The sequence below is a fragment of the Lipophrys pholis genome, assembly GCF_963383615.2.
Source record: "Lipophrys pholis genome assembly, chromosome: 7".
NCBI classification, from domain to species: Eukaryota; Metazoa; Chordata; class Actinopteri; order Blenniiformes; family Blenniidae; genus Lipophrys; species Lipophrys pholis.
Genome location: NC_137638.1, coordinates 25,470,950 through 25,615,128, shown reverse-complemented (window position 1 = coordinate 25,615,128; position 144,179 = coordinate 25,470,950). Strand labels below are relative to the sequence as shown.

At 42.7% G+C, this 144,179-nt stretch overlaps 2 protein-coding genes across 2 annotated transcripts; one reads left to right on the top strand and one right to left on the bottom strand.

The window, feature by feature from the left end:
* The first annotated feature begins 31,527 nt into the window (after positions 1-31,527).
* On the top strand, positions 31,528-38,685 carry rflna (refilin A). The gene is made up of 4 exons (XM_080466740.1): positions 31,528-31,954; positions 32,062-32,423; positions 37,257-37,366; positions 37,678-38,685. The coding sequence occupies exons 2-4, from the start codon at positions 32,205-32,207 to the stop codon at positions 38,009-38,011; spliced, it is 663 nt and encodes a 220-aa protein (XP_080322866.1). The 5' UTR covers positions 31,528-31,954; positions 32,062-32,204; the 3' UTR covers positions 38,012-38,685.
* A 4,769-nt stretch (positions 38,686-43,454) lies between these two features.
* Positions 43,455-135,618, bottom strand: ncor2 (nuclear receptor corepressor 2). Its single transcript, XM_080466668.1, has 46 exons — positions 135,319-135,618; positions 113,754-113,949; positions 112,828-112,943; positions 106,376-106,553; positions 99,623-99,805; positions 94,679-94,792; positions 90,109-90,165; positions 89,424-89,476; positions 86,356-86,422; positions 84,103-84,275; positions 83,790-83,883; positions 81,895-82,073; positions 81,066-81,120; positions 80,875-80,973; positions 78,126-78,259; positions 75,848-76,008; positions 74,472-74,534; positions 69,186-69,328; positions 68,874-69,012; positions 67,686-68,112; positions 66,517-66,655; positions 65,793-66,051; positions 64,315-64,479; positions 64,087-64,220; positions 63,857-63,956; positions 63,620-63,724; positions 62,801-62,904; positions 59,037-59,187; positions 58,771-58,920; positions 58,524-58,616; positions 57,818-58,029; positions 57,387-57,732; positions 57,062-57,265; positions 56,349-56,600; positions 55,267-55,419; positions 54,913-55,170; positions 54,590-54,776; positions 54,014-54,510; positions 51,772-51,893; positions 51,390-51,544; positions 51,122-51,256; positions 49,529-49,671; positions 49,359-49,412; positions 48,059-48,238; positions 46,473-46,652; positions 43,455-46,393 (listed from the first exon to the last, which is right to left on the bottom strand). The coding sequence occupies exons 2-46, from the start codon at positions 113,856-113,858 to the stop codon at positions 46,188-46,190; spliced, it is 7,224 nt and encodes a 2,407-aa protein (XP_080322794.1). The 5' UTR covers positions 113,859-113,949; positions 135,319-135,618; the 3' UTR covers positions 43,455-46,187.
* Positions 135,619-144,179: the final 8,561 nt, after the last annotated feature.

The window sequence follows — 144,179 nt, the reverse complement described above, 5'->3', positions numbered from 1 at the left end:
GTAAGTAGTAGATTTCCATGTTTGCACGGGGTCAATGTTTGGTTGTCAAGTCGCTTTAGTGAAACTGTTTTGAAAGATGAAAAGGACGGGCCATTGTCCAGCATGACACTTACACAAACACAGGTCTACACAGCAGCCTGGCCCTCTTCTTCCACACTAGGTCTTTTTGGACGCAGCCACTGGTCCTATTGTTGGTGCAATTCCAGTGTATTTTTAGACCGATGCCCTCTGAGTAGTTTGTGCGTCTAATATTTGACTGGCCTGTCCCGTTCCTATTTTCTGTACTTCTTGTGCCTCAGCAGTCGTCGGTTCCAGCTTCTCTGGTGACTTCTGCTTTGGTTTGGCTGCAGACACACGTCTGAGATTAAGGCGGCCACACCAGCAAGGAAGGGTGTGGTAATAAATCTCCAAAATTAACAGTAGGCTGGGAGTTAAATTTAGCTCACTGGTGCTGGCAACTACAACGGTGGCCCAGCAACAAACATATAGAGGCAAACCAATGGAACAGTGTGAGCCAAAAAATGTCCGTGCTGGGGACAGACACGTAGTTGTACAATATGTCAGGAGTGCTGTATCACACTGTCATATGGAGCATACCGATATACGTGACTAATATCCACTGCGGTCACTGTCTCGGCGCCCAAGACCAAACTGTTCTGTGTCTGCAAGTGGACACTGATCCTGTGCAAACACAATTCAAGTAATACGCGTCAACAGAGCGTGCAGCATATGAAAGATGGTTAAGATGCTGCGCGCATACGTCGGCACATACAGTACATACATCAATTCCAACACATGCATGCACACCATTCTTCGCCTTGCAGTTGTGTGCATGCCCATCATCAGTCGTTTTGAGCCAGCTTAGCAGCATAACTGTGAGGGTCTGTTTGTCTGTCACGGTGTCAGCCAATCCAGCACTTTGGTCCAGTCTGAAAATATCAATATCATAGTATTTATAGAAACAACACTGCCCCCGGTGATAACCCCTCTATTTTATGAGGTTAACATTTTGAGGTTTTATTGAAATGTTGACAGCATTTGGATGGACTAGTGGGACATTTAGGACCGATCTCACTGTGGCACATCGGGTGAAGCACATCAAAGCTCTAGTGCACAACATTTATTACATTCATTGAAGTCTGGTGATGTCCTGACTTCTCCCCTGGAACAAGATTAACATATGTGGTTTTGAGTGAAATGTTTTTATAAGCACTGTGAATAAAGTAGCATGTTTCTGTAAAGCCACTGCTGTTGACCTTAATGAGACAATTACTTATATGAAAATAGTATTAAGTGACCAGTCAGTGTGTTTCTACCTCGACCTCGTCCCTCCAGGACGCTGGATCTAGAAACCCGGGTGCCTGGAGACAAACGTTCCACCATTAGAGACCTGTTTGCTGCTGTTTCTTCCTAGTTTACCTCTTCCTGTTTTCAGACACTGATCATTTAGATTACACGACAACATCTTCAGAATAACTGATGATGGGGAATCGAACCACCGACATTACAATGTAGTTTTAGATTGAACTGAATAAGAAAATCACTGATTAAACTGACCCACACAGTGCAGACAGCTCAGCTGACTCATCGTAGCAACACTGCACAAATATATTTATGAGCACATGAATAAAACGGGACCGGGCATTCAAGGTAAATATTTAATGTTTTATTTGGAGCGGCTAGTAACTAAACTCCACGGCATTTTACAAAAAGTGACTTGTAAGTTTAATTGGCTCTTAATTTTCAAGAACTGGCAATTATCCAAAGCAATGGAGCTTTAATTCACGTCACCCTCATGTTACTAAAACAGGAGAGTGTAGCTCATGTATGCAGAGGCTGTACTTCAATATTGGTGTCGCCTCACCACCTTAAAAAATATTGAACCACATAAAATGAGAGAAAGTAAGTAACAGTACCTAGGTGTTAGCAAAATATAGTAAAGATGTGTATCTTTAAGCGGCATGTTATTGTTAGAAAGTTGAGCTGTTTTTGTTCGTGCAAAGGGAGACTTTTAAACTTTCGGACGCACAGATTACTGAAGTGTTTGCACTTTTTAAGTCTAAACTTTGGCCTGTAATGAAATTTTAAACAATGTGAATCATTTGAAAGCAAATTGAGGAGAAACACTAAGATTTTAGGGTAAAATCTGTATTGCTTGATTTAGGTTCAGAGGGTAACCATGAGCTCAATCTTTGATAATATGCTACATTTAATTCGTAATATTATGTATTCTGTAAATCACACACACTGTGGGAATTGGAAAATGAAGCATTTAGCTCAAGAAGTATCATTTAGTATCATTAAATAGAAATTCAGACACAGAGTCTAAATAAGTCAACACGTTTCCGTAACTCCTAAAAGAGATAAAAAAAAAGTCTGGCAGCAAAACAGTAAATGCTTCCAAAAAAACATCAGGCTTTGTGTTTTAACTTCTTATTATGGCTCTTCAGAGATTCATAATAAAAATGTGACAGTCCATATAAGTGGCGGGGTGTAATTGCTGGTGATGAAGGCGCCGGCTGCTCCATGTGCAGATGGTTAAGACGTGATTCGGTTGTGAGCAGCAGCCTAACCCAGGCTGGTGTGGTAGAATCGTTTTCTCAATGCCAAAATTCAATGACTGGTTACGCACCAAATTGAAATATATGAAATCTCAGAATTTAATGCCATAAACCACCATGGTCCCAAAAATGAAGCATTCCCTCAGTGTTTGGGTTTGTGGCCTGTCAGTGGTGGTGAGGACTGCAGCGTTATGGTGAAACACATTCAGAGCCCAGCAGCAGTGAGGGTGTTTATGAAGCTACATCACTGAGTCTATCACTGAAACGGCCTTCTTTCAACATATGAATGTTTTTCAGGGCTCCCTCCCTCATGTTTTTTGACACGGTACTTGAGTTGAGCTTCAAAGTATCTTTACTTGAGTATTTACTTTTCCCATGACTTTTTACTTTTACTCCCCAGCATAACATTTCTTTCTCATTACATTCCTCAAACCGGCTTTTAACATCTATGAGGGTGTGGCAGTCAAGCTTGCCACCATCGGGTTCTCCCACAGAAGTCCGGGGGCGAATCTCCCAACCATCATTCTTCATTAATTAAGGCGACGTAAAACACACACTCGGGCTCTTCTCCAGCATCTGTGTGTCTCCGCCTGTCACACCTCGTCTCTGGGCGGCTCCTCCTTTATGGGCAGAGATGTGATGAAGCACCTGATGTGAATCAGGTGCGCTGCCTCACTTCTCTGCCACAGAGGGCAATTCAATGTTACAGTGGAATAATTAAAGTAGGTGGCGCTAACGATGACTCATACTGCAGCTGCAGAATGTCTGATCATGTTACAACAACAATGATTGAATGGTCAAACTTCCTGTTTTTGTTTCAGAAATTAAAGTTGAGTCATGATGTGTCATTGCAAATGATTAAGCTGGTGTGCCTATTTGCGCAAATATTAAATTACGTATGAAGTTTTGTGTACGTGCACATGTGCAAACAAGCATTCAGTTATACAGATTGTTGAAACAAAGTGAAAAATTAGTTCCGTCCTTACACTTTTCTACTTGAGTACATTTCAGAAACTGTATTTGTACATAATTAAATGAAGCACATCGCTGTATTTCTACCAGAGATTTTATAAGAACGGATCGATTCAACAGAAGTGAGAAGAGTCATTCTTCACATCTCAGGATGCGAATACCCACTGTGTCTCCTTCTTTTCCCGAGTTGAAACTCTTCCTGTCGGTGGGGCTGCTCCACTTCTGGAAACTATTCTCATTGAGTCATGTTGCGTCTCTCCCCCGCCTCCCTCCCTCATGTTGCTTTGTGGATCTTGGTGGTTGTATTTCTGCAGGTCTGTTTTCCAATCTTGTTTGTTGCATTTGTCTTTTCCTCCATTCTACACTATCCTGTCCACATCCTTATGATCACTTGCTGATCTACTATCGAGAAGATTTGAGACTGAGGTGTGAAGAAATCACCCCTATTGACCAAAAATATAAGAATAAAAAACCAAATAGTTTGAACTTTACCTGTATTCAATTCGATGGCCCAAAACAGGAAAATAGCTGATGCTCAATTCTCTGCTGTTTCAAAATTAATTTCAACCTTGTTTGTTTATTGCTGCATCAAATGACCTTTTCTTTGTGCCTTCACTAACCTTTTCTTTATGTCCCCAGAGTGCATGTGCATGTGCTAGTGGGAATGAAACGCTCGAATAGAAAATTGAAGTTCTTGTTTTGTTTGTTTGTGTCAGGTTATGTTGACATTTGTTTAAAAGTATGCATGTGTATAACTTTGTTGGAATGTCTGTCTTGTTTTGTTTTGTTTTATCTCATTGAGGTTTTCCTGGATAAATGAGGCTTTAATACAAACCTTAAATTAAATTGATTAGAATATCTTTTTTGTCCAAATTTAGTATATATTTACATTTAGTCATATTTCTATGACATTATTCAATTCAAATTACATTTTTAAACAGTTTTTATTCATTTGAAAAATGTTAATCTATTCTAATTTGCATGTGCAACCATTTAAATTGTTTGTACTGTAAATCCATATACAAAAAAACCCTGCCTCTTTTTGCCTCGTGCCGCTCTTGTTCTTCACTTTACTCTGTATCCCCCCCTTTCCGGCCCCCACTCCCCCCCTCAAAAAAAGGAGTGAGTGGTCTCTGCTTCTCACTTTGTAGGTCGAATCTGAAACCCAACACTGGCACCAGGAGTCACCTTCCACATGGCTCGAATGCCCTCCACCATCTTTGTGCCTCACAGTCATGAGACTGAGGTGGGACGGCGGGTCAGGATGGAAGGCAGAGCCGTGGATCTGAAAGGTGGACCTCCCGCCTGTGATGCTTACATAACTTGAGGACTTCTTGGAGGACACTGGACGAGGCAACACCTCTTGGCACACGATCAAAGTGCATCTCTGTTTTATCGCCGTCAGATGGATGCTGAAAACCTTACTGACGCCCCCCGCGGCACTTTCCTCGCTCTCCCACTGCAATTCTCAGGATTCAGTTTCAGCAGAGCCATGCAGTAGATTCCTGTTATACACACAGGGGCAAATTAGAGAGGCAGTGAGTGACAGAAAAGGAATGGTCGCAATGAGGGAGCGAGCGAGTCTGGAAAAGAAGAGGCAAAAAGGCGTAAATAGTGGGATGAGGTGGCAGTGAAGACAGCACGCCAGAGGACTGGCTGGCGCTTTACTCTGTTGTCGGTGCTTCTGATGAAGAGATTGATGGTCTCTGAATGTGTGTGTGTGTGGGCAGTGCTTGTTTACTGACTTCGCTGTGCAGAACCTGAGCTCCGGTCCGACCACCCATGTTGCCCTCAACCTGTCAAAAGCAGCAGCTTTGACAGAGTGGTGCTGCTGCAGGTGTCACAGAGTGGTCACGACCTGCTCCTTCATCTCAGCATGTCTCACTCCGAATGTCATTCACTCTATTATCGCTGTTGTACAAGTTACTGAAAATTTGTACTGGGGTACAGTTACTCATAAGGTCTTAAAATGTATTTGAGTTACTTTTCCAGTTATTAAGAACCATCTCGCTACTTGGAGGAAAAGGTACAGAAATCGTTTATGATGTCATGAGGAGGACTGAAGTTAATGGAGTTAATGAAGTTAAGGCCCTTACCCACTAGTAAACAGGAGTTTAGCCTTACAGTAACTATTAATAAAACTGCTTTGACCAATGCTGAAGCTAAATGTCAGCTCCGTCAGCTGTACTGAAAAAGCAGCTTCTTCTTTCTTCATTTACGTTTCAACGTATTATCAATTGAGAAGAAAAATAAGAATCATCCTTTAAGTACATTGTCGTAAACATTGGATTTCAAGGTAAAACTTAGTATGCCTCTTAAATGTCGCTATGCTGCCAGAAAACCTGTGTGACCCTACAGTTGCAATAAGTACAGCAATTAGTAGCAAAACCCGGCTGCCAGTCTGAAAACTGTCAGCAATAATAATCTTATTGCTTTGTTGTTGTTTTTTTATTTTTTATTTCCAGTTTGGCTGGATTTTTGTTTAAATCACACATGACCACATGAACTTCTCATTAGCCCGTGTAAGTGACTGGGTTATCCTAACAGACATGAACATATACAAACATAGGTGTGAAAAAAGTATTTTATGACACTTAAAATGGTTTTAATAATCACTTTGGGATCGTCTCTGTTAATTGCTTAGATTTCTGCTTGTAAGACAATCCTACAAAGGCCCTCATATATTTCAGCAGTTCACCTCAGCTATATGTCTACCTCTGTTATAATTACTATTTATTTTCTGTGTATATTTGTTGCAGATGTAGATACATTTTTCATATATCACAGATTTGTTTCATTCACTCTCATAGTGTGTCATGACACCGATAGTGACAGGAGTTTGTGGAAACCAAAACAAAACTGATTATTGAAGTGAAATCAGTGCCCACAAGTCTGACCCCAAATAAATGTTAATGTCACTGTGTCTGCATGAGCTTTACATGTACAAACGTCATCTTTACAGCCTGTAGTGACACACATGTACGTGTTGTCTTCTCTTGGTTTACACTCTGATCATGTCCAGGCAACTGATAAGAGAAGAAAAGAAAACAGACATATGGAGCTGGCAGTAACTCGAGCCTCCGTCCAGAAGCCTTGCATAACTCTTTCTATGCAAGCGCGCCCCCAAAAGCTCCACCCCATGCGACAAGAGGTGACACACGCTGTCACAACATCAGATTGCATGCGGTCACACACTCACAGGCAGCGGCTCCTGATGTACAGTATGTCTGCACACATTAAATTCTTCTTGGTAACCAAACGCTGTGGGCGGCCACACAGGAGACGGCCTCTGTGAACGAGCAGAGTTATAAAAAGAGCAAGCAAACGGGCGCTCCCTCTGGGTGCCCTCACCTCCACCTCTCGCTCCAGACCTCCATCACCTTCCAACGATTATCAGATGCAGGGAGGAATACTGGCTATTAGTTGTTGGGGGGGGTCAGATTTAGTGGCCTTACATTGGTCAATCTGCTTCCCTACCATATGAAACACGATACAGAGTGTTCTCATGTCACACGTTGTGGTAAATTATGATTAATATAAACACATGGTCACTATAGTAGCCTGACGCTAGTCTACATTTGTTGTAGATTGTATTTAGGAATATCTCTGTAATGAAGGATGTATTCAGACCGGGGGTGTTTGTCTTTCCTTGGAGCGATGAATTCAGCACTTAGCTAAGATTTCGTTTAAAAACAGAAATGAGGCTCAGGTACTTTTTGCTGTTTGATATGGGTTTTCATCACAGCATGAAACTGTTGTTTCTCTTGGTTTATGATCCCACCGCTGATCATCTTCTTATCTTCTCAAAAACTGAAGGAAGCACATCCCCTGTAAACACTGCAGTAACATATTATTATCTTAGATTATAGAGCTGTTATGACACACACAGGCTTGTCACTGCAGTTATATTTTTGCTATGACCAACATTAGTTTGAGAGTCTTGTTCTTTGTAACATGATTGATGCACATCCAATATTTACTATTTTATGCTCAGACAAAGATTCTCTTCTTGAGCAGCAAAAACTTTACAGAGCTTTTTTTTTTTGAAGTTGTATTACACATTGTTCCCATGATCTCATGATCACACAATATGGTGTGTCTTCCACAGGATTTAGTTTTAGGCCCACTTCTTTATGTACGCCTCTACTCTGTCATAACAAATAGATTAGATTGTAATCTCAGTATTAAAACTTACGTTCAAAAACAGCCTTTTTGTTTGTGCCTCAGAAACATATGTTACGTTCGATCGGGACTAAACTAGTAGGATACTGAGAAACCGATCAATCCTTCTTTTTTCTCAAGACTAGACCATTGTATTGCTTTATCACCAGGTCCACCAAAGGCAACAATGGATCAATTTTAGTTAGTTCAAAATTCAGCTGCAAATCTTAACTTATGAAGGACTAAGAGATCATACCACACCTGTTTCTGCATCCCTGGCTGCCTAAACATATGTAGAAACCATCTATAAATCACTTCATTAGTACCTTCTGTCTGAATAGATTCCACCCTTTTTGATCTTTTTTGGATTATTACAATTTTCCTTTGTTCTGATCTTTTGAAGCAATATGAACTGCAACATATGCAGTATGTATGACGTATGTATACATATAGCGTGTGTATGACGCTATTCATGTTTGATATTGTGCACAAAAACCTGATGGCCGCACAGTGGCACAGTGGTTCGCGCTCCCGCCTCACAGGGAGACGGTCCGGGTTCAAATCACCGGCCGGACCTTTCAGCGACCACAGCCCAAAAACATGTATGTGAGGTTAATTGGTGACCCTAAATGTGAGTGTGTGTGTGTTTCTCTGTGTTTGTCCTGTGATGGACTGGAGATGTCCAGGGTGTATCCCTCCCTTGCTCATAGTAAAGTGAAATTGGCTGCAGTGCCCCAGGAAGAAGCAGCTTAGAAGATGAATGATGGTGGATTCACTTCAACTGGGCCAGGAAATAAAAGCAGTGGCACTTAATACACTTAGATGGTGTATTTAGGGAAATAAAAAGGATATTTGAGTGTCTGGACAAAAGTGAGTGAGGGCGGTGGGATGAAAGAGAGAGAGCTTTAGTTCTGTCTGCAGCCCCTTGAGTGCTGAGGTGTTGAAATGGCCCATTGAGCCAGAATGTCAGCTAAACACAGTAGATAGGATGGAGCGTGGATCTGTCTGCTGCACTGCGCTCCATTCTAATCCCACCCACTGACAAACCAGGGCCAGCGGAGAAATTCCCTCTACACACACACACACACACACACACACACACAGGCTTGTAAGCAATATCAACATATGTATACATTGTGTGAGTGTGTGTGTGTGTGTGTGTGTGTCTGTGTGTGTGTGTGTGTGTGTGTGTGTGTGTGCACGCACGTGTGTGCGTGCATGCTTATCCTTTAAAGCTTCAGCCTAGAGACCCGTAGGCCCACACTTTGACACACAAATTCATTCCCATTGTGACGCATTCAAAGGAATCTGTTTCTTCTGAAATGCCACGTCCTTAACAGAAAACGCATGGAAAGCCTTCACAAGGCCAACATTGTTCCTCTGGCCTGTTAAAATGCACATGGAGACATTGTTGAAAGGGGGAAAAAAAAAACTGATGTAGAGTTGTGGGTGAGAGTTCAAGCCACTGGCAGATCTTTGAGAGTGGGGAACCAAAAATCTTCTTTTATTTATGAAGTTTAAAAATATCACCATAATATTTAATGAGTACCAAGCAAACAAATTCTCAAGAAAAATACTAGGCTTTAGATTAAATTCATGAATAATATAGAACATCGAATGTAATGAAGAATTCTGAATATCTTTTGACAAAAATGAGCAGCTTGTATACTCCCAGACATATTTCCCAACAAAACACACAGCGGTTGCGCAACAGGCTAAACAGCCTCCGGGAAAGAATCCAAAGCAACATATCAGCGGTCTGCTTAGTATTAACTTCTCATGAATTGTAACAAGTTTTCTCAGCAGAGATGATTTACTGCTCCTATGCTGCTGAAGGAACCTGTCAATCCACTCGATTCTTCATAGCGTCTGCAAAGAGGCAATGCAGTTTGACAAGAAGAGAAACAGATTTGTTTTTGTGTGATGGAATCTCCAAGTAAAGTGACAGCTCATCAAATGTGACTTTGCCTTTAGCAGCATGAAATGAAGATCGGACCGATGCGGCCTGTAGACAGGACTGATTAGTGACAGCCAAACATGGCTGCTTTCTGGAGGTTGTTTTGTTCCTCGGGAGCACTATGAATGAAACTGATTGGAAAGAGTAGCATGACCAGGATGGTGAGAAATGGTTAAAAAATGCCTCAGAAACAATGTGACACATGGTCTAATTAGTAGGCACACGATCCATCTGCAGTCTCTCTGCATGATTTGCTTCATTCTATCTTACTAATTAAAGAAGAAAAAATTATTTGAAATGGATTAGTCAGCAATAAAAAAAAAAAAATCAAACAGGTGTAGTAGTAAGGCATATTTAAAAAGTTGACAGAACTCCTTGGACACTCCTCCAGAGAGGTTTTCTGTTTATAAATAAGGGACGTCATTGTCCATTTCTAATTTTTCCATTTCTGCGTCTATTTCCACAAACATATTCCAGAGGGGAAAGAGCTGTAATGAGACTTCCAACATGCAATTCCTTTTCCTTTTTCCTTTATACACTAGTCACTACAGTGGCCCCAATTACTTTCTCAGCACAATAATACCATTGATAATCTGTAACATCAGTATCTCGGAACTATCAAAAACACAGTGATACTGATGTTGCCAGATGATGGATGTTGAGGTTATCTTGGAAAAGGAAAAAGCGCTTCCTGATGATCTTATAGATCAAATATATCAAAATAAATCAAGTGAAAGACACAAGGGTGTAGATGTAGAGACAGAAAGACAGAAACTGTCTTGGATCTGGTGTTATATTGTGTAATATTTGGTGTGGGGGAGTACTTTGAAATGGTAGGAGGCATGGCTGTTAATCTCTGCTTAAATAATCCATCTAAATGCATCCTCCATCAGTGAGGACAGGTAGTCTCAAACAGTCAGAAAGGAGCTGACAGCTGCGCACCCCCCCCCCCCCCCCCCCATCCTCTCCAGATCTATATCAGTGATGAGGCACATCACTGAAGCTCAACGTGAATATTATGTCCAGTGGTTCATGTGAGGCAAGTGGGAGAGTGAATGGTGCTACTAAACCTATGGCTGAAGGCCAGGTTCTTAGTGTAAAGTAAATGCAGCCAACGTTTCAGAAAGGCGATAACAGTTCCCTCCACGCCACCGCTTCAGCCGTTGGTGTGACAGGCGCAGGCGCAGGCGGACCCCCACCCCCCCAACACACATACACACACAACCTCCACCCCGCCCCCTCCTGTCCCTCAGCAAACCCTGGACGTGTCGGCAGAGTTCACCTCCTCTACAGAGCAAACACAGGAGCCACATGAAAGCAGCGCGGCCAGGCCACAGTGCCCCTGTGTACCGGTTTGTTATTCACCCCAAAGGTTAATTACAGTCGGGATTCAAAGGGCTGGCTGGCCATCTGTAAGGAATTTGTGAGGTGAGGACTGAAACTCCTGTCGGGGCAATACGAGAAAAAAATAGATAAATAAACAGACCGATCAATCAGCACGCCGCTAAATTACACGGCGTAGCATTGTGGTTTGCAGGGGGTAATGGTAAGTTAATGTCTCACTCAGAAAATAGCTTGAAACCATCGGGGAGGGAGTCGACACCGTCATAATCTGATCTGGAGGTGGTTCACGTGATGAGGTTATATCAGGGCAAATCACTGTATGAACAAAACAAGCTCCAGAAACAATAATAAAACACACCATCGAGCCGCAGGAAAACAAAAAACATCTCCATATTGAGTTTGTGGCAGGGATGCAGACACAAGGTTGGTTTGAGGATAAACTATCCGGTGGAAAAAACAATGAAAGGGGCTGAGTAAAGAAAAGAAAAGAAGTTTCAGGTGGGTGCCTTCACAGCCACAGCCCGAGTTTCTAACTCGCGCTGTCATAACTCTGCAAAGTGGCGACAGTGCATTTCAAGGCCGGTGTCCCTGGCAGCTCTCATTAGTGCTATGAATAGAAAGCTATTTGTGTTTGTGCAACAGAATCCTGGGCTTTTTATGACTGTTTACCATGGAGGGAGCCGCGCTAAAAGCACACTGCACTATTGAGTGACACAAATAAATGATATCCAGAGGCGGACCTGGGTCAGACAGTAGTTTAAATGAGCATTTGTTTTCCCGTCCTCTGTATGCGCACATTCAGAATGGAGTCCTGTGAATTGCATGAGAGTGCCGCACATTGATTTTACAATGTACCTTAGTGAATGTTCTCACACTGACTTCACCAGGCTGTATGTTGAACTTGCACTGGATGAACTGCTTCTGTGGTAAGCTTGAATAAACCACAGGAAATCTATGTAAAAGCTGCTCAGACTCGTTGGCCTGTTTGCCACTCCTCAACCTTTTCCAAACCTGCAACCCACTTCTGTTTATTCTAATAAGGCACAGGCGACTAAAAGAGAAGCACTAACCGGCTGTGGTGCTGCAGTGCCCCTCAGTCTGTATTTATTATTCCAATATGGAGAGCAGCCGTGTCTAATTGCTTGAGCAGCTATATGAGCGTGTGGCTTTTTTTTTTTTTTTGCGTCCCTGTCTTGGGCTGTGAGTACACAGGCCGAATTGAGAAGCGGGTCCCTTGCAGTGCGGCAGAGCCAGCCTCACATGGTTTTAATGCTTCCTGCTTGTTGTTTTATGTGTCTGCATTAAATGGAGCCACATGCCATCAATAGACTTATGTGGAGGAAATATTCATCCTTGAGAAATCTGGCCCTGTTTAGTTCGACACATCAACTGGGGAAATCAATAAATGAATCAATGGAAATGTAGGCATCACTGCTGCAGCCATTAAACGCTCCTAAAAACCTTGTTAGCCTAAAAGGTCTCTCTGTGCCTTCAGGGGTTGACAGGCAGGATTCATTTGCGGCGCTGACGTCAGAGGCAGAGTTTTTGCGCACGCTGGGTGTGTCCCGGTGACATGTGACGGCCTGGCTGGTGCAGGTGTCACGTTCGCTGGGTGAGTCACGGTCTGCATCCTTTTCCACCCTGCCACCCTGAACTCAGCCCAAAGTGTGTGCGTACGTGTGTGTGTGTGCGTGTGTGTGTGTGTGTGTGTGTGTGTGTGTGTGTGTGTGTGTGTGTGTGTGTGTGTGTGTGTGTGTGTGTGTGTGTGTGTGTGTGTGTGTGTGTGTGTGTGTGTGTCAAACACCCACCAGAAAACGCTGGACCTGTTCAGCTGCTTCATGCCTGTGCCAGCACGTTGAAGTGCGAAGACCATCCTGCAAAAAAAACAACTGAAAGCTGTCAGGCCTCAAGCAGCCGACGACTCCGATGCCCCTGGTCACAGCCGGCAAAGTACACAAATATACACGCACACAAATTCTAACTCATAATGGTCGACATCTTGGATGAAGTTTGAGGTAATTATTTATATATTTGTTGTTGAATAAATACAAAAGGTGATTGCATTACTGTAATTACTGATTTTTTTTGCTGAACGGAGATATTCAACAGGTGTAATACTGCTTACCAGCGGTAATGATCTATTGCGCTCACCACCATATCATCTGTGCCACCAGAGTAAGAACGAGCGTAGGACAAAGTTTTTATACAAGTACGACGATAAGTAATAAAGACACAGCATGCATCTTCTCCAGAGCCTCTTCCCAATGAGGTTTGATAGAGAGTGAGTGGGACTGATCCCCGCCGACACGATGGACAGGTAACCAGTCCAGCTGGGAGCATGAAGCACCATCCAGGAAGGAGCTGCCACTGGTCATTCATACCTGCTGCTGTTAAACTCTTTAACAGCAGGGATTCAGTAATAAACTGTTTAAATACCACTGCCCTGGCACTGCCGTACTGCAAATATTGTAAATATTAATACTACTTAATATTTTCCCCAATACTCCCCCCCCACACGTTTTTCCATCTGTATATATTAATTTATATTTATCAAATTATTTATTCTAATATACTTTTCTGTTATGTGCAACTATCCTGTCTTTCTTTATGTATTTGTGCAATGTTGAGCTGCTGTGATGACTGAATTTCCCCACGTGGGATTATTAAAGTCCCGACTTTATTTTATCTTATCACAGGAAAAATCCAGAGAGAGAAACAGTCACACACTCACAATCACACCTAGATTAGGTTTAGTTGTAGTTGTTTAGCAGCTTTTTGGTGAGTAGTAGGATCAGAGTATAGGGACCTCAGGACCTCAGTAGATTCTTTTAAAAAGCATCTGAAGACTTACCTCTTTAATGAGGCTTTCAACTCTTAATTTTGGTGTTTGTGTTGCTTCTTTTTAATGTGCCTGTAGCACTTTGACATTTTTTTTTTTTTATGAAAAGTGCATCACAAATTAAATGTATTATTATTTATTATTATTAGAAAGAAAATCAACTTTATTTTCTTTCACATGAGTGTTGCCTGCATGTGCTGTATACTGGTCTAGAGAACGTTTGCATAAAGACTGTTATCCTGCGCGAGAGGTTTATAAAAAAAGAGAAAGAAAAAAGAACAAGCCAGCATGTCCGCTCTCTGCTCAGCTCCTTATCAATTACCACATCATCGGCCGGCTCCTGATAAATCACTGCACATGCAGCCATCACCTCGCTCAGCCATACCCCAAGGAGGAGACATCGATGATGCGGCAAAAGAAGAGTGAAGCTTTAAATATATCCATCAGTAGCATCAGTAGTAAATCTTCATCGTGTTTATGGCCTCGCAGTGCTGAGGGAGACGAGGGGCAAGAATGTGTCTTTGAAAATCCATCGACTCACCAGTTTCTCATCATGTCTCATTTAGCCTGAAATCTTCACTCCGGCTGAGTAACGGTCTGAATCTTCTCATTAAGTTGGCGTTTTTTAGCAGAAGAGAAATATTGAGCCATATCAGGTCACGTCTTCCACCTTGTAATCGTGACTTTCTGACTGTGAGATAAAAGACTCACAAACAACTGTCAAATATATTAGCTTTATAGGTTTGTTGGTATATTTGCAGTATTTGAGTTGTCCAGAGCACAATGTTTTTTCTTTTTTTTTTACAGCTTTATAACACATGAGGTTCTGGGGTTGAGGTGGGACCACCGCTGGAGATAAATACCACCACTTCCCTCACTCCTGTCCACAAAAATGTTCATAAAGGCTTCAAGAAACAAAGAGCATGTAAATGAAGTGCTCCAGAGGGGTAAAGTCAATGAGGAGGCAAACAGAACCAGTGTAAAAATACTTTTCTTTATTATTAAACTGCAGACTTTCAAGTTTTCCCCCACTCATTCTTTTAATTATTTTAATTCTTTTAACCCGTTAAGCCAAATGTCTGCACCTTTTTGTCTTTTCATTTTGATTTTCTGTAACGCACAAATATATGTTTGATAACTTTCTTCATACGCATGTCCAACTCCATGTATCACATTTCCTTCTTTGCCTGTGGGCACTCGGTACTCAAGCCAAACCACAACGTTTCCAGCAGAAATTTATAGCGTAAACAGGGTCTAATGCACGCTAAACCCTCATTTGAACTCTCCTGTTAGGCCATGAAGTCACTAATGGTGTTATTGTCATAGTGTTATCTGATAAAACACACACAAACCCAATGCAATCTATTCACATGGGCATGTAATGCAGCTCGCTCTATTCAGGATCCGATGAAATCACAATCTGTATCTTCAGACAATGACGAAGCTCAGACTAATCCTCACAGTCAATGTGGTGATAGAGAGAGAGAGAGAGAGAGAGAGAGAGAGAGAGAGAGAGAGAGAGAGAGAGAGAGAGAGAGAGAGAGAGAGAGAGAGAGAGAGAGAGCAGCTAACTGTTTTTACATACAACATAATAATAATATAATTTCTACAACGTTTTGCTGGCTGTATGTGGCCATGGGGTAAACATTGTGGCACGATGAATTTCTCACATTCAGTTCTTGTTTGTCACAATAAGTATCACTGCACTTTGTTTGTTTATATATTCATGTGAACACGTGTAAAAATGCAGGGTTAAATGTGTGTTTGACATAAACATACCAGCTTCATGATGATGACAAAAAGAATAGAATAGAAAAGAATAGAATAGAATAGAATAGAATAGAATAGAATAGAATAGAATAGAATAGAATAGAATAGAAAAGAAAAGAAAAGAAAAGAAAAGAAAAGAATAGAATAGAATAGAATAGAATAGAATAGAAATTCCCTATTAATCCGAGAGGGAAATTCGTAATTATTTTTGATGAGACAAAATATCTGCAAGTACTTTTTATATTTCAAAGAATGTTTCCATAAGAATGCATGTTATACTGTCATACACTCATGTGAGAGCAACTTTAATGATTGATCATTTATGGAGATTAACTTGTACTTTTCAATATGCATCGTATTGTTTCTGTAAGAGATATTATACTTGGCTTGATTAATAAATCTTTTACATGTATGACATCAAACTGAAGAGCTAAACTGAAACCCCCAGTCGCCCCATTTGCTGACATCTGTGTCTGTTTGTTCTTCATGAAGCTCCACATTAGCTGTTGCCCGTTGAGACAAAATGCCTCAAAGATATTTCCCAAAGAATTTTTCTCCAAGAGGAAAAAAAAAAAATGCATTAGAGTCACAGGAGAACAAATGAAGAGGAATGTGCTGACTACATAAACCTCTCATCTCAAACCTCATGTACAACCATGACAACTCTCAATCTGTCATTTAGCAGCCCGGAGCACTGAGCTTCTCGCAGATTCCAGTTACGAGAGGAATGCAATTTCGCAGGAACAAGTACATACAGTTGGATATGATGGTGGTGCACATGAAGAAAGCTAAAATCCTAATAAGACTCCCACACGACAAAACAACCCTGCCTACCACTGCAGCTGTAAATCACTTCTGGTTTACAATCAGCCAAGGAAGAAAAATGAACATCTCAAGCCAAAAACTGCACATTAAATTCATTAGCTGTGTTCTTACAGTAGGGCAGCGCACACAGAGTGGCATTTAAAAAGTCATCTCTAATTCCATTGAACATAAAACTTTGGCGCTGTCGTTTGAACTCCGCCCAGTCCCATTTTCTTTGCGGTATTTTGGGCTTTGTGAGGGATAAAAGAGGCCTGTGAAAGTAGATCGGAGAAAATGGACCAGTTGGCTCACGGCTCAGAGCGCCGAATAGAACCCCCCCCCCCCCCCCAAAACCCTCCTCTCCAACTCAAGCAGGGCTCGCCGTTTAGCAGCACAACTGTAATTGCCACAACATTGAGGGCTCTTTATAGCTTACATATGCACAAATCCTATGATAAGGTCCATGTTTGGATGCTCTGGGGCTTGTGGATGAAGCCAATGAGAAGCCGCCACCCCCATAGAGGGAGACGAGCTCCTAAAGAAAAATTATGCTCACTTGTCTGACCCGCTGGACCCATCCTCGGAGGGCGATGCAGGCAGCAGCTTTACGCTGCGCTGCTGCTGGCAGCCCGCTGAAGCCGTCCACAGGTCAGGTAGGGTCACTGGTGGGATGGTGGTTTGGACGTGACCTCAGTCCAGCCCAACACAGCTGAACAAATTGGCTGCCAGGACCAGGCTGGAGTTCAAGTTGGAACCCTTATATCCTGTGTGAAAATGGTGAAGCAGCTCCCGCTCGCTTAATCGCTGCACGAGGGACTGTCGGAAACTAAATTGCGGCGGTTTGTCTAGACGGGACACAAGAAGATCTGGTTTCAGCAATTTTAAACAATATTTCCAGAGTATTTTTGGATTTTTCTCAAGTTAGTGTGTGTGTGTTTAAACCCCGCCACTTAGCAGCTCCGAGGACAGACTGCAGTGTCAGTTTCACTATCGCGCCGCCTGAAAGACTTCAGCCACATTAAAAGACAGTAAGAAAAATGAGAAAAATACTGGTTTGATTATATTTTCATGCTTCTATTAAGTATTCACAGTAAGAGAGGCCTTGGTCTAGATTTCAGTAACATTTTCAGAAGCCAGTTGGGTTTTATATATGTTACACACCCTCACAAGCTCAGGCCAATATGCTGAGCCAGCGCTGCCGCGATTTATTGTTATCGCGATAGAACTGTGATACAGTTTGTTTCCAGCTCTGGGGATTCATCCAAATTCAAAATGGTAGAATTCTAAAAATGAAAAGTGCAAGGAATCACTATTAATTCACAAAAGTTGTGATTTATTATCATTTATTTAAGTGACTAGAAACAATACAGTTAACCAGCTTCTCTGCTTCTGAAATGTAGATGATGCCAGCTGCTGTGCTGGATGCAATATATTTATTATTATTGCAATTTGTAGCATTATTGCAAGATTTGACAACATTAATAAACATTGCAAGTTGATGTGCAGCATGAAAATCCTTCTTTATTGGATTCAGAATTAGTTATCAGACATGTACAGGAATAGTTAAAACACACACACACACACACACACACACACACACACACACACACACACACACACACACACACACACACACACACACACACACACACACACACACACACACACACACACACACACGCGCGCGCACACACACACACACACACACAGATAAACAATGAATGAATATGTGAAGAAAGTGGTCGTTATAGTTGATAACAAATCATGGAAGTTCTGCCAATACACTGAAATCAACACTAAAGCTGCTTGTACTTATTTTCTTGCATCTGTGAAGTTCAACTGTGAACCGTGTGAATTTAAACTGCTTCAACTGTTGCATTTAAGTTTGTATTTAAGTTCCGTTAATACTCATATTGTCAATATAAATCTGATGATTATATTATTGGGTAACAGATGCCTAATAAAGAAGAAAAACAAGAGTACTGTTGATGTGTTTCTAGTTCAAAGTGCAGGATTACAATTACTGTAATATTACTGTTATGGATACTGACACAGAGTTCCAAGTGTTCATTATTGATTAGACGAAAACCATTAAGCAGCTCCAGGTCTGGACAGCTGGAAGAGACCTTTTAATGAAAGGTTTCTTCTCTCTTCATATATTCAGGTTACTGCTGCATGTCACTAACGCTTTGCCTGCAGAATCTCTGACTGCAGAACTGGAGGTTTGATCTGTGCTTCCTGTTCATATCACGTCTGCAGTGTGTTGATTAGCCTGCTGTCTGCTGTCAAACCATTTGTTTGTTGCTCTCTGTCTCGGTCTTATCCTTTTAACTCCACCTGATACAACCCAACCGGTGCAGCAGGAAGCGGCTACGTCTGGCTGAACCTTTAAGAGGTTTTTTTCCCGGTAAAAGTCAGTTGTTGTTTTTTTTTCTGTTTCCTCGGGTGGGATTGTTGCTGTGGGTTAATATATTCTCTATACTTTCTAAGTAAAGGAGCCGTAAGCCGGCTATGCTGCAATTGGCCCAACATAAATAAAACTACATTGAATAACATGAATTACATCAAACAAATAAAGCTTCTTAGTTTCCCGAGTTCCAAGTAGTCAGATTACATTTTGTTTTCATTTCAACCGGCTGGTTCAGTTCTATAGATGCTCGTTTTTGACATTTTCTTTAAACTTTCATGCTGCAGTGGCATAAATCCATAAATAACAATGCTATGGTATTTCCTGTTTCTGTTTCCATTAATGAAATGTAAGTGTTTGTTTTAAATAGTGTTGCCCCTTAATGAATAAATGTTGTTGGTATTTTGGATGCCTGTAATGGCAGTTTGATTGCATAGACCGATAAAGTAGTTTGTTCCGGGAAAGACTCAGTTGAATTGAATTTCCTGGTGTTTATTTTTATCCTGATGAGTGCACTCAAGTATTTGATAACTACTTGAACTACGATACGAGACACTGATCTGAGTAGTAAAAGAGGAGCTGTGCTTCATCGGACACTCAAACTTTAACTGAGCTGAGGAGCAGTTTGGGGATCCTGCAGCTTTTATTCATTTAAACCCATAAATCATATCGATGCTTACAATTCTCACTCACTCCGGAAGCGCTGACGGGGTTCTTGCACGTTATCACATTGGACAACGTTGCAAAAGTGTTATTTTTCTCAGTCCAACAAGTTGTGGCAGGCGGTTATGGTGTGGCAGTGCAAATACACCCACTCTGTAGGTCTTCATTTGTTTGCTTTTGCATGTGTGTGTGTGTGTGTGTGTGTGTGTGTGTGTGTGTGTGTGTGTGTGTGTGTGTGTGTGTGTGTGTGTGTGTGTGTGTGTGTGTGTGTGTGTGTGTGTGTGCAGGTTGAGACACGGGCATCTAAACACAGCCTGTTTACCCACAGCTGTGTTGTGCAACAGCTTGGAGGAGTTATATCCTCCTCGCGCCCCGGGGCCAGACTGAGGCTGCAGAAAGCACGAACCTCTGTCAACATGTGTCACTGCAGACGAGTCTGATTCATGGAGCTTCCACCACCGACAGCTTCCAGGCACTTTCAGCGTTAATCAATTCTCTAAATCATTTTACTCTCCATGTGTGAATCTTTTAAAGATTATCCACAAAAGACACGTCATGGGTTTAGATGGGCATGTTAGTGGTCTGTTTGGCTCTGGAGCAAAGTCTTGTTGTTTTTTTATTAGCTTTAAACCAAAATAATAATTGACAAGCCCCGTTTGAATTGAAAAGGGGGACGTTAAAATATCTCTGTGCTTCTCTGCTCTACTCAGATTGGAAATTACAGGCGCACACTAAAACACCGACTTCACCCGGCATGACAGGTCCAGGAAGGAAGAGAGCGAGGAAAGAGACGCCAGCCAGTGGAAAGACGCCTGCGTGTGAGAGGTCGGCCCTTCGTTTGAGTAAATATATGAGTGATCACGAGTTGGTTAAACTGAGTAACTTTGAATGAGAAAGAGAATGACTGTAGATGGTAACAAATCAGTCATCCACTCTGGTTTACTCACTTTCTTTGTAGACACTGAGATAAGATAAATACTCTCATACTGAGAAAGTTTTTACTTACATGAGAAAACTTCGCTACCACAACCTCTTTAAAAGTTTTACCAGGAGACTTTTGGTGAACTCGACTGCTCCTGCTATGTATTGCTGCTCCCAGGACCCAGTTTACTGACAGAAATGTTCTATCGAGATGAACCATTTCCAGTGATGATTATGATGATAGTAATGATGACGATGCTCACAGTTTCTAATTTCTGAAAGCAAGGACATGTGAACTGCAATCTTTAAAACTGGAAATTTGTAAATTCCAAATCAATATTTAGTCTTACATTTTCTTAAAAGTGCAAAAAGATGCTTGTTGATGCATATTAAATAAGACACTTTGCTAGATATGACTTCCACTCACCTTTTTTAACAGTTAGACTCACCAGCCACTCAATTAAATGATCCTGTTCTAATACTTAATGTTAATTAGCAGAGCGACGTGGCAGGAACTCAAATTATTTTCTTTCATTTAAACAGGATCAAGATGAGCTGAAGTATAAACTAAGTATGACGATGATGAAGAAATGTGTTTTGATTGACTTTGAATGTGGTATTATTGTTGGTTCCAGATTATTTCAGAAACTGCTGACGTACTGAGATTTTCACACACAAAACATCTTCGCATTTTATGGAGAATGGCTCGAAAAAGGGACAATATAAAATAACTTGTTGATGCCAGAGGTCAGAGGCGAATGGCCAGACTGGAAGAGAAGTTAGAAAGTGGTTCACACAGGGTTAACAAAATTGAAAAAAAAGTTCCACGGTCTTATGAGTCTTGATTTCTGCTGCCATGTTCAGTTGGTTGGGTCAGAATTTGGTGGATGTATGAAAACGTTCAGGCAGCTGCTCGTGTTGTAATGTTGTGGAGGACACTTTCTCGGCACGCTTTGGGCCGCTTAGGAGCTTGTGAGCATCTTGTACATACCACCAAGGTCCTGGACATGTCCAGGGTGACATGTCGGAAAGTTCCAACCATCTCAAAAAAATCTTTTCTTAACATAATGACGGGTTCACTGCGCTCCAGTGGCCAGATTACAGTCCAAAAGAGAGATGAAGAAGGAGAGGAGAGCCACATCATGGATGGTCGGCCAACAAATCCACAGCAAATGTGAGACGCTGGCACATCGATGTGGACCAAGACTTCTGAGGAACAGCAGGTTTTGATCAAAGCACAATTGTGAAATGACTGTTCATCGAATTAGAAAGTACTACCCTCTGAGCAGGGGGATTACGGGGGGGGGGGGGGGGGGGGTAGAAAAATAACTACATTTAGAACCTGGTCCAGTAGTTGAAGCACCTAAAGGTTCTGTGACGGTTCTTTGATAATCAGGTTCCTCTTGAGCACAAGCAGTGAGTTAGTTAGTTTCTTTCTGGGTAAGAATGTTTGCATAAGCTCGTGTGAATGCCACCAAAATAAAGACATCCTGACAAATTCCCCCGGGACGCTCAGGAAGCTAGGAACACATGTAAGGAATTAAATCAGCAGGAACGGCACACATGGATGGCAGTCTGTGCCCATGGAGACGTGCCAAGGAAAAATGTAGTTTCATCGCCCAAAACTAAGCTCAAACTGTCGTCCATGGCAGATCCTCAGACCTCTGGGGCTCGAGCAGCTCATGAATATCTCCCCACCTCGACTTTAGAGCCCCCTGCTTGCTCAGGACCTCCTGCTTGCTTTTGTCTTCCTTCAAGCTTCAGAGAGAAACAGAGAAAAGGGGGCCGTGATCACGCTGATTGATTCTGACAGAGGCACCGAGAGTGATTATAGATTTACAATACAGCATGTGAAGCTGTACTAAGTGATGGAGAGGAATCTGGCAAGACTCTTTCTGAATGTTCGCTTTATGCCATGTTAGTTATTTGACCTTAAAACAACAGCTTTTTAAAACAGAAGAGATACACAAAGGTGGGACATTGTTACAGTTAATGATGATTCAGCATGTTCAAGAAAGCATTTGAAAATATAAAGGCAAGCAAAGACAACTGCCACCAAAAAAGATGATTTAAAAGGTTCCTATAGTTTTCACTGCTGCTGTAAGTTCATTTGTTACTACAATGCGTGATGTGGATTTCAAAATCTAGGAAGGGGAGTAAGTTGGACTGCATGCTGCTGAACACTGAATCAGAGTTTTGGTGCGGCGCTGGTGTCGAGTGGATCATCATATCACTTAACGTTGTTTGTAGTCGTGGCTCATAGCAACTGTCACTCATTTTGGACAGTCAGACATGTTCTTACGCCATCTTTGGTCACATGACAGACATGACATGACTTCAGATTTTAAGGCACAATCAAAGATTCCGTATCACCACCACTGCACATCTTTTGACTGCGGAAGTGAAATCGGAAAAAAAACCTTTGTGAAAATGCAACTTTTGGAAAACGGCTCCCGAGGTGGAACATTTTTAAAAACACAACTTTTTGAAAATGCTCCAACTCCATTTACAGTGAGATGGAGGAAATGCTGCTTCTGCACTTGCATGAGAAGATGGACAAAAACAACAATGGTGGCCTCTAGCGTGGCGTGACTCCCAGTCCATATTCTCCTGGGACTGGATCGTTTTATAGCTGAGAGTCAACGTAATAACAATGCAACTTCATTGTCTGTCCATACGAATGTCCTTGTGCTCTTTATTGTAAATGTTTATAGTGTATTGTTCACTTCTCACATGGGGTTTCATTATAAACACAACCAGCAGCACCCACTAGTGGTCCAGCATGAAAACTACAACGTTTTCATCATTTATGCTGTTTCCGTGTAAACGGACATCATTTTCAAAACATTGCCATATAAATGCAGAACTTTTCTGAGACAAAACATTGCGTTTCCACTTGAAACGGAGCCTGATATGTTCAAAAGTCACAGTCTATAGCTTTTTACTCTTAGATTATAAATATCAAAGAACAATATATCAGTTATTACAGAGTCATCACCTTAATTCCTAATGTCAACTTTTCAGAATAACAATTCATCACACAGGCTATGCTTCAAGCATCAAAATCTAAACTGGAGTTTATGGTTTCATGCACAAGCGCGTGCACACACCCTAAAGCTTGGGGAATTTCTTCAATAACAGTCAGGCCAAAGCAGACATGGGTGGTCCATGCTTGTCATTATATCCCTGCAGGCTAGAAGGCAAACACAAAGCACCATGGGAATCACAACCTCCCCTGATGGCAGGGCACTGGAGGCGCTGTCAGTCTGGCGGGAGACAAGTCATGAACTCTGGCCGAGACACAAATCACTCAGAGATGGGGGGGTTCGAACTATCTTCGAGGCGGCAGAAGAGCGGAACATGTGTCTTGGACAGTAAATCCCCGTGTCTCAGCAGAGGAAGTACACAGCTTGTTTGTTCCTCCTGCAACCTGGGCTGAATCACTCCTCACAAGATCCCAGGGTGATAAATTTTGAGGTACCGTGGCGAGCAGCCGTCACGTTGAGATGGCGCTCAAATTGCTGCGTTTGATTTGATGCCTTGCGCTGCTAAGTCTCAAACCCAAAACCACGGGCCTGAGCAAAGACCGCAGGAAACACAGGCAGGGCTGTTGCAGGAGCCAGGCGTGGGGCTTGTTTATACTTTAAAAGCACGGGGAGAAGGGTTTCGCAGCGGGTGTGGAGATGGATGTGTCTGAATACAGAATGAATGAGACAAAAAAACACAAACAGCTGTTATCTGGCTGCCCCGCTGTGACCTCTCCTTCTCTTTGTTGGCTCACTCACTTGATCCCCCTCCGCTGAGCCCAGCTCTCCCTGTGACCACAGTACACCTATCTTTAGTCAATAAACAACACTGACAATTGGCACACTGAGACAAAGCATAGCTTGTATCTTTGCCCACAGTTTTTTTTTTTTTCTTTTCCCAGGGTGGATACCACAGACACTCCTGCCCCGCTGCTATTTGTTTGGCAGATGTGTGACTCATGTGCACAAACCACATGTAAACCAACGGCTGACTATTGACCGTCTGCTCACGCAGTCGATTTTCTGATGACGTTTCCTTGTTTGAATATATATCCCCCAGTATTTGCCCCGGCAGAATTATGGATTGATACGTGGACAGATAACGGCGCCACGCACGAAATCTGTATCGCGGAACACGACGGCAAACACGGCCGGCCTCGTATCTCACTGTTACACATTAAACCAAAGCCATTTTCGTGTTTACCTATTGACTGTTCACACAGAGTTACGAGGAAGGGAAAATGTCAGAGGAAGCAGCTCGCAGGTGAATCACTGATTACAGCTGAGAGCAGATGAGCTGCTAGCATGCAAGGCCAACAGCTGTGGAGCCTCAGGGAAGTCCCAGTAAGGAGGTCACGCAGACGCCACTCTGCAACGTACAGTACCTATTAATCAGCCCCGACCATCACTGCACCGCATGGCTTCCACCACAATACCTTTTTAGTTGTTGTTTTTTTTGTTTTTTTTCATAAGTAACTATGTCGGAGCCCTGGACAACAAGTAGACTAATGATTCCTAAAGACTTTGAACTGGCACTGTGATAAACATTCTACACTTTACCCCCCAAATAATTGCAAAAAAAATAAATCGGAAGCAATAATGCATTCACACGTGTCTCCATAAAAAACTTGATAATTTGACCCAAACACACCAAAATCTAAATTTAAAGTTTGTACATCAACTACAAACTCTTATAATAATATTCCCTCCAGATGCTGCAACCATGTAGATGTAAGAGGAGACACGCTAAATCTTATTTGCAAACTTTAATAATGTTTTGGTTTAACTTGGTGCGAATGTGGTAATATCCAGATAATTAGCATTATTAGCGTTTGGACATATTTCCACATCAGCGATCTGAACACTGACAATACCAGAAGATCCAACAAAGATAAAAAGGTAAATAAAGTCCCATTTCTTTCATTTTGTAACTCAATAAAACCAAAAATTAAAACATGTCTGCTGTGATCAGAGCATACAGAATAGATAGAGTGGATGAACATGAATCCACCACACTGAACCCATCAACACCCAACATGACTTAAAATGTAAATATACTCAAATAAAACTACCATTTTAGTAGCTTGTAAAGGAAGTTCGGCGATTCTCCCGGAGAAAAATGACTCGGAAAAAAAGATTACAAAATATATCATGAAGTAGAGTTAATATACAAACAGTGTCACGTTGAGGCATTAGACAATAATGTAGGAAGTATTAACCTCAACATATTTCAGAAATTATTTCCCACTTTCCTGTTATGCACAAACAAACCACCACCTCCTATTGATAGACTTTGTTTTTGTTTCAGTGTCTTACTTTAGCGCCCAAACACTGTAAAGTTATTAATGTCTGTGGGCAGATGTAAAATGAAAGAAGGGCTTTCAATGTGAAAAAACACCAGCAGGACTCATCGGAATAAATCTGGGAAATAAAGAGGTATATGAATGGACACTGTAATGTGATCTGTGCGATTACTGGTGTCACTTCAAGCTGCCCGGTGATGTTGTGATCAATGATCGATGACGTCCATTACAGAGACGGATTAGAAATGAAGGGAGGAGATGAAGCTCGCGTTTGATTGAGAGAAATGCAGGGTGAGGATTGTCTTCTCCATTCAGACAGCGTCTCCACACATTAAAACCAGATGTAGGCCGGCTCCAGAGAATTGAGGTGCATTATGGATTGAACTCTGAGGTCTGGATGGCATATTTAAAATCTGCCCGACTCATCCATCATCAAGTCAGCTCCCTTTCAAAGGGCGACTGGGAAAAGGGGGAACAGAGCGGAGGTGCAGGGTCACGTGAGTCCATCCAACAAGCAGCTAGTGTTTATGTGTGCATTGTGTGAAAAGCAAATGGGAGAGCGGTCACCTATCTGTGAGATGGCGAAGATTCATGGCAGCGAGTGTGAAGAAGAGCATTGTGTGTGTGTGGAAACCACACTGACGTCTCCGCCCGGCTCAAAACAAGCGTCCTGCCGGCGGCGGCGGCCTCCCTCTCTGTGGTTTGTTTACATTGAGAAGCTTTTTCCAGACGGCAGGTGCGCACGCCGGCGTGCACGATGGTGCCGCTCTCCTCCAGGAAGTATGAGTACCTCGCGGTGAAAACTCAGACCCGAACAATGCATCGGGCGGATAAATGAAAGTGCCTCTCTCTGTTTGTGTGTTCGTCTCACTCTCGTGCAAACAAACACACACCTGTAGCACATCCGTCCCTCATTTCCCGGCTCATATTCTACAGCTGGCCTGGCAAGAGTGTGTGAGTGCGGCAAGAATGAGCCAGGGATTTCTGCACATCAGGAATGTCTGGGCCAGCGAGCCAGTTAGTTCTGCATCTATGCATACAAACATGTTTGTGTTGGGCTGTTTTTGTCTGTGCGTGTTTGCGAGTGTTCGTGGCAGGATGTGAGGAGAAGCTGCCCTGCGAGGGGAAGGTTGATGGAGCACTGAAAATGAATCATCAGCAGACAACTTGGCCATCCCTTCCCCCTCTGAGCCTGTCTCAGTGCCCCCTGGGATCTCGGAACTCTCAGAAACCAAATCCTGATTGCGAGACTCTTCAATCAGCTCCTCCATAATGGGGCCGAATGCTAAAGGTGTTTGTTCAACAATGTCCCGGGTCTCCCATCCATAATTGAGAGGTCATAGGTTTGATATACACGTGCCAAAGTAACGTTCCTGAATGAATGAGGAGGATAAAGCAGGTCTGTCGGCAAACCATGTCTGAAATGAAAGACTTTGAGAGAATAATTCATTTCCCCGAGCGTACGAAGCACATGGAGAAAACATTAAGCAGGCTTGGTCAGAGTTTGACCTTTTCTCTTGTTTGTACAAAGCTGTGACCAGCGCACAGCGAAGGTTCACCTTTTTTTACACAAAACTAACAAAAGCAAAATTACCAACTTGGTGAATAGCGGGGAGATTCTTATTTTAAATCGTCTCATGTGAACAAAATGTTAATATAGACACATCAAGGTGTAAAAGAAGCAGAAAAGATGTATTATCATTGAATATGTTGGGAAAAGTTGTAAAACAACAAACAAAAACGCACTGTAATCTTCATTATTGATTAAAAAAAAAAATATGGCCTATGTATTTCACTTGTACTTTCTCACTGTTTTAACTACCTTGAGAAAATCCACCTGCGCACAGGAAGAACATGCAAACTCCACACAGAAATCTTCCAAACCCAGAGTGAATCTGGAATAGTCTTTGTGAGTTAAGAGTGCCAACTACTACACCGCTGTGCGGCTGAGGACATACTACGGTACCGTGAGTGAATATTTGGTCTGTTTTTATCATTCTTCTTTCCATAACAGGATATTTACCAGCTCTGGTTTCTCATGTGGTTATTTCAACTAAATACCCGAAGCAAACAAAGTATTTTGTGGTTTTGTTTTGTGCATTTGTCAGCCTGATTTTGAGATATGAGCCTCAAACATTTGTACCTGCCAGCCAATATAATCAACGTTGATGGTATTTCAGTTGAGGTCGGTACAACATGAAACACGGCCTGTCAGACGGCTCATGTGACACTGAGCCACTGACACAGCGGACTGGACTTTATACTAGTTTACTTTCGCATAAGAATGGCTGATACTTCAGTTGTTTAGCCACTGGATAGCCACTGGGCTAAACATTTCCTCAGAACAAACTAATTTCTCAGCCCAGAACTTATCCTATTCCTCAGTTCCATCTACCAACTGTCCATCCGCCTTTTGCACTGCTTTATCCAGCTGAGCAGGCTGAACCCTCCACAGGCCACCAGGACAAGCACAGAGAGACAAACATTCACACACGCACTCACAATCACGCCTGTGTGAAATTTCGAGACGTCAGTTAGCCTCAAATGCATGTTTTTGGACTGTGGGAGGAAACTGAAATACCAGAGAAAAACCAATGCGTGCACAGGAGGGGAAAAAAAACATGCCAAGTCAGCACAGAGAGGCCTCCAAGCCCAACCTGGACTTGAACAGGGTAAATTTTTACTGAGGTGAGATTGCTAACCACGAGACTCCTATGCAAGGTCTAACCAGACCCCCTGAAAGTCGACTTTAATAACAAACCCAACGACATTAGCTGTACCAAACTGGTTGTAAATTTGGCTTCTGAAAGTACAGATTACAAAACGCATACATTTGGCATCTCAGGAGAGTTTTGACTCGTTGGCCCGACAATAAAATACAAATAATGCAGCCAGAAATGACACATCAGCCACAAACTCGATATATAACTCGATAGAAAACTCATACTTATGCATTTAACCCTTTGACATTTTTTCTCTTTGGCACAAATGAGAAAAAAAATGTGCTATTTTTTTGCTCTTCTATCTGTTGTTGTTGTTGTTGTTGTTGTTGTTGTTGTTGTTGTTGTTGTTTATACGTTGATCAATCTTACCATCCATCATTGATTAGTCTGACAACATTACAAATAATATCCATAAACCAATAACTGCATGCGGCCACAGGTTTAACTGCATGATAATAACACCAAAAGCTTGATTTTAGCCTGAGTTTCATGACGACTGATGAATTCTGCCTCTTTGACTTTCCACACAGATTGTTTGTTAGCGTGCAACCAAAAGCCGCTGAAATGTGATTGGTTAAAACTTCCCAAGGAACAAATAGAAACCAGAATTTTTCTCTGGTAACAAAGCCTTGCACATGATGTGGTAAACCAATGTATGGGCCAAATATAACCTTATAAGTTTGAGGTGTTAAAAGAAGAATTATCACTGGAAGTCTCTTCTGGATGTCACGAATGAAGCTGTGGAAATAGACTATTACTATTTTTCCTTTGAGTGAACTGATCCTTTAATGCATTCCACTCTCACTAACGTGTGAACGGACCAACAACATGTAAAACACCCTCCCCAAAAAATAAATCCCTGCTTTGGGAGCTCTTTCAATGTGGATGCAATTGAGCAACTCTTCCGCCCCGCATGCTCACAGACATGTCTACACACCCACCAAACACGCTTCATCATCTGCGTTGCAGCGTCTAATCTGTACCAGATCTCCACACTGATCCCCCGAATGCCTGAGGATCAGCGTGATGGGTCCTTTAAGATCCACACGACGGCACAAAAACACACCTGACGCGGGGAACGGCGGTGAAAAACTTTGCTCCGCGGCTTCCTGCTGCGGCTTCCAAACAATAACAGAGAGGAGGGGAAAACAATCCTCGGCGAGCAAGATTACAGCTGCACAAGCTTAAGAGGCCTGCCATTAAGTTTATCTTCCAGACAACAAAGGCAAACAGAGTTATCAGAGGTTTTATGAGAACTGAAACCAAAAAAATTTTAAATAAAAAGCCTCACGCATGAGTTCCTGGCAATCTGTGGTAATCACCATGGAGAGCTGCTGGACCATCAAAGATACAATCAGCCACTCAAAGCGGGCAGGGAGTGTGTGCCGCTCTGCACCGGCTCTTATTTATACTCTGATTTCCCTTTTGGCAGAGCTGCTGTTGGTGAGAGTTGCCGTACGAACATGGAGGGAAACATCATTCAATTCTTTCTCTGCCGCGTGCTCGTTTCTTCACTCAGGTCTGCGTTGTCGGCTTCTTCCCCAGTGTGTGTGTGTGTGTGTGTGTGTGTGTGTGTGTGTGTGTGTGTGTGTGTGTGTGTGTGTGTGTGTGTGTGTGTGTGTGTGTGCGTGTGTGCGCACAAATCACCCGGTTGCTAGTGGATGGAGCGTCCCCACCCATCTCCACCCAGTCCTGAAATACACCAGGCAGGATAGTTACAGACAGATCTCATGAAAAATAACCTTAGCAATCCTTTAATCATCCGTTTACTGACTAAATATTTTCAGAGTTGCTCAACAAAGAGCTGACTGTTGATTTCTTGGCTGTAATTAAATGAAAACCAGCATCAGTCAACAAGAACAGTGAATCTGAAAGACGTCTGGATACCTTTGGGCTTATTTGGGGGAAAGTTGATCCACTGTAAAGGGATTTCTGAGTGACATGAGCTGCCGACTTGTATTAAATGAGTTCTGATTAACATTCTGAATGTTAAATTAGGCACATTGTTATAGAGATGATACAACATTGTACACCTGTAGTCTACCCGTAAACACTCTCAGTTTCTGCTCACTTAACTTGAACTGTTTGTTTTTCATAATATTTGTAGCCATGCTGTAGAAGATGCCCCCACAGGCCACAGCCACATGGAACCAGAACGGGCTGGGAGAGGAAGAGACGAACCGATCGAGCACGAACTGTACCTACAGCGATCAGGAACATTTATGTAACTTCATGAAAATCTGTTTCTCCCTTTTGTTTGTCAGTGTGACTTCCTCTGCTGCTTCATGATAACAATGATTCGTTTTGACGTTAAAACAAATGTCAGATCTCTTTGATTTCTCTCGCAGTCTCTTTTTTGAGCAACGGTTTTATCCATTGTCGGACTTTTCATCGGTTTTCCAGCTGCTGTCTTGTTCAGTCCACTTCTGAAGTTTCTGGCCTCGATGGGACAGACCAGGTCACAAAAACAAAAAAAAAGATTGAAAAGACCAATATGGTCCTTTACGTGGCGCTAGAGAGAGAAACTTACAAGGTGATCCTTCAAAAACTTTTCATCCTGAGTTCAAACAATGTGTTCGTAAAGTAAGGAAACATCCATGAATGTGCATTTACTGTATTCTGAGTACCTGTTTTACCTGATAGAGGAAGTTGCAGCAGGTTACTTTCTAAGAAAAACTATTGCCACTCATAAGTTTAAACCAAGAGCCAACAAATCTATCGAATAAATAGATTCAACGTGACACATCTTGAGAAAGAGACACCAACATTCTGTCATGTGAGTAACAAAGAATGTTGATGATTTCTGAATGAACTTACTGTAGTATGAGCAAATATTTACAGCATAAATATATTCATTTTTATATGTATTATTATGATGTAATTAATGATTGACATGCAAATAATAAAAAATAATTCATTATGCTCAACTGGTGTTATTGTTTGTTAAACAATAACGCGTTGGTTCCCTGCTTGTACACCCCAAAAAAAATTAATGTTAAAAAGATAATAATGCCAGCAAGGGACGTGTCCAACGATCTGCTTAAAGGCACATCAGCAGTGTTGCTGAACAACATGCAGCCAGACTGAGCAGTACAGCAGGCGCGAGGAGGCCGCGCTCGCCCCTGCCGGTTGTACATGGAAGTGATCCAGATCATGAGGGGCTGGACTGGATCCAGGTGCGAAAAAAAAAAAAAGCCTGGCAGGATCATTAAGAGGGAGCTCTCCGCAGAGCCGCACACACACAGACACACACACGCGCACTCACACACACTGAAGCTCTGAGCGGAGGCGCAGAGCAGCGCTCATCCAGATCGGTGCCAGACGCACGGTCGAGGTTTTGTTTTTTTGTGTGACTTTCTACTACTACGGTTTTGACTCAGTGGTTTGAACTTAGGAATTGGAAATATCTCGCGTCGGAGTGAAGTTTAAAGTGTGTCTTCGGCACCTTGGCGGCACATTTGGAATATATTTCTGGGTCAAAGTGGATCCATCAGGACGCACAGGTACAGTAAAGCCAAACGTTAAGAGCCGGTTGATGCCACTTTGTGTGAGTTCGGGGTTTGATTTGCACACAGTTCGGTGACAGTTTTCCTCTGTTGTCCACTTGCAGGGGGTCTTCTTCAAGAGATCTCACTCAGGATTTGTTTCCTCCAAGACGCAGGAGCGCGCAGCGGCTCGGACGCGCTCCGACACCGAAAAACCTGTCAGTGCCACTTGGCCAGGGGTGTTTTTTTGATTTGAGCCATCCCAGAAATGGTGGGGCACCTACACTTACAAGCGATGGATGATAGCCTGAAAGGAAAGAACCGGGAAGGGCTGCTCGACAGCCCGGATTCGGGTTTGCCCCCCAGTCCGAGTCCGCCCTTCTGCTCCCTCTCCCCGGGTCTGATCGAGTCGCGCTCCGGCAGCTGCACGACGCCCGTCGAAAGCCATCATGGATATTATAAAAAGGAAAGCAGAGAAGGCAAGCTGGTAAGAAACGTGACATTTATTGTATTATTTCAAACAAATTGGCGAGGTCTGTGTTATGTCCAGAGTTTGGTTTTATTGACGGAGTTAAGAAAGGAGGAAAAAAAAAAAAGAAGAAGAATTAAATAGGCAAATAATGACGCTGCTGGGAGAGAAACAGAAAATCTGAAAGCATTTTAGAGTTTGGGCAGAAACAGAACTCACATCAGTTCCCCTCACAAACATCTGGAAGCTCTCTGTCTGCTCCTCTGTCCGGAATTCCTCAGTTGTAAACTGATGTTGCACTCATGCATAAGATGCTCCTGGCCTCCCCTTAAAAAAAAATAAAAAATACAGTCAAATTAATTCTTTTTATCTCCGGGGCATCTGCGGGACTCTTACTACAGTGTGTTATTAAAGGTCAGTGAGTTGCTGGGCCCAGATGGGTTTCCAAAATGGGGTCCAGGGACTCCCAGGGGTCCTTTCCAAGATTCCAGGGGCTCCAGGCGAAATGTCAGTCATATGAGTGCAGTCGTTTCAGTAGCATGTGTCCGAGTGAAGGTGTGTACACCGAGAGGGATGACAAGTGTGATCAGGTTTCTTTCTGCATGGGCGAAGCTTATGAAAAGGTTTGTGTAAGGCTTACTCAATGTCAAGAAACTCACCACCAAGTCGTATACAGCAGCCAATGTTGGGCCGCAGAGACTTTTAAACGGTTTAAAACGTGAAAATTAGACCTCATATCTGTGACCTCTTGTGTCCTGTTTGAATGGATTACCTGGTTATATATTAAACCGGTACTTCCCCAATTGATTTCCCTTTAAAATGTGGAGCATTGTGCAGCAGTGACGCTGCTCACATGCAGCCTTTAGACCTGTTACCCTTTTAGATTTGAAGGTACCGAGTGACCGGACTGACTGATATTTGCCCAGAATTCACAGCATGTTTTTTCTTGTATCCTGTTCAATCTGTAAACATTAACAGAGATACGTAGCTACAATCGGCAGTCATTAAGTGTGTAAATAAAGGTGCACAAGTGCAAATGTGATCAGCTGATTGTAAATGAATATCACTTTATCTTAAAAATACATTAACATCTTTTAGCTGCAGTGAAGTGAAGCAGAATGAAAAGTATCTGACTGTTTCTATGTAGGATATTGTTCAACAATTTCTATTTAGATCTCATAGAAAAGCAATGAGTTCACATGGAGTCTCAGTTTTTGACTTCCTCTTATTTCCAGGAAATCCTAAACTCTTCTTTGCATCAGATGTAGTTTACGCCTCCGGGGTGAAAGACCTTGCAGTATGAAGGAACTGTTCTACATTTGACTGTTCAGATACTCAAAAGCACCTTAAGGTCAAACGAACCCTCAATGAGCTGAAGACAGTCATGCACAAATAATACGATGAGAGCCGTTTGAGTGGAATTTAAAATTTAGGATAATGACAGCATTTTTCTTGTAATTTAAAAGACAAACGCATTTAATGAGACATCCTGCTTTGACCTGTCTGTCATACGTGACAAGCCCCATTTGATTAGGAATCATTTCCTGGTCACTCCCACTTACAAAAGTCTCAAAAACATGTCTGAGCAGGCCAGGGTGGATTTTAAAGTGTCAGAAATGCCGTGTTGCATCCTGGGAGTTGCGTGACATTGATTTGCTGAGGCCTGTAGCAGAAACGTAGAGAGAGAGAGAGTGAGATCCTCTAATCCTCTGGAGGTCTGGATTAGTAGGAGTCTTCTGCTCTGTGGTTTCCCGATGGAGGCTGCTCTGGGTTGATGCGCCGTCTTCGGGCCTCTGGTGCTTGCAGAACGAGGGGAGCCATGCATGTCGTTCTTCTTCAGAAATCTATTTTTGTGTTGTTTTTGTGTGCCACCTAAGAACAATCCTCAAGTTCTATTTGAGGTGCAGGGGCTTGTTAAAGCGGTTGCAGTATCATTGCATAAGTGCTTGATGACTCCCTACCGTCTATATTAAACGCACATAAATGCTCAGACAGTCTGTCTTGGTTCAGATGTATGCAGAAGCAGGATGAGTATTCTCATGCCTGCATCTTTGTAAATGCAGAAAAGATTACGTGCATAGAAATATGCGTGTGGTCATGTGATAGTGAATATTTTGGGAGGGGGGTGTACATGTTGAAGGAGGCGGCTCAGCTGAAGGTGGATTAGACGGAAGGACAAGAAGGACAGGTCTCATGACTTTTTCCAAATGCACCTCGCTGTGGGACACTGGCGCTCACAGGAACATCCATGCAAACAGGATGTAAAGTCAAAGGCTTTGCGGCACCAGACAGCCGGTGCTTGGAAATCCCTGTTTGTGTTGGCGCTCTTCACCGTAGCTCTGCATTGTGCATTGTACATGGTGTGGTTTTCTCAGCTGCGACTCCGTTTCTTTCTGGGTGGAAATGTGCTTCCGAGGGGGGGGGGGGCATTTATGCTGCGTGTGCCTGCAGCCTGGAGGTGACCTCCCCTTCCATTCACGAGTGTTTGCTTTGCAGACGTCTCCAGAGCACATCGTGGAGAAAATACCTGGAATGCTCTCCATGCCGGAGCAGCAGAGGAAAGACAATCACATTCTGCTCCAGTGTTTCCAGGTCAAAAGTACCAGCAGCAGGAAAAGAAGATCCTGCTGGAACTGTAGGGTTAAAAAAAACAAAAAAAGATAAATAAAAAACTAGCAGCTGTGTAAGTTCAGTGCCGCCGCCCCGTTGAGTCAGTATGTGGCGATGGTCGCAGGCTGGAGGTAAGACGAGCTCCGCTCAGTGATCTGCGGTGCCCTTGGCCTGCTCTTGCTCGTCCCCTGTTAGTGGCATGTGCAGTCGGACCGCAGCATGTGACAGCCTCCCTGCTGTAACGTGAGAAGGAGCCAAGTTTTGGCTGAGGGGCCAATTCAGGCTGGACAGATACCTGCAAAGAAAACAAGGCACAGTATCAGAGGTCCGGCCTGGTTGTTGCCCTCTTATGGCTCCACCGGGGGCAGAAACGTGTCACATCTAACAGACCTGCTTCACATGTTTGTCTCACGTCGAGTTAAACATTTGTTTTTGGTCTTTTGGAGCAGCTGAGGTCAACAGCCAGGACGGCATGTTTGTCTATTTGTAACAGGTTATTAATAAATTAAAAACACAATCGGTGGATTAAACGGCTGTGAAAGTAATGGTTAGAGAGACTGCAGAAGAATCCACTATTTGTCTTCACGCCTCGAACATGCAGACTGATCTGATCTCCAGCAGCTGCTTGGTTGTTTTGAAAAGGTTTGATTGTTATCAGGCCGCACGAACACTGTCGTCTCATCCGTCCCAGAGATAGTCCCAGCTCCTCACACCTGAAGGGTTGGAACATTATTCATGTATGTCTTGAATGAGGAGCCACTGAATGCAGCAACTTCAAGCTGGGTTTGTTTCTAAAAGGGAGTACTATTATTCCTAGGAGTACTTTAGAGTACTGATGGGAGTATGCTTTTTTATATATTAAAAAAATAATAAGATGTTACTATTACTGGCTGTTGTTATAATTGGATTCAGTAAATAAGTAAGACAAAATGAGCGAAAAGCTTCTCAAAAGAATCCATTTAGTAAATGTGTAGTTATTACATATGACAGAAAATAGTTCATCATTAAGTTATTGAAGGATTTTAATCCTGGAGATCACAATCTCTGTAATTCTGATGATGGAAACATTGAATGAAAATGACTTGAAGTTCTATCTGGCAGTGCAACATGAATAAGAATAGAAATAAGTAGTGAAAAATGACCAGGACTTCCTCTTTAAAGTCATTCAATATTCTAAATTTCATTACTTTAAGGGTTTTTAAGAATATTTCAAGGTGTATGTTACTTTTGTGACTTTCCAAAATCAGCTCAGTTATTTGTAATAACAAAAGAAAAGTTTAAAAATCTCACTGGATGTTTTATCACAAGCTTCCAATCTCTCTTTCATCTCAATCACCTCATGGGAACAGTGCCTTAGTAAAAGTGATGCGTGTTATTGATTCCTAATAGTTAGTAATGGAAGTGACCATGTGGTTATTTGAGCCGTGAAGGGTTAACGGTGGATGGTGGGATTATTACACCTCTGGTGTTGAGGGTGTGTGTTTTCGTTGCCTCGTCTTTCAGACATCGGGGGAAACACTTCCTTTACTTTTTCATTATGAAAAAAAGATCTTGTGTCGCTTGAGGGGAAAGAAAGGAGGAACAAAGCAGCGAGTATCTGAAGCTGCTGCTTAAGCTGGACCTCCGACCTTCTGGTGAGGGCGGCCAGACAAAACAGAAAATCCTTCACTATCACCTCGTTAACATTTTCAAACTGCCTCGTCTTCCCTCCGGCAGCTCTGCTTTCTGCAAATGAATTTCTGTAAGTCTATTTTCAGCATACACACACACACACACACACACACACACACACACACACACACACACACACACACACACACACACACACACACACACACACGGTGGAGATGTCTGGGTCACGCGTCTCTAACCAGCCTGATCCACAGTGAAAGCTTGTGAGTAAGAGATTCACCACTAACACTTCGTTTGGCCGGCGCGTAATTATCTGAATTAAAATGGAAGTGTTGCCTCGACAGCTGTGATTCCTGTTGTAGTACTCGCCCCGCCACTGACGAGGCCACTCCATGTGTTTTTCCTGGAGAGGGTGGGGTCTGCAGTGTTTTTAATTTGGACTGCACCCCCACCTCCCCACCCCCACCTCCCCACACAACCTCAACCATGCTGAGAACTTTTCTTTTACTGGAATTCCTTGAACGGACACGTTGGCAGGCTGCTTACAAACAGCGCGGCAGTCTGTGGGTGTTTATGTGACACTGTTGTTGTGTTTCTCCGTTTGCACAGCTGCCCTACCTGCTGCTCAACTCCACGGGAACGGACCCCAAGACCCGCATGCACCCCGTCTTCTTCGGAGAGAGCATCGAGGTCAACCCCAAACCAGAGCAGGAGATCAAGTAAGAGTTACAACAAGCATTGTTTCACGGGTTTTTTTTTTTGTTGTTTTGTTTTTCTGCTCAACACTGCCACCTAGTGTTCGCACTAAAACGGAAGGGGAGGGTTACATACATACAGTTGGCGAGGCAGAATCGGCCCGTCAGTTAACAGAAATCCTGTGTTGGGAAGCGACAAGCTTCATTGTGAATAGAAACTTTTAGCTGTGTACTCATGTACTTCTCAGTATAGTTATTTATAGCTCGCCATGTGGCGATTGTTTTGGATCGGGCTCACATGAGGCTCTTATAACCGACATCCTCTCGCCCTTCAGGTGCAACTCCGAGGTCAAGTACGACTCCGACAAGCATTACCAGGACCGGGTGTTCTGCGCGCCCGTGCCCACGCCGACGTCCTTCAGCGAGACGGTGGTGGCGGTGAGGAACTGCACCTGGAGGAGCTACAAGAGCCAGGTGTACCTGGAGCCGCGGCAGAGGCCCGTCAGCTACCAGAGCACCACCATCATCTACCCCAAACACGCCAAGAACACTTACCGCACCACGCTCACCTACAACGCCACGGGGTCCCGCCGCTGGTTCGTCTCCACGGTGCAGCTGGAGTCCAGCGACGACACGAGTCCCTGCATCCTCTACACCGAGGACCTGTAGAGCGCAGGGCAGAGGGGCCCTCTTTGCTTTGCTCTGTTTGTTCACTTGTTTCGAGGACAATGAACTCCTTGCTGAGAGGGAAATACTTAAAGTTAACGCCTGGAGCTCCAAAAAAAACAAAAAAACAACAAAAAAAAAAACTCTTTCTCATCTTTAATGGCCCAGAGAGGAAACTCTGGGAACCATTTGTTGACCTTTGACCCGAGTGTATTTAGATTTTCTACTGTTGCAGTCGTTTTGTCCTGGGGCAGTTCAAAGCTGCACCTCAACAGTTAAAATGTCTTATTTAATACAACAGCCGACAAACTGGCGGCCTTCGCTGTCCGTCACTGCGGCTAAGGTAACCATCGGACCGCTCACGTCCGTGTGTGGACGAGAAAAGAGTCTCAGCGCTAAAAAACAAAAACAAACCCAGACAAACCAATGCAAAGCTTCTAAATATGGCTTTATTGCACTTGTTTTCGATACGTGATGGGGGGGGGGGGGATTTCAGTCCTGCATCTGAAAATAAATTGGACCAAAGAAGAGTTTATCCCCACACACACATACACACACACACACACACACACAGTAATTTACAGTTTGTACAGGTTCAAACTGCAGCTTGATGGATTTGATGTGAAGAGAAAAAGACAGATTAAAAGATGACGGGGAATAAAATGCACTAAAAAGTGAGGAATTGAAATGAAATATTCAACTTTAACCAGCATTTTCTCCCTTTTGAGCTGCAGGTCACCAGTTAACAACCTTTTCTTTTTTTTCTTGTTGCCTCACAACCGCACACAGATTGCTTCTAATCTGGTCTTTTCTCTAAAATGGCCACGAGGTTAAGAAAGACTGTGGCGTGTTTGCAGTTGTTTCACATCGAGCTCTGAAGGGAGAAGCAGCCAAACCAGCGGTTGTGAGAAAAGGACGGACGGGCAGGTTTTACTGTGTGGACGCTTTGAGACCAGGTTGTTCTTTAGCTGACGGTGAACGGCGGGGAATCATTGCACGATGTGCAGGTTTTCTCATCGGGGGGATTAAGAGTAGACAATGAGGAGGAAGTATGTAGCTCTGCTCTGTCACAGCGTCTCAGTGAGGAACAAACTCGGCGCCCGTTCACTTCTCCGTGAGAGACTTTAACACCAAACTTCCCGCTGAATCCGCCTTTTTCTTTGGTTTTCTGTCCGAGCATCTCAGTCTGTACGTGAAGGAACTCGACCCGACGCTGCGTCAACAAAACCCCGAGGAATGTCTTCACAAGTAGAGACTTTCATTATGCCAGCAATAGAATATAACACATGTTGACATGAAGTATCTTTTTTTAATTTTTAGACAATAAATCAAACCTGAATCATCTGCAGCTTTTTTATAAAATAATAATCTAAAGTCTAAATAGTTTTATTTTACCTTCATGTTGTGCATAAATACACTTAACAGCAGCTCAATGAAAAGCACCAGAGATTATTGAATGAGGCAACGAGACACGTCAAACCCTGACCCTCAAACATTTTCTCCCAAATTCGTTTTATTTCGTCGCAAATGTGTATTTCTGAGTTTAAGTTGGGATCTTGTTGTGTTCAGAAGAGGAAAGGAGAGGCAGAGCGACATCGAGAGGCGATGAGGGAAGGAGAGAGAGCAGCAGTAAAGAGATAGAAATGATCTGCTCTTTAAAAAACATTTTAAATAAAAGGACATATATATATATATACATATATATATATATATATATATATATATACCGATGAGGAAGTTGAAGAAGATGGTTTGATATAAAACTGAAGTTTCTAAGAAGATGGACTCTGGTAAGGTGTCGATGGTCAGCGAGACGTCAGAGAACGACGACAGGAAGTGGACGGGCGTCAGGTTATTATCATTACTTTTGTTGTATTTTTTTTGTTGTTGTTGTTTTTGTACCTTGGCGGGTTTCATGTGAGATACTTTTGTGTTTTCTAACACTTGATTTTGTTACTGTAAAATATTTTTTTCCTGTTGTATATGTGGCATCGAGGCACTTCATAATTCTCTTTATATTTTTGTACGTCATTTGTTGTTCCTGTTCTGATCAAAGAAAATAATTTAAAAAAAAGATGTATTTCCTCATTGAATTAAAAAAACAAACAAAAAAACACTATTCCCAAACCCTACGTTTGATGTCTCCAGAACACTTTTTGTGCTCGCTTGGGATTGTAGTTCTTAAATCTAGATTTATGCACAGAACATAGAGGCAGTAGGTGTAGTGGTTAACACTGCTCCCTCACAGTTAGAGATCACAGGTTCGATTCCACCCTGAGCTTCGGTTGGGATCAACTCTCCAAGCCGGCAGCATAGAAAAGAAATGAAAGGAAATCAAAATAAGCAATAAACTCACAAATCTGAAACACATTCAAACACATGCTGTGGGGTTGTTGTTTTTTTTCAGCCAGACGTCAATATCTGATTTTAGAGCCTTGCTCATAGTGACGATACGGTAAGATTAATATGTCACGTCTCCCTTCTCAAATAAAAGCTTCTCTTCTCCCAGATTGAAAGAAAAGAAATCCAGTGCCAGAATAAAAAGAAAGAACTAATAGAAAGTCGATGTAGATGAAGCGGCATGGCTCGGTTGGTAGCAATCGGAAGGTTGCAGGTTCGATTCCAATCTCCACTTGTCCAAGTGTCCCAGAGCAAGACACTGAACCCCAAATTCCCCCCGATGGAGTGACAGCCCCCCCCCCGCATGGCGGCAGCCTGTATTGATGTGTGAACGGATGAATGTGATTAACGATGTAAAGCACTTTGGAGCTGCTCACTCGGTTGTAGAGCACCATAGGTGTAAAGTCCATTTATAAAGCTGCACGACATTTAAATAGTGAATAAAAAGTGCTCTTTCTATCCATCCTGAACCCCTCTAGATTCTATGCATGCATGCACAAAAAGATGAAGATATGTGACGTATATTTAATGTTTTGCTTCAGAAAAGAGAAAAGTGAAGCGTGCCAATTTAAAAACAAACAAACAAACAAGCATTCTAAAGGCAGCATTTAAACCAAGGACAGCAACACAAGGTGAGCAGAGGAGCAGAGCAGAGCAGAGCAGAGCAGAGCAGTAAATTGAGGCCCAGGTTCTAACATCTCACCCTCTACCGGAGCACAGACTGTAAATTCAGGTGCCGCTCGTCTTGTATGTAAATCCTTGGCAGGCTTTAAATATCAGACTGAAGCTAAAATAACAGCGGCTCCTGCAGCAGCTCGTCTTTTGGACGGGGCCTCTGCAGCAGCTCGCATCGTTCAGCGCCTCATCCGTCTCTCCAGTGTCGGATGAGGCCGAGGTGCCTCCTGACGGCGAGGCGGCGAGGCTGAGAGCGGGCCTCATTTGTCAGAGCCGGTTTGCTCAGTGTGAATAAATCCAGGCAGTGAGAACGTGAGGGTGAAGCAACAGGCCCACGGCGCCAGAATCACAGGAAGTTATGTGACGCGTCACGCTGAAGTAAAAGCTTCTACCTGAGTGATATTTGAAAATGAAATTGTCAGCTTGAATTTTGAGTTTGGGAAAGGTGAGCCGGGGAGTTTAACCTCACACTCTTTAGATTCCCTGGTTTGTCTCACTCTCTCTCTCACACACACACTCAGCCACACTCTCACTGAAATTCATTTCATACCTTTTTAAAAACAGTCATCAGTGTTTAGACTATTTAGCATCAGATTCTGGATCAATGATATAAAGAGTAGAGAGCCTGGCTGTGAACACACCCAGAGAAGAAAATAAAAAGCACAGAAAATAAGTATCCAAGTATCTGAATTATAAATACTGCAACGACAGACTACAACTACGTACTAATAATACCAGTAATAGTAAAAATCTGACAATAAAACCACGAAGAAGGAAGAATGAAGGTCAAAGGTTAAATATGTTTCAGCAGGAGGTCAGGCAGCGAACAGAACTGAGTTCTTGGTAAAACCGGTTGTTATTTTAATGTTGAGATCGAGGGAGGGCGTGTCGTCGGCAGCCGCTGAAAATAACTAAAAAGTTATTTGGAATCTAACTTGGTTACTTTTAAAAACAAGTAATAAGTAAAGTAACTAAATTACTTTTTAAAGGAGTAACTAGCAATCAGTAATCACATTACCTTTTCAAGGTAACTGTGGCAACACGGTAATTATTGAGAAAAATAGACGTAAAGCAGAAACTTTCTATTATAAAATGACACATTGGTTTCAATTGATCAAAAGGTTCAAATGAAATAATATTTATGATTTCAAAGTAAAGTATTCAGTCATACTGGTACAAGAACTAGATAAAACTCATTAATAGTCAGGTAAATGTGACAGGTAATACACTCAGGTGAGGAATTTATTACTTTCATAAGCGACTGTTTAAAACTCCAGGTAGACACAAAAGGTAAATTATGGACTTTTTCAATTCAACTTCTCTTGACGCAGAAAGTCCTTGAGATCAAATCTGTTTTTCAAGGAAGGGTATGAGCAGCAGCTGCTTGCTTCCACAGAAATGTTAAGTTCGAGTTTAGAATTTATATTGTAATATTACCATGTGACCTCTGGGCCCATGAGAAGAAAACTTCACTTCATCCACATTGAAAGAAAGCTGCAAAAAAAAAAGAAAGAAAAGCAGAATAGAAAGTAGACGGCAAATATAAAACCGCATTTCGTGGACATATTGAGTCCAAAAATATTGAATTGACTATATAATGAATGGAAAACCGACTCTGCTCACAGGACGGCCGACTTCATCCCAGTGTGACCTTGACAGACTGATGGGAGTTACGTAAGAGGACATCTGCGGCGTCCGACCTTCACTGCAGCAGGAGGACGGTGAAGCGAATCACAGGGGAAGGATGAATAATCAGCTGCTCAGAGCTGCAGCCTGCCAACCCGTCATTTACAGATCAGTTTATAGACACAGAAGCACACCAACTGTTAAGAGTCTGTCACTGATTAACCAAGCAATCGAGAACATACAGACTGCACACCCAGTGTTCAAACCATGGCACTTCTGCTGTGCGTCCACAGTGCTAACCACTGCACAGAACAGGAAAGGCCCACAGGAAGTAAAGAAAGATTCCTTAAAAGGTCAACTTGATCAACGAAAGTAAAATTGGATGTTTCTGCAGCATTCTTCCACCCAGTGCACCATCCTCAGTTCGACTCTGGTTCTGTACGGAGGACGGGCTTTCTCTAAATGTTGGAATCGAGAATCGATTAGGAGTTTACCTTCCTTTGCTTATCGTCCACTGGGACCGACTGCAGCGCCTCGAGACGCTCAGATGGAATAAAGTGATGCAGAAAAGTGAAGCATCTCTCCATCCTGCTGCGTTCAGACCGAAGACACACAAAAGCAGCCATTCAAAGTCAATCTAAATCTCTACAATTCAAACCTAAGCCTCTACCGCCCCCTGCTGGAGTTTCACCTCCATTACTTCCATAGAGCCCAATGAAGACCCTTTGAGACAATGAATGGCAAGAAGCTTTTTATTTAAACATTAAGGCAGTGTCTTTTTTTTGTTTTTCATTTTTACACTGCTATCCACAAAGCTTGCTGGTGGGCATGTAGAATTTTAACCATGTGAATATTTCTTCTTTTTTTTTTTTGTAATACCAACCTTGAAGCAAGCCACATAAATATTTACATCTCTTCAGTTGTATATACAATCCTTGCTATTATACAGTGGGTTATAATAAAAAAAAAAAAAAAAAATATGCACAAAATGGTTGAACAATGTATATGTATATGTCAATCCCACCCCACCCACCCCTGGACAGTCCAGGGAAACACATCGGCATTCAGTTTTTGTCCTTTAAAGTGTGAATGATTCATTTGACTTTCTAATAAAACACGGAGCAAACGGCAGCGACAAGAAAAAGGATGCAAGTTAAAATTCATTTCATACCTTTTTAAAAACAGTTATCAGTGTAGGGAAAAGCTGGATATGGCTTTAGTCTATTTAGCATCACATTCTTCAATTTTATCCATGGACCAATGATATAAAGAGTAGAGAGCCTGGCTGTGTTTTTGTTTTTTCTTGCCTCGTCTGATCAAACTGTGAACCTTCCTCGGGTCTCTAGATCGCCAAAGAAAAGATCTGCTGAAACATGGTTGAGATGAGCTTTCTGCAGGTGAGGCGTCACCGTCATGATCAGGTAGGATGGAGGGAGAGGAGGTAGTCCTATAACAGTCTCGCTCGTGTTGTGAGAATCTGCTCCAAAAAGTTCCACAAAACAAAAATCAAACCAGACGGAGGTGAGTGTCTCTGAACCATCGACTGCGCCCTCACACGAGCTTCTCTGTGTCGCCCTCACCTTCCTCTCCAAACACCCCGGAGGTGTGGTGAAGTACATTTCAAGTAGTAAGTGAAAGGTCTCCGTGGAGACGGCCCGCCGAGCCGAGCTGCCACAGTTTTTGCTCGGTTTAGTGGATCTGATGAGTGAAACCGTTGAAAGCTAAGGCAGTGATGGATTTGGAAGAAAACACACACACACGCGCACAAAAAACAACAAAAAAGGATGTTTCTTTACATTTTTTTTTGTTTTGTTTCAGACTTCCCTGTGTGGACAGTATAAACCAGGCATGGGGGGGCAAAAAAAGAAGAAAGAAAAAAAAAAGAAAATTGTGCGTCACTTGGTAACTTCAGTACTGTATATGTAAAATAAATGGCACTTAACACTAGGAATATCTCATAACTGTACAAAACCTGCCTGGGTGTGGAGTCTCTACCAGGCAGTCAAAGGTCAGAGGTCAGGCTGTCACAACAGCTCCCAGACTGGGTTCAAGCGGGCCGGGACCCGGCGCCGCCGTGGACCCTGGGGTCGTAGAAAGATGGCTTTGTCACCTCTTTAATGCGAGAAAAACTCCCGAATGATGCGGTGGAATTTACCTTTTCAGCAGCTTGGCGGTCGTCTTGCGACCTGCTCCAAGCGGCTTCAGTTGTCCTTCACCAAAAATGTGATTGTCGCTTTGAGTGTGGGCGCGCGAAACAATAAAAGGTGGCGAGGCCAAAAAAAAAAGAAAAAGAAAAGAGAAGGGTGTTAAAAGGACGCATCCACAGAGAGGGATTCTTACGCTGCGCGTGAGTCTTTTCTTTCTCACCAAGCCCCACCAAACACAGATTCTCAAAGATGCCGTTGTGAACTGACTGACAACTAAGTGCTTAATATTCAAAAAACTGCTTCAACAAACACAGACATGGTTAATATAAAAACAGTGAGAAAGTGTCACTTGTCTCAGTGCCATCTGTCTGGCAGATCACTTCCCCTTAATGTCAGCAGGCCCCCCAAAATATACCATGACATCAGCATTGAACAGCATGTTTACCCTGTAAACCAATGATATGACGCCCCCCCCCCCCCCCATAACAATCTCAGCCCCACAGATTCTTGTCCCTACCCCCCAAAAAAGATACATCATTGCAGATAAGAGACAACAAAATGACACCGTTAAAAGTTCACCATCAAAATGTACTAAAGGTCTGAGCTCACAAAACACAGGACTGGACTGACAGAATTTAAAGGAGGAAAATGGAAAGAAAAGAAAAAGAAAAAAAAACTAAAAGGAGGAGGAAGAATAAAAATAAAAAGGATGTTTTTTGAGTCTCCTCCTGTCGCCCTCGCCGTGTTTTCTTTGTAGTGGTAGCAGTGCGCAGGCCGCACGCACCCGGAGTTCACCCAGAAGAATCACGGCGGGGTCCTCGCTCGGCGGGGTCCTCGCTGGGCGGGGCCGGCGCTCAGGTTCAGATTTATCTGTCACCGGAGCGGCGGGCTCCATGTCGACCTCAGAGTCCCCGCCACTCCCCTGTGAGCACGCCAGTCCGGGAAGGTGCACGTCAATGCGTCTGTGTCGATAAGGCCAGTGAGGAAAAGTAGCATTTAAAAAAAAAAAAAGAAAAAAAAAGTGATTTGTCCTTTAGAGTAGTCCTGAAGTGAATGCATAACATGTAGGCGCAAACACAGACACACACTCGCGCACACAGACACACACACACATGCGGTGAGGTGAGCAGCAGTGTGTCACTTCATCTCTGCTGCGAGCGCCGCCAAGGAGGACGCGATCCTTTCTGATGCAGGTTGGAATGGCGTGTCGGTCCCGCGGACGCCTCAGCGGGGTAAAGCCGTATCTGTGTGTGAGTGTGTGTGTTTGGCTGCAGCATCACGGAGGTGGTCGACTGTCGCGGGTCCCGTCGTCGTGCAGCGCGTCTTTCCGTTCACTCGCTGTCCGACAGCGTCTCGTACTGAGACATGAGCAGAGGCTTGGGCTCCTCCTCCCAGGACCGACACTGTCCGGGCCCCGGCCCCGCCCCCGGGCCCTGCTGGCCCCCCTGCTGCCCGGAGGACGGGGAGTGAGCCGACACCGTCCCGCTGGGAAAACGCATAATCAGCGGGTTGCACGGGAAAGGGGTCGGCGTTGAACCTGCAGGAGGCAGAGCGGAGGAGGCGTTAGAGGGATCCCCTGCGTCCGCTCGGCGAACAACTTCAGAACGGGTTCACACCTGCAGAAAGAGGCCGGTCCTCCCAAACACGGTTGTTGAGCGGAGTCCGTCTGTTGCAGTCTCCTTCTGAGTGGACCGAGGACACCGAGGACGGTCTCTCCCCGCCGGACAGACCCGGGCCGGGGGACTTGGCCTTACGCCCGTTGGAGCGTCCGCTGCCTTTTAAGGACTTTGCCCCACCTGCAGAACAGAAGAGGGACACGTCAACCTTTTAGTGCTCATAATTCAGGCGTTAAAAGCAAAAGCAAAAGGTTTCACCTTATCCTCCTGGTCCAATAATAAACCCTTTTTATGAAATGTGTCTGAACAAGTCCACTATTCAGCTCCTGGTGTTACGACAAGTCGTCACAGTTTGTGAGCGTTGGGAGTTTATCTACCGAGACGTTATGAGCTCAGGTGTGCGTACTAAACTGGGACTTTGTACAGTTACAAGTACTGGATGTTACTGTTAAAAATACTGCATCTAAAATGTTCTGTACGGATGAAGCATGATAGGAGGAGCAAGTGACATAAAAGTGTATAAGCAGGAAACATGAAGGCGGTTTTCTGTCACTGCTATTAGATGCTCCTTAACCCTGCGTGTTGTTGACGTCTTCATTTAAACAAAGAAAGTGAACATCTACATTAAAAAAAACAAAAAACTTTGATCTTTTTCTAAACGTCAGCAGAGGAACTGACATTCAGAACAACACAGTAACTGGTCGTCTCTAGAAAATGGAGACTTGTTCAATATACTTGTTCAAAACTGCACTCAGACCTGCCGTCGTCTCGCTGCTTTGTTCTGAAGGTTTTCTGTGGCGCCGCACAAGAAATCGTGCGACTTGTTTTGTTTGTTTTTTTCTCCCCTAGACAACCAATCTGGACTCATCACCCCTGTAACCATGTCTATTTGAAGTTTTTATTGTGCGTCACAACAGACGGTGTTATTTTATGTAACCTAACGCACTGCAAGCTCCTCGGGAGTATTTGAGGGTCACACACACAGAGATGTGATTGCTTGTGCAGATAACTTTATGTACACTGGATGTCTTATATTTGTCAATACACAACAGCTTTGAGTGCTTGGTGGCTTTTTCTGAGAGGAATGATTGCAATGTGTAAACATAAAGAGAACAGCTCTTTGGCTGTGACGGCCACAAAACGTTGGTCAACGTCACAGAAGCAAGGCGTGACCAGGCATAACAGCTACATGGATATAATTGCAATTATGGCTAAAGTTATAAACATTTTCACTTATTATTTATCTCATACAGACTATTTGTCATTTTAATTTGCTAAAACCGACTTTGAAAACTGCTTTTTTGAAATTGGCTGTTGGGCTGCAAAGACTTGTCACGTCCGACATCGAGGCTTCAGCTACAAATACTCTACATCACTTCAAATAAAGACATCGCTTCGATTTGCACAAAGGTTATACACGAGTTGCATTATGGGAAAAAGTTAGATTATCGATTGAATCCGATGCAGGAAAAAAACCTCTGCTGTCAATATTGTATTCAAGCAATCAGAATCAGCGTTAACTTGTTGGGATCAGACATGGAGAGGATGATGCTGAATTTGACGGCTCAAAGTCCAGGAGGCGGCACCTTGTGAGAAAGAGTCGTCGCCCCGTCCGTCAGCAGAGTTCATCGGGTTAGCAGCGTTCGAAGGGGAACGTTCCTCTGGCTCATCATATTTGCCCATCAAGGCCTTCCTTATTATGGCCTCCAGGCCGATTGAGTTGCCTGGAGCCTCTTGAACAGGGTGGCTGCGGACACTCACGGGTCCTGTGGATCAGAGGACAGTGATGAGACGCTACGATAAGCAAGATCAGTCTGGGACGAGGGGGGGGGGCATACATATCCAGCGCTTAATTATGAATTAAAATCCTGAAAACAAGGGCAGAAGAATGAGATCATGAAGTGTAAAGAATAGAGCTCAATGACACACTTTCACCTTCAGAATATGAAATCCCAGAGAAAACGTGAAGAGAGCAGTACAGCCACATCTATGCGTCACTGGAGAACGTATGAGCTGGCAGTGACTAAAGAACGCCTACATGATTCACTTCAATGGTAAAATCGACTTCGATACACGTTTTCACCGTTTCAGCAGTCTGGTAGCACTTCACACCGTTACTCACATCCATATATCGACCTGCATTAACCAGGCATTTAGGGTCTCGTTTCTTGGCCTAGAAAACGAGCTTGAAATTGGAACTGTACTTATTTCCCTTTAACCAGTGGATATTGTGCAGACGGCACCGGTGCTCCCAGGGAGGAGCTAATGTACGTTTTGTACATCAAACATAACATTATGACCGCCTGCCTAACTCTGTGCAGGCTCCTCGTTTTGCTTGTCGCACTGTTTTCCCCCCCCAGTCGAGCTACAGTTGCTCTTCCGTTGCATCAGCGGCCGCTCTGCTCGTATATTAAGGAGGCTTGAAGCAGGTTAAGAGAGACAACGATGTATGAATTACCATTTCAGTGAAGCACTTTTTTCTTTGTACCTGAAATGATAATCACACGTCGTTTTGGGGCTGCAGCTCGATTAGAGAGCAAGTTGAGCATCATCCAATATCAATTTTGGTGCATCCGTCCACGCCTCAAAGAGTCTTTGAGCGAGACATTAAATGCTGAGTCGTCCCCAGAGCTGGTCGAGCGCATCGCAGGGCAGCCGTCAACATTAGTGTGTGAATCCAAGTGTGAATGTGACTAAAGGTAAAGTGCTTCAGGTCTGGTGAAAGCAGTGGAACCGGATCACCTGACTTGTGACTCAACGTGCTTTTATGAAGAACTTGAGGTGCATCTTGTATGTTGTCGCCACAACAAAATGTCCTTATTGTTGTTTACTGACATGTTTTGTCTCAGAAATAGTAATATTGTATTTAAATATGGATGTGGTTACCTGCAGTCGTAGATGCTGGCATATTGAAGATTTCTGTTCCTGGCTGACCAGCATCTGAAATTGAGAAAATAGATCCTTTTTATATATAGATAAATCTTTTTATGATTATTTCAATAGAACCACAGGTTGAGTTCTGGAGTGTTGTATTAGTCTCAGAGAGTCGAACTCACTGAAATCACTGTCGTTTCCAACTACGGTCATCTTCTTGATCATCTCCTGCTTCTTGGACTTGACGATGGCCGAGGTGCTCTCGGTGAGCTTGCTGAAGAACGCTGGAGGCTGAGAGGTGTTGGGGGGGGAGCGGGAGCCCATCCTGCAGGAGGCACAGCGGCACCACATCAGCACACACAGTCATCACACCCCCGCTCTGTTCCGATAGTTCAATATTATGTCGTTTTAATCCAACTTGGTTTAATGGTTAACTCTTTACATGGCTCTCATGAAGATATTTGAAAGTGGATAGTTTCAACCTTTTCAAGTCGGAACACATTTAAGTTTCATCATTAAAGAAAAAAAATCTCTGTAGAAAGTGTAAAGCTTCCCCAAATCACGTATTTCTTGATTTATAGATTTAAAACATGTATGATTGAGAGATTTACACTTGTTTTTTTGTTGGGTTTTGCAAGAGATTATAAAAGCTTGTCGACACAGCTTGTGCACTATTCATTATTGTGTACTACAACACTGCCCTACAGATTTTAAATGAAAGCGTCCCACACTTAAAGTGGAAGTGTTTCGTCATCATAAGGCAAATTCTAATAATTCTACACAAACTGTAAGCTGCTTCTTTTTTTCCTCCCCATGTCTTTTGGGATCGTCTTTTTTTAGAGGAAAGAGGAATAAAGCAGGTTATCAAATATGGCTGATAATTATCTGTAGGCAAAGTTTAAGAATAAGCCTTAATAATTAAGTACATTATCACAAATGTTAGAATTAAATAACATGTTGTGATGTTCAACCATCCACTCCTCAGATTGTGGGTGTTTCTCCACTGCCGTCGTCTCTCCTGTACAGCAGTGTAACATTCACGGCAAACCTCCTTGTTAAGGTCATTTCTTTTAATTAATGTTTGACGAATGAGCACTGAATTTGTTGCAATACTTATAACACTTTGGCGGCAAAAATAGCCGAAACACTAATATGGAGAAGAGATGCAATTACGTACGTAGTGTAGTGGCCTGTGAAAATGGCCAATGCAATAAATATCTGACAACCAGCAGTAACCGGGTGGAAATGAGCAGAAAGCGGCGGGACAAAGTGCAGGAAATGGTCACAGTCCACAAAACGGAGGCTAAAGAAGACACACAAGCTTGTGACAGCTCCCGTATCTCGGTGAGAATGAATCCAGTGTTTCACAACTGGGACAGAAACTTAATTTCTTCGCATGAATCTGAAGTTTGGAAGCCGGGAAGGAAACAGCAGCCAATGGCCGATCGTTCCCAGAGAGAGAGAGAGCGAGAGAGCGAGAGAGAGCTGGCAGTGTCACCCCTGATAAAACAAGGCCACACTCTCACAGTGGCAACCATTGACCACCACTTCCTATCTGACTGGCCCTGTGTTTTGTCGCCAATCCTGAGCAACTAGACGAGAGGAAGCCAGAAGCCCCAAGAGGCCAAACCTTTGGATGTTGTGTTAACAACACAAATAAACGAGATGATTAAGGCCAGACTTTGTTTAAACACTGGAAAATATTTGACTTCAGCTTGACTTGATTTCCAAGTGATTTCTGTGAATTGGGTCAATAATAAAGCAGAAGGCTTTACCCTTGCTCCCCCTGCTCGCTGGAGTAAGACGACCCTCCCTGGGCGTCATTCTCAGAGTTGGCTCCAGCCGGGGACACCGGTTCGATGCCATCATTTGAAAGACTGACGGGTGGTGTCTTTGAGTGGAGGGGAGAGCTGGAGAGGACACACAGGGAAAACGCAACATAAACAACATGGTGATCTCCAATAAGTTGCACCAACACAAATGAAACGTATCCGAGTCTTTGCTGTAAGCAGGGTGGAGATCACCTGCATAGCCGATTCTTACCGGTCTCTGTTTCGTTCCCCCTCAGAGTAGCGGGACCCCTGGGCAGACTCCTGTGAAGTGGGTGGGGGCTGGGAGGCACTGGGTGGACGGGTCAAGTCCAGGATAGGCGAGCTGTGGTAGCTCTGCTGCCTGGTGTAGTCTTTAGTTATCACCTCCTGTTGGCGAAAGGACTCATTTACGTCAGACGTTACACAATAGCGTGTGGCATACAGACAAATTACAGGGTTTCAATTTGCATCATTTATTGTCTTTTACAATTTGTTTATCACATTACCTCAACTTGTTAGTTACACTGACATCACAACACCATCGCGACAAAATAATCACTTGAAATCAGGTTGATTTAGCTGGACATTTGTAATGCTGTATTGAGTGTGCTCACGCTGATGTGCTGTGCCAAAGTGACCACCCTTTGGCTGCCTTTGACGCAGGGGGACGGGGGCTGTTGGCCTGGAGACAGTCGCTCCTCAGACGGAGGGCGGTACAGACCTTGTGGGTGAGCAGCTGAGAGTTGCATCCAAATAACAGACAAAGACACACACACACACACGCACGCACGCACACAAAAAATCCCATCCACACAGGTAAAAATTAATCCAGATTTCCAGTTTGAGGTGACACAATGAAAAACTATAAAATGTCCTGAGGAAAGCATGCACTTCTCAAACGTGTGTTCATCCATCAACACTTAAAGTGGATGATCACTTTGACACGTTTCATGACACATGAAAGCACAAAGGGCAAGCTTTCCTACAGAAACGCTCCAATATGCATGTCTGAGTGTTTGTGAGACAAGTTACAGCAGATCTCTTCTTTATTTTTAGGATGTACTCTGCATACAGACTTCAAAGAAAGAGCCTTGGCCAGAAATGATGCTTATATTAGTCTGGTTTTGATTCAGTGACTTATAAATTAGGAAGTTAAAAAGTCACGTAGTGTCTCACAGAAGACCACGTAAGTTAAGACTATTAAGAGACTTGAATGGAGATGATTCCAATCATACTGTCAGCGTACTGAAGCAGTATGTCTGCAGACTGACTAAAAGCCCATTTCCAGCCTTTTTCCCTTGTGCCATGTCTCACTACGTGTTCTATTACACAACACTTGCACTGCAGCACATGTGAGAAGAGGATGATGTAAGATGAGTGTGTGTGTGTGTGTGTGTGTGTGTGTGTGTGTGTGTGTGTGTGTGTGTGTGTGTGTGTGTGTGTGTGTGGGGGCGGGGGGCAGGATTAACTGTATGAGCTCCCACAGAGGACTAGTCCCCCCCCCCCCCCCCAGGGGTTCAGGCGACAAGATGCTGTGGTTTTTGTTGTTAGCTAGCAACAACATAACAGACACTGGGCTTTTTTTTTATTTTTTTAGAAGCACATCACCACAGTCTGCAGTCTACAATGAGGTGACAACCTACTTATCTGTTCAGAGGAGCATGTTTTCTGTTTACTACTGTACGTTCGAGAACATTGGCTCACATTTGAACTCAGCATGCAGTTGTCACTTGCCCTGAAGCCTGCTACAATATACAGATGTGATACATTGCTCTACAAGAAGAAATCAACAGAACAAAAATCACATTCCAAATGACAAACCCCCCCCCAGAGGCTTGATTGAGAGAAATGTGTTGAGCGTTTGGCGTGTGTGAAGAACGAAAACAAAGAAGAGAAATAAAACGAACAAAACAAATCTGCATAGATTACAGTGAGCCATAAACAGGGGACATGCAAAGATTTGGAGGGGCAGAAGCTGTAGTACCCCCCTCCTCCTGGATGGCTGAGAGTCTCCTCAGTCTTTGCCACTTTCTTCACCATTTCTCCTTTGCAGCACTGGTTCACTCTGGGACCCCAGGGAGTGACTACGTTGGCTGCTAAAGCTCTTCATTAAGTTTAAAAATAAAATAAAAAAATAAAAGCACAAAAAAAAAATACCAAAAAATAAAACAAACTTCGGACCAATTGTCTCTTCTTATTTTGTCATCTGGGTTAAATTTGGTCATTGCAAAAAAAGAAAAAAAGTATCCCAGTACAATGTGTTTCAAATAGGGCTTTTACTGGAAACATTGCCTCATAAGAGATGCAGTACAGAAGCACAGCCACTGCATTCATAAAGTCCACGTGTGTGAGTTATGCCCACATGCACGTGGTTAAAGATTCTGTTTAACATAAGCAGCCGAATGGGAGGGAGGAGGGGTGCCACATGTTCAATTCAAGTCACGTCATCTATGAAAAAGAAATGAAGATAAGGAGCAAAGGATGCTTTGCCTCAATCTCCCACCAGCTATCTTAAAGGACACCTAGGATCTTTGATGCTTTATCAATCAATGAAACATCAAGCTGCAGCTACTAATTTAGTGTCAGCCAGTCAAGGTCCAATTTGGACAGGCTATTTATTATCGTTTTCCAGGGGGCACCCTTGGTGGTCTTTAAGTTTGTGAAGAAAAAATATAATTAAATAAAACGGGGGAAAAAAGAAAAAAAGAGCAAAATTATAGCATTGAAATTGGAAAAAAAAATGTAAATGAATTGGGCTGATTTGAAAATGCCAATCACCACAGCGTGCAAAAGGCCACAGACTGACGGGGGAAGGTCTGGGTGATGAGGGGGACCCTGGGATCCAGAGCGTCTTACCATCAGTGGCGCTGCTGGCAACAAGCGAGCCCGTCTCTGGCATCCCCGTTTCACAAGAAATTTGATGCATAATAATCGCGTTTATGAAGTTGGCCGCAGTCATGGTGGTCTTACCGAGTGCTCGGAGCTCTTGTTCCTGAATGGACATCGGTTTGTTTTGAGTCTTTTCCCTACTAGGTGTGCCGCTTTCTCCACGGCCAGGAGGGTTATCCGACTGGGGAGGCAGCAGGTGTGGGGTACGGCTTGTAGCCGAGGCATAAGAACCTGGGTAAAGTCCTCCCGGGCTGGGGTTGGACAGCTTGGGGTCAGATTTACTGGACGACCCGTGCTGGTCCTGCACATGCTTAGGGAGACTTCCCCTGTTTTTGCTTCCATCACGACTCTGTTCTTTGGCCACACTCGAGTCCATGGCAGGTAGGTAGCCATCGGGAGCCACACCTGTCCTTTGGGGGTGGCCAGAGTAAACTTGATAGCGGGACGACCCAGGGGGCATGGACCTGGCAGGACAAATAAAACAGTAAATAATCAAGAATTTTGTTTTGTGGAATACAAAAGCAGAGCGAGAAGTCAGTTTACCGTAACACCGATGAGCCAGAGTGTTCGCTGATGGACAAGCTTTTGCCCCCAGTGTTGTGCAGCACACTTGGCCTCTGCTGCACATTCTCCTGGGTCCGTGGTGACACTGGGGAGTGCTGGTGGCCGTATGATTGGGAAGATGGTCTCACACTGCTGCAGCTACTGCTCGCCAAGCTGTGTTCTGTACCTGAGGAGCACAAACAAGATACGTTCAACTAAAAATGCTTATTCCTTCTTCTCTACAGCCAACATGCAACTTCATGGCTGTTGAGTGACTTTTGCAGACAGAAATTATTAGAAGATAGAAACAATCTCCTCCACACCTGGTCTCCAGATGGGTGCATGTTCCACATTGCCCAAAGATCCGCCCTTCTCCCTGTCACGCTCTCGGTCTCTGTCTCTCTCTCTGTCGCGGTCCCTTTCGCGGTCTCTCTCCCGCTCCCTCTCCCGGTCCCGTTCCCTCTCTCGCTCCCGCTCTCGCTCTCTGTCTCTTTCCCGCTCCCTGTCACGTTCGCGGTCTCTTTCACGCTCGCGCTCTGAGGATGACGTGCATTGCATCTTGCTCATGTGGGACGAGCCAACTGCAAACAAAAAATAAAAGGAAACATCGTGAAAATAGTGAGGGGGTGATGCGTTCCATCTGTTGCTGGCTTTGCTTTGCGGGAGTCAAGCCGCACCGGGAGAGATTGGGGAGGAGGTGTAAGGCCTGCCGGGAAAGGTGGCGCTCGTCCCGGGGATGTAAGTGATGCGATCCATTGGGGAGCCGGCTGCCCCTGCAGAGGGAGGGACCAGGACAGGTAAGTGTGGCACCTGAGAAAGATCGATGATTCCTGGGGGACAGAGAGAAAGAAGAGTTAACATCAACCCAACGCCTGGTCTGAATGTGGCTGGTGTTGGGAACAAAGAAAATATGGGCTCATATCAGGAGACTTCATTTATCTCTCAAAGCAAACTTTCTATTTCTCAGTGGTGAACAAAACTGATTAGGTTCAAAGAGGTGAAATGCCATGACAACAAAAACACTGTCTCTAACATGCAATCGCATACTAACACAAAGTGAAGAGCACACTGAATTAACACAAACAAATGGGAACAAAGGAGTGAATGATAAAATGATTGAATGAATACAATGTTAAAAAAAAAAAAAAAGATTACCTGCATAAAATTCAGCTTTAAGGCAAAGTCACTGATGATTTATGCAAGACGTGATCCTGTAAAAACTTTCACTTCTGGTCTGATGATATGTGCATCTTCAATGCATGACAGCGGAAACCAAACTGACTAACTGCTCCTCAAAGACTTCACAATATAACTTTCCACTGAAACAGTGTGTGAGTATGTTTCTCCAACAAATGAGTACTGAAAGCCACATTAGGTATACACAAAGTAAACACTCCAGAGAGTTACAACAGTTCAAAAAGTGCCGAATGACTTCACTGCTGCCTAATACTGCAGGCTAGTTGCCTTTAGTAATCACATCACTAAGAATGCATTACTCAGCTGATGTGCAAGCTGAAACACATGGTCAAGTTGGCTGGAAACAGACTGCACTTCATCTTTCAGCATACAGGTGCTTCCGTTATTGAATACAATCTAGGCAACATAAACCCAGCTGTCGTTCCCTCACGGTAAGTGCTCTCAGCCAGCTCCACCTGTAGGTGTAGCACACTTGACAGCTTATAAAGCCAAAGTGTACAACAACCATGATAAATCTGAGTGAAAGCGAGCGCCGCTGAGACTCTAAGTCCGTTAGCCTTACCGCGCGGGGCTGCAGTGTAGGGCAGGGGAAGGGGCTGGTCTCGTGGAGTAAGGCCCCTCAGCAGGTCTGAGCGCTGGGCCGCCATGGCGGCCGCTGCGGGCCACTGGTGCATCTGCTGAGAGGTGATGTAGTCATTGAGCAGCGTCTGGCGATTCTCCAGGGCCGCGGTGTCCGGAAAACCACGGATGAGGTAGGGGTAGGGATGAGGGTACGCTGGGTTGGGGGCAAGGTGGCGAGGCAAGTAGTAGGCGGCTGTGTATGGAAAAGAACAAACACCTGAGAAAAATTGGACGTGAAATAAACAATCAAACAAAAGGTATTGTCGCTAGAAAATATCTTTTTGTCTTTGAAGGTTTTTCTTTTCCTGGTGAAATTTATTTTCAAAACGAAAAGGGGAAACATACTGAGGCTAAAGTTTGTTTGAACTGCCCTGTGGTTTACATATGTCTATATATAATTAATGTTTTCTGCCTCACTACTTCAACACATTGGATTGAAATCAAAGGAATTTTTTTGAATGCAACTACAACATACAATTAAAAATGCTTTAAGATGAATATTTTGGAGGGGGGAAAAAATCCTCAAAATCTAACAAGAGATTTCTTTCAGATCTGAAGTGCAGAAACAATAGGCGGAAGGTAAAAGTATTTGTTAGTGTGACATTCTTGATGCTTGACGTTCTTTTTAACCAACTTCGGACTGTACAACTGTACCTGGATCAATGGGGATGCCACGGGGCAGTGCTGCAGGATCAAAGGCTAAGGGGATCTGCCGGTAGACATCCGAGGCTCCGAGACCCTGCAGGAGACGCTCGTACGCCTGTGGATCTGTGACACCCGACAGCGGCGATTTGGTGGCGCTCATCTCTCTGGGGGTCGGTGTGGCTTTGCGTTCCTGAGGCGGATTCTTGCTGGGACCTGGAATGAGAGGGATCCCTGTTTTAAATTAGTTGAACCAACAATGGTAAAGACGTCTCTAAAACCAGGAACACTAGATAAGAGGCGAGTGATAACCAACACATTTTGGAGATGCACTCACCCTCGTGCTGCCTTTGGCTTGGCTCCCTGGAAAGTGGGGAGCCACGATGCGAGGGACCAGGGTAAGGAGTCCGTAAGTTGCCTTTGTCATCGTAGCCGACCGGACTATGGTGGGCTTTGCCTCCCTGCTCGGACCCCAGCGTGTGTGGAGAGGAGTGAGCTATGGGGCTCGCTGTGCTGACTACCGCACTGGGCCGGCCTTTTGGTGCCTCTTCATATCGCCCCCTCTCGGGTCGCATCTCCAGGTGGGAGGGTGCGTTGTGGTAGGAACGTGGAGAGCTCGCTATGATGGAGCGGACATCGTGGCGTTTTGATGAACCGGGTGGCTCCTGTTTCATGGATGATCCCTGCAAAGAGGCACGGCAAAGATGAGGCCTTTCAGTGCAATCAGGGGCTAAATCACCTCAACACAAGTTAGTAGTAGGTGTTTACCTGTGTTATGATGCTCTCCTTAGACTGTCTCATCTCCTCCCTGGGAATGAGGTGGATGGAGCGCCCAGCCTCCTTTACTGTGGGCACGATGGCCTCTCTGCCCTTCATTGGGTCGGAAAGTGAGCCGGGCCGACGAGGTGGGGAGTTCTCTCTTTTCATCTGCTTTGCTTCCCGTAGGTAACCATCCTGAGGGTCCAAATGACGAGGAATGCCTGAAATCACAATGATGTGTTATTCTTAATTCTCATTCAACAAGATTGTTTTTTTTTCTTCCTCGCCAAGAGGAAGAAGCAGATTGAAACAACGCTTCTGATAGGATATATCAGCTCAGCAGAACCACCAGGGGTTTTAAGACCTGCTTCATCTACAACCATCTCCAGGCAATATGAATCAACATGCTAATTCAACCTAGCTGTTATAAGATAGATAATACGAAAAATGAATATGGAAGTGCTGCTGCCAGTGGATGACTTCTAGTAAGATGACTTGTTTGTTGAGAGGAACAGAGGCTGATTTGGTCTGTGATCAATGAGTGAGCACACAGAGCATGCGCTTTCAGAGAAAGCCTTACAAACAAAGAGCACAGAGACTTTTAACAGAGTTACTGGACAGAATAACACATAGAAAAGGTCTCTTATCGGGATAAAATACAAGTTACAGTTAAATTGGGTAAACATACAGCGAGACATGTGTGGATTTGTCTTACCTTGTGAAATGGAACCACGGATGTGATGAGCATCTTTGTAGTGTGTGTGATGCGGGCTGTCCCTGTCATGTGGCATGGCTCGACCGATCAGACCTGAGGCCAAGATGTGACACTTGAGCAAAACGCTTCATCAAACAACAAGGGTCAGATGACTTTTGACAGGTTTCAAATGGCAGCAGATACGTGAAATATTAAATTAAATATGCTTCTTGTTAAGTTTAAAACACAGCGGTTGGACATCTCTTGCCTTCACAGTTGGCAGCAGACAGTGAGTCCCTAATAGGCAGTCCTCTCGAGATTCCCCCCTCCATGACATCATAAGGACGCTTCAGACCGAGCATGTCCCCCGACTGTCCTGGGCATCGGCTTTCGTCTTTGGGTGTCTGCGACGACGGGCCTGCAGATGACACAGATATTAGTTTCAGTGCACGGACGACATTTCTAAGTGCTGCGATAATACGACTAACATCCATTAATCTACGTGGGAAAAACCACAACCCAAACAATACTCACGGTCATATGTGAGGATGTTCCCGATGAGACCCTCAAAGAGCACATTTCCTGTGGATAGAGCCTCATCGCGCTCCCGCTCAGCTCGGCTGGCGCTGTCCTCTGTGATTAGACGCGTTATGGTTCCCTTATATAGCACATCAGCTGGCGTCCCCTGTGGTGTTGAGAGGAGAAATGAGACCTGCACTTTGTCACCACAGAGTGCAGCCGCAGCTGTCCTGAATAAAAAGTCAAGTCTGATTTCTGATTTTGACAACAGATTAGAGCAATGAGATGGCCTCAGATCCCATATGGCTCAGTTAATCCATGTTTTCTCTCAAACTGAACAGTTTTCAGATATGCATTTGTGTTTCAATGGCACACAAAAAATGGTGCTTTGTCCTCAATATACTTGCAAGTTAAGAGCATAGGGTAGAAGCGTCTAGTATGAATATAACCTCAAGTATGTCAGGTACAGGTAATCAACCTGCGGAAGGACAGATTTAATCCAGCACTTGTAATCTGTAATCAATTAAATGTGTGCTTGGTACAGCAGATTATTTCTTTGTAGGTGAGCCTTGGCTGCTCTTATCTGGGCACATCAAAGTGGATCATCATAACTTAAGGTTAAGGATCTACTGCGGTGAACTTTCTGCACTTGGATTTGAACCAGCGAGCTTACCTGACCTCTACTCCACCACTGGCAATATTATTGCTTTGTTGCAGTATTGTTGTTTGGCTAAACAAATAGTACACCGGTTTATTTCCTTTTTAAACCGTGGCACAAATGGCCTTTCATCTTCAAAATAAAATATATCCAAAAAATATTTCTTACTTTTTGTGGTGCAGTTAAATCAAAAGAGGAAACAGGTTACAGCATGGATGCCAAATCATTCTGACAAAGGAAGGCCACTAACGAGTTGTACAGATCAATAACAATCCCGATCGAAAACAGTTCCACTGCCGGTATGAGTGATTGGAAACCCTTTGCTCTTTTCAGAGTTGTTGAAATGTATGTGATGCAGTAGACAGAGCTACAGTATAGTAGACATTGTTATATACGGACTGTATTAAATTGATTAATTTCAAAGCAGAAAATGTGTTTGCTTCAGCGCTGACATATACCAAGAATCCAGCCAAGTAAACACACAAACGCTCAGCTTTGAAATACAAAGTAGTACTCCCAGAAGAAGCGGAGGTGCAATACTTGGCAACAGCAGATGACAACAGGCAGCTTTGAAAAAACCTTGAGTCATAACACTCGTCCACTGTGGGTTGAGTCACACTTCTACACTGCCAGGTGAGAGCAGGATTAGATGGCTGAAAAGATACACACTAGTGCTTAAAAGTATATTTCTAAGCTGGTTGCAGCTTCAATTTTTTTTTTTAAAGACAAAACTGTGGAAAGCCACACTAGTAGAATTTGCCTAATGGGGGGGTTCTGTTTACAGGATCAGGTGGCACTGACTAAAGCAGATTGCATCTTCTCATAAAGACACCGTGTCAGTGACACACGGGCAAATACTCATTGATGTAGGAGCAAGTTAAACAAATAAAGCTATCTCCTCTATCACTGTAACAATCATTCACTTATCTGTTACTAATTTACCATGTTGGACAGCAGCCTCCTCAACACTCTGTGTCAACTGCATGCCAGTTGGATGTGATATTACAGTGGGCAGGCATATCAATGACCCACTTTTGCCAGGATTGAGAGTAAATAGATAAATAAAAGCGGGAACAGGCGCGGTACAGTGTGTACCTGTTGCTAGGGTGACAGGGCCACTCAGAGCTGTGGTTATGTCACAGCAGCAGGGAAATCCAGCAGCTGCAGCACTTGGCTTGCCGCATGACCTCTCACCAGCACCGCTGCTCTCTCTTTCATCACAAGTACAATGCTCAGATGCAGGAGGGCTGCTAAATTTGACTTATGGGCTTTGTGCCACATGGTCAGAGGCCAGTGGCTGCATCCATATGAACAGAACGGACGTTTACCACCGGGAGAAGTGATGGTACTTAAAAATGATTGACTTCAATCTGGCCACATCACACCACTCAGCTACCGTAATGGAACGACAAACACTGGGCCACATCGCACGTAACTGATATTTTCTGTGGGTGACAATAACGGACAAATTAAAAGGCCACCTGTCAGTTTGACAAATTAGATCAACAAGAGCAGATCTTTACGCACAATCACCCGTCATGTGGTGGTAATTAAAACCATCAAAAAGAAGGTAAAGGTTAAAGTAATGTGTTACGTAAATATACCCCTGCCGTGCAGAACTAAAAAACCTCTGTCAAATGATCATGTGACACACTTGCGAGAAAATGTTATAACATTCGATAGTGATATCAAGTAATAAAGTGATTATTTAGATAAATGGCAAAATGCAACAATGTCTAATCAGATTACATGTTCAAAACATGATTATCAATCTATTATTGAATTCTTTTTTACAATACTGTCATTCAGTATGACATCAAGAAGATTAGCGCCACCCGTAGGCCTTACTTAACCACAGATCCATGCCCCATGCCTGTGCCAAACCTACACAGAGGCCAATTCTGCAATTGACTGATTCTGATGAATTTCAGAGGTTGTGCAGAGGTTCTCCAAATAAAAGGGGAAGAGGCCTGTTTGCCGGGCTGTCTGTTCTAACGCAATACTTTAACTCGAGTGTTGTCAGCAGAATATTCAGCGTGCACACACGCAAAGTGATACACACTTGTTCGCACAGACACGAGGATTGCCACAGCGATAATTACTGGAAGCTCTCTTACAATGAGAGTAAAGTAACAAAAACGGGAAGCGTCTGTGCACTACATAATAATACTGACAGATGATTTGTAATTTAGAAAGAAATTACACAGATGATAAAATGCGCTGAAAACAAGTCTAGGTCAACAGGCATCTTCTGAATCTCCAGTAAATCGTCGGTCCAACATACCAACCTGCTATGACAGATCCAGCATATGCAGTCACAGGCTGGGATTAGCAGGACAGACTCTGACATGTCAGTGTGGATCAAAGGGCATATATGTTGCAGAAAAAATGCATACATTGTGGTGTATTAGGTCCACATTTACACCTCCTTTGTTTTGCTCTGGTTAGAACTTTTAAGCAACCGCTTCCATGACAACATGGCAAGCGTTATGTTCGCATCACAAAAAGAAGAGTGCCATGTTGATGTGGCTAACACAGTGGTTAACCCAAACACTTTGTGGAGCTCGGAGAACCACGTTTTACTTTACTACACCTGTCGCTCAGTTCGATATAATCCACACAAACTCTGGGGACTTCTAAACAAAGCAAGCCCCTTTCTATGTGGTACATAAACACAAAACACAGTGTTCCTATCAGTTGTTCACAGTTGGAGATTAAGTTTAAGTAAAAGCATCAAATCTAGATTAGGCTCCAGATTGGCCGCAGTTGTTCAAATTATCATTCGCCACGTTTAATCATAGGTGCTTAAACAACAATCCACAAAGCAAAGCGCATTATATTTCCAGCTTCATTAACTCAAACCAAATGAACAGGAGGCACTTTGTGGATGCCTTGTTTTAGATATTTTTCACACCACACCATCTCAGCATCAGAGTGCAACTAGCAAATGGTAGCCACACTTCAAGCCAAGAGTTGGGTTCACAACTACCGAAGCACTCTGTCCCAAAACTCACCTGACCCGACCCTGAAAACTGCATATGGAAAAGTCCCCAAGCTGGGTTACTCCTAAATCTTGTATGACAACTTTAGGAAAGGACACACTTCAGTGGCATGAGTTTACCTGAGTAATGGAGCCTCCTCGGTAGGAAATTGCGGAATCTGGATGCATTCTGGTCCCTGGAATTCCCTTAGTGATACTTCCCCCCTGAACAGCTGGAATTGAAGCTGTAAATACAACAAGAAATGGAAAAAAGCAAAAATAAATAAATAAATTTAAAAAAAATAAAATAAAAATGTCACCATAATAAAGTTTGTTGTCCAAAAATCTGTGAAACTGAATGGAAAGCACACATGTACTTCTGCAGCTTTAGGTTTGAAAAGTTCACCTTATAATCTGAAAATCTAACATGAACAAAGATCTAAGACTTTGTTCAGACACACAACTTTATATTGTTGAAAAGCTTCTCGCACAGAGATGTGGGCAGTTGCTCCTGTTCTCCACTTCCTTCCGAGCTCTGCCAGATTAGATGAGCTTCAGTGGACTCAACTCCCCACTGATTCTCAATTGAGATTTAAGTCTAGTCTGGGTCACTCAAGTACACTCAGAGACTCATCCCCAAGTCACTGTGGCGTGCTCCTTGCTGCGTGCCTCAGGTCACTGTCATGTTGAGAAGGTAAATCTTGTCAGCATGACAGTGCTGGGAAAGAAAACAAAGGGGGGGGTAACAGTTTGACTGTTATTTCAGGGCATAAAACCGCCTCTCGATTGATGGCAAACATCTAATTAGTTTAAAGTAACGTTGTGACAGGAGAAAGGAAAATGAGAGCAAAACTTTCCACAAGATATACAGGATTTTTCTTTTTTCTTTTTAACCCTTCTGAATAGAAAAAGGCAAAAAAGTAGAGGCAACACTTTAATGGTAATTTAGGAGACACCCACCACGTCCACCATCGTGAGGCGCCCCCTGAACTGACAGGTTATCAGCCTGGGAGGATGAACTGTGAGGGGACAACTGCTCCTGTTTTACCACAGGAAAAGAACCTGCTGTGGCACAGTAAGGAAGAAGAGGCCATAGTGAGAAAGACTTGTAGGTAGTGGGACAACCAGGTAATGATTAGGTTGGTTCAGATGATTACCAACCAATCAGAAATAAAGTGGAGTCACTTTTTTACTCACCCATTTTCCTCTGATCCATCCAAGGTAACCCCATTTGAGAGGAGGGCATCTTCGCATGCTCCAACCCATGAGCTGGACTGTGTAACTGCACCGGCGTGCCCTAAAGGAGCACATATTTAGTCAGGATTGTAATTCAACCCATGCATAGGTGACTATGTGCACCCCAAAAAAAATCAAACAGAAGCTTTTTCACCATCTGAAAGCTTGAGTATTTTTGTGTCGGGTTATACCTGAGTGATGGAGCCTCCGGGCTTGCTGGAAGAAATGAGGGGCGGGGGCTCTGGCATGAGGGGTCTCACTGCTGCGAGCCTTCCACTGTCCTGTGGCAGACTAGTGAGTGAAGGGTGGCCTCCTGGCTGGAACGCTACGAGAAAAAAACAGAGGTAAACATTTACTTTTGATTCTCCTTGAAAGTTACCGAACTCCTTGCGTTGCATCCAATCTTTCAAGGCACTCACAGCTGAAGTGGAGCAGGTGCTGGTCCTGGCTGATCTTGGCCATGTCTCGCGGGGACATTGGGTAAGGGGAGAGAACTGAGCGACCCAAGTTAGAGGGCCTCAGGTCATCAGGGCCCAGCGACTGCTTCTTGGCTTCACCATGTGGTGAGAACGCTCTGGACTTTTCTGAAAATAATTAAAACGCAAACAGTCAGCACCAAGCCACAGTAATCCAGGAAGCCGTTCATTACTGTTGACACAATCAACACAGACCCCCCCGTGCCACTTCCCAGTCACAGTGACGCACCACTGAATTAATACCAAACACAAAAAACTAAGGGTAAATATTTAAAGTTCACAAGTGAAATCCAGCAGGTGTGCCAAAGTGTGATTAGAAAGACGCAGGGTTAAAAGGCAATGGGTGAGTCCACCTAATCTCTTCAGGAAAGTTAAGTAAGCGCCTCTCGTTGCTTTCCAGCTTACCAAAGATCATCACATCGCGACAGGTTATCGCTTGCTTGCGCACAAATATAGGGTGACCAAACATCATCTTTTGCCCCAACATGTTTCTTTTCACATCCTGCCCCCTTTTTTTCTTCATATCAGTTCATACGAATGTCGAGTTTTCGTTTTCATTTTTCAAGGTCTCTAATTAAAAAGACTGACTCATAAGTTTATTTAAATTTGAGTGACAATCAAAGTATTGTGAGGCCCTGCTAGGTGTCCTCGTTTCTTGGTTAGATTACACAAATACAAAGAACGTGGCTTAAATTTGGGTCTATGGGTATTAACATGTTTCCTAGTGATTTCCTTCTATTGAAATGAATGGAAAAACTGCAGCAGTTTAGATTTAAGAGCTGCTGTTTGGTTATAAAATACTTGTATCTGAGAGCACAATGCATGGCCTCCAACAGTCCAGTGGAGACTCATCTCACACATGCTTACAGTAGGTACACCGCAGCAAACTAAATTCCCTTCTGGGTCAGTAGCAATACCAGATCATTCATCAGATCCCTCTTCACGAGTGTCCCAGAAACACTTGAATACCCTAAACACTTGAGAACGCGGATTCAAGGTTAGAGCTTGTAGCAAGGACCAACTAAGTTAAACTAGATCACGCGCTTCTATAAAAGCCTTTTTCGCAGGATTAACATTAACCTCAAGTCTCTCATAATCTCACTGTTCTTAACTTTATTATCTTAAAAACCTTTAAAACTGATTATCTAATGACATGGGCAAAAGTTTATAGGCAATTTTGTATAGAACAGCTATAGCAGCTTTACACATCGTACCATAATATTTTACACCTGCATCTGTTACTGTATGGTCCTAACTATGAACATAATGAGGTGGTAATTTTTCAAGGACAGTTTAAATTCTGTGGACTCAAATTTAAGCATGCATCAGTAATCAGCAAAAACGAACAAGCAAAAATAAAATCCAGTATGCTGCATTCTTAGCAAACAGAAGCATTTCTGTGGTGAAGGAGGAGTGCGTACCATCCTTTTCGCTGGTGGAGGGGCTGCGTGGGCGAACACGGGGGCTGCTGCAGCGAAGAACATCCCTGTCTCTGTCTGCCTGCAGGGGATAAGGCTGCTGTTTGCCCGGCTGGCCTGAAAGCTGCTGCTGTTTGACCTCCTGAGAGGACTCCCCATGAGCCATGGTGATCTGCTGCTGGTACAGTGCCAGGGCGTGGGGGGGCAAACCCACCTTCCCACCTCCACCACGCTGACTGCCCTGCACAGAGGCATCTGGCATCTGCAACCACAGGACAAGAGGGAAATGAAAAGGTTACATACATGCCACCCCCAAAACACAGGACACCCCTCCTGCCTGGTATGTGACATATGCTTAGCCACATACAGTATCTGATCAACATGATAGCTATTAGGTGTCTCTTATTTCTCGGTAAGCTAAAGTTCCCCTAATGCCTGGCATCTCATTTCTTCTCCACAAAGCAATCAGTCCCATCATCTTCCATCTGGTTGGCTTATCTTATACAAATATGACTTCACAATTTCATCTGCTATGCTGTTATCTCTGTAAGCAGAGCGATAAAGGTAGTCTTGATTCCACAGCAATGGAAAAGTGAGAATGTGTGAGTGTGTTTATGTCCACTGGAGAAATCAATTTCAGTTACCATCCCATTTTCAAAGACACTTTTCCAAGGATGCAAAAGCTGTGATGCTCTTCACCTAACTGTTGTGTGAACAGGCAACTCACAATTGGTGGTATAGCAGCAGCTCTCTGTTTGAGCTGTTTCAGGTCCATGGGCTTCTGTAGTGGCGAAGATATGACCCCGTCGTGACTGTAATTCAGCAGGCTTGGCCGTGGAGAAGTCATTCTGCACACACGGATGGAGCTAAATGAGTGGGAGTGAAGAAGAGGGTCAGAGTAGAGGGTACAACAGTTAATTTTTTATGCCTGTACCATATGATGAAACACCTCAAAACTTCAGGTCTTCAACCATTTGAAACCAAATCTGGTGATTTTATGAAGAATCTAAAGGGTAACAATTGTATTATTTTTCCTTTTAAAAGATGAGAGGTTGTGTCTGTGTTTATACCCCCCCCCCCCCCCCCCCCCGGAGGCTCATAAATCCTCACTCACAGAAAGCATTCAACAGATGGGACAAAGCAAAAATATATGGTGCGAGTGTGTCTATAATATGTGTTGACAGAAGCCAAGACTGTGGAAAAGAATTGCACGTAAAAATCCATATCCATGTCTCTCACATCTGTCGAAAGCACACAGCATACTCAGAATCACACATGGACGCAAACACTGATGCACAACCGAGCGAGAGTGTATACACACGCACACACGCACGCACACACTCACACTCACTCACTTACTCCCTTTGTTTGCTTTGGCAGAGAGGGCAGTGTTCCCCTCAGCTCTGCCAGTACATGCAGTCTGCTGTCATGGAAAAAACTGAACAAATACCGTGCAAACAAGACTAATCACTCCTCCCACGCACTTTGACACCCATTTTTTGTGGTTTCATTCACACATACATTTCAGATATATAGATATATACATGATTTGTATATTCTCATTCAGATCCAGTGCAAATAAAATCCCCGGTTGATAGAAAAGAGCAACCTGTGGTATAGACACAAGTGGCTTGCCAAATATGGCTTCACTGCTGTACAGTGTAGCTAGGCAACTAATACCACTTCAAAACCCTTGCTGCTTTGTTTTCTAATGTCTGCTGTGGTGGACTAGAGAAGTAGAACACCTAGTAAACCACTCTGAAACCAGAAGCTCTTTTAGATTAATAATCTGAATCAGGGTAAAAGCTCAAAGATTTCAATAGGAAGTGATGGAGGAAGCATGAATTTGACATTGTTTCAAACGTCAGTCTATTGGAAGGATTTTTTTTTTTTTACCTGTTCTTGTCATTGTTGTCCGTCTCCTCCACTTCATCGGCGCTGCAGGTGGCACTGGAGTCACTGTCCCCGTGGGAGCCCGATTTGGCAGCATGATCCTTCTTGGAGCTTTTGGTGGAGGCTTTGACTTCCTCCATCTCTGTTGGAGGTTTTTTATCTGCAGCATCGCTGGATGTCGCTGGCTGCAGCTGCTCCTTGCTCGACTCCCCTGTCTCAGTTTTTATCTCCTGCTTGACGACAGAGTCTACATCTTCCTTGACAGGAGGTTTCTCATCCCCGGCCTGGCCCATGTCTGATCGGGCCTCCTCCTTGTCTGTGTTGCTGGAGCTGCCCTTTGACCTGTTGGAGCCTTCCTCTTTAGCCTTGCTGTCCTCAGATGAGTGTGGCGAGGGCAAGCTCTCCGTGTCTGAGCTGTTATTGGCTCCACCTGGCAGACGGAGGGGACAGAAAGAAACACAGATTAGGCCTTATTCTGTAAATCATGTTATATCTCCTTGTCCCCTTTCTTCCATATTTCTTCCCCATCTCTTTCTGCTAAACCAGATTGTTCACAGTGCCAGTCTTCAGCCTAATCAGGTTTCACTGTACAATAAGGGGGAACACAAAACCAATTGGGATGATGGATGAAATCCCCTGGGGCTTCTGTGCTCTATTGTAGAAATTCGGTCCATGCAGTACACTTCTATCAACATACTACAGCAGCATTTCCATGACACTTATGTTTGTCACTGCAGAGCACAACTGTTCCCACCATCGGGCTGATACTCAAAGGGGTTCACTTTCATTAAATTATATAGATTCAAGGGCCACTTTTAACACAATATAAAAACACAGCTTGGCCCTTGAGTCAACATTTATAACCCATATTAGCCTTCATTCTGACTTCAATTGTCAGAGAGGTCATATTCTAACCATGCGTTTTGTTTACACTGTTGTGTTTAGCCACCGTTGTGGCTGAACACTATTATACTGATTTCTGATGGTTTGACTTTTCTAAGCCAAAAATATTTCATGTAAAACAAATGAAAAAAGTCTCCATTTAACCCGAGTCACCATAACAAATCAATGCAACTAGTCTATATGGAATCGAACCCAGCATTCACATACTCAAGGTCAGGACTTAACCTGTTGGATACTGTGAATCATAATGACATTGTGTGTGTGTGTATGCTGCTGCAAGTGTTGTACCTTCGCCGTCCTCGGGGGCTTCCTCTTCATTGCAGCTGGCTCCTGAGACCTCCATCTCCTCCTCTTCTGCTGCATATGGGGCACTGGCCTCCTCGTTCTGTAGGTTTTTGCCCCTACGGCGGGCTTTTCGCTCCTTCTCCTGGAGCAAAACAAAGCACAGGCTTAATGAAAAACAGCCCCAGGAAACAAAAATCTTTAGATCCAGAACAAAATGGTGTGGCAGCATGACGGCACACCAAAGGTATAAATTACTATAGCGTGTCAGTGTTTAGTGAAGAAAGTGCAACTCAGAAAATTTTCCGTTTTGCTTACAGTTTTCATTTTATGCTGCTGCAGAATCTCGTCCAGTTTCTGCCTTTTCTTGTAGTTAAAGTAGAAGTTTTTGCACTGCGACACAGTTTTTGATCCCACCATCTTGGCGATGGCGGACCAATTTCTACCATACTGGAGAAGGCCTGGAAATAACAAACAGGAAAAAAAGTATTAAAAGACAGTTGAACAATTCCTTTCAGTTTCTATATGACCAATACTATCTTTAGGCCCAATCAATTTGACTGTAAAGTATGAAAGTCTTGTTGTATTAGAGCAATAGCTTTAAATGTTTGTCTTTGTACAGATTAGCCTCAGTGTAACACACAGTCCCACTCTCCCAGCAGCAGCCTTATGCCAGACACTGCCTATATGGAGACTGAGTGAAAGGGTAAAAGGAAGGGGAATGGTAGTGTGGTCGGTGGACTGTCAGTCACACCAATGACATCACTAATTCTTCCCATGAGGGTCAGTCTGTGACTTATTCTAACCGACTTTGATGTGACCTAGTTCCAAGAAACTCTAGTCTTTTACCCAGTCAACCACATGATTGTGCCTTACACTAGAGTCTACAGACACCCGCAAGGCCAGAGCTGTGATAGATCAACCTGTCACGAAACACAAAAGTCCACATACACACACAACCGACAGTACAGTGTCTGTGCGCTAAAAACAGACATGTACAGAGTAGCCGATGTGTTACAAGTACAAGTGGGTGCAAAAGACAGATAGCGTAGAATTTGCTCCAGTGCCCCCAACCTGGAGTCTGCTGTTCGCTAAAGGCAGCTCATTAACAGTGTGTGTTGTAAGAGGCTTAGCTTACACCACCCACTTGTTTCCTGTGCCAGCCTGACAGGTCCTGGCAACAGGACAGCCTTCTCAAAAGGTTGTGGGAGGGGTGTTATTAACAGGCACCAAGCCAACACGTCTTGGGATAACCTTGGACATAGGTTCAGAGGTCTCTGCATCTCATCGCTTAATGGAGGTAGCTGGACAACAAGCAGAACTACGAGCCAAGGGGGAGGAAAGGACAGCTGTTTACAGCCCCGTCATTTCACCTCTCATATTATCCAGAGAGACGGAATCTGATACCTACGCTTTATTGACTAAGACCAGCGCTAAGTTACAACTGCAATAAAAGCTGATCCATTCAATGCAAGTTGAATATTTAGGACATCACTCACAAGATCACACTTATTTATGTGTACAGAAACTCTGATAATCAGCATAGAAATGTCACCCCCCTCCCCCCCAAAAAACTAAAAAACTAAAACAATAGTGTGCACATTGCTAAATTAAATCCATCCCTCATAAAGTCAGCTCTATATTTTCTGGGGTGTCAGCACTGACATGTTGAACGCTGCATTAGACAAATAAATAAATAACTTGCCAGGGGGGCTTGATAACCTGTGTATCAACCAGCAAACATGGGAATACATTTAATGTTTGCTGTCTTGTATTTAGAAGTTAATAATGCCAATCTAAGAGCTGCCAAAACCAGTGAGTGCTATCTCCAAGTCTGAGCTTCTGGTGTCTAAAAGCCACCATGCACCTACAACCTGTCAAGTGTTAAAAGGAAGAGGTTTTTCAACTAAAATATTCATCGCTGCCACGAAAGGCATTACAAGAAAAGCTTCTCCAAGAGAGAAATGAAAATAAGACCAGTTGGCCCGAGTAGCTCCAAGAGGATTGACACGTGACCTACCCCTATTAACCTTTTACAGCCGTCTGACAAGAGGAGTGAGCGGCCTGCCCTACAAGTCAGACACCCTCAGGCCTGACACAGCACACAAACATGCACGTGCTCTCTTCAACCAGGACATAATCCATGGCAAAATATCACCCACATTCAAACAAGTAAGATAAACACGCATGCAGTGACGCCGAAGCATTAACAGTGAAGTTCCTCCACAGAAAGTCAATGGCCACATTGTTATGGCTTCAGGTTCAATCCAGTTTATGCAATAAAACACTCGCCAGCATAAACCTGAGCACTTATGATTAATTCATGGCCTAAGTTACTGAAGCAACACACATGGAACAAACATCCAATCAGCAGCAGCAATACTGAAACAGGTGGTAGCTCCACGCCCAATCAGGACACGGCATTCTCAGTAGCTCCTCCCAGAAAGAGTCCAATCAACACCTGGTGCCGCCAGAAAGTGGTTTGTTCTTGTCTGTCACATGCCTGTCACTCCAGCCGTCGTCTTGTGGCCCTGCTGTGGATAACACTATCAGACGGTCTGATCTCCACAGGGCCAGCCGGGAAGCTCTTCGGGGCTGGGCCTTCCGATCCAGAGCAGAGGAGATGAAAACAGCTCAGTCTCGGCACTCTTCCTGCCAGCTGGCTTGATACTTGAGCCGGTGTCAGGTTGACATGCTCCAAAACAGCACATGCTCCTGGCTTCTCCCCTCCTTTTTTCTTCTCACTCCGTCCACCCCGCGCTTCAGTGAGTGCTGGTCTGTTCTTCTCTGCCGTGTCTCTCCCCAATGGCGGTCGTCTGGGAAGACTTCCACAGGAAAGTGGGACTGTGGGGCGGTGCTATGTGCTCAGCCTCTCTCTCTCTCTCTCTCTCTCCCCTCATCTGATCTCTCCTCTATCTCTCTTTTTTTCTTCCCTCCCTCTTTCCGTCGGTCTGTCCCTCCCCCTAACTCACTGTTCCAGCAAGCATCGCGGCACGCACACACACACGCATACATACACACACAAACGCATGAGTGAGTACAAACTCACTCGAACCCTCTCTGTCTCTCTTGTTAATACTCTAACACACACACACACACACACACACACACACACACACACACACACACACACACACACACACACACACACACACACACACACACACACACACACACACACACACACACACACACACACACACACACCAAGAGTAAACAGAGAGCAAAGCGAGAGAGTGAGAGAATGAGGGAGGGAGGGAGGGAGGGATCGAGGAAGGGAGGAGGCACTGAGCCAGATAGACAATGGAGAAAGGATACAGCAGTGGAGAGTAAGAGAGAGTGAGAAGAGGGGGAAGTGAGCGGGGGAAGAGAGGGAGTTGATGTTGATACCATGAGAAAGCATAAAGGCTTTCACATTTTTCCTGACTGACCTGCTTTTCATCTTGAATGTGACCTCTCCAGTTTATAACAACACAGAGTGAGGGGAGAGAGAAAGTGAGTGGGGAAAAGAGGTGCTTGCCAAATCTTCCACAGCCCTTGCCAATCTGGGCCAGTGCCATCTCCCAAACCGAGAGACAGGCCGGAGAGGCAGAGATAGTGGAGAGGAGAAAAGCAGAAAAGATAGTATGCCATTCTCTACCTGCTGCTCCTTTAAATGGGTTCTTCCAGCACACAGAGCAGGGGCCATTATCCAGCTGCCTGCCTGCACCCAAGCAAAGCCTGGCAGATTAGTGCACTTACATAAACACTGGCCAAGACTGGTGCACATGCAAACACACATACATAGCTTGGACCAATTGCACACAGTCACAACCTTCGCAACTCACACCTTGTGCATGCATGCACATGGGAGGGCAAAGCTGATGGATTTTTAAACAGAAGCGTTACAATGCCTGGCAGTCACTTGTTTGAGGCACTACTCTTTATGAGCAGTGAAGACGAGCGCAATCTATCGCAGAGTGTTGCCATGCGATCCTCGAAGGCAACGTTGGCTGGCACTGCCACGGCGGAATGCCGATGCCCTGCCAGGCACCATAAATGCAATTATTCAGATCTGTTTAGCTCAGGGGGATAAACACATTAGCATCAGGCAACCTAAGCCTCTTTAAAACATATACATGGGAAACACCTGCCAGGGAAAGCACCTTGACAAGCCTATTCAACAGTCTGAGGAAACGATCGAAAAAGTGGTTATGATCGTGGAGTGTCGGACATTTTGGCAGGGGAATCCCTTCGGGTAGAAGTGGGGGCGGCTGGTAGAAATTATGAGAAACTCTAAGAGCAGCTCCCCCTCCTCAGCTATGGGTACTGTGGCTGGGTCTCGGTGGTTGTGGTTACATAAGCCCTTCATAGAAGCCCTGCTCCCACCGAGCTGCCAGGCTAATCCTCCGGGATGGAGCGCCCCACTAATCCCACAGCAGGAGAATGGAACTGAAGACATTAACCAGGATTACTACACAGGACCGTGTTTGAGTCAGGCCAACGCCAGTTATCGCAAAATAACCTCTTAACACACAAACCTGTACACACATACAAACCCCCAAATTCAGAAGCAGAGTATAAACCTGATTTAGACTTTGAGATTAAATGTAGCTGCAAGAAGCACTACATCCACTGTGGATTACACAAGGTGAAAATAGTCAGAAGCAGAACTGAGAATCACACAAAGCACAGTGACACATCACCTACTAATGGCCACAATAGGCAAGTAGTGTTGGGTATACACAACACAGGACTTGCATTAGAGCGGGGGTATTCAGTTTAAAAATCACGAGTGAAGAGCAGCATTTAATACAGTGATTTCAAGTATCTATATACAGCACAATGAACGTCCATATCAGTCTTTCTTGAAATGCACAGACAGCTGACACCCGATCAAACAATCTATCTCACGCAACAGATTATTGGAAACCCCCACTGAAGGAGTAGTACGCCGAGGGAATCACTGACAGTGAGGAGCTCGTTCAATCAGTAACTACAGCTCGCTGTGCGTAACTCTTAAATATACTCACGCAGGTTGCTGGTGCGAGGAAAACGGGCTGAATGTCAGCAACCTCTGTGAATCAGCCATAGGCTTCTGGGTAATCTTCAGTCAGAGACAATAAACAGCCCGAGTTAATGACTGCTGCATTTGCAGAGGCTGGCTGATAAGGGGCAGACTTTACAGCCTCCTTGATAAAAGGCAGGCTGCCTTGACCCAGAGAGACGGAGAAATGACTCCAAAGAGCAGCAGAGCCCATAGAGGCAGTCTTACACACACACACACACACACACACACACACACACACACACACACACACACACACACACACACACACACACACACACACACACACACACACACACACACACACACACACACACACACACACACACACACACACACACACACACACACACACACACACACACACACACACACACACACACACACACACGTGGCGGTTGGTGCCTCAGTAACAGGAAGTCACAGCCACATCACTTGTATATGCTTTCGAACGACGCTCAAGCCGCCAGTGTTCTTTCCTTTGACAGCTGTACAATAATGCACAAAAACCGTGCTAAAGATACACATCACAGGAGGTAGGGAAGTTAACCCTTTACCTTTCTTGGCAGTTTCCATCTCTTCTTCAGTCCAGCGAGAGCTCTCATTCATCTCCAGATTAGCTGTCAAAAAAAAAAAAAAAAAGAATAGAGAAGCACCAAGTTAGAGAAGGCGGGAAGAGGAGGAGAAGGAGGGGGAGGGGGGGAGGAGTGGGCAGTTGTCAAAAAGTCAGTTAGGGAGTGACTGACAAGAGGAAAGGAAGGAGAGACAGAAATTAAAGCAAGTGGGGGGGGATAAAAGGGCAGAGGGGGGGCAGGGGAGCTTGTGCTGCTTGCTAGTGAGGCACTGCAGTATGGGGTCACTAGGGACTGTTTGTTTTACATGGAGGAAGCAGGAAATCCAAGGAGAGAAGTCAGTTAATGATTATAGACATAACAACTGGCTTGTTTCCCTGAACAGACCATAAGCCAGGCCGTCCCTTGCCCTGTATGGCAGACAGCAGCGCTGGAGCCCGTGCCTATGTGTCCTCTATAGGGACCTTTGAAGGGCACAGTGGGCCAGCTCACACTGCTGCCAGCAGGGAACAAACAGTGACCGGGTGGGGCTGCTGACTGAGAGCCCCTACAGCTCCAGTCACCTGGGGATTCCCTGTGACTAAAACCGGTGCTGCCGGAGCAACTGCAACTGCAACTGCAACTGCAACGCACGCACGCACGCACGCACGCACGCACGCACGCACGCACGCACGCACGCACGCACGCACGCACGCACGCACGCACGCACGCACGCACGAACTGCTGAAACATCAAAAACCTCATCCTAGCCTGCAGCGAGTGTATTGGTGCGCGCGTGGCTGACTTAACCATCTGCGAGGAAACAAAGAACTGAGCGGGGGACACTGCTGACACGCAGCGTTTTGTCCTTAAATGATACTTCAGTCTTGTGCCAATTGACGGGATCCCGACAACCTTCCTGGTGCGGTGCCACAATTTTTCACCGCTTTGATTTCTTATCATGCTACTTATTGAGTGTGAAAAAAAGAGTGGCGTCTAAGAGTGAGTGTGGATAAATAAATGAAGACAGAGGAACAACAGTGCACTCTTGTGGTGTGGATCAGGAGGACAAAAGTAGATCAAAGGTGACTCAACTCAGTCAATGATCAAATATTTATTCAAAGATCTTCTTTACTGTTTACACAGCTGAGTGATGCAACAGTTTTACTTGAATACTAGTTGATGCCTATTCTATTATTTTAGGTTATTCCGAATAGTGTATTATGAATTCATATGAAGTAATCTAGCATGAATACAGAAATGTATTGTACTGGGTGTCTCTAACAATCCATTATATGCTAGTTCCTACATATTGAACCAATGTTTTTTTTTAAGAAAAAAAGCTATTGCTGCAAATTCGTTGCAGCAAAGCTGGGACTTACCAAGCTCGTTGTTGAGTGGTGGCGTAGTGGTCTCCTCAACTTCACTGGTCATAGAGCGGGTGACGCGGCCCTTTCGCAGCCCCTGGCTATTGGCTGTGCGTCGACCCTTGAAAGCCACAGTAGGCTCTTTGTCCTCTGCATCCTCTCCAGAGGTGTCGTCCCTGCATTTGAGAAATGTCAACGCAAGTCAGCAGGAAATACAAACATTTGAATTTTGACATTTAAAGTTTCACCACTCAAAGTCTCATAATGGGTCCTACAGCATCGTTTCTATTATCTAGCAACTGGAAGCTTGAGGTGAAACGCGTTAACGTAGAGGATCAACTAGTTGGGGGGTCAACTAGTTTTAGTGATGAGAAGATAACAAAATGCTATGCAAGAGTTTAGACTTTTGGCTGTCACTAACCACATAAAAGTAAAAAAAAAAAAAAAAAAAAGATGAATAAGCTCACTCTGTGTCTATTTCATTTTAATCGAGGCTTTAAAACTTTGGACCTGTTGTAAAATGATTGTAACGGGGAAGCTGACACATTTAAAAGACCATGCTGGCCAAGAGACAAAAAAGAAGTTTTACAAATGTTTCGCTGCCACAGCTTCAAGGCTGGCAGATATAATTTAAAATCATTCAGATGTATAATGGTCAGGTAATAAAAAGAGTAATATAGAAGAAGTATAAGTAGTAATAAAGAAAAAAAGAGCGACACCCTATAATCTCAGATGCAAATAGGGGTCCTGACATCAAGTCATTACACCCAAAAGTAAGATTTAAACTGATTACGCCAGGGATGGGAAACTTTGATTATTGTGAGGGCCAAAGACATTACAGGCTCCCGTCCAGAGGGACAAGATGTAACAGAGCACTTCTAAGAGAAGGAAGTATCCGGATTATGACGACTATTTCAATAAAAATCTCAATTCATTTTGGATTTATTACTGTAATTACAGAGTATTGTTTAAATGAGGTCATTCTCTTCAACACATTTGTCTTCTCATAACCTGTGAAAAAATATTTTGAAATAACTTGTATATTGGCTCATGGGCTGCAATCAATGGGAATGTTGGCCACATGTGGCCAGTGGGCCACCAGTTGCACATGTTTGCATCACGCTGTCTGCTCACCCCACTGTGCTCAGGCCTATCACAGCTCTAAAGCCAACATGTTTGTCTGCAGGACAGGCAAGAAAAGCGCAGAATCAAACACAACCTCCGGGGGCCAAATGTGGACATGTATGCCGACGCTGCTTTTTTTTCCCCTTTTTCTTTTTTTATTCTTTAATTCTCTTTATTTCTAGGAATAATTTATCGAGTGTCAGCACAATGGCATGCCAGGAGACAGCCACCGAGTTTGAACCCTCTGCTCCTCCATTCATCTTCCCTCCAGCACCATTAATCTTGCTGAGGAGAGCTGTTGGCACACTAAATATAGGCAGGCCAGCTGTGCCAGGGGTGACAGGCAGGCAGGCAGCAGTCCCCTGGCCTTAGCTCAGAGCAGAGAGGAGGGAGGAGGGAGAGAACGCTTGATCACCATCACCTTTCATCCAAAATAGCTGCTAATAAACATGACCAGTCCATGCTTTAAACCAGTGTAGCGTCCCACCTCAGCCGACAACATAATAAAGTCTATTCATTTTCAGGAATAGAAAGCAGCAATATTCCATCTGTTGTTCTGCATCCTTTGCTGGCACTGTGCCTCTAAACACCCCCTCCTTTACCACTGAAACCACCTGCCTGCATACACACACGCACCTCAAACTGACAGGTAGGCTAATTATTCCGCTTATTTTTTGCCAAAGAAAACAACCTAGACAAACAAAATAAGAACAGAATTTTAAAAATGTGACTTGGTGTCATCTTGGGAAGGGGAGAAACATAAACAGGAAAACAGCTGCTGCAATACGGACAACAAATGGATGCTTAAGTTTGCCGTAGGTGGAAAGTCTGGCTAGAGGTGAGGGAGTAAGAGCTCAAAGGTTACAGAACGATTCGATTTTCAGATGCACTCCCACAAGCCAAAACACACTCCTACTCTATTTCCTTCATCCTGACCTGGAACAACTTGGAAAGAAAAAAAAAAAAAGTGAGTTAGAGAACTGGAGCAAGTTGGAAGACTTAATGCAGCTGCGCACTGGAATCAAAATGTGTAATATGTTTTCCAATCAGCTCCATTTATTCCTCTGCGCTACTGAATTGAGAAATATGTCATCTTTGCAGGACACCATGCTTCGACGACCTGGCATACCGCTGATGTTAAAGCTCAATAAATCAAAAAAAGACTCACTTCATTCCCTCTTCTTTATCTTCAGTTTCATTTTTTTCTTCATCCCGCTCTCCTTCTTTCTCCTTCTCCTCCTTCTCCTTTTCTTCCTGGCTGCTCCGGTTCACTTGTTGCTGCTGTTGCTGTTGCTGGCCATGCTGCGATGAAAGGCCCGGAGGAAAAGATTACCTTTTATTACAAGTTTTAAGTAGTTTGCAGAAACCTTTATCATATTGCGACACCTCTTGCCGCACCATTTTCTGTGTACACTTCAAAGAGAACAATCTGATTTTCTGCTTGAGTGTGGAGCATTCTGCCCTTCAGCTCAGTACAAAAACCGAGAGCGTTTTTTTAGAACCTCAAACCGGCCCATTAAGCCAATCATTCTGCGACACATCAGTATTTCACACATTTCTCATTAGAAGAAGATTCAGGTTCAGAAGCCCCCTCATCTCTTCGTCTTGCCAGTTCGGCACCATTCTTTTTTTCTTTTTCTGAATTGTCAACACAATCCACTCGTTCCTTGATCGTGATCGAGTTTCTCGAGGTCTATTATAATGATGTTTTGATAACAGCTCAGGTGACCCTGCTCCCCATGCTTAAACCCAGACACACTGAGTCGGCGCATACTACTGTGATTTCAAATGAGTGGGTTGCTGGATCAGTGTGAAAACAATTTTAACGAGGTATAATCTTTCAGCCACCACTTAGGTTGACGCAAACACACACAGAGTAGAGAGTAAAGATATGGCATATATGCGTGTGAAAGCCTGTAAGTAATGATTCAATACACGTGGACATGGCCGCTTAACCATGATTCAAATTGTAGCATAGTTGTGAGTTAGAAACAAACTTATTTTTTGAAATAAATTCATGAGTCAACAAAATGTATTAACATGGGATTTTTTCATAAAGCATTAACAACTCCATTTAAAAAATGTATTTTGGAATCACTAATTTTTATAAATGAAACCGGACATCAACAACAAACACGCTAGGATTTACCAGAGAATGCACTGTAAAATAATCCCGCTCCATTTTGAAACATGTTTTAAACATTGATCCAATTTTTGAAAATCATATTCTTTTTTTCTTTCTTTTTTTTTTTGAAGTAAAACAAAACAGGATATGAAAGTTCCGGGATTACATTTCTGAGGTAAAACGTTTGCTCTTTAAGCACCCAGTACCGCTTCCTTACCAGTTTCCTGCCTGTCTGGGCTTTTCGGGTTAGAGTTCAGATTAATACAGACAGCCACACTGAAAACCATAACTGCAGCTTAATATTACCCAGCTAACTTTCATCAGGCATCTTTTATTTGATTGGATGTTTTTAGAGTTGCTGCCCCTGGGAAAATACTCATCCAAGGAACATAAACCGTTGCTGCTCTTTCCACTTTACTTCATATCGACTTTGAAAAAGAGACTCATTACATGTGGCCGGTAGCAAGACAAGAGTGAAATTAAAATAAAGAAAAGAAAAAAGAAAAACACAAAGAAGTTATCGTGTTCTCCATTTGGACAGTAATACTAATGTCTTGCCTCTCTTTAAATTAATAATGTCTTTGAAATTCACTCAAAACAGAAAGCAAATAAAAGACATAACTCAATAGCGCTTTATGGTCTCCCTGTTCCATGTGCTACACAGACATTTTTTCTTTCCCAGGACACAAAATCAGTTTTAATAATTTCTATCTAAGAAGAGATCTGCACTGCGTATAAACAAGCCCTAAGCGGATCCAGAGACAACGCCACAGAAAGTTAAACCACTCAGCATATTGAAATGATAACCTAACCCAATGTGCTTGACATTACCGTCGACATTAAACTATCACTTATTCTCACTCTTCTCCTGTGTGTAAACATCATCTCTATTAGCATTTGCAGTCACTCTGTACTTGCTGTCCCTCCTCTGTAAGTAACTCCCACTGTGTGTGTGAGCAATTAGTGCAAGCTGCTACTCAAGAGGTGGAGCAAACCTCCAGGTAATGAGCAGAGGATTCTTCAGGAAAGATGAGGAGACACCAACCACAGGAAAAGGTCACCAGTAAATTAAAGTGCCATTTCATTAGTGTCAACAACTGTGAAGTTCACCAGCACCTCTTCTCTGGGTACGTATTAACTGCTCAGGAATAACCTCGGTTTAAAAAAATTATATGAGGATAATGTTGACATGTGGAGGTCAACAAATTGCAGCAGCAGCCGCTGGTGCATTTCTTATGAATGCCTTTCAGCAAGGAACAGTTGAGCCAGATTAAAATATGTTGGTAGTTAAAATCCTTCAGCGCACTATAGTTCCACAGTGGATATTTTGTGTTTATCATTGTTTTGTGGCTCAGGTTATGTCGTTCTCAAAGTTCAAATGTTAAGAGCTCTACTACCAAATGCCATCCGTTTCAGTTGTCAGTTGCAGTTTCTCGAAGCACTTCACACTGTTGTTCACATGGACAAGGTGAGATAGGAGCTCAAACTCTAACCACTGGGATTGCAAGGGCGATGTTCCATAAACCGGGGATTTATAGGAAGGAATTGTGGCCATGTGTCTGATACTAAATTAAAAGTACTTTTATTTCCAAATGACTGAAAATAATTTTTCTGTTACTAGTTACTCAGATAATAATGACAGCAGCTTACATTGTTGCTGGGCTGAAGCCAAATGTGTCATGTGGAGGTGGTTTTTAAACCAAGAAGAAAGTCTGTTTTCTCTAGTTTCCACTGGGCCTCTATCAAAATGAAGAGCATGTTTTTGAAGATTGAACTTTAAAGGTGACACTACCTGGCTTCTTCCTCTGCGTCGGTAGTTCCTTCTCACTATGTTCTTATAGTTTTCGTTCTTTTTGGTCAGATAGTAAAAGAGCACACACTCAGCCACAGTCTGAAACATAAAACAAAATGGAAATTTGTCATTTTTCCGAGAGGATGTCAGAAACGACACATAAAAGACACACAGAAGAAATCAATATGTACCTTTCTCTCCAGAAAAGACGCAATCAGGCCAAAGTTTTTAGGGTGCTGGATGAATCTGTGGGAGCAGAACAAAGCAAATGACTCAAAATCAGTGGTTCATGCTAAGAGCTTCTAAAATAAGATGAGAATAACACCACAGAGAGGAGTGGGGGGTGACGTCAGTGCAGAGACAGGACAAATCATTTTAGAAAAAGTCAAAAAAATAACCATATTAATTCTTTGGGCCACACAGTGGTGCAATATTTAGCGTTTATGCCAAATAGCGAGAATGTATTGGATTATAAGGGGAATTTCTGGAGAGAATATTTTAAGTTCTCTCTGTGCGGATGTTTCAGAAATTACTAAATATAACAGTAGATGTGTAAATAGTAATGACATATCCTTATATCTATAATGAATAAGGTTTATCAGGACAGCAAACTTGACAACTGGAGCTCTTTGTATGTGGGCCCTTTAAAGTTGCTGGTTTTTACGGCGTAGGTTTGATTTGATTTGGCAGCTGAGAAACGCCTTCTCTCGATTCTAAGTAAAGGGGAAGATTCACTTCCTTATCAACAACTGCGATGACCCTTCATCAGTCACACATACTGAATGTCACCGGGAGTTAAAGAGATACTCCATGCTGCATCTTAGAAACAAGCTTTTAAAAGAGCGACCCTAAAAGAAGAGAAGATATTCGATATGTAAAAATATTACTCTCAAAGTATTTTTAAGTTTGTTTCTTTGGAAAGTCTTGGGGGAAAACGATCTACTGGGAAATAATAAACTGAGCGTGACGTGAAAGAAAAGATCAACTCTGTTTTGTGCTTCAGGTGGAGTGTTTGCTTACTTCTCTCTGAAAGTGTCCTTCTCCTGCTCGCTCCACATATTCATGACCTGCCGGTCCTTGTACACCTTCATGGGGTCGTCCATCAGCCCGTTCATGTTGATAAACTTGATGCGCTGCTGCTCAGCGTCGAATAACATGGGCGGGATGACTGCCAACTGTCGCATTTGCTTCTCTGTGTTCTAATGTCCACAAGCACGCACACACACGCACAAACACACAACCACACAAAAGACATCCTTGAGTGAGGGGGCGGCTCTCTAGAGAAACTACCTGACAGCAAAGTGCTTGGACAGACATGTCCTACATGCAGCACGAGGAGGGAGAGGCTGAGTTGTCCTTGTTAGCAAAACAACTAAAACGAATTCTCCTTGTTAACCCGACGTCCCACTGCTCATTTTCAGTCGCAGAGAGGATGTTTAGGGGGATTTACGAGTGCAGTCTGCCTAACTCATTGATCTTTTAGGTTTTTTTTATGTGACTTGAGTTTGTGCGTGTCAGAATCTATGTCCTTGACCGTGACTCTGAAACACCAGGAGCCCATTCACACTCTACATTGATAAATCACCTTTCCCCCCCCCCCCCAATGCTTTCATTTCACGTCTATGAAACCTGACTGAGTATTGATGATGTTGGAGTAACTGAAGGAGGCCTGACTGAAAAGGCAGTTTACGCAGATTATATTATTGTATTCTGTGGGTATGATGTCACCTCTCCTTAAACCAAATAATGATCAACACATTTACTGTTACACTCAAATCCACAACTGGACAGAAAACGCCAGAGAGGCTGGTACACGGCAGAGTAGTGGAACATCTTCTGAAACGAGACGTCTCCACTGGACACCTACAGGCTTCCGGATTTGATTTCAATTACAACTTAAATTGTGGAATCTATAAGCTTTCTTTCTTAATTTTCTTTTTTCTTTCTCTCAATGAAGCGAATCAACCTTGTCAGCCTAAATGGCATCGATTTGGTTTGCCTGGATTGAGTCAAGTCAAACCAATTGTTTTTACATAATTGTGAAAAAGTAAAAAAACAAAACAAACAAAAACCTTATCAATCTGCACACATGACTGTAGTCTATCTGAAGTTTAGATTAATCTCTGAACTAATAGGGTCACAGCAACCAGTGAAAACTATGTGTCAACTGTGCAGAGTTTCAAAAGGAGGAAAGAGAGAGAACTGTAAAAATGAGACAGGCAGCAAAGACTTCCAGAAACCATCAGCGCTTTGGATGAACTCAAATTAAAAGCAGCTGTGCTGCTGTGTTTGCCGCTGGGATGTGGTGACCTTACAGGGTTGGTGCTCTGCTCTGGTTAGCCCTGCTAGCTCAGCTACAACAAATATTCCAGCCACATTCCACATCATCTCCTTGACATGTGTAGTAGAGATGAGTGATACCGAGTGTCTTACGTCTTTAAAGAACAATTATAAAGCAATATTTAAGCACTGCTTTATTTTACATGCCCTGTGGCTTTTTATTATCTTGTCTCTTTTACTACAGCCTCGTGTTACATCTTCATTTATAAAGTACTGTGGATAAATGTTAAGCATCGACAGTAAAGCAGGGATGGTTTCCAAAAATAAACCTATAAATATTTTATGAATGAATTTCATACAAAGTGCTGTAAAACAAAAAGAATTCCTCAGCTAAAGCAGTGCTTAGTGCAAGTCTTTAACTTGATAACAGCCAACAATCAGCTTAAAGTATTTGTGGCAAGTTTCAAGGATTTTCATGTGTGTGAGCCAAACGTGGTTAAATGTCCACTTTTACAAGCGAGTGGTGTTTTCACTTCACATAGGGCTCATTGTTGTTGTTGGTTTTTTTTTAATTGCCCCCAGAAACACATGGTTTCACCTTTTTGTACATTGCCAGGCTCAGTATGAGATCTTACCTCATGCTCTGATATTCCATCAATGATTTCAGAGACTTCGTGTTCGCTGCGAGCTGCAGATGAGGCCAGTCCGCCTCCTCGCTGCCCAACACGACTGCAAAAGGAAAAGCCAACGCATCACTGAAACGCTCTCATATTACCGTCACTGAGCTGTCCGCTCGCCACAACAAAACAAATCCACACTAATGCCAAACCCCAGCAGCAGTAACAAAAGCCACAAACTGATGCAAAGTGACTAAATCTGTTTCAGAGTGCCTGTTGTGAAAGTAAAAAAAAAATAAAAAAAATAAATAAATAAAAAGTGTGACCCCACCTCTGCATTCGCTCCTGCAGCTCTCTCTGCTTGCGGATCTCTGGGAACTGCTTCTCGTAGTACTCCCGCACCTTGCTCTCTTTGGCTCGGCGCCGCGGGTTGTTTTCAATGCGCTCCACCTTCTTCTCCCAGGCTTCCATCAGCTGGTCATAGCGCTGGCAAAACTTCTGCTCCTGGCAGATTGCAGAAAGAGAGTAATCTCAGTCGGCTGCAGATCCACTTCAAGATCAGCATTGGCCCCTCATGATATTGCCTTTGAACTTAAGACACATAACTAATGCACCATTAAGTGTGGAGGAGTACAATTAAAAAAGATTCTACAAGAGGACCCATCACGAGACGGTATACATGCAAGCAGATTTTATTTCCCTGTCATTTTACACCGCTCTCCGTCTATCTTGAGTGTCCTGCCGTGCACCCCTGCGTGCTCAGGCGACATGCCGCTATACTATGGGGGATTCCAGCTTACAGCCAAAACTCTGGCAGACGGCAGGCCGCTGTTTTCCCAGCTTCCTCGCAGGCAGGCTGTAAAGCAGACCATTAACGCTGGTGGAGACACGACCCTCAGCAGGCCCATAAACCACGATGTGATGTCTCCCCACACTCTGCCCACAAGGAGCTACCTCCCCCATTTAAGACACAACATGGGAGAGTAATGGCCGCTTGCCCGTGGCACGCAGCTTTTGACACGGGTGGTGCACTACTTTCCTCAGCTCCACTTACGATACATAGCAAATGCTTCGCTGTGCCAGTTGTTTCTGGCAGCGTCAAAGGCCGGGGAGTCGAACTCGGTTTCATTCACGGACTGCATACACCCAGATTTGATGTCAGCGGGGCCAGACAAGTAAAATGAAAACATGTCGGGCTATAAATATTGACAACTCCAAAATTATGCCTTTAAAAATCTCTAAAAGGTACATCTTGAAAAAGTTATGTAATAGAATATTTTACCGACAACTTACACTTTCTCAAGAAAAAAAACAGGCAAATGTCCGTAGCTTCTGCAGCTATTCGCTTGTTTTAACAACACCAGAGGACGACTCTGATGCTGAAACTATTTTGTTAGAAAGAAGGTAGCCAACAGAGTTCCTGAGAAATATTGCCATTTACAGTCTGGTAGTTTGAGTTTCAGTGTTGTGCTATGTGCTCTGACAACAGTGTGAACCCCAGTGGATGAATTAGGAACAGCCGTTACTTTTATTAAAAAGTTGCAGTTAATAGCTACATTTTGTCCAAAGCTACCTGGGACCTTTAGTTTCAGGCGCTTCATTCCAAAGGACTAAAATATTTCCTTTGCTCACTGTTGCCTGTGTTTCTACGGACTGAAGACGTGGGAGTTTTATGCTGATCAGGATGATGATGTTGGACAAGGCAATGAGGGATAGGTTCACCTCATGTTGTTTTTGATTGTGATTTATTGCACTTTAAACGAGTTGGAAAAGGACAGAAGCTTTAATAGCAAACTGGATTCAAAAGACCAGAAAGGTCCTCCATCTGATAGACAAAACAGCACCGTTTGTAAAGTACTAATCCAGGTACAGGGACCCCAGAACTAAATTTAGATAATGTGTCCAGCGAACGAAACGGACAAAAGTACCCGTCTCGGTTCCTCAAACCGTTAACGTTTTTGATATATTTCAATAATGCCAGGCCACCTCATGGGTCAGTTTTGGTTAGATGTTTGATCCCTCTGGTCAAAGTCATAAGAACTGGTTTAAAAAAAGAAATAATTAAAAAATGTCATGTTTTTACTACTCGAGGAGTCATGCAAATTTCTCAGCAAGACTGTGAACCTAACTTGCGCTAATGAGTTTGTGTCGAGTCGTTTGACTTTACGACACTCGCCTGGCATCACAGTTGACCCATTGATTTCTTATTTATTTATAGTTGCGCTCTTTGGCTCGGTCTCACGAGCAGACTGGCAAAAGTGCAGGCTAACCCTGTACAACGCTCATTATAGTGTTTAGCTGACAGTGAATTCTGCAGCCATTCATACAGACACATGAAATTATACTTTTAGATGACAGTATGAAAGAGCAAGCCCATTTTTTTGTGTTATTTTTCAAAAGCAATCACTGACTAAAGCCTCAGTAGATATACTAACAGATCATGCCCAGAGCTCTTTTTTTTTTTGTATGCCTAAAATAGCCACTTACTTCAAGGAGCAGCTGGCCCAGTTTGACACTAGTCATCAGTCACACACTGAATCTCAGCAGAGTCAGAAATGTTGTCTTTTTTTCTCTCTTTACTCACCCACTGCTTACGAGCATGATTTCTCCTTTTAAAGTACAAGATGAGCTTTTTCCTCATCGCCTGGTTTCTGAGAGGGTGAAAGAGTAAAAGAGAAAGAGAGATAGACAGAAAGGAAAGAATGAGGTGAGAACAGTCAAGAAAACACTTGATACCAGATAGTGCTTTGGCTTTCATCACATCGGTCACATATTTTATCGACGTGTAAGACGTTCCCCAGATGCTCAGGTACACGCTCCCTACCCTCTGCACTCCCGTCTGCCTCGCCACTCTCCCCCATAAACAACAAAAAAAATGCACACACTCACAAACACAAACAATGCTTGTCCTTGTATGCCACTGCTCGCTAAACTCAAACTTGCTTCTGGGTGTAAAGGACAGCGAGGGGAGCCAAACTTATAAAACTTGTCTGTGCTGGGAACAGCCAGCCACAGTGCTTCAAATAAAGGTCAGGGCCAGTAATCTCCTTAGGCAGCCACTCAGTTTGTCTCTTTCTTTGCTGCAAGACAGAGTTTTATTCCTGACACTTAATCTGTCACTTGTAAGGTCACGTTCCCCACTGATTAATGTAATCTTATTCTACATTAGTCACTTCAGCTGAGCCGCAGGGGCCTTCGGGTCACGAGTAAGGACGAAAGACGGGGAAGTGGGCTACTGGTGGTGTTAGCGTTTTGTGAAATTTTAAAGATAGCATGATAACATTCGGGGAGAGATAGCCACGCGTGGTGACCTCGCCATTATTCTTTGAACTTATTATCTGTGGGAACAGGACCGAGTTCAAGCCAAACAGCCCTAACCTCCAACCTACATTAAACACTGCTACACACCCACACATACAAACACATGTTGGGCCATGCCACCCTGGCAGGGAAAACTGAGATTCTGTGAAATCGTGCATAAGAGCAGACGTACACATATTGATGTGAATATGTTGGTGAGAACTGACTTGGTATGGCAAAAACAAGACTGATAGATTAATCCCTCTAAAGACAGAGATGGCATTGTTCTCTGGACACCAGATGGCAAAGGGAAAGATTAGTGGCCCTGAACTCCTACAAAAGGTTTCCTTTGTCCTTCTCTAAGCCTGTGCCATTTCTGAGATATTGGAGAACACAGTAATTTGGCATAATACCTCCAAACCGCAAATTCTGCGAATTTCATAATACTTCATACTCGTGGCAGATTTTCTGTTGTGATACAGCCGCACTGAGGATTTATCAAACCGATCACCAGCAGTGTGGTAGCAGCACCATGTGTGCAGGAGTTGAACTGTGATGGGGACTGAGAGCTTCACAGAGATATTGGTAGTCATCCATCCCAGCAATGAATGCCAAGGTTATCAAACCGGTTAACAAAACAAAGGAGTCAACTGTGCTGGCCCGAAGCAACACACTGGTATTTAATAATGCGCACACACACACACACACACACACACACACACACACACACACACACACACACACACACACACACACACACACACACACACACACACACACACACACACACACACACACACACACACACACACACACACACACACACACACACACACACACACACACACACACACACACACACACACACACACACACACACACACACAGAGGGAGACAGGACAGTTTTCAGTTAATTGCTTTGAGGCAATAATACTGATCAAACGGTGCAGGATCAAAAGGAGTGAAGACAGCAGTGTGTGGCGGAGAGGTCAGACACATCTAGTGGTATGCCACCGTGCCCAAACTACAGTGAAAACAGCAGAGGCGAGCCATCAAAACCCTCCCACGAGCCTTTTGATGTGTCTTACTGAATCATGGACCTTAAAAGATTATACATTGGACATAAGCCTCATTGAAGGACATCGTAATGGCTGCTACCTTTACTGTATACGTTCAGTTAAATTTGAAACTGATCTAATGAGAAATCCGATGCAACAGAAGTTAAATGTTCTGTTTAATTTGACCACTTATGACATGAAGAACAGTCTGATTATAACAGAATTAAAAGGTGAGTTATTTTCTACTTAAACTTCAGTTCATCAGGTTGTATAAAATTTATAAAGAAGCTTCATTCACATTAAGATCATGGAAAACCAGCACTCACACAGGGAGAATATGCTAAATCTGTTCGGAAAGGCCTTCAAAGCAGGACTCAAACGGTTGATGTTGACGCAGTGAGGCCAAACTGCTAACCACTATGCAGCCTTGTATCAATTTATGGCTTAAAATAAATTAGAAATTAAAAAGTTACCTCAGTAGAGGTGAAAACGATGCAGCGAATATTCTAAAGCAGAGGAAACGGCCTCTGTGATGAAAAGTTCCCTCATTCAAGGTCATGACAATAAACAAGTTTGAAATCAGATTCAAAACTGTGTATTTTAAATACCTAACATGAGCTATGACAACGCTGAATGAACATTGCACTTAAATACTAGTAGATACTGTATGTAAGGAATGGACTCAAGCAGAAGTGAATTTGAAATTAACAAGAGTATTTCCCATGATGATTAAACTGCCACCATTACTTAAGTGTTATACACTAATAGTGAAAATCATTCTTCTACTAGATATTTGCAATGTTTTTTTAAGCCTCTGTTACATGTTTTGCAATACATATTTATTCCAGCGTGATATGTCATGTTTGCCAAAGAGGAAGGATGATTCAACGTTTAGTGATGGAAACAAGTGCTGAGTCTTCCCACACAGGCAATATACTACCATCACAGGAAATAATATCTGGTTAAAACACCAAGATTCTTCCTCCTAATGAGACATGAGTACCTGCTCAAATGCACAGCATTTTGTTTTCAATATCCAGCAATAAATAGCAGAACAAAATTGTTCAGTTTCCCTCATGATGGGAGATTTACATCCTCAGTTGGTGGTCAGTTGTAAAGAGCACTGTTGTGGCTATTCAAAACTACACATTGCAAATATATATGAACATATGAAATTACATCTTAAATATTTTTTATATCAACTCATCATTCCTCTTGAAGGCAAACCTTTGTGGCAGTGTGTGAAACATTTTTATTTTGGAAAGTATGTAGAGGTATGCAGCAGTATACTCACATTTTGATGTTTTCATGGTATTGCTTGGTATCAGAAGGCTGATTGTACAGAGGCTAAAAGAGGAGAAAAATCCATGTTAGCAAATGTGCAGCAGATTGTAAAGCGCACACACAATAATACAATACACGTTAGACCTCTCACCAGCAAATTACAAGTGACACAAAGCTCTGATTGACAGCAGTCCAATGACCTGATCTGATTGACTCTAAAGAACTCACTCGAAATGAGAGCCCTTGGGGATACAGCAAAACCTGCTGGTTGCAGCCTCTTTGCAAAAGCTCAATAGGTAATTTGTTCAACAGAACCAAGTGATCAGTTCACTTTGAGCGAGTGAGTGTAAGATGGATATTTCTGCAGCTTGATGGATACTATGAGTCGGCACGTTTCCAACAAAAGCAGGGAAGCATAATTAAGATATAAAATCAAAGCAGAGTGAAAAACAGATAAGAAGTAATGATGAAAACAGCTGAAAACAACATCCCCTTATTTTACTGTTAAAACCAACAATGCTGCATTTTATGACTGTAACAACAAAATGCTTCAATTTAGTGTTTGTTAACCCAAAAGCTGGGGCAATTATGTCATTTAGGCATCAAGGCTGATCCGCCTGATCTGTTTGCCATTATTTATCACTTTAATAATATCTTGCAAAAACATGAGGCAGCAGAATACAATGTCTACTCACCAGTTCTACCCTGGGTCCCAGTCCCTCCAGTATCCTGTGAGCCTCTTCTGCCTTTTTCTGGTGAGGTAAGACAAACACAAGTAGTACATTAGCGGGCTGCCTGCACCTCTGCCATCACCACGGCAACACTGTGAACATGCTCACTCGATCACTCAGGCTGTAGCCTGAGTGATCGAGATGCGTGTCGGACGGCCGGATGGATGGAGAGATGGATGCACCGACTATTATTAGAGCTTTTAGCTCAAGCTGGGCCACAGTTTCTTGCCTCAGTTCCCTCTCCCCTCTCCCAGAAAGAAAAAAAAAGATTACTCACCTCCCCAGAGCAGAGAGGTAAGAGAGAAAGAACAAGCAGGCAGGAGAGCAGAGTGGGAGTGGAATAAAAAAGGAGTGGGAGAGAGAGAGAGAGAAAAAGAAATCCAGGAAGAGGGGTATCTAATAAGAGACATCTGATGAAAGACAGAGAAAGATCTCACCTCCAGCCACCTACAACAATCAGCCCCTTAAAACAAAAAATCCTGGCAGGGAACCACAAAATAAGAAAGGAGAGGTGTCGGGGCATGAAGATGGGCAGCAAGAAAAACTCCCATCCGTGTCTTGGGATGACCTCTCAGTGGCTCTGCTTCTCTACATTTATATTTAGCTCCAGCAGACAAATGTGCGTGCAGTGTCCCAGACTACCCCACTCTTGTTTCCTCTCTCCCCTCTGTACACTCGCTCTGCTCCATCGATCAAAACGGACCCTCCTTGGCGACCCACAACATGCTCTGCTGCTTTCCATCTCAGCTCATTTCCCTCGGTAGACCAGCGAGACCGGCCAGACCGGGTGCACTCGCAGCCGGGAAGGAAGAAGGGTGGACGGAGAGAGGGAGAGGGGTGAGGGGGAAATTTCAGAGGTGATAACCTGCCAGAGTGTGTGCGCATCAACCTTTACTCCTCGCCACCCAGCATGACACGGTGCTTCCTTGTCCATTTCACTCTGTCCTCACTACAGAGTTTGCACAGGACTCACGCAAGCGGACCTGAATGTAACACCTCGGAGGAGCTCACACGCACACAGCTTAATTTGAGTCAACACAAGCTCACAACTGGGTCACCTGAGCCAAGTGACGGGGCTCCAGTTTTTAAAAGGCATATGGCTGAAGAAAGCGCCCGTTAACATTTGCTAACCGAATCAGTGAACGCAATGAATCACTGAAGTGCAAATACAGTGCCACGGTGCCGATGTGCCTTTCCCCTCATTCCTGTTGCTTCCTCACCAGTGAGTAGGTGTAACAGGCTGCAGAGTATTGCCTCAGAGAGCTTGTTCACTACAGGAGCCGTTTATGAGCAGTAATTATCAAAGAAGCTCTTCGTCTCCCCCCCCCCCGGGGAGTCTCAAGGACTTCTCGTCATTTTATAGTCGTGATTCTTAAAGCAAATTTAAAAAGAGGGCAGCATTAAACCGGCCTCAAACCTCTTCAAATCTGGCTTTCAAGTACTAGAAATGGCTCGTTTAGCAGTGAAAAGAGGGGTGTGGATGAGTTGCAAAGCTGCACTGAGTGTTAGGTTTTCTTCAAAAGCGTGAAGAGACCTGATGGTTTAATAACAGTCATCTGAGTCCATACACACAAGCACATCTCAGAACCCGAACAGAGTGGTGTAGTAGGCTGTTTTTTTTTTGTTTGTTTTTCCCAATCATGCCACCCTGTGGTAACACAAAGGACTGCTACTCCGAGAACTTAGCGACTGCACCATTGTTCAGCTCTACCCTGGGTCACGATGTCCCTCAAATAAAACATTTAACAGAAGATACTTCAAACAAGGCCTAGGAAGATAGCACAGTGGTCGCTTATGCAACTAGTATGACAGTAAGGCCCAAAGGAGGAAAGCGAGGGGAGAAACAAAGATTTTGAAATAAAATCCATGAAAAAAGCAGTACAGAGCCACGTGAAGGCAGATACAAGGACTTATGAGGATTTATGATTAATCTATGGTATTATGATAATGCAGGCCTAGTGGGGCTGTCTTCTCTTGTGTTTGTGTTTATGACCGTTTAGTGAACTTGACTTCAGCCATCCCTGGGGTTTAACAATAGCCTGTGAATAGAAACGTGGCTGTAACCCTGTCTGAGAAAGCCGGTGACACTGAGCCCACAAGGGACAGATGACACCGCAGAAACACCAGCACCAAAAAGGCACGCAGAGGCCAACGTAATTATAGCCAGGTGCTTAAAAACACAAGCAAGCAAACAGTCATGAAGGCCAAGCAGATAAAATAGTTTGTGTTTTATCTTGAGTAAAGGTGAATTATTGTAATTCTGATGATTTGTGACAATCTAAAAGGTCTGTCTTACTGTTTTCAAAAAGTAGGTTGAGAATGACAGAAATGCAGAAGTTGTGTTTTTGTCCGATGTTTACATGACCTCAGGTGGAGTTAACCACCTCTTTTTTGAAGTTGTGAGTAAGACACGATAAGATCTGTTGCTTATTACATGTAGTCCCTGGAAACCAAGATGGTGCAATCACATTTGTTTGGCTCAAGCAAACAGAGAGACAAACTGCTGTGAAATAAAATACATAACATTAATTAAAACTGACTTTATTCAAATGTGTTTCCAAAGACGAGAGCAAATGGGCTTCGGCACGAGGGGGGGGGGGGGGGGGGGGGTATGTGTGTTACACAAATGGTAAAAAATTGGCCATAAAATGAGTGAATGAGTAAATGTAAAATTAAAAAGGAAGCTGGTTAAGTCTAGCCATGTGCAATTGCATGGTTGGAGGAGCTGGCACTAGGCCAGAGTACACCCTGCCAGTCAAAGGGAAGTGGGAAGTGTTACAAAGGTTAGACTTCATTGTGGAGTAAGCCTTGAGTCATTCTTAAACTCCCAGCAAAGTCTTGAGCAATCTGCTATTCCAGAAAAGTGCTGCGCACGATAACGGCTAAAGTCATGGAGGGCAAGCCTTAAACGAGGCCTCCTGCAACATGTTTGCTTGCATCTGTCATCTGTGCAGGTTAGAGTCGGAAAACTGGTAATAATTTAGTCTGTTACTCAATGACTCCTTATGCGCCTTTCTGAATGTTTATCAGAATAGTTTGAGGCTTTCAATATACTACGCCGCTCAACAATCAATTACATTTAATTCAATTTAACTTGTAAAATTGCTTCACGTGTTCTCTACAACTTGAAGTTTTAATATTATTCACAGCATTGCATTGGGTGTCAGAGGCCACTTGGAGGTGCAATATGAGGTGAGATACACAACAGGAGAATGTCCCTGCTTTAAATGTCAACTTGAATCAAATGGATGCGTGTGTATCTAACCACTAGGGGGACCGAGAGCACTGAGAATCACACCATTATGAATTGTGGGCACACAGCTCTATTGTAGGTCATTATTACTGAGCTACGACTCACTTACCACCTTCACAATAATTTCATTTGGGCTCTCGGCTAGGTTTGCAAAACTGTGAGAAAAATACTTTCTCCACTGTGCTGTGAGCCTGACTGCATCTGTTGTCTTCTAGTGTGAGCATGTTTTCCTGTGTATACCTGTATGATTCGTCATTCCTGCTATGTTGACCTTTAGTCGTATACTTTGAGAGTAAAGAGGAGGAGGGTCGGGTATGAGATAAATTGTTTGTGACAGTCCGTTTTTGTAAACAGTTTTGGGTTTTTTTTCACACAGGGTATATGAAAAACACTGAACAACACCAGACATTTGCGACTCAGGAGGATAGTACTTGTTTAAAATCATATCGCCATCAACACAGTAAATCACAACCCAATATGTCTGAAATGTAATAGAAAAAGAAAATTAAAGACCTGCATTTCACTGGTCTCTATTTATAGAAAGCTTGAGTCTCTGCGGTGTGTTCAAAGCTGCACCTGCTGGGGTAATCCAGTTACCTTAGATGCACTGTGCCAATCTTCAACACAGAGCGGTGGTCTTATCTCTGACTTTAGACAGAGATAAACCAGGAAACAGAACACTGAGAGGTGTAACAGCCTGGCCTTGTTTAGCTGGATGTATTGCATCAGAACAGTGAAAAACACAGAAAAGTGGGGGAAAGCAAACATCGCACCCGTATGAGAACGTGTCAACAACACATGTCGTGTAGGACCCTGGACCCAACCAAAGCAGAATTAATTTTTTAAAAAAAGAAGAAAAAAAGAGCAGCTTTCGACTTAAAAGGCAAATAAACTGCACGCTGAATGCTTGAATGAACACTGCATTCCAAAAGTGTCTGAACTTTCTCCACAGTCCCGTGAGCCTGACTAAAAGCAAGAGTGGCATTATTTGGGCAGCAGGTACGTTTTCCTCTGCCGCACACAGCAATGAAAACAGGCTATGAGGAAATAAAAAATTCCAATACCTGTCACACATTGTGTTTGGGCATTTCAGACAGCTTTGGTCTGTGGTTCATGCAACCAGACACACCAGACTTTATCAGGAACCAGATTAAGATCCGTTTTTCTATAATTGTCTTGTAGCATTTTTTTGTTTCGTTTTGCTTTGCACCAAAGCGTTAGTCACATTTCAGGAACCAAATTAAGAGCAAATGCAACGGGTGAGTCGTCTATTACACTGACCCTGTTCTCATCGTAGATGATCTGAACCAGGCTGCGGTGTTTGGCCTCACTGGGTGGCGGTGAGATCGGCCTCTCAGGCTCATGAGGCTTCGCAGCCTCTTCCTCCAGCTGTTGCTGTAACACAAAAACAAAGACAAGTGTTAACTAATCTACAAGGGCCCTGATTTGTCCAAAAACACTTGTGGCTCCCATGCTTCTGTTGTGAGGGTTAGATCGTGTGTGTCGGATCAGCCGTCCCTCCCCAGCTCTCCAGCTGGGATGGCACCAACTGTCCTATTAGCTGTAATAGCTATTAGCTCCCTAGGGTCTACTTAATCAAAGAGTTACCACAACAGTCTGTAAACAAAGCCAAAGCCTGCTGTGTAGCTGGAACATCCAATGAGAAATAAATAAATAAAAGAGAGGCAAACAAGGAGCCAACAAAAGAGAAACATAAATGGAAGACAATATGGGAAAATGCCACCACAGTGGAAAACAGAGCAGTTCCTTAAACTTACTTTTCACTCTGGCATTTAACAAAACAAATGTGTAACAAAAGAATAAAGTGTCTTGTCAATGCAGGCAGAAACAGCTAGAAGAAAGGTGAGCTAGGATTTTGTAAGACCTTGACTGAAGGATCCAGCGTGGATAAGGACCTGTAACTCACTGTAAGCATTCATTGGATTTCACTCAGTTCTTCATCCATAAATCTTTTTCTTATGCCAGAGGAATATAGAAAGACAGAAGAAAAGAAAAACAACATCACTGAGGGAAGCAATGCAGGCACCGTTTTTGGATCCTATAGACTACTTTCAGTGAAACTCTCCTTCAGTTTAAAGAGTAGAACTCTGGGATTGAAAGACCAGCAGTCTGTGTTGGCTATTCAACTACACATTCGCTACTCATGTTGAAATAGCACCAAGTGTCCCACAAACTCAACGAGCAGCCACTTTCGGAATGTTGAATAATGAGTCAAAAACAAAAACGTTCTCCAACCTTTGATTATTATTACAATGGATTCTCTTTGGAAGAAATGCGGAGCTTCAACAAAACTAAGTTCATATTGCATTCAAAGGATCTGATAACTCTACACACCCGCGACCACACCTGATGTTTATATGACAACCTGAATAACACTGATATACTTCCTTGAATGAAATCTGATGTGGGTTTTTCTGTGCCTGCAGGTCATTCAGGGCCGGAGACTGTGAGCTTCATGGCAGTTGCATTTAAATTATAATGTGAAAAATCAAGCAAACAAAATTAATTGTGTGTTAAGCCCCGCAGTGTCAACGAAGCATTGAATTGCATAGCTGTTTTCATGAGTGTGTGATTATCTGCCTCTCTGTGTTTTCCCTGTGATGGAGTGGGAACTTGTCCAGGATGTAGCCTGCTTTATATGTATAGTAGTATTATTACAAAAGGCCTCTGTAGTCCATGAACATGCAGGTGGGTCAAAATCACATTGATTTGAGACGACATAGCAGAAAAACACAACCCTAAACATATTTTTATTTTATCTTTTGTTGAAACTACGTGCATACCACTTTTTGAAGTTTGTTGATAGAGCAAGTAAAGCCAGACCTATGACAAAAACACTTTCTGAATATTGCCATGCTGTTTGGTGCAGGAAGAAATAAATACTACGGCCCAAATGCTAAGGAAAGTGTCTTCAAACAAACCAGGCACAGTCATACACGCTCCCCAAAAAGCTACCAAATGCAAACTGAAATGTAAATGACAATACCAAAGTGTCACACTCGAATGATTTGTAAATAGAGTCAGAGGCATGGCCTGCATTCTAATGTGAAAATATGAATATAGAGTCATTGATTATTACTAAATTTATACTTGGGATTTAAAATGTAACATTTAAATTTGCATTCTGACTTTCTACAGCCAAACAAGGTAAACTGTTTTTTTAGGTGAAATATAAAGCCAGAACCAAAAGTAGCCCAAACAAATAATAAAAACACACCTGACCCAGAGGGTTAAAGCATGCCGGGGTAAAATTTAAATGATATTCTTCCTGTTAAAGCTACTCATCATTTCTATTTATATCCATCATTTTTCTTTAAAAGAAGTCTTCACTGGAGGCACTGGTGCATTTAAGTTTCGGCTTCGAGTCAATTACTTCATATAAAGAGAAAGAGCCAGGGACAGGCTTTTAGAACAAGCTTTACAAAAACACCATTCAGCAGCTTGTACCATCTTATGTTCAAACAATCAGTTCAACTTATCAAGGACATCCCAGGTCTCTTTGGTGCCAAAACTTACTCTTCATAAATAACCACACTCCACAGCTTCCATCCTTATATAGTCTAGAAAAAGCATGTAAATGCCATGTGAGCCACCACCTTGACACTTGAATAAATTTATCTGTTTACACCTGGTTAAAGATGCATTTCAGGATCATTTATAATTTGTCTGAGAATGTTTGGATACAGAGTATACTGAAGGGTGGAGAGAGAATGAGTGTATTCAGCTGTATCTTGCTGGCGGCGGAGGCCCAGCTTCAGAATTGCGTGCATACAGCTGCTGGCCTATGGTGAAGTCAGCCCCCAACAGCCCCCGCACACCTCGATCTCATCTCCTGACGGGGGCTTTGGAAGAGGGGGAGACGGCCCCCAGAGGCTCCACATGAGAGTGGAGAAAGATGGATCATCCTGTGCCATGATAGCACCGGATAAGCATCTGGTGAGGGGAAACATAGACATTCCCATAGAGAGCCCCTCCCCCTCCCCTTTCCTTTCCAAACCCACCGCAGAGTAAAATAAAATAAACCAGCCATCCTGAGCGCGACTGACATGACACACGCTGGCTGTAACCTAAGCCTTTACCCCCCCGCCCACTCGCCAACTCTGCCAGAACTCTTTAAATAAAGTTTTAGCGTGTCACTTAATTAGTCCAGATGTTTTAATGCCTGGAAAGAGACGGACTGTAAAAATGTTCATTAAAAAAACTGAGTGAGTATGAGGCGAGAGGGAGACGAGGGGTTTTGATTTAAGCCTCCAAGCAGCTGAACAAAGATTTGTGATTATTCAGAGGGATTGAAATCCAATAACCGGCTTTATTTGGTTTTTTTTACTATTCTGTTAAACAGCCTGATTTCTTTACTGAAATCTTTATCACTATCACTAAATAAAACAGTCTTTCTAACTGAAGCAAGGTGAATCGGTGACGCCAGCAGAATTAGAGATGATTGAAAGCGCTTCTTTCTTATTTGGAGGCTGGACACCCACTGAGGTTGTAATGGTTTACTAAACATTTCATGTCGTATCAATCTTTAAGTTCAAATGTTTTTATATCACCAAAGGAAACAGACTTAGTCCAAAAACTCATTGAAACTATGTGTGTGAAGTCTTTTTTTCTTCTTTTTTTTCATTCTCACTTCAAAGTGATTTACAACTCTTAATCTAAAACCTGTATGACATCATAAGGACACCCGGATATAATTAGATTTTATAGCAATATGAAATGAGTAAGGGTTTTGAGCAACATCACCTTTCAAAATAGTTTTATAAGGGATAAACATGCTCTGTTCACACAACTGCTTCATATATTTTCTTACTACAAATAGGCACCGACACATAAATAATGAAGTAAAAACTATTTCCCAAAACTATGCTAAAGTGTAACTACATTCAGGTTATTACATCGATAACTATAAACAGGAAGCTGTTTAATCTTGCGGGAAGTAGCTTGTCAGTCTGTATATGTTAAACTGAAAAGTATCTCAGTCAGTCGTCACACTGTTAACACGGACACTGCCGGACGAGAAGGCAGGTACGCAAAAGCACCTGTCATCAGTAGATTACCATAAATGTATATACAGATGATGAGTACCTCTTGATGGGTATGCTAAATATTATATTACGAAGGTACAGTGAAGGAAGGCTGCAGCTGCAACAGAACAAGGCCACCCATAAGGATTTCTTGACTAAATGTGACGAGGGACCAAAGAGGAGACCGTGTTGCAGGGATACGAGCGCTTTAGCCGTCACAAAACCTTCACTTCTAATCCTTCTCCCCCCCCCCCCCCCCCCCCCCCCGGAGGGAAGCTGTTATTTATAGCCTCATATATTTTTAACCTACTTTTCTCCTAAATAAAAAGCCAAATACGAGAGGAAGAAAAGGGAATGCGGATGCCTGGAGGAATGCGTGTACACAATCACTGAGCAAAGATGAAAAAAAGAAAACAGCTACGAGCTTGAATGCAGCGATTACAACACAGCAAAGTCTATTTAAGACATTATTGCTCTGATGCCAACTGAAGCCTGGCAGGGAAAGTCGCACTGGAAAACCACACTTTTCAAACAAACCAACGCTGCACCACCAAGATTCAACGAGGACGCCAGCACTGGCAGAGACTGCTGCAAGCGTGACGAATAAACACTTCGGTACCTCACGGACGTTTGACGCACTCCTGCAAGGTCGGGATATGTGTATGACACAAATGTGCATTGGAGATATTCTCCTTGATACCTGCAGCTTTTGAACAAGCTGTCTGCAAAGAATGCCTCATTGAAAAATCTGTGTGTGAAGTAGTAGTCGTGATTCAAAAAAAATATTTGAGAAAGATTTATCATTTGTGACATGAAAAGAGCAACTTTCCTTTTTCATCCGTACGGGAAAAAATAGTGGAGTAAGTAAAATGGAATTGGATGAAAAAATGCAAATAAGTTAAAGCTCATTAGTCTCCCTTTGAGTGCGTTGACATATTTGTGGGATGAGATTTCAAAGCCCTTTCTGAAGCATGCATCTTCACTGGCTCATCCATCTCGTGCTTTGATGGCACTACAACAATCAACAACTTCAATCTTTGACATGAATCAGAAAGCTGGAGGAATCCGCAGAAAGGCTGCCAGCATAATGCCACAGAGAGAAATGAATCAAATCTTACATCAGGAAAGATAGTATCTCAATGCAGTCAGGTTTACGACTGCCATCCGCTTCCGCACAGACCTGTTTTTTGCGAAGTTTGCAGATCTGCTGCTCCACCATGGTGATCTCCCGGTCCACCCGGTCCATGTTCTGGATCAACTCCTCCTTGGAGAACCGAGCTGGCACCAGATCCAAGTCTGTGTCCATGTGGACCGGGCTCACGGGAGAGATGGGCTCCAGCTTCCCCATGCCGCCTCCACGCTCCTGTCGGGGAACAAACGAGAACGACGCACAGCTTGGTTAGATATGCAAGTTATAGATTATATACGATTGCTGATAATCCTGAATTGGAAATGGCTGTCAAGAATTTCCCTGTGAAGATGGCGAACTTTCATTGCGTTATTCAGTTATTAAAAACAACGTTCAGGGTACAACGCAAGTAAACAAGCACAACCTTTTTACATACACCAGATACTATCAAATGCACTGATGTGGCAACTCTGCTGCCACATTTAAATCTGAGACAAAATTGAAAATGAAAGCTCAACTCTTCAAGAACCTTGAATTAAGACTTTTGTCCCGCATGACTTCTCAGTAAGGCTATGTCAGAGATGACAAGATATGAATGAATACATCAGTCTGGGGTAATTAAACGCAGCAGTTACAAAAGAAAGGCACCAAAAATTTTTTTTTATTATTTAATCATCAATAATATTCTCATTACATAGTTTTAACTTGCGATCACTGACTATAATCTGACATAATCTCACAATGTGCACAATGCCAGCCTCATGCATCAGCATCTGAAGACAAACAACGTAGAGGATCCATTTCAGTTGCATATCGTGACTTTCAATGCACCAAACCACTTGCATTAACGGATTTCAACCCCCCCCCCCAAAAAAAAACACTAAGAATTTTAAGATGCATTTTCGATGACCCTCGGCAAGAAGCTGCTGTTCAAAAACCATTCTGCTAATTTGTTTTTTCAGCATTATTAACCTTCTTAAGTTTGTTATTCCCATCGCAGTAACAGTTTTTAGCTTAAATTTTTTTCACTCCCTCACAACTTTCTTATATCAAATCTCTTTCGGTTGGTCTACTGATATTACATACGTGTTGGTTTAAATTCTCATGCGCAGCTTTTTGGAAATCAAGAAACCACCACGTTTTGAGTCGATCCCTTTTCTACACCCTTGTATTTCAAATATTACAATGCGAGCAAGTGTCTTTTAGTTACCAAACACAATCTGTGCACGCCTTCAGAAGGTAACATAATGACGTCCTCTGGGTCATGAAAGCCAGCGAATTGTCTCAGTGTCACTAGATCGCACTAATGAATATGAGGTCGCAGCCATCCCTGCCAAGATTGTGCTCAAGAGTTGCTGGCAGGCGGCTCGGCATGAAAAAAAATGAGTTGGGTGGTGTTTGAAGGGTAGTTATTAAAATGTATTCTGACACACACACAAAAAAAAAAAAAAGAACGCTGTCCATCTGTCAGTCAACAAAACACGGTGGCTCATCTTCAGATGAGAGAAGTGATTCATGAACACGCTGATCTTCAAAGTACAGTTCAGAGATTCAATGCAGGGGTGGGTTATAAATAACTGCCGAGGTTTACTCTGATGTGCGATTGTGAAAGGAAAGTGTTCCAGTTCCTCAACTGCATTTGGAGGCATAAATCCTGCTACTCCTACGGAAGAACTTTCTCATAATCTGTTTTAACTCTGTTACACTTTGGACGAGGCCCCCCACACGACTTAGTTTGCAACTGACTGAATGAGGTTCACTCAAGCAAAGCAGATATGGTCTCGTTCTTTGCTTCTTTTTTTTCCTTGCATTTTCAACCGGCATTGCAAAACCTGCAGCTGCTCCAACTAACTAACTGAAACACTAACATTAAGGCTAAAAGATTTGATGCTGTATACACTGGGGATGTTCCATATCAAATTGTTCAGAATAATATGCCATGTGATTTAAAATAAATAAATAAATAATCAAAATAATGCCAATAGTGGTAATGCAGAAACTAGTCGGACTTGGCGCACTGAATAAATGTTACTCTCCCCAGCGTGTACAGGCAGTACTTTGATCGAGAAAATGAAAAGAAGATAGAATGTAGGCCATGTAAGGAAAAATAGTACATTTATTCATACTACTGGAACAGTGTGTAATCGCATTCATCTCAAGTAACCAGCACGACAACAGCGGCTGAGGCCAGCCACATTAGTTTACCCGGATGTACCATGATCCCATAATGCAGCCGATCATGACAATGAAGCTGCAAGATATGCTACTTAACTTTGTTAAAAGTAAAGACTTCAGCGATTTAAAGGAATGTGTTCATGCTAAATACACAGTGGCTGGATGCAGAATGATAACCTCTAGTGTGCTGCACAGTGAAAAGCGCCTCATACTTCAGATGCATATATAATTAAATATGGTTGTTGAAGAGTGTGATTAAAGCCCTCTAAGTGTTTTTAATACTAAAAGAGCAAACAACAAACTTAACTGTTTTTGGGGGAGTTTTCATTTTATGAAAAAGCCGAATGGTCATTAAGATTTCCTGTTTAAGCAAAATTATCTCATTATCTACATTACATGAGAAACTTTGTGTTGTGGTTGGTTTAATGGGTTACTAAAGTCTCAAAAGCAGGGCCCAAATCAGTTTAGAGAGATCTTTTTACTGTATTATTTGGTCCCAATGTCAATTGTGAAGAAGCATCTTTGGCCTGCAGCACTTTTTTCCATCTACTATTGTTTCTGTCAACATATATGAGCAGAGAGCACAGACAAATGGGGCAGAAGGCAAATTAAATGACGTTATTATTATATTCTAGGTTGTTGTTTTTTTTTAACACATGTGCTTAACACACAAAAGGAAAAATGGACTTCAATTATTCTACATGTAACAGATCCACTTGTTTCTAGTGACCCAGTGCATTTCTGCTTTTTAAATGCATGTGATTATTCTGAGGTTTATTCACCATAAATGACTGTGTGAGTAATCCGGGCTTTGGGGTTTTTTTTTTTTTTCTTCCGTGTTATTTTTAAATGTCTGAAATAAAGGTTATATAAGCGGGCTAATCTAGACTAGCCATGCAGCATTACTGCACCATAGGACTGCTGTGATGTGAAAATGTCAGGGCCCCAGGATGTTGATGGCCTGTCCTACATGAAGTAGCCCGAGGTGGCCGGAGCCAGATCGGCACAAAAATCCACCATGTAAACAAAGAGCTCTCTGACTATAGGCATTAATAAGACATGCTCCATTACCCGTTTTATAGTTTTGCATGCCACATACTTCTCTCAGCAGGGATGGAAAAGACATATAACAGATAATTGAAATGCACAAAGTCACACACACATCAAGTAAATTCGAGAAATTCTTTGTTGTTGCTGCAGACATTTGAAGATAGGTGTCTAAATGATCAAAAGTAGCATAAATGAACATCAAATTCAACTGCAGTTCAAGTACAAGTGTATCTACCCAGCAGGGTGTGTGTACATCGTGGAAGATCTTTCTTTTCTTTTTCCAACACAATACCCACAAGTCAAAGCAGAATAATGTTTATGTTAGGGAATATATCCTTTCAGTGCGTGGTTGAGGGTAACCGCCATATCTAAATTTCGTTTTAACGCTCAGAGTGAGGGAATTCACATAAACACCCCAAGTCATCCTCTGATCATACAAAGAAAACAACTTTTTGGAAGAAGTTTCACCCTTTCCAACAGAACCCAATGGGAATACACTGAATCGAACCACAAGTTTACTATATTCAGTAAAGAGGCCCTTCCTAAACAGCTAATGCAGCAAGAAGGCAAGCTACAGCAGCCAAGTTTAAACTTTCTTAATATCTAAAGCATCCTGATAGTTTCAGTGTGACTTCAACTTAAGAGTAAAAAATTTTTTAAAAAATCCCCAAAAAACATGAAAGTCTTTGTGAACATCTTGATAAGCTTTGCTTATGCTGCGTTACGTAATCTCAAAGTTTCCATTGGCAGAACGAATTGAGACAACAAAAGAGCACAGAAGCTTTTAGGTGTGCGGTTATGCTCCGAGGGGGAAACTTTCCCTACAGAAAGTCCCTGGTTTGAAAACACTTGGTACAGCAGAGCACTGCAGCATAGAGTTATCACTAGCATGAGTGTGAGCACTATTTGCCACATCTTTGGTTCTCAGCCAGAAAAAACTATGGAAATTATCTGCTGATCGGACATCGAGAACGCGATTACATGACGAGTGCCTTACATAGCGCTTGTGCAAAGCGACAGCTCACTTAATATACAGACATTTATACATATGCTTATGTAGTTCTTTTTCCTTCATCAGCAAAGTCTTGTTTTAACCTCCAGCCCTCTCTACAATGAAACAAGATCAAATAAGCTTATACTATTAACTGTTATCTACAAACAGAGCTGGCAGTCAGACCATGAACTACAGTTTCCTTGCCATACCGTCTTCTGCACTTGTGAATAGTAGAGCTCCATAATGGTGACCACACTTGTGACGCTTTGAAGAAAAGAAAAAAAAAAAAAAAAAGGTCACAGGTCAACTGTTAAGCCACGAGCCTATCTGGCAGCTCACAGCACAACATGCCATCATGACCCGATTCATATTTAGCACATTCAACTTAGTACGGATTAGTGTGTGTGTGTGTGTGTGTGTGTGTGTGTGTGTGTGTGTGTGTGTGTGTGTGTGTGTGTGTGTGTGTGTGTGTGTATTAAAGGAAACCTCAGACACTCGTGCAAATACAAAACAGTAAGTGAACAAGCATCCTAACACAAAGGCGTGACCCTAAATATATTTCTATCGACTTACAAAGATTAATCTTATTACAAAACCGAGGGGGGAAAACCAGCCCAAGGAGATCTGTGCAATAGATCTGAAAGTTGGGAATTATAAAACTGTATGTAACCAGGAGAGATCTGACAATTCAACAAAGCTGCACTGTTAAGCACACATCCATTTCTCAGGTCATTTCTATTCATTTAAAAATACTAACAGCTGTTTAATTATAAGTGTTTTTAGCATCTGTATTTCATGAAAAAAATGTCATGTGTTCATTAAAACAACATTAGGTCAACAAAAAACATTTTTCCCTTAAATATGAGCTTTCTGAAAAGGGCCATCATCTTAAACAGGGAAAGCTTTCATGAGGGTCAAATGACACTTCAATGTGGCACATGCACGTCACTGCTGCATCTCTCAAGCTTGATTAATTCAACTGGATAAGCATCAAATAGAGAAAATATTTTTGCAGCAGGTTATTGTGCGGAGGCATTCTCTCAGTCTTATACCACCAACAAATCTGAATCATTACATTTTTTAAGATATACATGCTCATTACAAGAGTCTGGACATGGTGGGGACATGGAAATGCAACTCATGGTGTCAAACTCTGAGGAATGCCTCAACACATATTTAGACCACAAAAAGCCGAGCTCACCGGGTCCAGGTCTCAGGTTGTCAATAAACTGATTTATATTTGCTGTTCACAGAGTTTCCTCTTTCGGTGTCACATCTTCTTCTAAGAATCTATGTTTCAGAGGAGGGATGTACACAACTGGCTTCCTTTATTTCTCCGATCAACAGTTGCGTCAAGTGTAAAATAAATACTTGATGTAGTTGAGATCAGTCATCAAAGACACTACTTTGGTGTGTTTAGAACACTTTCCATTTTTTAGTGGGGCCGAGTCAACTGAGCGAAAGTTCAGTGTTTACGCCATATAAGGCAGGAGTCAGATGAATGGAAATTTTCAGAACGCCCCCAAAAAAAGACATAAACTCCAAGTTTCTCATTATGGTTTGCTCTTAAAGTTGATTTTACTGCACAATGCCTGACTGCATGATGGTGTACAGTAACAAAAAGCTGCTTTTGTGCTCCTCTGATTCACTGTCCATGTGAGTCATGCTGCAAGCATCAGCTTTGTCTGATACTACTGGACTACTCCCTCTATTCCTGTTGATCTTAAGTCTCTTACCCTTCCTCCCCCCTTCTCTGTGCCTCTCCACAGTTGCCCTTTGCTTCATTTCCACTTGCATCGAGCGTTTTATCCCGGTATCATTTGGTGCACTTGTTCCATGCGATGATTTCATGTAGCACTACTTATATAATGGGTTTAAAGCCCTCGCGGGGAATCACTGCCATTCCTAAATATTTCCTTTTGAGCTTTAAAGTCAATGATTTTTTTAGATGTTTTTTTTCCCCCTGTACCCTCTGTTATTGGTTTCTCCATTTACCGTTCCTTGCCTGTCTGCCTCCCCTCGCAGTTTGAAGCACTCTGCGCAATGTCAGGAACACCTCCTCATCAGCAGGCGCTGTACTGCAAGCAAGTCGGTTTTTTATCTGCAGTTCACACAGCTCCATCCTCAGTCTTTTGAAATCTAGGTCAGCTCTTATTATTTATTAATTGCTGTTTCACAACTCCCTTAGTCTTCCCACTGCTGCTCACAGAGATCTAGCAGAGCTACAGTGCACAATCTCTTTCTATGTGTGCGACTGTGGTGTGTCTAATAACATCCTCTGGGGTTACGAAAGCGGCTGGCAGGATTATTCAAAAATACTACAGACAACAGGAAAATATTTTCAAAGAATAAAAATAAAACCGTTCAAAACACTCACATTATGAATCATTACTTTGCATACACCCATAAGTCCGACACAATGTGATAAACCCACTGTCTATGATAAGCACAGGTATAGGCACAGTTTCTATGTTTTTTTAACTGTTATCAGAACAGTCACAGATCCTTTGCCATGTGCTTGTTCATTGTTTTCCTGTAACATATTCAACACTGTCTATTGGACACAGTGTATAGTGAATACTGACCTTTGTCATATCCTCAACCCCTCCCAGAGGCAATTGCTGTCGATGGGAAGAAGGTCTCATCAGAGACTCTGGTCCCATCTCTAAACGAGGCCTTTTCATTTCTGCATAGTCCACCTCTGATTGGCTGGAGGGCTCAGGCAGGTAGATGTGCTCATAGCGGATATGCTGCTCTTGCCCTCTGCGGAAAAAACAAAAACAAATGCAAAAGGTTATTATTTTTTTTAAAAGCTGTTTGGTAAAAGAGGAGGAACTTGATATATTTGCATTTCTAAAGGTTTATAGATCCATTAGGCACTATCAAACAATCAAACCACAAACCAACAGGTAAACGCTCTAGGTCGCATATGGTGCTTGGTGGCTCCAACTGACAGAAGGTAAGAGAGCTGATCCCATCCTGGTATCAGACAGTACCTTAGGAGGTCCAGCAGCTAACTCTGTGTCGCCATAGTGGTTGCTGTTGATGATCTATAAACAGCCTTTTATAAAGTAAGTGTAACGCTGGCATCCTCACAGCATAGCTCAACGAGCGCAAAGTAAGATTAATCAAAGCTTAAACTGAAGGCCAAATAATGACAAATAGAACAAAATTAATGAATCAAATCTATTGTGTCATACAGATAACACAGCAAACACTGAAATGATATGAAACCATTCAACAACAAACTTGATTCTGCAGAGGTTTATCTATGAGCTGTTACCATTTTCAATCCCCATAGATACAGAGTATCTTCCTGGCCTGTATCGCTTTTCTTTTTACTTTTTTAGGTCAGTATATAGAAAAAAATCTGTTAAGATGTCAAACTGACTAACATTACTCAGACTTCAGCATTTACAACAGAATCTTTTCTTTAGATATACAGTATATATACAGTATATATACAGTATATATATATATATATATATATATATATATATATATCGCCATATTAGTATAGAGGAAACAATCTAGAAGTCGCATTGATGTGCGAAACATTTATATCTGCACAGTGCCATATGTACATACTGGTACAGGATATCAGTATGATAAAGGATAAGGTTCTAGCAAACCAACTAAAAAGTGTGACTTGTAGAATGAAAAATAAAGTAGATGGCAAACTGTGGTAGTCATAATTATTGTTCATTTTTAAACAATAGACCAACGTTATCAAGAACAGTATTTTGCCTGATAAAGAATTAAAGACACAAAGACTATATGTAAAAAAGATCACAGTTGCAGAATGAAATTCAGGTGGCCCTACATCTCTATTGCTGCTTGAGAAAAACACTAACGCCAGCCTGCTTGATTTGGTTCAAACAAAATTACCATCAAGTGATCACTGACAACTTTTTTCCTGTAGAATGTAACGTGTAATGGGTCCTTAAGGACTGGAAAGTGGAAAGAAAAGAAAGCAAGGAAATTGGGAAACAGTGACTCACTGTTACGGTATCGTCTAATGGTTTTAAATAGAGCCACACATGCGGTGTTTTGCTGACAATAGTAGGTAGTGAATGGTCACAAACACAAAACTATAAAGGGACTTGCTTACAGTTGCAGCAGGAAATCTGACACTTTTTGTTGTGTATCCCAAACTATTATCTGGATGGACGTCCCTGTCAATGATTACACCAACAGCCATGGGAGGGGGAGGAGGGGAAACATAATGTAATGTGATCTGGTCAGGGTGTGCAGTATGTGCGGTACTACTATAAATCACAATCATCACATTTCTTAAATAAACAAGTGGAAAATAAGCTTGAGAAGGCAGTAAAAAAAAGGGGGGGGGGGGCTCCTGGTGTGCAGTCAAATGACAGCTTCGAAATGTTAACTGCACTCGCTTCTTAGATCTGGTTTTTTTTTATTAGGCCACATGAAAATGGCTTTCTGTTCCCTCTGTTTTCTCAAGTCTGCCCTGAAGGCAGATGCCAGAATGTCGGTGACTTTGCTGCTAGTGTCAAAATGGAAGTGGCTTCTGAGGAGACGAGGGAAAACACAACCATAATTGCTGGTTCAGACCCACAATGGCCTAGTGTGTGGTTTCCCTATGTGCCAGAGGGCATGGAGCCCATCTCTGGCTGGTAAGGTGGCTGGAGGGGTGGTGGAACAATTGAGACCATCCACTGACTGGACCAGAGATTGGTATGTGTCACCTAAGTCATAAATCGAATAAAAAGATGACACGGGGTGCCGAGCAAAGAAGTGGATTGTGATTGTTTATCTGTGTTACTGTCGACGTAGTACCTCACAATACAGTGGGTCAAATTATCACCCAGATGGTGTGCGACTACTCCCCCAAACACAATTTCCTTGCTCATTCAGTCAAATACTTCCCCATTTCCATAGAGGGTTGGCACTTACGTAATCACATCATCAAGCTCGAGCCCCCCCACCCCCACCCCCCACCCTTCTTTCCCCCCTCTCCCTCTTGTGAGCGTGCAGAATAATCTGATCCCTGGGGAGGATTTGTCTGGAGGATGAGAGAAATAGATGTGTGGGAGTTGGGAGGGGGGCGGGGGGGTGCAGAAAGGGGGTGGTGCTTGCAGGAGGAAGGGAAGGGGAGGGGGCAACAAACACAACACCCCACAACAGCTCCATTAGTTGCTTACTGGCTCGGGCCCCATTATGACAAGAACAAGGATCATGTGTGCTGAAGGCAGGCCCGTTATTGTGAAAGCATACGGTGTTTGTGTGGCTGCCAATCTTCCCGACGCTCCCCAGAGGGGCAGCTACGCAGCTGTGCAGGGTAAACGGAAAGGGAGACGCCTGGCTAAGTGCACCACAGCTGGGATGAATGAAACTGAGAAAGTGCAAAGAAGAGACTGGGGAGGAGGTGGAGACTGAAATCTTACTGCAAAATATTTAAACACGCCACTTTTCAGTTCAGTTTGAACCACATTACCCACTGGCTAAATAAACTATATTTATCGAACGTACCGTATTTTCACGACTATAAGGCGCACATAAAAGTCTTAGATTTTCTTCAAAATGTGCGGCGCGCCCTATGGTGCAGTGCGCCCTATGTGTGTGTTGTTGTTGTAAAGCGGACGTAGTAGTGAACACCATGAGAACGTTAAAGGGGGAAGTGTGGGCGTGGATTGTATATAAATGAACGGGTATGTGCGTTATGCAGAACATTGTTGTTTTGACAACCCTGAAAATGGCGAAGAGACACGCTTATGAAGCACAGTTTAAACTGAAGGCCATCAGCTACGCGGAGGAACATGGAAATCGAGCAGCCGCGAGAGAATTTAAGATTAATGAATCGATGGTTCGCAAGTGGAGGAAGCTGGAAAACGAGCTCCGACAGGTGAAGAAGACGCAGCTGAGTTTCCGCGGACATAAGGCGAGGTGGCCCGAGTTGGAGGAAAGACTCGAGCAGTGGATCATCGCACAAAGAACGAGTGGGAGAAGCGTTTCGACGGTCACCATTCGACTAAAAGCAGTAACGCTAGCAGAAGAAATGAAAATTGAACATTTCCGCTGGACATCGGTGTGAACCGGCCGTTCAAAGTAAGGCTGCGAGCGGCGTGGGAGCGATGGATGACCGACGGAGACACAGTTTCACTAAGAGTGGAAGGCAGCGCCGGGCGAGTTACGCCACAATTTGCAAATGGATTGTAGATGCTTGGGCTAGCGTGTCTGCTGGCACTGTTGTTCGAGCTTTCGCAAAAGCCGGCATCATTTCCAAGGAGCCGCACGGCACGGAAAGTGACTCTGACAGTGAAGAAAATGAACCTGGTATGTTTGATGGAGATTTAGCGCAGCTGTTCAATTCAGAAACAGAGGATGAGGAGTTCGATGGGTTTGATTGATGACGATTACAGGTAAAAAAAAATGTTAGTACTTTGTAATCAATACTTAAATAAAGCACAACCAAACTCAGTTTTGCTCCCGCTCTATTTTTAAATACGCACACTTGTATGCTTGTGTGCGTGTGTTGTTGTAATGCGGACACCATGAGAACGTTAAAGGGGGAAGTGTGGGCATGGAACCCGCGCCCTATGAGCAGGTGCGCCTTATGTGTGTGTTAAATGCAGTAATGGCACACATAACTGAGACTGCGCCTTTTAGTACGGTGCGCCTTTTGGTCGTGAAAATACGGTAATTCTACATCGACATTAGATGTTTACATAAGTTACATCTGCGTTCTACAAATCAATCTGTATCATGTAGAGTAGTTTATGTGCAGAGGTGGAAACAGCCAATGCAGTGTTTGCGTGTGCTGTAATTTGCTTTTCAGGAATTCAGCACATCAAACTACGTAAAGGTTACATTGTAATAACAGATAAAGATTTTATCATAAAATCCACAGTAAAATCATAATAGGTCAGCAAATGAAAGCATAATATTGAAGGATTGCTTCTCTTAAAAAAAAAAATCAAAGGAGAAACTATGCATATCTATAACATAGCTCACATTGTTGTTAATCAAATTTATGACAACACAAATATTTCAAGTTATTTTCTATTGATGCACCACACTTGAAAGCCTGTTAAGTGTTTTTTAAGTCTTGTTGTGCTGGTTAGAAAATGTATTCTCTCCATTTCTCAGGGAGCTTGGATGATCTCAGACAGATGGGAAGAGGCGGAGTGACTGAGATATTGCCTGGAGTAAAGAGGAGGATATCGAAAACAGTGCGGTGGTTCATCAATGATTATATACTGTTATGGTTCCTTGAACTGTAATTAGAGTAAATTTGGAGCATTAGCGAAACGGCACATTTTCAACTTGCTTTCAATGCAGACAATCAAAGCGTGGATGAAGACTATGTTATAAAATGCATCGTGCTGGCCATTAATGGGGGGGGGGGGGTTTAAGGTCACATTAGTGCACATTCTCTGGTAGAATATGAACAAACCCGGGCATGCTACAAATGGAGACGTATATACAGAATCATTCAGACTAATGAAAAGATGAGCACACGTAAAAACAGACCTAATACAATGAAGGATTGCCAAGGCCAGAATTACACTATTCATGCTCTGAATGATAGTGGAGAATAAAGACTTAAAACTAGACTCAAAGCCCTCTAATGTGAAAGCTGAAGACGCCTGCCAGCAAGGCCAGTTTATCTCCAGAGAAACGTGGGCTAACTGTGGGTTTTAGCCCTTTCTGATACGGTTATTTTTTTAATCCACTGAAAAACAAACAAATTCAGTGCTCCAGTGTCGAGCACAATCCACAGAGTGAGTCAACTCAGACAGGCAGCCAAAGCATCACGGATTGAATGGAGTGTGTCGGTAAATCAGGAGCTGGTGGGTAGCAGTAGATCCGTGTGGCGTTTATTTCTGCACCAACCCATGACCCGGTGTTCCCATACTGCGGGCTGGGCTAATGACTGTTAAACGGGGCCAACACACTGCTCTGTGCCTTACAACGAAGAGCATAATCCCATCTGATTGATACCTAAAGACGCCGACGCAGCACGCAACAGTCCCACACAGCTACAGTTTTACCATCTGCTGTCTGCTGTTGTAACGCCACTGCATTCTAGATGCAGGATATTTTACATCTTGAACTGCAGCCCGGTGACTCCACCACAAATTCCACGCATTTATCACATTTCTGCTGTGCGACGTTTTGAAAGAAATATGCATGGACATTTTAGTTCCTTTAGTTTTACATGTCAGAAAATATGACAAGAAAATCAACTGGGGACAAAAAAAAAATTATATTCTTGTGACTCTGTGCATCATGCAAAATACATAATATATACATTATTATTTTACAAGTACTCATCAAGTCTCATCCTCAAAAAAAAAAAAAAAAAAAGCGTGCTTATATGAACAATAACAAACACAGGTAGGAGCAAGACCTTGATCTCTAGGGACAAAGCGCTATCCATTCAACGCTTTGCTTAACTTACGATTAGTCTCCTGAAGGTGGAAAAACTATGCAGACTTTGTTGCCCTGCAGAACCGTTTAACACTACAGATGAACAGCTTGAGAATGCCAATTACATAAGGATTACACTAGTGGAGGGTTAACAGGCAGAGCCCGTAGTAAAATAATACTGCCTGGAAATGAAGTCTGCGTGAGGCTTTGTTTGGGCACGCTCTGTCCAAACTCAACATGGACAAATACATTAATGTGGCACTGCTACCATGGCACGCAACCTTACAGCCTGCATTTGGACTCGACTCGCTACGGTTGACATCACTCCACAAAAATCTGGGGGCATGCGAGTATTGCAACTAATATTTAATGTACAACCCATGTAACAAAGGATTTACATCAATGGGGACTTGACCCCAATTTATTTTCATGGAAATAGAGTCCTTTTCCCTTTAATACACTGATGTCATATCCTGGGAAAATCCATGTGTATTCAACAGCAAAAAACAGAGCAATAGTGTAAAAAAACTAAATTTACAATATAATAAATAGCAGACGGCGTTTAAGGCAGTGGAGTTGAAAACAATAGAAATCTGTTGCTCATCAGGGAATAGAAATTATGAGTAATCTGGGCGCTTACCTTTCATTCCCAGGCTGGAACTCTGAAAGCAGAGAAGGCCGGCGGCGATGGGGCTGAGCCAGGTGGGAGCTGTAGTCTCTGGCATGGTGAGAGTGGTAGTCGACCAATCCCACCTCCTGAAAAACAAACGACAGGTCGTCAGAATACCTGGACCAGAAATGTTTCATTGAATCCTCCTCCGTGAGAATGGCACAGAGACTCAAACATTTAAAAAACATTTGAACATTTCCCCCCTCCCCATTTCCTGCCTTGGGTCTGATCAAACATGCAGCAGTGTTCATTCCAGCGCTCATCTCTCCCTGCGTTTCCATTCGTTTCCAAGACAAATGGGGTAACACATGTGACTACTGTAAAACCTGTCTCTCTGCCAATCAGGGATTGCAGGACACAGCCCATCAACTCTCATCTTCTCCTCAGTGTGATGACAAGCCCGAGTGGTCGGATTAACTATAAGTGCAGCTGTGGACATCTTTCAGGGGGCCATAAGCCTTGGATTCTCCCGCCATTCAATAACAAAATAAGCCTTGCAAACAGTGGAGGTGACTGAATGAACTTTTACATCAGCTAGGGGCCTCTTTCTTTGAAGTACAGACGGCTTTGTTCCTGGCACGCAAAAGAACATAATCTTGATAATTAGGAGATGTGGGGAGAAATAATGAGGAAGGCCTTAATATGACTCTCCAATGACAACATGAACTTTCAACTCACACGTCTAATGAGGGAACCGTTATGAGTGCACAACAATGAGACCAGGAATGTCCCTGTCGGAAAAACAGCAGGGGGGAGGGGGGGGGCTCTTGGGTGAGGAACCCTCCAGTGGTTCTGAGTAACACCCTGTTTAGTAAATATTGAGCAAGTAGGCAGCTTCGGCTACAATCTCTCAAACAGGTTTTGAAACCACTCGCACCGTCGGTCAGACCCCTTACCGTGTGCGCCCGTTGCAGCTGCAGTGGTAGGCTGGCGGGGTTTGGTAGGTGCCGAGTGTCCACAGTCCTCCGGCTCGGCGGCACGGACTGGGGATGGGAGGACATGCTGGCACAGCCGCTTCCTCTACAAGCCGGAAGTGAGTGTGGCTGTGGAACAGACGCCGCGCATCATCGGCTGGTTCATTGAGCCTGCAACCTGAAAGAAACACAACAAAAATCATGAGTCATTTCTGAACCACGCCGGATTTCCTTTATGTTCATAAAGAAAAAAATGCATTTAGGAAGTTGGACACTTTGGGAAGTTGGTTATGTAGAATTATGTATGCAGGCATTGGATAGGATTGTGCAAGCATCCAAATGTGCCAGTCAAGTGACTTGATCAAACTGGGGGGATGACAAGCCAGCTACAGGTGCTGTACATTGTTGTTGTTTAGAAGCCGTTCAAAGAATTATAAATGCTGCATCTTAAACGCTTTAGATATCATCAATGATGATACACTTTGAACCTGAGCAACAAAGTGAGGATATTTGGATGTGCCAAAGTATGCTTTTTTTTTTTAACCTAAATATTGTTAATAATAGTATATTTAAACAACTCGAATAATACAGACATCAAGCCTAAGATTTACAGCATGTTTCTATAATACTGTAAATAATTCCGGTCTCAGTCAAGTGAAATATTCGAGTCAATACATCACTAGTTGCAGTACACAACTGTCGCCGAGAAACGGTTTAATGCTTTCTGGCTCGCACCTCCAGAGCGGCGAGAGATCAAAGTGTGTGTCTCCATCTCCTCCGGATATCAGAATGTCATCACCTCCCTACCACAGCTGCTCCCCCCACTCTTCTGCTCCTTGTAAAGGAGTGCGAGACCCTGCACCTGCTAGAGTCAGCCCCTCCTTGGCCGCCTACTGAATGGCCCACTGTCCTCGCACTGAAAACTCAAAGAGGGGCCAGCCAAGTCAAGCAGCGAGTTGGTAAAAATACTCAGAGTTTAAAGGGACTTCGGATGCAACATAAATAACTTATTGCCACAAGGCGATGTAGGTCTCTAAAGTCAGACATTGGCCTTCAATTACAGCTGACGTTATGCAAACTGGAGTGGCCTCACTTTCAAGGAGTGTGGTCATGAAGTCACAGTAAACTATGTTATCTGGAGAAATATTCCATGTGATATTTCTCCCCTCATTAGGATAGACAGCACTGTGAAATCAATCCATTTTGACACTACTGAGCTCTACCCAGGTTGTGACTGAGCATTCAGTCCTGCTTACAAGCCCTTGATAGTAGTAGTAGTAGTAGTAGTAGTAGTAGGTGGACTAGTACTCATGACATGTGTCCCTGTGACTCTTGCCAAAGAAGAAATGAGGACTCCTGCCACTTCAATGGGCCGCTGCCTAATGACGCCTCTCTCTTATGACTCATGTTTCAGTGCTGTATGAGGCACACGAGAGGCACGGAGGCAGAAATATGGGCTCTCAACATGGTACTGATCGAAATCTTGACGAGGCCGCTAAGTGCTCTGAGTGCACTACTACTCTATTTACTGAATAAGAGGCTCACCACCACTCCAGAGGGGTTCACTATGGAGGTTACTCCTAAAACATATTAAATGAACCCTGACACATGAAATACTATCCATCAATCTGACAAGCATCCATCTTTTATAACATTTCATCTAATTAAAGGTCAGGTGGAGTCGATCCCCGCTGAATATGGGTGAAGGCAGGGTATGCCCTAGACAGGGCAAAAAAATAAAAATCCTTCAAACCCTTGAACTGAATGATGATAAGACCTTGATTGAGATGACTGCACCTGAACACTTTTAGCAAAGTATGGTATGTTTTTAGGTTTCCATTCACAAAACAAAAAAAATGACTAAAAGAGATCCAGTAATCTGAAAACATCATAAACCAATAAGCAACCAGAGGGAAACCCTAATACTTGACCCTAACTGTGCTAGGATTTAATCTATTTTTGCTTCCCCCAACAACTACGACACTTATACTTGTAGCAATTGCACTAAATTAATTCTATCCAATTCTACTAAACTGTATTGTTTAGCAGAATTGGATAAATAAAGACTCCTTTTGTGTCAATACTGGTCTGTATGTGTAGATTATGGATGGGTGTTTCAACAGACTTTCAACGATATGACTCCAAAGAAATTTTTTGTTTACCTAAAGTTGAATAAATGTCCTTCCTTACCAGACGAGTGTTCAAAGATGTTCATGGCAGGAGAAAGTAAAATAGAGCAGAAGTAAATAAGTAGTTGGCTCACAGTTGTTTTCTTATTGTAGGATTTATTGAGGACTGTCAAGTTCGCCATAAATACAACTTCTAAACAGAACATCATCTCTTATTCCGTTATTTGTTTTCATGTTTCAAGATGTGTTTCCATACTGTGAGTATAGGAATAATATACCAACTGTAACTTTAAGGTTTGATATTTTTCTGTGTTGCGCATTAATCCTGAAGTCTTTTTGCAGTCTACTGACTGTCTCCTCACGTAGGTATTTTTAAAATCAAATTAATGATAGATAACTCTCTGTGGTCAAGTTGCAATTGAACTCATTTCTACCATATTGCTTTTGTTGACTCATTCACTTTGTTTCAGCTTGACCCAAATTTCATTTTGCAATCAATGAAAGTGACGTACGGCTCCTATCCATCATCCACTGTGCTCAGCGCAGCAGTCCAGGTCTGTGCGGCAACAATCAAATATTACATTTTGCAATCGAAAGCTTTTTTTTTTCCTTCTTCAATCAGATTGCATGATTGAATTCAGGAAATTGCTTGATGTTCCTGATCTTGGCTTTGTCCATTAAACTAAAAAAGCTAATGAATAGCATACTATTTAATCAGTTTGCCTGCTGATACACAAATCTAATAGCTGCTTGTTTAGCATTAGTTATGATGGGTTTTCTTTGAACTTATGTCAAGCATAACTACAGTAACACTTCAAGTACTTTTTGGCACCGTCTAAGTCTATGTTCTTATGAGGCTTTAACATTTGGAGTGGGCAGCAATAAGTGACTTAAATCAAACTAATTTGAAATGGATAGAGCAGTTTAAATTTTCTTTCTTCGGTGCTACTTGCTCTTCACAAATGCACAGCTAGAAGCATCCATAGGACGTAACACAATAAGTTCAGTGATTAACACAAAAAAATTCAAATTGTTCAGAACGTTTTCTATGAATTCAAACCAGTTTTGTTGTTAAACGGTGATATTAGGTCACCAGCAGTAATACCAGGTCAGTTACCTCTGAACGATTCACTACGAAGAACTGCAGCCAATAACAAAGAAATCAAACCAGGACAAGTTGCGTAACAATATGTGCAACGGCGTGTAAACATTTTACAGCACTATGAACCAGAGTAACACCAGAGGGAAGCCGAGATGGTGGTAGATGTGGTTAAGTACCAGGATGCAGCCCCTTTGTGAGACTCTGGTTTTGACTTATTGTGTGCCTGACAAAGAGTGGTAGGATCTACCCTTCCTTCCTGCTCAACTGTCACAAACACAAAGTGTCACTTGATTTTAGTTACGCAAAGGGCTCCATTACGAAAGGCTGAACATGGCACTGGGCGTAAGAAACAGAGGAGCTCTGTAAACATGGGCTCAGGGAGGCCACTAGATGGGAAAACATTGCTGGAAGTCTCACTCCAAGTGGAGACTCTGCCTTTGTGTCTAGTAGTCTAAAGTGTCGCTTCGCATATTTTCGAGAAACTCGTGCAGACTCATTTCTTAATCAGACAGACTTGCATAAACAGACCCCACAAAGGGAAGCCCATCAGTAGTCCTCATTGTTGAATATACTACAGTGAAAATCTCACTATTCAGACATGTGTGCAATAAGCTCAACAAAAGGCAGGGGGGAAAAAAGGCTTGGGAGACAAAGAAAGGGTGAGATAAGCCATCCTACTCAGAAGCCTCTCTTTGATGACTGTCCAGTGCACAGAGATTCCCCTGAGAAGAGGGAAAACAAGTCTGAAGGCAGTCACAAGATTCGCACAGGACAAAAAAAAAACCTGAATCAAGATGAGAGGGCCAACACAATGAGAGAGCTCTGACATCAACTCTGAGGCGAATGGGGCCTTCCAGACGGGAGGCTAAACACATGCACTGGCACTGCTACAGACACCCACAGGCAAGTCGATGGCTCACTGCCAACACTGCGAATGAACTCAGTCACCCCACTCTCCGGCTATAGCGTGCTTTCCTTCTCTGCTCTCCTTTACTCGGAGTAGAGTGGGCCTCAGCCTTCAGCAGTGCAAGCCAATATTTCATCCTCTTACCCCCCACCCTCTCTCTCCATTTTAGGAATGGGAGTGGAAATACTAGCACAGAGCACACAGACGGCTTCCAGGCTGCCAAAGGGAGCAGGAGGCAGACTTCAAACAACAGTTTAATTCTACTGACATAAACACTTAATCAAATCTAGTCTCGTCTGAGCTGCTATCTCGACAGTGGAGCTCTAAAGTCGAGTTTAATGAATTCAACTGCGTTGTATTATTCCTTAATGACAAAACTGGAGAAAAGCTGTCACTTCTTCCATATTAGGTGTAGAGTCTGCACTGTCCTTGTGTCCATTTTAAAGCAATTCAATTAGGATTGCACAATTTGATCCTATCAAGCGAATAACCTTGGATGACTCTGCGCTACATCTGAAATCCTGAGCCATAATATTCTGCTGGCAGGCATTTCTCAATAGCCTCTTTCAAAATAGTCAACACTTCTGTTCTAAAACTGCCATTACCAATCAAGCCAGTCTTTTTCCACCTAACCGTCTCACTGATGAACAAGGACAAACAAAACCCCAATTTACAAGCAAAATTAAAAAGCTTGTGTTATGCAACTGTTTTAATGTTTTTTCTGGAAGTCGTTCCAACCACAGAAAAGTATTTGTTTTGGGATTCAAGCTTTGTGTCCAAAATTAGCATAGTACCAGTCAGACTGAAAAACTAAATGGGAAATGCTGACGGGTGTCCTATCTAAAGTACAGGGACTGCTCTGTGGCGATAGTGAATTACACGCTTGAGTAAGCAAAAATGACAGCGGGACAGCTACGTCCTCCAATCTGCCGCAATTAAGGAAATGAGCTATATCTTACTGTAATTATCCAAAACACACCAACACACCCACTTACACAACCACTCACTCAGTACCTTTAAGTCATCACAGACACACTGTAGGCACATTGAACAAATGTCACACCGTGTAACAATTACTAAACCTTTTCAGGAAGATGGAAGTAAATAACATTCATCTCATCACCAAACCCCTTTTCAAAGATTATGTTAAGGATGCCAGCAACAAGCCAGCTAAACAGTCAACGCCTCCCAAGCTCTGGTAAAATAAATTTTAGTGGGTTAAAGTTTTACCAATGCCACACACTATTCAATTGTCACGCACCCATTTGCCAATAGTCGGAGCTGCAGAGCCGACCAATGGCAGCAAACAGAAGAGATGTGGTCTTGCTAAACCAGCACGGTATGTCAGTATTTTATCTTTAACATGAAAAATTGGTATATTATCCTGCACCTAAACGATGGCTGCTGCTGATAGCTATTATACTGGCTGTAGTCGGACAACGTTTAACCTCTTATTACCCCTGGTGTGATAAGATAAGATAACTCAGCCTTTCACAACAATGATCTTCTTTGACATAACTCAGTTGATGTTAACAGTTACAGGAAGTAAATACGTTGAGCCTGAATACCCCAAGCCAGATAACCTCCAAAGTGCCTCATGCTGGAGCCACATTTAAAATCCATTGTGCTTGTAGAAGGTTTTACAATGTAACTGATCTTTAATGCACCTAACTACAAATGGAGCAAATTATGGACTTCTGAATGTTGTTTCTTTTTTTTGGCCTTTATGTTTAATCAATAAAGAAGTTAGTCACCAGAAACATTCCTAACATTTACATATAGTGGAGTCAACAAATGTATTATTAGGAGACCTAACCTACAGCAGGACAGCGTTGCGAATCAGTTGACTTGTCAAACCTATGCTGTTTCTGATGTGTTAGTTCAGTATGAACCACCCAGGGCTCTCAGGTCTGTTGGGACAGGTCTGCTTACTGTCCCTGACACAAAAAGTACATATGGAAAGGCAACATTCAACTTTTACGATTCACATTCCTTGAACATTTTCCCAGGAAACTTTGGGTCTGTTCCAACTCTCATATATCCTATATATCAGAGACTTACACTTTTGTATTTCCATAGTTACATTTGGGGTTATTTACTCATATTTTAAGTGCAACATAATGAAGTGGGAATAAGCCGCATGAACTCATATCTTTTTACGCCAATTGACTAAAAGCCTTCGGTTTTTTGTACGTCAAGTGCAAAACAACTTGCATTGTCTGGTTGAAGGATGTTATTCAAATAAACCTACAGTGCAGCATCTGTTTCTATTAAAGTCTCCACGGCGAGGCTCTGACATGGAAACAGCCCATTTTTAATCACCATAAAAACAATTATGTATCATTAACTAGTAGTACCTCTGGGCAGTACGTTAATATTTTCCATCCAGTAAATTGCATCACAACAAATTGCATCGATGATAGATTCTAACAGGTGGGCTGGTGTGCATAAAGGCTGATAAAAATGAACCTAAAACACTGTTGCATGACTGAATGTGAACTACTCTTCTTGAGTATGAAAAAATAAATCACTGGGATCCTTTTTGAAGCAATAAGCTGCAAAGCCAGGCTGAACAGCTGTCCAAAACTTCAAAGAGTCTGATGGCATCGGATAAAGGACGCCTCCACTTCCGGCCTCCAAATGAACAACCAGGTCGAGATAACACAACATGCATAATATGCCACAACTCCAGTAGTTTTGTTCCGCACATGTATGCCTTGAATCTGGACAGAGACTACTAAATGAGCTAAATATTTAAACCAAAAAATACATTGATGTACAGCAATATCCTCAAGGACGAAAGCTCGTATTTACAAAGTGGCGTGTGAAAACACACGAGTAACCCATGATCATTCTAAGCTTTAGTTTAAGAACTATACAAAAAAAATGTATAAAGCTTTGCGAGAGAGAGAGCGGAGCTCATACGAGGGGCACTGCCTGGTCTGTGAGCCCAGGAATGTGGCACCCTGTCAGGTCTCATAAGGATTTATCTCCCTGGAGCCTCATTATCAAAGGGCCCAGGAAAAGGAGTCTCTCGCTCGTTCGCTTTCTTTTACATTCACTCACATTCAACTTCAACTGGCAACTACTTTCAAACACTATACATGCATGAAACCCATCTGCTTTGCATATGGTTTATCAGCCTTGACTGGAGCTTCTATGTGGCCGTGTTCATGTTTTACAACACCGAAAATGTAACTGGCTGGCAATACAGGCAAAATATAACACAAGAGTACAAAGTTTTATATACGCTTATCTGCTCTGTTAATCTTCATTTAGTCTGGTTTTAAGTAAATGTTGTGCAATCTTACAGCTTAATTTTAGAAGAATTTTAGCTTCTCTACTCGTCTAGCTGTTGGCTGCTCTGTGCCAAAATAAGCCCCATTCGCCATCCATCCAAATGAAACACTGAAACAAAGCCTTTCCAATTAATCCACTGAAGCATTGCATTTGGCCCAAAGAGGCTTTTTGAGGTCATGACGCAGGAACAGGGTCAATATACTAGTTAAACCCAGCTCAAGATAAAGGGGACAGAGTTACACCTCTTGCCACCAATTGCCCCTTTCCTCAAAATGATTTTTACTCTTTTCAATAACAGTTATTACAAAAACACTATCATTACATGATCGTCAAACACTTTCAGTGCCAAGACATTCCACCTATCGAACTCTAAAATGGCCCATTTCTCTTATTGTGTTGACTACAGCAGGGCAAACATTATGCCAAAAACACAAGGAGAGGTGGAACTACCAACCCAGCAACCAGTAAAACAGTGGGAAGATGAGTGCAAATAGTTTTAAATTAACAGTTGAGCAAGAGCATGAAAAACACCATCCCTACAACCGAGCAGTTACATCCAAGACACTGATCACTGCTCCCTCATGACTAATGCAATTACATTAGAAACACATGCACGCACCACAACAACGCAAATGCAGAGGACAATCCAAGAGGAACTGAGCACACCTGCTAAACCACTAATACAGCCAACAGTCAAACAAACCTTTTGTCATCCGACCAAAGAGTTTACTTTATAGAGAAATTCCATAACACTTTACACCAACCTAATGAAAGTCCTCCAATTGCAGACATAAAATCACACGGCCGTGACAGAAAGAAGCTATAAGATGATATTATTACCTGTAATCTAACTTGATATATAGTGCAGCTCCTGGCAGAAAGCTGGGTCATGTCTTGTTTTTAGTACCAAACAGTGAAAGAGCATCCCAGCACCCGAGGCTGATGTTACCTTACCTCTGCTCAACTTTCACATAGGAAATCTGCGGTCACCGTGTACAGTCAGCCACGAAGAAGCAGTGACAAACATGTGAACGCACAGTCAACTTTGGCACAGTCGCAACTTGTCTGATGGAGAAGTGTACAATCATTCCCTTTAACCGCAGCGTGTCACACATCTTATTTTGAATCTGGCAACACGTCTCATCACCCTAACAACAACAGGATTAGCACCCAAAACACCAGCAACCGTACGCAAGTACTAGAAATCGAAGCAGGTAAATTTACAAAAATTTATTTAACAAAATGAAATGCCCAAATAGAGAAAAAAATAGTTTAGGTGACAATTAAGTTAACACAGTGCCTTGTCAGGCTGAATGGATTTGAAATATTCAAAATATTACCTTCTACCAAATGCATGACACTTGGAATCTTTGTCACAAACTTCTGTCGCCTTTTCAGTTATGGACATTCTTCCATCAAAAAAACAACTATTCTCTTCTCCTTGAAGAGCTGGAAAACCAAAGCGGCCCACGTTAGTGGATCGATTACCAAACACTCGTTCCAACACAAAGAACGCATGCAAATGGCAGTCCCATTTACACCTTCGGTTTTCGTACACAGAGCACAACTGAGCCTTAAATTGTCTCATAAGCATGTAAAACGATAGTTTGCATTTGATAGAGTTCAGCTTTCATTTTCGAGCTGCAGCTAATTACGACAAAAAGTAATCAAGTTAGCAAACCGACGCTCTTGTGTTCAGGAAGTACGCAGGATGTATTCACCAGCAGCATTGAGCTGTAGTGGACAATTTTCACAGTCTGACACTAAATGCAAAAAATAAAGGAACCATTTGCAAATATTGTTGAGCAGGGGTAACTGCAGCCTGTGTGACCACAAATGGTAATTACATTTCGCTTCATGACTGTGCATATACCACAGGAAAAACCTAACAGCTACTGGTTTAGGAGGCGTCAGTTTATACACATGGGACTAAAGTTAACTACCTGCCAGCTTTTACTGGCAATTCCCCAATACTTAAGAATACTCGGACATAAAGTGACCAGATTATCCTAGAAACACTACACATGACCGAAAGAAGACGTGGGTCATCTCCGGCCAGCACTGAAAAAAAACCCGACCAAAACGACTGCTGCTGCTTTAGAGAGCACTTTTGTGAAAAACCAGATCTGCACAATCAATTTTGCATGGTGTGAAGTTGTGAAGAAAGGTGTCACTCTTCCTTCGTCAAGTCAGTGTACCGACAAAATGGTTTTGAGGTGTTATTTCAAGATAAAAAGGCTACACAAGGTTGCTTTGGACTTGAGGTGTAACACCAGACTGCTGCACAGCATTGATTAAAACAGGAGTATGTCTCTTCTGTTACAGGGACATGAGATGAACGACAGAAAAACAGCCTCTTGTGTAAATGCAGCTTACTCGAGTCAGAACACTGCAGTACGTGCTTGTTATACATCTGCACAAAAACTAGAACAGCCCTTTTAGCTCCCAAGCACTAATGATTGAAATCCACAGTTAAAAGTCAAATTATGCTTTTTTTGTAACATCTTTTTTATATACCGTTTAAAGGCAATGGACAGCAACATCTAAATTTGACTTTCAATCATCTGCCTATGGTCAGAAATGTACAGTGTTACAGGAATACAGTGTGCGGTTGCAGCTTTGCAGTAAACTGTAGTAGGAACTTATAAGAGTGTGAATATATTTCCAATATAAAGAAAAGACTATGGTTTTGGTTGTTTCCTATTTTACTTTGCTGAGATGAAGAAAAATTGAAAGACAACAGCAAAAATGAGTAAACAACATCCACAACTGGGGAAAAAATATCATGCAGCACAAATAATTCAAAATAAAGCAATCATATTCAACATTTCATCAACTAATGAAGGTAATGGTCTGAAAATGTTGGAAAAACAGGAGGATTTAAACAGAACCAGTGACCAGTCATCAACTTCCAGATGTGGTCATCCAGCTGCATCCAGGCTGTACAACAGGGCCACAATTGGATTTCCTGCCTGCTCCCTTATTGCAGGCTGCCTCAGCGACACTGTGTGAAATTACATAAAGCTCTCTCCACCCCCAACCCCAACACCCTGCACGCACACACGCACACTGTCACCATGGAGGCAAAGGCACTCTACCAAAACACACTGGATGATCTGAAAGCTACTACCTCCTTTCACAGGCGCACGCTGACACCAAGGAAACACATTTTACATCAATGCTCGGATCAATAATGTGGTATCAAATCACATTCCACAAAAATCTCACCCTTTCTACTCTCCTGACTTCAGCAAGACATTTTTCGTCCTACAAAGGCAGCCTTCTAAGATACTGAAAGCAACACGCGACACTGCGTAACAGGATGGTATATGTGTAAAAATTTGGATAGTAAATTCTAAACAAAAGCTGCTAACGATACAACGCAGAGATCAAGTTAGATATTTTCCTATTGCTTGTGTTTGCCTTTCAACGCCACACCACAACATGCAAACAGATCTCATGCTTCGCATCGTCCCACATGACATCTGTGGCGACAAATGAGATCTACATATGTTATGTGGATTTGCGGCTAAGTAACCTTGGAGCTGTACAAACCCTCAAAAAAGGCAAGCCGGAGAGCAGTTAATACAAAAACTCCAACCAGAATTTGCTGGCCCAACTGTGCGCTGAAATAAACAGTTTTGCAGAGTGGAAATAGTCAAACCTCATACCACCTCTGCCAAGTGCGACCAGTATCAGTTTAGAAAGGCATGCAGCGCTATTCAAATATCCAGGAAACATTTATCAGTTGATCAAAGTCAAACCAAAAAAATATAGTGGAGCACTTTCATCTGATATGTTATAGGGTATATTGTCTTGTCCATGCTGTTTTAGTATCTTTATTATAGGTATGTGATATAAGACATGGTACCTACAGGTGTTATGTCCATTACGCTAATTGAAGGCTCCCATATGCACAATACTTGCAAAATAAACAAATTTTCTAATAGAACCAAGCGCTCAAAAGATGAGAATTGTTCTTCACCAGAGGAAAAGCAAATAAGAACGATAACCTGCAGGGCTTTCTGAAGAATCAATAAAACTGCGTCTTGTGTAAAGGAATCAGCAAAAAAAATCTACAAAGCAGCAAACAGTCATGACCTGAATAAGAGAGTCAGCATGTGACTGACAGACTGTTTCTGGGGTCAACAGTATATCAAGGAAACAGCACGAGTGAAAAAAAAACCTGGGTGTACAGAAAGCTGCTACAGCTCATTAGTTTATCAATTCAAAATACATTAGGGGACATAAAACAAAAAGCATGTTCCTTACTGGCTTAAATCATTCAAATCTTTCACACCTTTGAATTTATACTTGGAACCAACTTTTGCTTGGCGAAGATGGGCCACTCAAAAGTATTTAACCCCACAGTATGTTTGAAAATGAAATGGGACAAGTATTTATTGCTAAAAGACTGCTGCAGTCAGTGTAGAAGACAGTTTGGCTTTGTGATTTGAAGCCTTAATGATACACACACAGACCAAGCCAATTATTTTTTGGGAAGCCAAATTATGCAATCGAGTTACAGTTTTAACGCTTTCTTTGTATGAACCTAGTTCTCTTTATTGAGATGAAATTCCCAGGGGACAGATAGTTCAAATCTGGTTATTTTGCGATAGCAACAACATTTCACTGTATTCACAGTCCAGCTACATAATGTTATGTTTTCATAAGAGTAAGAGCTCAATAACATTTGGTCCCAGAATGAGTCATTCATATAATTTGTATAAAGCACAGACAGTTGGGAAGGTACACAAGAAGAAAAAACACTTTCCAAAGCCTCCATCACTTTATCAGTTGGACTTTACTACCCTGAAATTCACACCCTCTTAGTAAATACGGTTGGCACAAATATATACTAGTTTATAAATCCTCTGTGGTATTTACAGTTCTGATGTAAATAAAGCGCTTGCTAAGTATTGATGCACAAATCTACTCTCAACAGGTCCCACCACTCCTCAGCATGTGTAAAACACAAGGCGACAGCCTCTGTGATGTACGAGGCGTGAACTTCCGAATCCCCCTTTATTCTCTGCTGGCTCAGTTCTTATAAAGCCCACCTGACATTCAGAGCTCCATTCGAAGCAGCAGGAAATAAAACTGAGGAGCGCACTTGTCTGCTGAGCTGACCTACTTCCTCCGCGCTGCTACTTAATTATTCAAGAGCTTTGAAATGTTCTTCTGTATGGCAGCATGCAACCCAAGTGCCTGTGTTCGCCCCTCATGATTGCGGCTTCACAGAGCTCCCGTTTAAGTGCGAGACGGTGCCGGTCTGTGTATACGTCGATACGGTGTGCATGCGAACGCGCCTAAAAGGCAGCCTAATCGAGGTGCCACATATCAATTAAACTTGATAGACTATATTGTAGCATAGATTTTCTTTGAATTACAGAGAGCAAGAATCTTAATGGACTAAAATAAAAGCATTAGAGACGTCATACTTTCAGCTCAATACCAACTTGTCCCCAAACGCACCGTCAAGGATCCAGAGCACAAGTCAGGACACGAGTTCAGCCCTTTCACAGAACCTATAATTACACCTTCGCACCTCTCACTGTTATATATCACCATCATTTTCACTGAGATCATCAGCCCCGAAGGGCACACTTTCAGCTGCCATTACAAAGTTGTTTTAATGTACACGCATACACACATACATACAAACTTTGCGGAAACACATACCTCATAGAAAAGTGAGGCTAATCAGAAAGATAAATGTAACGCTCCGCGCTGCTGCAGCTTTCACAGAAACAAGAGTAATGTCCTATAACGTGCTGTCATCTGTGTTGCGTAACAGAGTCAAGTGAATCACTTACCACAGAGCCATTTCTAATCTCTGCTAATCCGCCGTCTGGCTCACTTTTAGTATGTTTAAATATGGGTGACTGGTTTTAATAGCAACTCCGTGGCCAAGGAAATCAAAACAACACGCCTTGAGAATAACAAATGACTAACTTAGAATCCAATTCTAATAACACAAAAAGAAACACCACTCGAAGGAACAAGACATTTCTTTTTAATCAATGGTATTGTGTAACGTGAACACAACAAACAATGCTCAGCATGGGGTTGGCATCCATTACCTTCAGCATTAAACCAAGCGATTACTTCCTTGTTTCAATCTACCAACAAAATAAAGAAGTAAACTGGATGAACAGGTAGACATATTCCTGTCTTTACAGTGCTGTTAAAAATAATCTTCCAAGTACTCAAACAAGAAACTCAAAAATGCCTTTTGAATAGAAAAATAGTATAAGACTAGTTCAATTATTGGGATTTGTTTAGGACTAATACTTGTTTTTAATCAAGCTCAGGCTTTAAAGAAAAATCCCTATCACACACTCAAGACGGTCACACTTGACTGTTAATGCTACTGTTTAACAGAATGGGCCAAATAAAAATATATATCGTCATTGTGCTTACGAATGCAAATTTATTTAGAGACCGTGGATACAGAGAAATTACTTTCTCCTGCGTCATCGGCATGAGAACCATGTTTTTACAAAAGAGTCTTTAGAAAACCGACAGCATGAGGGAGAAAATTACCTTGAAGTTCATTTTATTATCATACCGGCTGGCTGCGGCAGGAGTGACTCTGGATTAAAATAAAACCTAGACACAACACGTAGATGGTTAGCATAGTGATGCCTCACATGGCATCAAGTATTAATCCACTCCAGTGCCACAATACTACACTGTAACTAGAAAGAGACGACAACAAGTCATCTATACAGAAGCCAGATGGAATAGCAGTAGTTTGAATGTCGATTCTATTTTGTTAGTCTTCACGGATAATTGTAGTATAAAATTGCAGCAATTCCAGAAGAAATAAGCTTTGAGCAGCTGCTGTTTATGTAATTGCAATTTGCACATAATACCATAGCAATGTCCTTAACTGGACTGGAAAAATAAAGCATAAAATGTGATCCTGAAAATGTGCTCAAAAGCTCTCTGCTGTCAATAACAATAACATCGACGCTCTTCTGCTTCTTCATCCAACTATCAAAGGGTGTTAAAAAGTGTGTTTGTGTAACGATAGGTGAATTAATCCATTATCAATTTGTAGTGCTAAGTTAACATGTGAAATTGAAACACACTTGATTCAATATTATGATTACCTGAGGGAAACATAGTTAAACTGGACTGTTGAGATCTGAATTGCTGATGATCCTCAGGATTGGTACACATCTGGATAGATAACTCTGCTGCCTGTGAGTGTACTTTAATTGTCCTGATTGGTTGAGATCCAAAATCAACTTCATTTCCTTTCAGGTGCATTAATGCATCAACTTGAAATACAAAACATAGGCCAACATCCAACTAGGATGTGGAGCAATGAATAATTCCTGTCTTCCGTTTTAGTTCCAAAGGGTGCCAGATGAAGAATTGGTCTGATATACAGACCCCATTAACCCCACAGTCAGGAGGTCCAACATATCCCACCCCCTCCTTCTGTCAACTGCATCTCTTCAATCACATCTTAAGTAAAAAAAACACGAGTGCGTTTATAATGAAGGCTAAATTATGAGGCTCCAGGCTCATGGTTACATTGACCAATATGAGAAACGTTCGCCTCAAAATAACATGCTACAACCAGTTTTTCCATTTAGCAATCCCAGAAAGCGGCACTACGGCTGCTGCAGCTCCACTCGCTGCCCCCCCCACGCCGCCACTGTAATTGAGGCGCTGCTGTGTCCAGTTCAATCGCACTTTGATTGTGAGTAAGCTGAGGCACACCAATGGACCAGCTGTGCGTGTTCAAAATATTCTACCACAGAGTCGTGCATTACATTCTCCACACACAAAACCAACCAGGTGCAGTGCGCAAGCAAGCAAGAAATGCTAGACAGCTGCCGTTACTCATTCAGTGAGAGGGAAACTGGGTGGGAGGAGGAAAGGGACTACGCCTGGGAGGCAGTTTCACTCAAGATTTCCCTCTTGGGTTTCTGTATGTTAACTTAAAGCAGACATGTCCAAAGTCTGGGCCCCGGGTCAATCACGTCATGAGGTCAGATTTATTTTTTTTTTTTAAAGATCCATGCCCTCTTGTCCTACAATGTTATACTTTATATGCACAGCAAATTACATAAATGCATCATGCAATCCTGATTTTAACGTGTATTGGCAGCATGACTGTAGTAAACATGCGAATTACATAATGTGTGGACTGAGCACAGCCTTTGCCGTCAGCCTCACATTGAGTAGTGTGCCGAGCTTCTAGCGTGGCAAATGCATCAAGAAGAGGGCAGTTTACTCACTTCTCACTCTCAAAACAATTCAAGCACAATGAGCAGGTATTATGTTTTAAAATAATGTAATCATAGCTAATTGTTGCATTATGTTTTAAAGTGACCCTTATAAATTGCAGTTGCTGTTCTGTGCACACAAAACATCTGATGGGATTGGTGTGAATGAAGGCAGAGCAATTCTGAATATTAACATGTTGCGTATGTCAGTAGAAGACAAAGACAGATGCTAACAAGCTTCAAGTTGAGATTTTAAACACCTCCATCTAATCACATATGGGTCTGACACATCTAGCAAACAGGTTGAGTCTGGTCCTTCATATGCCTTATTCAGTCAGAGCCAATTCACATGGTGCACGAGAACGTATTGACATTGAAATGTGCTCAATGATGAACCAAAATCAAGTGAAAACTCAAGGCTCATTTGTCGGTAGAGTGAATTATGCCTGCAAGAGGAGACTGCCTCGCATACTGTAAATACAGAGCACCTGCCCTATGGCTTCACTCCCAACAAGCTTGTCTGATTAACAGTTTTAAAGCTGCAAAGCCTGAACCATTTCTAAAACCTATACATAAGCATTCCGTTTATGGGCCTTGGTGCGAGCACAGTCTGGTGAGGCACGAAGTGCAAAGGATACCTCATAAACTCAACCGAGGATGAAACGGCTTCAGAGATGGTTACCTGCACATTCTCGCCCCTGGGAATTGACCTGACCAGCTCACATTCATCTAATAAACCAAGAAACATTGGACGATACGGTTTCCCACGTCTTGTTGCTCATAAAACCAAACAATATTCTCGTATCTCATAACAGAAAGACAGCATCTGTGGGTAGAAACAGTGTCATGGCCCTTTATAAGTAGCAGCTTATACTGAAATAGCAATAGCTGCGTACAGCAGTATTTAAAAGTATAGTACCACTGAAACTGGTTGCTGGTGTGGTAAAAATATCTTCAGTGTTGTTGGTTCAAAAAAAAAAAAAAAAAAAGTAAAAATTCCTCAGTGGTGGATTGATTATTTCATTGATGAAGTGTCCCAAATTATTCTGTTTGTGCTCCGCTCTCTGCGGACGACACTTGTGCGTTTGAAGACGAGTTTCAACTGAAATCTTCCATTCATGATGACGCTTTTGTCTTCCCTCTAGAATTCCCCTTATTGGGTTCATCTTTCACCGACAATAAAATGAGCAAGAACTTTCCCCTTTCCAGTTTCATAACTGTGTTGCGTTTCATAATAGGAGCAGAAATTGAACTAGCAGAGAAACAGTCTCCCTGAGGCACCACACAGAGCACAGGATTATCGCTGCCCCCATTACCCTTTAGGATAAGGGGGAGATATCGCCTCACTCTCATTTTAACTCTTTACAATCCAATTTGCTAAGCTGACACAGTGCTGTGCCGACTTGATTTCAGCGGTCTCAAATCACCACTGTTATACAATTCAAGGATTATTGGGAGATTTTGCGCTCTCTGGGCTGCCTCGTTAAGAACAACATTTTCAGGCAGTGCGAGGCTGTAAAGTACCTTAAGTCTAAACCACAATGTTCACATACCAGACACGAGTTCACTACCAAGCAACCAACGCTCGGTGCCAACTGCGTGATTGAATTTTAAGACTGATGACATTCTCTGACCGTTTATTATGATCTGAATACAAAACACATGGCAAGTATTGGATGCAAGCGTTTCTACAATTAAGCTTCAAATCGTCAAACTGCCGACGGCCTGAAGCCGCAGACGCTATAATGAACATCTCTTGTGGCGTCGCACTTCATCTCTTCGTTCAGCCTGCCTCTGCTGTTGGCATAAAGTGACCCACTGCTCTACAGGTACTGACAGTTGTGGAGGGCCGCTTGGTTTCAGTGTCACTTCTTCAAACACCACAAATCTCTATAAGCATGACAAGCACTTGACAGTTATGTGAAACATGCCAACTGTGAGCAGAGCAGCATTCTCATGCGACAACGTTCAACTTTCTCAACTTTCTGGATGTTCAAGTATATGGCAGCGGCGTTAAGAGTCACCGAGAAGTGAACTTATTGAAAACGGCCGCCAGTGAACGTTTTCTGGGTGTAAACCTAAAAAAAAACTCATCCTTTCTGAAACTCTGAGTACTGCACTCGTGCACAGAGAGGACCTGTTTCATTAGCAGGATGTTTACATCGTACTGTTCTCTTGGTGCAACTACAGACCAGACATGCAAACTACAGCGTTTTCAGCACTTCCTCACGCACGGTGTTTGTTTTCAAAACATTGTCGTATGGATGCAAAACTTTTCTGAACCAGTCAATTGCCAATATGCTTCCTTTACCTATGTAATTGTTGCATGAGTTATTACTACATTCATACTCCGGCATTCTTCAAGTTGGCGAGGTTGTTAATAAATATCATCCAACGAAAGAAAAGAAAATGTAGGGGATTGTAATAAGTAAGATTAACGGTTAATTAACAGTTGTTCCCATCATGTGGGACATTTCTAATCCAAACTTTGATGAATTATTCGAGTATTATTTAATCATTTGTTGCCATGTTTTTTTCTAGTGTTCGAAAGAAGACGCTCATAAATATTTCCCACAAGTAATCAGGAGATTCTTAGTCCTGATGTCCAGGCAAGGTAAAACAGACACATGGCTCCGTCCATATCTGTGTGTGTATTTTGCGTCAAGCATTTTATTTTCCTAACGTTGCATTCTTTTTGTTTGAAAATTTTAGTTTGTTTTTTTTTCACTTGGCCAATATATTTTATTAGTAAACAGTTGTCATCTTTTGAATCAAAGAGGAGAAAAACCTTGAGCCGATCGCATTTTGCTCTGATGTCTCTGCAGAACTCCTGCCCTGATGATCAAACTGTACACCCGGAACAAACCGGGAGGAAAAGAGAAGCACGGAGGCAGAAATCAGCACTGAGAACTGGAGAGTCAAGCGATCTTCCTCGTCAGCTAAATACTCCCCAACCCCTGAATCGCAGTGTCTTCTTGGAGCTTGTGTTGACACAGCAGTAAAAAGTTGGTGCGTTTGAGCAATGCGGACGAGGCCATCAAATCATCTTCAGCTTGACATCGTCATAAGGACTCGAGACACTGAATAAAATCTACGATACAAGCAAACAAAAGAGAAGCAATGGTATTACATGGTGGAGTATCAAACCTTCAGAGTAAATGCTGGAGTTCATGTGTTTTGCTGCAGATTTCTCACAATAATAGTCTTAAAATACTAATTTCTTCTGTGCAGCAAGTATTACTATCTACAGCCTGTAATTCTTCAGCTTGTGGTTTGAACTTTTCACACATTGATATGAAAACGGATACATATTGCCTCTTTTCCATTTACTTCCAGTTAGACCACAAGGTAACGTGATTTTATGCTTTTAATCTAAAAATCAAGGCAAATTTGAAAACTTGTGACACCACCACAGTACATGTAAAATATGCAGCTTTAGCAACTTTGGTTGTAAAAATTACAGTGTAGGACAATAATACTAAACAGTGTTTAAGGTGCGATAAGATTTTTTAACCTCTTAAGAGTTTTCCACTTCAACGATTACTTATAAATGGTTTGATTTATTTTGCAGACTTTAAGAAGTCTGAGGTAAAGCTTCACTATTGGAAGATACTTTACCAAGTCTCTCAGGATTTTCCCCTTTTAAGTATTTTAGTGAGTGCCCTGTAAAATAATTACTAGACAAGCAACATTTCTACTACCACAACTACAAGTGCTGCCATTGTATTCCATCCTTTATATGTTTGTGTACAGTATGTGATTACCTCAGATCTCATGATTTTCACTCGAACTAAACCACACTTGTTTATGTTTCACTGCGAGGGAGCAGCAGCCATTAATGTTGATGGCCAAGCCTTGAGGACTTTGGAAATGTTTCTCAATACCTTAAAGGAGCTGCCTTGTGATAGTCTGTATTTCAAATCAGTATTGCAGACTGCCGCAGACTGCAAGGTTCCCTTTAATACTATGGAACAGCAAAAAAAACTGAAAGGTCCACCGATAAAATACTTCGCATTCAGAGTGAAAGGGAAAACGTTGCATTCCAAACTCTAGCGAGAGTGGGCCAATCGTTTATAGGTCATCAATTACCGTGCAGATCATGAGAAGAGACACGTCAAGAGAGTGGCTTGCCATTTTGGTCAAACTAGTTCCAGGGAGAAACGCTGGCTTATGTAATCAGAAAGGGCAGCTCACCGAAATGCACCAAGCACGTGCTTTGCCAACAGTCGGGCACAGACACAGTTTGATGTTCAGAAGTTTTACAGTACATCACATGGCAAGTTGGTGTCACGGTGCCAGGGAGGCAGATGCAATTCCAGACAGGCATCACAAAATCTGTGTACATATAAACTTAAGTACCTAGATACTATAAATAGTAAAAAAAAAAATCTGTTAAATCCAGAAAGAAATATTTATAGTAACGATACAACTAGTGATATATCAGGTTAAATCAACAATATAAAAATGGCTGTGGAGAATGACTGCAATACACATCCACATAAATAAAACTGAGCTATATAAATACATAATCATGCTTTGAATCAAAATCTCTGGCCTAGTTGTCTGGGGGGTAAATCATGTCTCCTGCTTAATTTTATCCCCTCTTATGATGAAATCACAAGCTTTTTATTGAGCATATCTTGAATGTAACAGGATAAGAGATAAAATATGCCTTTATTTATCTCAAAGTGGAGGAATTCACAGTGTTGTCAGCAACAGCACACAAAGATACACACATTAGACAGAAAAATGTACATATATAAACTGAGCAAACTCATGTACTAACTTTACAACACATAGCTGTAAATGTTTTATAACAGTGATGCAAATGTTAAAGAAATGCATTGGGAGTATCTCATATAATCATGAATAAACTAAGCTCGTATAATTCAGAGTGTAGAAGGTTTTAAGTGATTCAGGACTTTTATAACATTTATAGATATAATTTAAGGGCATGTGTTGTAAAGTAATCATGTAGCTATCGCTTGTAAACTGACAGGACAGGTTGAGATGACCATCATCAGCCTGTGGTAATGAATTATAGGGCACTATGAGAAATCCGTCTTCAAATGTCGGATATAGACCGCGGATGAGACAGTCAAACTCTGTTACACATTGATAACAAACGACGGATCAATCTGAGACACTTCATCACTAATGCTGGCATATATTAATGTGGAGTGACATGAAACTATTTAGAAAATATACAATTGCTCATCACTCATCTGCCCCAAAAAAATCTAATGATAATAAGCCAAGATCCGAAACAGAAAAGTGAAGTGCGAGCAAACGCAATGTTTACAAACCGGACGCTTTGTGCTTATAGCCAAGTTAGCAGGCTAACGACTTAGCCACCAAAACAGACACTTGGACGCTTGGTTAGGGAGCCGACACGTATTGTTGACGGCAGACATCGACGCGATCACACGTTGAACGGCGCCTTGAAAGCCACTAAAGCAGATGTCCCGGTGACTTCAGGTGAATTAAAGTGCAGTTAGCCACTCGGCGGCTCTGACAGCTAGCCGAGGCAGCTAGTAGCCTCATTAGCCGCGAGCTAGCCTAGCCTAGCCATGTAGCACGTGTTCTTGAATTATAAAATAATTAACTCGGTGACGGATTCCGGCCGACTGTGAGTTTACGGTGGCGACGTGAGTAACCAGCTCGTCGAGCGGCTATCGAGCATTTTCCAGTTATCAGAAGACATGGCGAGCCGCGCGAGCGGAGCGGAACGTACAGACTGGGAAAAAGGTCAACACCGCTTCGCGACTGTCGCTCCTCCAAAGAAAAGCCGGACCCCGGCATCACAAACACACAGAGCAGACCCCCGAAGCCAACGGCCGGCCAGCAATGGAGGCTTACTAACCTTAGCGGCGGGGCAACAGAAACCATTCAGCGGTGTTGTCGTACAGCAACAAAGGTCCCAAATCCTCGTCGAATCCCGACAACAACGCCTCCTTCGCACCGAGTGACCGCGTCGCCCTCGAATTAATCCACACGAAAGAGTAAAAAAAAATTTTTTCCCCACTTTTCATCCGTGCCTCGAGCGGGGGTACGGGGGCTCCGTCGTGCCCGTGTCCCTGCACTACACAGCGGTATGGTTCTGCTCCTCCGAGCCGCTGCTGCTGAGGGCACAGCGGGCTGATCAGCCTTCCTCTCTCCCCATAGGTCCGCAGGCGGGCTCGCCCCTCCTCTTTACTCAAGCGCTGCACATTTCCCAGAACCACAACCGATTCACTGGCAACATGAATGTGGCGCAAACATTAAATTTTTTTTAAATGAAGTCTGTGATTTTCATCTGACACCCAAAACACAAAATTCCTCTACACACCTCCACTCCTCTCATGCACACATGTTTCCATAAAGGAGTTTACATTTGTGACCTGCAAACTGAAGATATCGTCACACAATGCAAGATCAACACCAATCCATCCATGTAAACAATGCAATGCATTTGTGGGATGAGCAGGACAAAGTAATAAGCCACCAAACTATCCTCCAAGATGACAGTGGGTATAATGTTATTTCTTTGTTTCCAAAAGGTGCCGGAATTGTTTGACAAGTTGTTGCTCATCCCACAAATGCATGGTCCAAGGAAATGTCTCTGCAGGAAGCGGTGTTTACACAAATTAATATTTATGTATATTCCTCCTGAGTTTTCTTTTCTTTTCTTTTTTCAGATATGCAATGTACTTTGTGAGAATATGGACATGTCTGTGTAAGGTGTTGAGGTGGGGAGGTGTGGAGAGGACAAGAAATGTAGCGCCATATAAAAGGGAAACAAATCAGGCTTTTTGTATTGTACATGGTTAGCTGTGTTACAAAAACAAAATACACTTATTTGTTACATAGATAGATAGATAGATAGATAGATAGATAGATAGATAGATAGATAGATAGATAGATAGATAGATAGATAGATAGATAGATAGATAGATAGATAGATAGATAGATAGATGAAAGAAGCCAGGAAACAAAGGTGGAAGGAATAAGCTTACATAAGATGCAAATTGACCACAACAGGAAACAAAACAACCAACATTACATGCAAATAAACATCACAACATGCAAAAGAGACACAGGTGAATAACAAAACACTACAAAGTGACTGAAATTTAATTGAGGATGACAGAAATGACCACAAAACAAACACATTTAGATGAAAATGATCCAAATAAGATGAAAACTCAGAAACCAGGTCAAAATGTGGTGTAAAACTATCGCAATTGCATTAAAATGAGGTCATGTGCAAAGAAATGCAGCAAAATGTGATACAAAACCTCCCAACTTCAGTCATTTTCAAAAAGTGAAAATATTGTAAAAGCAGAACACACCAATCACAGTTGGAAAGCAATTAAACCGAGGCACTAAAAGACCTCGAAGACACACCAAATAACTATAAATAAATGAAAATCAATCAGAATGGGACATAAATCAATTTTACCTTCACGCATTAATTAAAAAGATGCCTAAGTGGTTAATAAGCTTATAAAGATAATTAGAAAGACACAATATTTAGAGACAACCAAAACACTAACAATGAAAACACGTCACAAAATAGGCAGAAGAGCATCAAAATGATCACGAAAGGGTTGCAGAAATCACAAACATGAGACACAAAACAGAAGCATCGCGATAACAAAAAGGCTGAAATTGGAAATACTGCCAAATTAGAATACCAACAAAGTAATGTAAAAAAACAAATGGATCTCAATAAATGTAAACAACAACAAAAAAGCAGAGCCTAACCAAGTTCAATCCAAAAACTTAACCCAAAAATGCTACATAAACTAATAAGATGCCAGTAATAAGCAAACGATGGCTTTTAGAACAAATCAACCAGAACAAGGTTAATAATAATCACACAAATATGAAATGTACATTTAAATGTGATACCAAATGAACAAGTTGGAGCAAAAAAAAACAACGAAACAGGCAAAATGATAATGTGACATCAAAATGCACTGCTGACCCAAATCAATTCATAAAACATGACCAGAAACTGAAATGATCCATAGAGATGCAAAACTGCTCAAATAACAGCAAATGGTTAAAAAAAAAAATCGACACCGAACTCCTGAAATAATGCAAATACTGTCATGCAAATCAAGCAGAGACACAATTCACCAGATCCTGTCCACAAAATGACCACATGGAAATAAAATGGAAATGTGAATGAGACATGAAAAGACAAAGATGAGGTGAAACATGATCACACGCAGACACAAAATGATGAATAACATCTGCAGGATGGAGACAAAACAACCGCAAACTGGTCCCCTGTTGTTTTTGCTTCCATCAGTTCGGATCCACTGAGTGAGATGATGTTTCATGATTCGTCCCTAATTTGATTTACACACAGTTTTATATTAACCTTGACTTGTATTATACACGTTTGCTGTTGGTCTTCCTTGCTGCTGCAGTCTGAAGTTAGAGATTTGAAAAAAAAATAAAATAGGGGTCAACTCCAGCACGGACTCTCCGGGAAGTCTACATCTGTGCTGCTGGGGGGGGGGGGGGGGGGGGGGGGGGGACTGTTTATTTCTGCTGGACTCTGCTGCACTCGGGCGCATGTCTGGATAATCAACCCCTCAATCTCTGAGATGCCCAATTTGTCAGCTCGGCGATAAAGCACGGGTGTTTCTCACTCGCCAGTTTTCGTGTCAACAGCTGCGTTTCATCTGCAGCCAGATTCCCAGAGAGTCAAACACAGCGAAACGGACTGATGAGCTGTCTTAAAAACTCTCAGATGTGCACCAGAGGCATGTCTCACGATGGCCGGGCAAAAAAAGAAGGAGAAGAAAAACAACACCTCTCTTTTAAGAAGTTAATAATATAACTGAGGACGGCTGCTTCGGTGGATTCTAGGCCCACATGAAAGGCACCAGTGAGAGTGACTGCATCAACTGTGCCGACTTTGGAGATTTCAAAGGGTAGAGAGACGCACTGCAGACAATCGTTACGGGTCTGAAATGAACAACAGAAAATCCTTGAGAACAGAGAGCGGGCTGGCGGGAGGAAAAAAAAAATAAATAAATCCTCATCAAAACAGAGGCACTGTCCGGGGACTGCCAGATTAATTTGGCCCGGCGATATGAATGTTCAGCTTTGATTAAGGATTCAAACACACTTGTGCTGGTGCAAACGTTCAGAATTGTGGGCTGATTACAAGCACAGAATCCTGGCCCAGCATTGGTAGTTTTTCTGTTACCTGTAAGAGTGTAATTTTAGGCAGGATCAGACGGACTCGAACTAATTGGATTGAAGCACAGTTAAACTGTGCATGTGCTAATATCTGTAATTCAAACTGTGTGCTTCATTTATAATGGGATTTTTTAGATGAAGGCGATGGATATTCATTCACACGTGCTGCTATTTATAACACCGATATAATTACATGCCAGGTTCTTCCTTCTTGCTGTGATGTACATTTTTAGCTGAGGCATAATTCATTCTGCCATCACTGGCATTAATTATTGTCATGACAAGGCTTGAGTCAAAGAGCCTGGGAAAAAGGATCTTTTTGAAGATATCAGATGGAGAAATTTAGCCAGAGCCTGCTTTTTATTTATTTATTTATTTTAAATCTGCTTAATCGTGACTCAATTATAAACATCATTCACAACTCAATCAAAAGTTTACGATGCAAAGTCAGGAGCCCAGTTTCCTTCGCAGCCACAGGATCTCACCGCTCAGCGTCTCTCTCTCTCCACAACAAAGACAGCACTGAGAGCAGAAATGGCAGCCCCTCAGCGAGGAGTCTAACGACTGCCTGCATTGTTGGAATTCCGGCTTAACTTCCTGAGTCTCTGTCCACACCTGGCCCTCCGCCAGCACGCGCTTTTCTCTCATTTTTTCCTTTCCCCCCGGTCCCTTTATCAAAATCATGTGCAGACTAAAACTTACTTTCCTTTCAGCCTCGCCCAAGTGTAACATGAAGTTGGAGCGCTTACTGTACCCTTATTACATCATATATCTAAGTGTTTCAAATGGATTTCTATCAGTGATATCTTAGACCAGAGCAAAACTTCTGTCTGACATATTTTTGTCATCTATTTTTCAGACTGATAAAATAATGATTTTAATTTATTTCTTCACATTGCTGTACTCGAAACTCGTGTGTAGCTTTAACCGGGAGACGGTTTTCATGTGGTGATTCGTGCCTGAGTTTCCCGGGCTTCTGTGGGTGTGACAGACACATTCACACTTGTCCAGTGTCCAAGCGAACCCCTGTAACGTAGCTGGCAGTGGCGCAGCATCGCTGGCGCTCAGGCTCAGTCAACCATCTGTTAGGTTGCATGGATTCATGCGGAGTACACTAAAGTGGACCTTGTATGGACATGTTCCAGCACGACTGTCATGACATCAATGTTCACCATGAAACAGAGAAAGAAGAAGAAGAAGAAAAAAAAAAAGGACCAAAACATTCCTTTCTTTTTCCTAATGGAAAGCGCATGTGAGGAGACTGACTCGCTGCCTTTCATGTTTAATCCAGGTTTCAGTGCTCTCCATAAATTGGACGCAGACACATGATAGGGCACATATATTATGCACATTTTTAATATGTACATATGGTTTGAATTGTGGCATTGCTAATAAGCCGGGATATTTGCTCTTTGATTGCACACCACAGTGTCAACACGCAGCACCAACATTGAGAGCACTGATGTGAAGTTTTGTGGACCTTCCCAAGGATGAAACACTCCGCTGCGATACCAACTCTGGCAGCTGAGAGACACAAGTGATTCTTTTGTCATGAATATGGATGTGGAGCTGTTCTCTCCCACACACCTCGCCGCTGATAACAGACACCATCTCCGATCCTGCAGAGAAGACATGAAGATATGGAGTGTCATATCTCGTCTTCTTCCACAAGGACAAAAGTGGCGTTTGGCTGCAGTCTTCTCACTAAGTACTCCAAACCCCAAAGGTGAATTGTTGCTGACCAGCCAAGTCAAATGCGGCTCTACAAGGAAATGCTGAGCTGGATAGTCTTTACTGTCGAAAGCCTGGCCAGTGCTGAGCCCTCCGCTATACTTCAGAGCACATCGCTATCTTTCCAACCCTTTGTCCAGTGCCAGATAAAAAGCTTGAGGCTCACTTACATATAAACTAGACTTAGTTCCAGGAAAGATGTGTGGGAGGTGGAATCAAAGTATTTCCTGGAAAAAAAGAAGGAAAAAAAAGGGTCTGGGGTGTATATGGGTTGCTATAGCACTATAGAAAGGAGGAAGAAGAATAGCAGCATTTTCAGTGGGAGGACAGAAAGGGGAGGGGTTCAGAAGAGTGCAGAACTCCCATAAATAAAGCTAATGAAATGGCAGTTGAGTCTGGAGAGAGGTGGAATGGCTGGTTGGGTCTTACCCACTGTCTGATTTATCCTCAGTGTCCCTGTGAGCACAGTGGGGGGATCCATTACCTCACCTCATCAATAACATCCCATGGACAGGGAAAAAGGTCTGCTTTCCACACCGGCACCCACCCCAGGGACCTGCTCACAAGGCTCACATGGAAGGGGGATGGGAAACTGGTGTAATGTAGTCACACATATAGAGAGCAGAAATGTCTCAGCTGGGGGATGGGTTACTTTAGGAGAGCTGCACATTGGTGGGTGGGTTGGGGGGTGGGGGGGTGGATCAACATACAGCACAGAACGCACTCAGCACATTGCTGCGCCTCGTGATCACATGCATATGCATCTTTACAGGCCCGTGCAAATCGATGCATTCAGCCTTCCCCACTGTGTTTGTTCTTAATCTGTGGGCGGATGGAGAAAAGATAGATGTGCATCCTCTGAGTCAGATGATGTGGTGGGCTTTCATTTGCAAGGACGACGAACGACAGACTCATAAATGGTTGACAAGGTTCACCTGATTCATAAGCAATGCTGCTTATTGCAGCACAGGTGTATGCGTGCAGGGATTTCAAATGACTCCTAAAGGCATAGCATGAATATGAATGCACAGATAATAGTTCTTCAATGAAAAAAAAAAGCAAGTTGTGAAAATCAAGCAACACATGTGAAGTAGATAATAAGGCCTTGCAAGTATTTTACTCCAAAAACGGGGTGAAACGTCAACAGAGCTTATGGTCCAGAGGGAGTTGATAACAGCACGGCGATAAGAGAAGAGTGCAATAGTAGATACTGTGACTGAAGTAATCTCTGTCACACATCCCTCTCTCCGTGCATGCGTGTGTAGTTGAGAATAATCTTTTATGTGCTTTTTGCAGCGAGATCACAAGATAGTGGCAGTGTCTGTGCAGGCTGAGGAAGACACCCTGAGGGAATGGCTTTTCAGCAGTGCAGCTGAAGAGGAGGAAGCTCGACACTCCAGCATGCAGCAGAGAGACACAGAATGAAATCCTTGTCAATCACTCCACATCTCTGAATTCTCTGCATTCTCGCTCAGCTGCTCCGCTGTCGGCTCAGAATATAACATCGGACTTTGATCACACAATTGAGGATTTCATTGGCATCAAGTCGAGAAGTCAGACATTCTCCAGAGGCACAACCCGCCGCTCAGAGGTGCTCGGGCAGGGAAACCACAACAATTCTCTGCTTTTCAGCTTTAGACAGAATAAACGACAGTCGCTTTCCTTGAAGCTTTAAAGACAATGTGCTACGTCATTTAAATCTGTCTCCTCTGTGTCAAAGCGAGGGTAACCAAGGTTCACTTTGCTGTTGACTGCTTAGCAGTGATTTTTTTAACAACTCAATTACACTCCATGTCAAAAAAAAAAAAAAAGCCAAAAGAGCCCCCCCAGACATGCAGAGGCTGCTCTTCTGTGAATTGCAGCAGACCCTTGACAGGCCAATGGACTAATGCGCTATTTTTATGCCGTTCTACACAAATAACACAAATTTGATAGTTTCACTCCCCTCTGTATATGCCTCCGCAATGTTGGTGCTCCATGTTGATGAGTCATTTGTGTGATTTTGTTTTAAAATTTGCTTTAAGCTAAGAACCACAAAAGACCAACTGCACAAAATATGATCTGCAATGGCTGAACACTCAAATCCCACCAAGCTGTCTCACTCAATGAAAATTAAGTATTGCATTGTTTATTGTTGTTTACAACCTGATTTAATAACTGTGATCTTTTTTTTTTTTTTTTTTTTTTATCATTTCTCTCAGGCAATGAAAGAGAAACCTATTTATGGAGATTGTCTCATGATAACAGCAGAAATATGTACCATGGTTTTGACTCTTGCAGTGAGGTTTTGGCTTCGAGGCAGTAGCAACAAACAGTAAGCACAATCTGACCATGCTTTCTGTAAGCTGATACCACGAACCTCTTAACATACAGCTGTCTATTTACACCATTCATTCAGAGGTCCTGTTTCTCGCCACAAGGCTGGTTGGAGTCTCACATTCGCTCTCCTTTCAGGTTCGTTTTTAGTTTGAACTCCTGTTGGCCGTGTAAGCTGTGAATGCTCCACGCTGATTTATTTTTTTTTGAACACATCAAAAAAGACTTGTATTGAACTGAATCCTGCCGAGTTGCAGTGATTTCCCGGGGTTTATGATGTTTCACATCGAGCAGTGTTGAACACAGAGGTCAAATGATAAAAATAACTTCCATGAAAGCCCTTTTCTTACTTACAGTCTTTAGACAGTCGCACGAGGAGTTACATGCTTTGTATCAGGATATCAGCAGGTCAGTTCAGTCTTGTTTTTCGTCTTATTCACATGCAGAGCGGAGCACTGGCTGGTTAATCGGTCTCTGTCTAAGGTCTCCTTCCTATTCAAGGTCACTCCTTCATTTTAACCATCACAAAATCATACGCTGTCTTGAATGTGTGAACATTTGGAAAGCAGCGACTTCAATCCCAAATGTGCCTGATCAAATTTAGCAAATATCCCAAAGGAAGTAGGAAGAGATGAGAAAAATTTAGCTGAATCGTTTGAAGATGAGAAATGTTTTTTCCCCGTCTTTACTGAGCTATCTATTCATCCACATAAACGGGTTGCCAGATCATTAAAGAGTGAAAGCAGGACGACCGACAATGAGTCGTGTACACATTTACTCTTTTGACCAATTTATAGTCAAAAAATAATATAAAGCATTTCTTGCTATTGTGAGGCAACAGTGTTAATCACTGTATATGTGTACTACCCAGATCTGATCATATTTTTCAGATAACTTAAATAGCACACACATTTGATTTTGTGAAAGCTCACACATGAGGAGATTAAATTTATCTTGAAAAATATTTAACCAGGGAGGTTACATTCCTTTGTTTTGCTGTGTGCTTCTGGAATAGTTCAACTGCTACTTGATGCCAGGCAGTCCATCTGATGTCCACACTGTGAGGTCAAATGTTGTTGTCATTTTTTTTTTTTAGAAGTAGCACAAAAGTACACCAACAAGAGCCAAAGGTAAATCTAACAATGGTCTGCTTTGGCAGATATTGCAAGACATTTGGAGGCAGAGCATGGGGTAAAGGAAGTGCATGTTGGGGACAGGACAAAAACATTTGACCTGCAAAACAAAGTTTGAGTCAGATATGAACATAGAGGCAAAAAAGTTTTGAAGTTATCTGTATACAGTATGTATTATCTTAGAGACGGGCAGCCACACACTCGGATTGACAACCATGGGCAAATTAGAGTGACAATAAGAACCTTAAAGCTTTTCTGGACTTTGTGGTACGAGCGAAGAACTATGAGGAAAACACAGACATGCAGGGACAACATGCAGAACTGCACACAAAAACACCCAGAT

Coding starts and splice junctions, on each gene's coding strand:
- rflna (XM_080466740.1), top strand. CDS start 32,205: ATGGTGGGGCACCTACACTTACAAGCGATGGATGATAGCCTGAAAGGA. Junction 32,424..37,256: donor AAAGCAGAGAAGGCAAGCTG/GTAAGAAACGTG, acceptor CCGTTTGCACAG/CTGCCCTACCTGCTGCTCAA. Junction 37,367..37,677: donor AAACCAGAGCAGGAGATCAA/GTAAGAGTTACA, acceptor CTCGCCCTTCAG/GTGCAACTCCGAGGTCAAGT.
- ncor2 (XM_080466668.1), bottom strand. CDS start 113,858: ATGTCCTCCCATCCCCAGTCCGTGCCGCCGAGCCGGAGGACTGTGGAC. Junction 59,188..62,800: donor GAGGAGGCTCCATTACTCAG/GTAAACTCATGC, acceptor TCAACACCACAG/GGGACGCCAGCTGATGTGCT. Junction 56,601..57,061: donor TGGCATCCCCATTGATCCAG/GTACAGTTGTAC, acceptor TTCCATACACAG/CCGCCTACTACTTGCCTCGC.